Source organism: Capra hircus, chromosome 13 (assembly GCF_001704415.2).
Source record: "Capra hircus breed San Clemente chromosome 13, ASM170441v1, whole genome shotgun sequence".
Classification (NCBI taxonomy): Eukaryota; Metazoa; Chordata; class Mammalia; order Artiodactyla; family Bovidae; genus Capra; species Capra hircus.
In genome coordinates, this window is record NC_030820.1 from 74,732,500 (window position 1) to 74,854,395 (window position 121,896).

At 47.9% G+C, this 121,896-nt stretch overlaps 3 protein-coding genes across 3 annotated transcripts; all 3 read right to left on the reverse strand.

Annotated features, from left to right (window-relative positions):
- LOC102169608 (thyrotropin-releasing hormone receptor-like) lies at positions 6,371–10,798 on the reverse strand. The gene is given in 3 exon segments (XM_018056907.1): positions 6,371–6,829; positions 10,066–10,150; positions 10,152–10,798. Coding segments are annotated over 3 exon segments (1,131 nt in total). The 3' UTR covers positions 6,371–6,430.
- OCSTAMP (osteoclast stimulatory transmembrane protein) lies at positions 22,608–28,811 on the reverse strand. Its single transcript, XM_005709696.2, has 3 exons — positions 28,705–28,811; positions 24,801–25,806; positions 22,608–23,013 (listed from the first exon to the last, which is right to left on the reverse strand). Exons 1-3 carry the CDS (start codon positions 28,746–28,748, stop codon positions 22,648–22,650), a joined length of 1,416 nt encoding a protein of 471 aa, XP_005709753.2. The 5' UTR covers positions 28,749–28,811; the 3' UTR covers positions 22,608–22,647.
- On the reverse strand, positions 34,368–121,486 carry SLC13A3 (solute carrier family 13 member 3). Its single transcript, XM_018057964.1, has 13 exons — positions 121,328–121,486; positions 93,012–93,277; positions 89,949–90,112; positions 71,776–71,842; positions 65,620–65,805; positions 62,223–62,348; positions 57,664–57,759; positions 56,626–56,730; positions 54,865–54,962; positions 50,330–50,442; positions 38,764–38,925; positions 37,445–37,582; positions 34,368–36,054 (listed from the first exon to the last, which is right to left on the reverse strand). The coding sequence occupies exons 1-13, from the start codon at positions 121,436–121,438 to the stop codon at positions 35,878–35,880; spliced, it is 1,809 nt and encodes a 602-aa protein (XP_017913453.1). The 5' UTR covers positions 121,439–121,486; the 3' UTR covers positions 34,368–35,877.

Here is a 121,896-nt window from a genome sequence, read left to right on the forward strand (position 1 = left end):
TTATACTGAGAAAATGGAAGTAGTGGGCTTGCTTCCCTGGTGGCTTGGCAGTAAAGAATCTGCCTGCCAATGCAGGAGACTCAAGTTTGATCCCTGGGTCAGGAAGATCCCCTGGAGAAGGAAATGGCAACCCACTCCAGTATTCTTGCCTGGGAAATCCCATGGACAGAGGAGTCTGGCGGGCTACAGTCCATGGGTAGAAAAAGAGTCAGAGGTGACTTAGCAACCAAAGAAAAAAGGTAAGCGATGGTTTTCATATGGAATGAGTCCTCAAGAAGTGCCTTTTTCTCTTTAACACATCTGCACCCTTCCTTTGCCCTTCCATTGCAATGCACATACATTTTTTCTTCTGAAAGTTGAACGGAGGCTTTCGTGAATCACAATGATCAATCAATGGTCTTCGAATATGGTGTGATCACCCAGGTTTTGCTCACCCTGGAGAGGAAAATTCTGACCCCCAAACTCTTCTTTCAGGGATTCTTCTGTCTCTGCCTTAACATCCTAGGGAGAGGTTTCAGTTTAGAAATATGTTCTTCCAGGTGTGATTTCTGTCCTTGGGGCCTCCTGCTTTTTCCTTCACTGGCATGGTTTTCTTTCTACCTGGGCATAGCAGCCACATTTCCATCAGTTGGACTCTGCATTTGGACTCCCAGTGTTCAAGTGCCTGCTGAGCTGGACCTTTTCTAAAGTCCAATTAAGACTGCAGAGTGAGACAAAGCTGCAGGAGGCGGAACGAGCCTAGAAGCCTCGATTATACCTTGTGACCTAAGGAAAATAGGTCCAATGCTGTGATTATCAAAATACATAGTATAATTGCTTCCTAGGGCACACAGAAGGCAAGTCATCATGCCAGAAAAAACCCAATGAGGGTAGGCAGGGGGGAATATATATTACAAAGATCATGCATATGTGCTAGGTTGCTTCAGTCATGGCCAACTCTTTATGACCCCGTGGACTCCTGCCAGGCTCCTCTGTCCATGGGATTCTCTAGGCAAGAATACTGGAGTGGGTTGCCATGCCCTCCTGCAGGGGATCTTCCTGACCCAGGGATTGAGCCTGCATCTCCTGCATTGCCAGGTGGGTTCTTTGCCACCAGTGCCACCTGGGAAGCCCCACAAATAAAGCCCCACAATGAGACTGGGAGTAAAACAGACCTCACTAAAACAGATTTTTAAACAGTTTTAAAATTTATTCATTTACCAGGGAATAAATCACTTTAGCTCCCTGTAAACGAAGTTATAAAATGTGCTCCTAAAGGTGAGGTAATGCCAACTTCACAGCCTGATTGGGTGGACTGAGTGAGATATCTGAAAGTCTTTATAACATTGATCGCAAGGGATACAAGTCCGGAATGTATTGTATTCTGGCTTGCTCCCTGCAACACGTGGGCTCTTATGTTCCCTGACCAGAGATCCAACACAAGCCCCGGTGGCGGAAGTGCGGACTTAACTCCTGGACTGCCAGGGAAGTCCCATGGGCTTGCTTTTTACAAGTGCTATCTCATTTTACCTCAGAACAACCCAATGAGGCAAATATTATTCCTAGGCTCACTTTTCAGATGAGAAAACATGATGAGTGTAAATAAGATGCCCTGGGAAGCAGTGCTCTACTATGACAGGACCTGGTCTACACACAAACATCGTGCTCTTAAAACCTCATGCGGCACAGCAGACATCACCCCAGCCCCCCAGCCCCCTGAAATCTTTTCCGGTCAAATCTGCTTCCTGGCCATTCCCACCAACTGAAGCTCACATTTTTTTCTTCCAATGTATGCACAGTATAAAATAACTAATACAATGATTATAATACTTGTTTCTATAATAAATATTCCTTCCCAAAATAAATAAATAAATAAATAAATAAATATTCCTTCCCTTCCCTGCTGTTTTCCACTACTCTTCAATCCAGCCCAACAGGCTGCAGATCTAAGTTGCATCAGTGGAACTTTGGGGACAAGATTTTAGCTATTTGTTTACTGGCTCAGTTGTGTCCGACTCTCTGCGACCCCATGGACTGCAGCACATAGGGCTTCCCTGCACATCACCTGGAGTTTGCTCAAACTCATGTCCATTGAGTCAGTGATGCCATCCAACCATCTCATCCTCTGTCGCTGCCCCCTTCTCCTCTTGCCTCCTTTGCTGCTGCTAAGTCGCTTCAGTCGTGTCCGACTCTGTGCTACCGCATAGACGGCAGCCCACCAGGCTGCCTATCCTTGGGATTCTCTAGGCAAGAACAATGGAGTGGGTTGCCATTTCCTTCTCCAATGCATGAAAGTGAAAAGTCAAAGTGAAGTCGCTCAGTCGTGTCCGACTCTTCGCGACCCCATGGACTGCAGCCTACCAGGCTCCTCCATCCATGGGATTTTCCAGGCAAGAGTACTGGAGTGGGGTGCCATTGCCTTCTTGCCTTGCCTTCTTGCCTTGCCTTCTTTAGCCATGTACAAACCGTGCACCTTCTCAGAGCACCTTCTTTTTTCAAAAGGGGGGGCTGCAGGGAGCGCCCGTCAGGAGGCCTGCAAGTCAGGAGCTCTGCCCCCTGTCGCCTTTCTCCCGACCATCGACCATAGGGGAACCCACCTCGGGGCGTCCCTGGAAAGGGATGCGGGCAGAGAGCGAGTCCACTATCCGCGTACCAAGGCCAGCTCCGCCCAGCCCTTCGCCCCAGGCCCCGAGGGCTCAGAGCTCCCTGCCAACCCTTTAACTTGCGGGTGCACCCGCCTCGCCCAGGTGACCGCGGAAGGGCGGGTTCCGGACGCTGCAGGACTCTCCCCGGAACAGCCTACAGAACTGGAACACGGACTCGGCAGAAACCTGGATAGCACGGTAGGTAGCTCATTGGCAATGCCGCGTGCGCAGAAGAGGCCGCCGGGCCGTCCTCCCCAGGGTTCCCCAAGGGGCGGTCCACGCTTTTCCGGACTACATTCTCAATAAGGCGCCGCGGCCGCCGCCCACAGCGGGGGCTCCTTAGAGGAGCTTCTGGGGTCATCACCGGGCTTGGGGGATTGCCCGGAACCATTAATACAAAAAGAAAAGGTGCAATGAACTTCATCGAAGACTACAGATGAGAAGTGAAGATGACAGACTGTGAAATGTCCCCCCAAATGCAAGTGATTCCCCAGGCCTTATGCTTCTCTTAAACCTCTAGGAACATCAGAAGGCCTTCCCAGGTGGCGCTACAAGTAAAGAATCCGCCTGTCAACGCAGGAGACGTAAGAGATGCGGGTTCAATCCCTATATCCAGAAGATCCCCTGGAGAAGGGCATGGCAGCCCACTTCTGTGTTTTTACCTGGAGAATCCCATGGATTCTAGCCTGGTGGGCTAGCTCAATAGGGTCGCACAGAGTCAGACAGGCAAAAGCGACTTAGCAGCAGCAGAAACACTAGAGGCTGATAGTCCCTTATTCTTCCTGCTGTTGTTCCCACTCAACATCAGAAAATGCACTGGGGAGTATGCCCACTGAGCATTTCACATGTGAGAAAGCCTTCTGCCATAGCCTGGATCTCACAGGGGAGCAATCAGAAAAATGTGCCTTGCATGGCTGCCTGGTTTAGTGGCTTGGAAAGAGTAGGATTGAAGCATTGAGTGCAGACAAGAATATTAGAGGAAAAAGAGGGAATTTATCAGTTCAGTTCAGTTCAGTCGCTCAGTCGTGTCCGACTCTTTGCGACCCCATGAATTGCAGCACGCCAGGCCTCTCTGTCCATACCAACTCCCGGAGTTTACTCAAACTCATGTCTATCAGTTGGTGATGACATCCAGCCATCTCATCCTCTGTCGTCCCCTTCTCCTCCTGCCCCCAATACCCCCCTGCATCAGGGTCTTTTCCAATGAGTCAACTCTTCGCATGAGGTGGCCAAAGTATTGGAGTTTCAGCTTTAGCATCAGTCCTTCCAATGAACACCCAGGATTGATCTCCTTTAGAATGGACTGGTTGGATCTCCTTGCAGTCCAAGGGACTCTCAAGAGTCTTCTCCAACACCACAGTTCAAAAGCATCAATTCTTCAATGCTCAGCTTTCTTCACAGTCTAGCTCTCACATCCATACATGACCACTGGAAAAACCATAGCCTTGACTAGACGGACCTTTGTTGGCAAAGTAAGGTCTCTGCTTTTGAATATGCTATCTAGCTTGGTCATAACCTTCCTTCCAAGGAGTAAGCGTTTTTTAATTTCATGGCTGCAATCACCATCTGCAGTGATTTTGGAGCCCCAAAATATAAAGTCTGCCACTGTTTCCACTGTTTCCCCATCTATTTCCCATGAACTGATGGGAACAGATGCCATGATCTTCGTGTTCTGAATGTTGAGCTTTAAGCCAACTTTTTCACTCTCCTCTTTCACTTTCATCCAGAGGCTTTTTAGTTCCTCTTCACTTTCTGCCATAAGGGTGGTGTCATCTGCACATCTGAGGTGATTGACATTTCTCCCGCCAGTCTATGGCACTGGGCAAAAACTGTGAAGATCTTTGTGTTTGTATTAGTTTTCTATGACTGTGTAACAAAGTGTTAACGACCAGGGTTCTTGGTCTCCTTAATTAATAGGAATCAATAAGAAGCCAGACAAGAAATTCAGACAAGGCTTTATTGGGGCCCCTGCTGCAGCAGTGGGGAGTGAAGGCAGAGGACACAGGTTAGATTCCTAGTCGGGAAGCTAGAAGGCCCCGTTCCTGTCAGCCAAAAAGCCAGCCTATAACAACAAGAGAAATATGGTAACAAATTCAATAAAGACTTTTACCATTGTCCACACATAGTATTTTTTAAAGAAATAAAACATAAGACAAATCTATTAAGCATAATTATGTGTTTTTTTTACATATACACGTTTAGATAAAGTTATGTACATAAAATACATATGATTGTGTAAATTTAGATAAAATGTAGAAAGATATTGCAAGAATGAGGGGGAAACAGGGAAAGGGGCTGGGGTCTTGAGTTTTATAGCTTTCTAGGTCTCCAACTCCACGCCTCAGGCCTGTCATCACAGAGCTCAGGGACTGGTCCTCGGAGGCGATGATTAGTCAGGGAGTCTAGGGGGAGGGGAGGGGAGAAGTAGCGGAGGGGTGGGAGAGGAGGGTAGATGGCTGGAGGGTAGATGGCTGGAGGGCAGATCGGAAAGAGAAGAAACCAATAAAAAAGGCAGACGAGCAAGCAGATATTGGATAATGCAGTTTCCACTGTGGCCACAAGGTGGAGGTATTATCGCAGATCAGCGGCCATTGAGGGCAGGTGAACTTCGTTACCGGGGCAGAAGGCTCCCGCTCCTGTTAATCTGGGTCGACTCCTCTGTGATGGATATCTATTATTGTTAGTTGTTTCGCTCTTTCATGTGTTGGAGAAGGAAATGGCAACCCACTCCAGTATTCTTGCCTGGAGAATCCCAGGGACGGAGGAGCCTAGTGGGCTGCCGTCTATGGGGTCACACGGAGTCGGACACGACTGAAGCGACTTAGCAGATCGCTTTTGTTTCGTCCTCCTGACATCTATACCACTTTTTCCTGATAACAAGCACTTCCATTTTTCTTTGGGGAACAACCCTATTCCCATTAAGGTCTACCATATACACTCACATAGGCTGTGCACTGCACAACTTCATGGGATCTGTCCATTTTAGACTGCTGGGTGGTGCCCACAGGAACGGAGCAGCACTCAGCCCACATAACCGTCAGTGTCAGCCATGGAATGATGGTCCATTAAGCTACCCATCCTACTTCTGGTCTAGGTGGAGTTGATTCATTCTGATATGGATGCCATGAAGTCACTGCCCATTAACTCCTGCCATGTGGGTCCCTGGAGTTATCCTGGTTAAGATTCTTTCCAGCTCCAACCAATTCCTTTCTGATTTCATTAGCCAGAGATACTTTCTGTTGCCAACAAAGAACTTAACAAGTCACAATCTGCATCTCAAATCTTCCTCAAACTGGAAGCCAGATCTCAGCAACGGGTCTTGAGTATTAGGATTAAAATTTGTTTTTATTCATTATCTATTCATTTGTGGCTCAGCTGGTAAAGAATCCGCCTGCAATGGGGGAGACCTAGGTTCGATCCCAGGGTTGGGAGGATCCCCTGGAGAAAGGGAAAGGCTACCCACCCCAGTATTCTGGCCTGGAGAATCCCATGTACTATATAGTCCATGGGGTCATAAAGAGTCAGATACGACTGAGCAACTTTCATTTTCATTCATTCATTTATTCATATAATAAATATTTGGGAGCATCTCTTAGATTTGTATATTTATTGAATTTGTATATTTATTTAAATATTTGTATATTTATTGAAACTGTTTTACTAAATACACAAATCTAGGCTGTCTGTGATGTAAACAGAGATCCCTAGGGTTGCGCAGTGCACAGCTCATGCACCTCTCCCGAGCAGCCCTGGACACCACTCTCTCCTCCAACCCCATGTCTCCGATGCATGGAGACCCCTTCACCTCAATAGGGGTAAATGGGGGGGGGCTCTCGCCGTGAAGTGGCAGGATCCCCTTCCTGTATGGACATCACACTCCCTGGTTTCCTCCAAGAGCCCAGTCTGTCCTGGGAACAGTCTCCGATGACGCTGTCATAAACAGGGCTGGCCTCCTGGGGCAGGGGCTTGGGCCGGGCCAGGTGGCACTGAAACAGTCCATGGAAGGCCTCCCGGAAACGCTGGGACATGAGGGCATAGACGATGGGGTTGACGGCGCTGTTCATCTAGATGCAAAGGCGGCAGAAGAGAAGGAAGCCAAGGTTGAGGTAGGGCGGGCTCAGGAAGGAATTCACCACCACCAGGGCGCGGTAGGGCAGCCACAGCAGAGCAAGAAGGACCACCGCCATGGCCAGCCTCTTGGTGACCTGCTGGGTGAGACAGGAAAACAAGAAACGCGTGGGTGCCAAGGGAGAATCCTGGCTTCCAGGTCTCTCTGTAACACAAGAGTGTCCGGGCCTGGCCAATCTGTGATTGCACGCATGTCCTCACTTCAACTCCATCCTCACCAAGAAAACCGCTCTGCATCCTTCTCTGCTCTGCTCAGGTCTTCGGAAACCTCCCAGCTCCAATCCACCTCCAAAGCCTTTGAATGGGCGGCTCCCACATACTGGACGCAAATTCACTCATCCACTGAGCTTCAGGCCCTTTCTCTATAGGATGGAGACACGGTACTGCTGTCATCATAGGTGGACACGAGGACTGAAGGAGTTCATGCCAGTAAAGAATGTAGAATAGTGCCAGCCATAGGAGAGATGCTTTTGCAGGTTTATTGTGGGTTTACTGCTGCTGCTGCTGCTGCTAACATAACCTCTACTACCACTATTGCAACTGTGTGAGGTTCAGAGCGGGCACAGCTGGGTTAGAATCCTTGCTCCAATGCAAACCAGCTGTTTGGCCTCGGACTGTCCCTCTCTCCAGCTACATCACTTCTCCCCAACAGACCCAGCCACATGCTTCCTTCCGGCTCTTTCACTCACCCTGCCCCCTCCCTTCTGATTCTCCTTCCTGCCTTTGCTCTTGGCCACCTGTTTGCCCCTCCCTGCTCCCTCCTCTTCACTTCCTAACTCTTCAGATCTCCGCAGCACTTCCCTTAAAGCACAGACTAAATGAAGCCTCCAAGAGGAGTGCACGCTGGAAGGCGTTTCATAAGATGCAGTTTCTAAATTCTGGAATGAAATCGCCACAAGGGGGCGGCTGTCAAGGGAGCCGGGACATCACTAACACTGCGGAGGCTAGCAGCGCCCATGAGCCCCGGACCCTGGAGTCCTCAGTGACCCCTCCAGAGACCAAACATGGTGGCAAACGTTATGAGCTTCAACTGCTCAAATAGTCCTTGATGAGCTTAATGAGCTGCAACTGCTCAAATAATCCTGTCACCGGTTCTGTGACCAGCAAACCCTGGATACATTCAATCTGCTCTGGGGAACAAGGGAGAGATAACTTTCTCATCAAGGCAGAAGCTAGCCTGGTTTTCCAGAGTACAATTACTTCTTAGAGTCTGTGAGTTTAGTTCCTCTCCTAAGAGACTTGGCTCTGGCTGAGTCAATAAATTCATGTTATATAATATTCTCCAGGAACCATGAAAAATCACAGGAATTCCCTAGAAGGTCTTGACTTCTGACTGTACCAAATTCAGATCCTGTTCCATTCTATTTTACGTTCACTTGGGTGAGAAATACCAGCAGTGTGGTGGGTCCTGGAGCCAGGTTTCCTGGGTTCAAATCTTGGTTCTGTCACTTACCAACTCTGTGACCTTGGGCAGCCTTTCTGTGACCCAGTTTCCTCTGAGATGATGACACGATACATCACGGAGTTGGTGTAAAAACTCAATGTTATAAAAATAAAACATAAATGCCCCAACAAAACAATAGCAATAGGTACCATATATTGAACACTTACTATACGTCAGATTTATATTTACTACCATCCACTGGGGTAGATAGACACTATAATTATTTTTATTTTCCAGTGGAAGAAATCAAGTCTCAGCAAGGTGAAGTGACTTACCCAAAGCCACACAACAAGACATTAACAAAGCTAGGGGCTAGAACCTAGGTCTAGGATACTCTTTTTATGTCTAGAAGTTTCACCTACAGCATATTTCAGGCAGGATTTTGATCCCAGTCCTTCTGGGTTGAGCCTGAGAACAGAAACAGTAGTAAATAAGTGTGAGGACAGGAGTTGCATTTGTCTGGAACCAAAACTTTCTATTTTAGACTTGTTCAGCCCATGTCCTGCCACCTTCCCTCTAAAAACTACTTTGATCTAAGTTGTCTGCAAGCAGGATGGGCCAAAGGGGCTTTTGGGGGCAGTTGGAAGAGCCCCCCCAACAGTGCGCCCATTCCAAGAGGGAGGGAGATGGCACAGATGGTTCTTGCCTGGCTCAGGAGTGATTCAGCCAGGACGAGGTGCCTCCGCCTCCCACACGAGCTGTGGGTCGGGGTGGCAGGCTGAAGATAAAGACCAGCTGGACCCAGAGAGAGGTCCTCCTACCTCTATTCCTGGAAACCCCCGTGGTATGGTGAAACTGCTGGAACAGGGGTGAAGATACAGGGATGGGCAGTTGGGTTCCTGCTCCCAGGTCCCCTGCCGTGTCACCTCGGTCCCTCCCTTGTCCCCTCTGCCTGTTGCCTTTTCCGTAAATTCAGGTAGTAAACCTCCCGAACAGGAGTGATTTCAGGAACCATCAGATAATCAGGCACACAGCAAGCACTCAGTAAATGCTGGATTCCTCCCCAGGATCCTTTCTCCTCTTGTGCTTTCAGACTGTCCACTGAAGCAGCTTTAGCACCAGAGGGTGTGGAATTGTCTTGGAAAGTCACTTCACCTCTCTGAGCCTCACTTTCCTCATCAGTAGAAGAAGGGGAATACGGGCTATGGTGGAGGGACTCACTGAGGAAGTATAATAATAAATCAACATGAATTTAGCCTTTAGCGTCCGACTCTTCGCGACCCCATGGACTGTAGCCTGCCAGGCTCCCCTGTCCATGGGATTTTCCGGGCAAGAATACTGGACTGGGTTGCCATTTCCTTCTCCAGGTGATCGTCCCGACCCAGGGATTGAACTTGGGTCTCCTGCACTGCAGGCAGACTCTTCACCACGTGAGTCACGAGGAAAGCCCAAGTTTGTGACATTGACTCTAAATGAATTATTCCATTTCTGTGGGCACTCCAAAGTGCTGCACATTGCCCTTATCTCCTACAACAGGAGAGGAAACAAGCTCAGAAAGGCAGAAGTGATCTCTCCCAAAACAAGCCCAATAAGTGTCACGACCCGGATTTGAGCTTGACTCCAGAGGGCTTCCCTGGTGGCTCAGACCGTCAAGAATCTGCGTGCAATGTAGGAAACCTGGGTTCCATCCCTGGGTGGGGAAGACCCCCGCCCTGGAGAAGGGAATGGCCACCCACTCCAGCATTCCTGCGTAAAGAATTTGGACAGAGGCGCCTGGTGGGTTACAGTCCATGGGGTCGCAAAGTCGGACACGACTGAGCCACTAACCCTTTCACTACATTTTTGACTGCAGAAGGGCCCAAGGTGCCATCCACCCATCTGCTGCAGGCTCAGTACAGGGGTCTGAAAGAGAGGGGAGGAGGGCCCTACCTGCTTCCGGGAGTTGAGGGCACTCCTCCTGCCGCGGGAAGACAAGCGCCCTTGGCCAGCGGGGCCGCCCTCGTGCACAGAGCCCCGACCGTCCGGGGTCGCCAGGAGGCAGCGGCCCCGCGAAGAGGACGCGCGCTATGAGCGCGTAGCACACGGTGGCCAAGCCCAGCGGCAGCGCGTAGAAGGGCGCGAAGGCCAGGAAGCAGACAGGCAGGTAGAGGGAGCGCGACACGCGGTAGCCGCACTGCACCTGCACGCCGTCGGCGTACGCGCTCTCGCGCGTGTCCACCAGGAAGAGCCAGAGCACGCAGGAGGCGCCGGTGCCCAGCCACACCAGCGCCGCGATGCGCTTGGCCCGCGCCGCCGTGCACAGAGCCTGGGCGCTCAGAGGGCGGCAGATGGCGAGGTAGCGCTCCACCGTGAACGCGGTGATGGAGCCCGTGGACGCGTTGATGCCCACGTACTGCAGGTAGGTGATGCCCAGGCAGCCGGCGTGGCCGAAGATCCAAACCCGGGCGGAGGCCGCCTCGGTCACAGCGGGCACTCCAGCCGCCAGGAGCACCAGCAGGTCCGCAGTGGCCAGGCTCACCAGGTAACAGTTGGTGGACGTGACCATGTGGCGGCTCCGGGCCACCACCGGGACCACCATGGTGTTGCCCGCCACCCCCACGGCGCACACGAGGGGCACCAGGGTCAAGGTCACTGCCTGGAGAGTCAGTGGGGGGCGGGGCATGAAGCCCGGGCCCGACGAGTTTGCGCGCTCAGAGTGCTGGGGTGGGGGGGGGCGGCTTCTCCATGCGCCCCTGTCCGCGCTGCCCGGCGAAGGCTGCAGCGAGTTGGCGAATGACTCCAGGTGCAAAGGTGTCCTGGGAGAATCTCCCTGAAGGCAGCTGCGCGTCTCGGGGAGGAGGGGCGGGTCTCGCAGCGTCTCCAGCTTAACTGGTTTCTCCAACTCCAGGCAGGGCCTCACTGCCCCCACCCGGGACGCTGGGAACTCGGAGGCATCAGGAACTAGGCTCGTGCTGCTCAGCTGGCGCGATCGCTCCCGGGGTGGGGTTGACTGCGGCAGAGCATTCTGGTAGGGTCGCGCTCTAGCAGGGGACCGGGCACCCGAATGCCGCGTGCTTCAGGACCAACTGCTGGAGCGCTCTCAGCTCCTACCTTTCCTCTCCAGTTCTGGAGGCTCAGGACTCTAGACTCGGGGATCCAGGCGATGAAGCTCGGTGCGCGGACTGACCGATCCTTCGCCTCTCTAACCTCTTCGCTCGGCTCTGCACGACTCCCCCAGGCAGGCTCCCCTACTGTTGCCTTGTCCTCTCCACTGATGCCACTTGGCTCATTCCGGTTGCCCCAGCTCGGCACCAGTTCTTTCCACCAGCTCCTGGCACCGCACGAGGTCAGATCGGGGACGGTGCGGTGGGGAACGGAAGTTGAAAAAGGAACGGTGAGCCCTGCTCGCGCGCCCCTACCCTGGGCTTTGCGTCCTCCCTTCTTTCTCTACAGGAGCATCCCCTCTGGACCCGGAGGTGGGCGGCGGGATAGGGAGGAGTCGAAGACCCGCTGGCTTTCCAACACAGTTCCGGGATCCTATCCCATTCTCCCTGGCAGAAACCTCTGCCCTGCTCCTGACAAACTGGGAGCAGAGACCCAGAGCTTCGGGAAAGGAAAGCTACTTGCTTCTCTGTACTTGGGTTGCTCCTGTCTCCTCCTAAAGCAGTGAAGTTGCTCAGTCGTGTCCGACTCTGCGACCGCAAGGACTGTAGCCTACCAGGCTCTTCCATTCATGGAATTTTCCAGGCAAGAGTACCGGAGTAGGTTGCCATTTCATTCTCTTGCTTACTTTTCCCAATTTTCTTTCCTTCTTCCTGAAGCTGACCTGTAAATTCTTGGAGGGTGCCCCGCCCCACAAGAATCTCTCCAGTCCAGATGGTGCCATTCACAGGGCACAAACCTGTTAGGAATCTTAAGCTCTGTTCTTGCTGCCGAAAGGATGCTTAAGGGTAGTTGAATGAATGAAAGGACTTGTCTCTTCACTAGAGAAAGCTCCTTGAAGGTGGGACCACACTAAGCTTCATAAGAGGCATAGAGGCTGCTTCCAGGGAGCCTAGCTTCCTGCCTGCACCTAGCAGATGCTGACAGTTGTTTGCTGCTGACGATCCGTCGATTATGCTCTCTAAAAATTATTTCTTCATCTGTGAAATGGAATAATAATGATAAAACACATCTCGGAGTGTCCTTGGGAGGCTCACATGATTGATGTGGGGAAAATCCATGTGAAACACTTAGCTGTGCTTGGCTGTGGCAAGGGGCGAATATGGGTAGTTACACTTCTATCCCTGTCTCTCCATCTCTATCATCCATCTATCTATCGCTGTATCCCTCTCCTCCCCCTTCTTCTCTGAAGAGCTTGCTGTGTCTACAAATCTGATAAATGGACAAAGAAAGAATGAGAGGGAACTTGCCAGGGGAGTATTCTGGGGGCACCAGCCAAAATTCCATTGTCCCCGTTGTCAGTCGTTATCACAAATGATGACTCATGTGTATGAACCACCAGGTATTGCCTGGCGATGCTCTGTGTGCTCCCCAAATATGTAATTCTATACTCTCTGTGTCCTATGGGGCAAGTACTATGAGATCCCCACTCTGCCCTGTTCAAAGTTCTGGTTCAAAGTTCAAAGTTCAAAGTTCATGGGTGGTTGCCAGATAATGATAACGGAACACAAGTGAACCAAACTGTCCTCAATTATCAGAAAGCAAAGACTATCCAAGTGGGAAGGGGAACCCACTCAATAATTTAACACATGTGCACTGATGGTCTTCTGTTATGTTAGGGTCTGAGCTGGGTTGTTGTTATGAATAGCCAACTTAGAATTAGGCAAAGTGGGCATGATTGCTCCCCTTTTACAGATGTGGAAACAGGGTTTTAGAGAGATGAGGTGATCTACTTGGTGTTAATTGACAGTAGAGATAAAGTCAGTGTTGGAACCAGATCTATCTGGTTCTAAACCTTCCACCAGACCCTGCCCTTTTGAAGGCATTTCAGTTAGGGGGCCACTGTGAACACAAAAAAACTTGGTCCCTGGCTTCCTACCACTTATAGTGTAGTAAGGGAGGAAGGCAGGAAGCAAATAGATAATCACACGTGTCATAAGAGTTTTAAGATACTACAGCAGTGTGAGTTGGAGAGCCATAGTTTTTTTTTTCTTTTTCTTTTAGGTTTTGACCACATCGTGTAGCAAGTGGGATCTCAGTTCCGCAACCAGTGACTGAACCCGCACCCCCTGCGTTGGAAGCACAGAGTCCTAGTCACTAGACCACCAGGGAAGTCGTGGTAATGCAATCCCAAGAAAATGATGTTTAAGCAGAGTTCCTGGTCATTCTATTTGTCCATCATCAATTCTATCCCAAACAATTTAAGTTACTAGTTTTCTTTTCACCCAGGATCCACAGAAAATAAATTTTACATAGTATCTTAGTATACCTCTCACACTCACATGCAGGCAACCAGCTGAAACGATTTTTACAAAATTACACTTGGGCTTACTAGGAGCAACGTGTGCCGGTATTTTCTATTCTATTTTTTAGAAAGACTGGTTGCCATTTGTTAATTTGGTTCCTGATCCACATTTTGTGGCCCATCCTTTGAAAAACATTTCAGCCAGTCTTGCTAGTCCCATCTCCCCTCCCAGTGATCAGGGTGGAAAGAAGCAAGAGACTAATTCTAGTTAATGAATCATGAAGGATTATTGCTGCGGTGGGGGGGGGGCGCTGCTCTGGGGAGGCTATATTCTTATATAACCAGCTCTAGTGGAAGGGAGGGGTGGAGCAGAGAAAGAGGGAGAGAGGGAGAGAGGGGAGGGAAGACTCTAGGAGAGTCACAGGAGGGACACACCGGGCCGTCTGCAGTCCAATGGTTGTGATGGTGCTACAAGAGGGAGCCTTCTTCCTCTCACTCCTATAAATTGCTGCATGAAGAACCTCTGGTCTGAGACCTGAGCACAGGTGGGTGGTCTTGCTGTTTCACAGACTGCTTCCACCCTCTTTGATCAACAGGGAAGAGACAAGAGCCCCTGAGAGATGATGCTGCAGAGTTGCCCAGTCCTTGACCTGAGATTGGAACCCAGCACTTGAACTCACGTCTAGGATCACCTTGGCATTTCCAGGTGGGCAGTGAGGTGGGGCAGCAGAGTTGTTGGCCTTCTTACCTGGTACCTTTTCTTCCCGGCAGTCATCCCAAGGATGGTCCTGTGGCAGCCAGCAGAGGGCGTCAGCTGCTGCCAGCTTTCCAGGTCCCTGGACCATTCACCATCTCCGGCTGGAGACCCCAGGGCTCTCTCCCTCACCTCAGTCAAGGGAAATTAGCACCACCTCGCCCATCTGACTTGCTCTGAAGTCAGAGTAGGAGAAAGGTCAACATTCACATTTGTGACTCTGGGAAAAATCACATAATCCTCTCTGAACCTCAGGCTTCTTATCTGTAGACTTTGCTCATGCCAGAGGGCTCTTGGGATAGAAGACAGAAGGAGGTTCCAGCCCCGTGTTTTCCAGTCTCTAGGCCAAAGAGGAAGAGGCTCCCGAGGTAAAGTGTGGGACTGTCAGGAGAGCTGGAACTGGCCTTCACTCTGCTCCGTCCTTCTGGGCCGGGCACCCAGCAGGGAGCCCGGTGTGTGTCCTGAAAGGAGCTAAGCCTCAGACAAGCGATCTGACAACCTCCTCCTCATCATTTCTGTCCTTCATAAACATCAAACTTGTCTCCACTTTAGGGCCTTTGCACTTGCAGCTTTTCCTGTCTGGAATGTTCTTTCCTTTTCTTTTTGCAGGTCTGTCTCCTGCTTATCCTTCAGGCCTCGAATCAAAAGCTATCTCCTTAGAGAGGCTGTCCCTGGCCACCCCATCTAAGATTGCTGACCACCCTCTTTGTCTCCAGGTGAAATTATCTTGCTAACTTATTACCTTGTTTGTTGCCAGTCTTTCATCTAGGATGTAAGTTTCATAAGGAGCTTCATGTGTCCCTTTTACCACTGGATCACCAGACCTCAGCACAGGGCTTAATATACAGAGTTGTCCAATAAATATTCGTTGAGTAAACGTAGGAAATGTTGGACATCTCAGGTGGTGCTAGTGGTAAAGAACTTGCCTGCCAGTGCAGGAGATGTAAGTCATGTGATTGTGACTTAATCCCTGGGCTGGGCAGATCCCCTGGAGGAGGGCAGGGCAACCCAGTGTTCTTGCCTGGAGAATCCCATGAACAGAGGAGCCTGGTGGGCTGCAGTCCATAGGGTCACAAAGAGTCAGACACGACAGAAGCAACTTATCACAGCACAGCACACAGCACGTGAGATGTTGGTGAATTCTGTGCATTTGTAAAGCTTGGGCCAGACGCTTCTTTCCATGCGTATCTCACATGGATAGAGGAGAGCTCTGTTAGCTCCCACTGAAAGGAAGGGAAAACGACGTACAGAGAGACTTAGTGATTTGTTCAGTGTCACACAACTACTAACTAAGTGGTGGAGTCTGAACTCCGTTTGTTAGCTGTGCGGCTTTGGGGAAAGTAGTTAACCCCTCTGAATCTCAATTTCTTTGCCTCTAAACAAAGATGACAATACCATTGATCTCATACACTTCTGTGAGGTTTAAACCAGATGATGTACATGGGGGTTTTATAGAGTTTGGGGCGCATCTGATGGCGTGCTGGAGCCAGCTCATGAGAGTCAGTTGCAGGCATCCATTCCTAGGTCCTCTTCCCATGACAACATGTGGGTTGCTTGAAATCACATGGTAGGAGTATTTACACCATGGAAATCAGCAAACACTATATATGAGGGCTTTTATTTTTTTTCTTAAAGAGCCAGTTGTTAAGCATTTACTAGCAAACTCCGCACACCCAGCAAACGCTAGCTATTATTATCTGTAATGCTCTCATTTTTATAGGGGCAAAAGTTCATGTAATACTTGGGAAATTTTTAAAAAATGTGTGGGTGAGTCACTGCCCATGCAAATGACAAGGCAGCTTTGTGAGAGCGGACGTGATGGGGGCTGGGTGTTGGGGAGACTAGCGTGCTCCTCGGGGATGAGGACAAACACCTTTGGGGAGTGGGTGGAAGAGTGGCCGGAGTGCGGCCAGCTCAGTGCAATTGCTGACTCACAGCTGAAAAATACCCCAGAGCTGAGGGCGTAGGAGTGGAGGGGGCGGATGGCAGGATTTCTGTTCTCCATCCTTGTGAAAACCCAACCACTGGGATGTGCCTTTGGATGTCAGTTCCATTAAAGGACGGATCAGAGGCGCTGGCTTGAAGCTCCATCTGTGTGTCCTCCCTCTGTAATGACATGTGACTGCAGGGAACCTGACTCACTGGGCTCGCCTTGAGTCCTGGCATTCAGATAAACACTTTGGTAGCAACATAGAGTGAAAGGGAAAGTAATTTTATTTTTAGTGGAGTTTCTGGAGAAAACCCCAAGGGGAGTAATACACCACAAAAATGTTTTTAAAAATCCCCTTTTCTCATCTCTGTGTCTCAGTGTTTCATCCTCCAGGTAGCAACGTTATGAATATTTTCTCTTTCCCTCTTATTTCTAACCTGCCTGCCTCCCATCTGAAAAGTATCCATCTCTAGGGCAAATATGATACACAATCCATTCTTCTTCCTAATAGCCAATCAATCCTCCTTTTCAATGGGGTTTTCAATTGGGTAAAACCTTAACCCGTAGCATTCAGTAGAGTAGAGGAGACCAGAATGGAATAGATAGACTGCACTAGAATAGAACAGAACCAGATATGATTACATGGACTGCGACAGAATAGGACAGGAGAAAAAACATCAAAGTGCATTGCACAAGTTAAGACTAAACGTGGGGTCTTCCCTGGGGGTCCAGGTTTGATCCCTGGTCAGGAAACTAAGATCCTATTTGCTGTGGAGCAACCATGCCCACATGGGGCAAATATTGAGGCTGCGAGCTCTGGAGCCTGCGTGAGATGAATGAGTCCACGTGCCACAACCAAAGACCCTGTATGACACAAGGAAGATCCCACATGCCGCAACGAAGACCTGACACAGACAAACAAATGAATAAATAATTTAAAAAAACTGCTTTTCATTAAAATTTTATTTTAGTTTGTGTGTGCATGTGTGTGTATGTGTGTGTGTGTGTGTGTTTGTGCACGTGCATGCTCAGTTGCTTCAGTCATGTTCAACCGTTTGTGACCCCATGGACTGTAGCCCACCAGGCTCCTCTGTGCATGGGATTCTCCAGGCAAGAATACCGGAGTGGGTTGCCATTCCCTTCTCCAGGGGATCTTCCCCACCCAGGGATCGAACCCAGGTCTCCTGCATTGCAGGTGGTTTCTTTACCACGGAGCCCCTGGGAAAGCCCATGTGTGTGTGTATGTGTATGTGTGTAGTTGCAAAGAAACAGGTATTTTCTGTGTGGGCTGAGGTCAAAAAAGTTTCAAAGTCATTGTTTTGGCATGTCTTCTCAAAGTATAGTTTTTCAGTCTTTGGAAAACTGAAATCTGTTTCCCAGCCTTACAGATTGGATTCCAGTGTGATTGTGGCTCTCTCGCTAGTGGTAAAGAACCCGCCTGCCAATGCAGGAGATGTAAGAGACACGGGTTTGATCCCTGGGTCAGGAAGATCCTCTGGAGGAGGGCATGGCAACCCACTCCAGTACTCTTGCCTGGAGAATCCCATGGACAGAGGAGCCTGCTGGGTCAGAGTCCATGGGGTCGCACAGAATCAGACACCCCTGAGGCGATACAGCATACACGTGCAATTTGTGAAGTGAAAGTAGAGTTGCAGTTTCATTGCTTCTATTTCTATTGGTAAGCAGTGTCCTGAAAGCCCGATCACCGTGTACAGCCCTGCAAGGCAGGGATGCTGAGCCCTTCACCTGGGGATGCATCATTCATGTGGCCCGTGCTATGGACCGCTTCCCCTACAGGTGCGCCTGTGGTAGCCCTGCTGGAGGTGCAGGGATCTCAGTATTAGGGGACTAGTATTTTGGGAGTCGAAAGGCCAAGCCTGGGCATCCATGTTTTTGGGGGCCAAGTCTCCCACATGCAGCCTGGCTCTGGTTACAGAGGCACCTTTCTCATCTGTCGACACAGCTAAGAGAGTGCATCCTGAGAGCCAGCAGTTTGAACCCTGCTTCCTGATTTCTTACCTTCCTGATTTATCCCAGAGCCAAGTTCCTTGGTTAAGGCAGCTCTGGACCCTCATTCCTGGACGTCCTTTCCTCTAGTACTTCCAACCTTTCATAAGGACTCATTCCCTGTGTTAAATATCTCCTGGCTTAAAATATCTAAGGAATTTTCTTTAATCTGTAATCAAACCCTAACTGAGAGGGCACCCAGTTCAGGTCACATTAGTCCTTTTCAAATTAGATCAAATTAGTTTCATATTTCTTTTTTTTTTTTTTCAAACTTCAAACTTTTTATTTTGTATTAGGGTATCAGTTCAATTCAGTCACTCAGTTACATCTGACTCTTTGCGACCCCATGGACTGAAGCACACCAGGCCTCCCTGTCCATCACCAGCTCCCAGAGTACACTCAAATTCAGGTCCATCGAGTTGGTGATGCCATCCAACCATCTCTTCCTCTGTGGTCACCTTCTCCTCCTGCCTTCACTCTCTCCCAGCATCAGGGTCTTTTCCAATGAGTCAGTTCTTCACATCAGGTGGCCAAAGTATTGGAGTTTCAGCCTCAGCATCAGTCCTTCCAATGAATATTCAGGACTGATTTATTTTACGATTCACTGGTTTGGTCTCCTTGCAGTCCGAGAAACACTCAAGAGTCTTCTCCAACACCACAGTTCAAAACATCAGTTCTTCAAAGTACTTAGCTTTCTTTATGGTCCAACTCTCACATCCATACATGACTACTGGAAAAACCATAGCTTTGACTAGACAGACCTTTGTTGGCAAAGTAATGTCTCTCTCTGCTTTTTAATATGCTGTCTAGGTTGGTCATAGCTTTTCTTCGAAGGAACAAGCGTCTTTTAATTTCATGGCTGCAGTCATCATCTGCAGTGATTTTGGAGCCCAAGAAAATAAAGTCTCTCACTGTTTCCATTGTTTTCCCATCTATTTGCCATGAGGGGATACCATGATCTTAGTTTTTTGAATGTTGAGTTTTAAGCCAGCCTTGAAGTCAGGCGTATACATGTAACCACACCCCACTCCCATCCAGGCTGGCACATAACAGTGAATAGAGTTCCATGTGCTATACAGTAGGTTCTAGTTGGTTATCCATTTTGAATACAGGAGTGTGTACGTGACCTTATCTACCCATTACTCAGACTGCACACAAAGGAAGACCTAGAAACTGACTCAGAAGCAAGAAAACTTTTTTTAGATGTTTAGGAGTGATGATGAACAGTTTGCATCTCCTATTTTGTTTTTTAAATCTGTTGTTATAAACAACAGCAAAAGACAACTCATGGCTTTATTTTATGGTACTTAATCAGGATGTGGGCTGCCGTCTATGGGGTCACAAAGAGTCGGACATGACTGAAGCGACTTAGCAGCAGCAGCAGATCTGCTCTAGCCAGAATCTGGAGGGGAGCGGAGGGCATCAGGGGAGAGAGGAGTGCTTGGCTCTGGGGACCCCACAGCCCCACTTTCTCCTACTCTGCCAGCCTGGGACGACAGGCTGCCCACACTCCTTGGCTCACGGCCCCTCCCTCACAACAAAATCACCCAAACCTCTGCTCTGGCCATCATATCCCCTCTTCCCGACTCTGTCCTTCCTTCTCCCTCTTGTGATGACATTGCCCTCCCCCGCACACGATATTTCAGGATAATCTCCCCATTTCAAGACACTTGACAGTCACATCTGCAAAACCCCTTTGGCCATGTCAGGTAACATACTCACAGGTTTTGAGGATTAGGGTGTGGACCGCTTTAGGGGGCATTATTCTGTCCACCACATGCTTGGTCCTGAGGGAGCTGGCCTTGGCACACAAAGTTGATGGCTGGAGTCTGATGCGATTCTCCCAAACATACTGGCTGTTCAAGTGGAAACACTTGGCTTGGGATGTGCTCTTACTGCTTAGCATCTTCCCGTTTGGCCACAAACTCAGCCTACTTCCAATGCTTGACCATCCCCTCCTGCAAGCCCCAGATCTTCAGGAAGGAGCTGAGACCAGAGAGAATGCAATTCTACCTCCTGGGACTTCCCTGGTGGTCCAGTGGCTAAGACTCCGAGCTCCCAAGGTGGGTGGCCAGGCTTCGATCCCTGCAGGGAACTAGCTCCCACATACCTCAACTAAAGATCCCATGTGCAACTAAGACCCAGTGCAGCCAAACAAGTGAATAAGCAAGTATTTTAAAACATTCTACCGCCAGGTATCTGGCTGTGTACATAATCATTACTGAGCCCTTGCTCGGCTTCTGCTTGAGATGCTAGGAAAACTGTGGAAGACCAGACAGATAGCACGGAGTTTGCATGCTCGTGGGCATGTCATGAAACACACCTTCAAGTAAACAAACAAACAAAAGGAGAGAGCTAAATATACAAATGCATACATAAGACAATAAAGGGTATTGGTAGAATTATGTATAAAGATGATAGAACAATTTAATATGAAAGAGCAGGGGTCAGCAACCATTTTATTTAAAGAGCCAGATGATAAATATTTTAGATTTCCTACACCATGTCTGAACTACTCATATTTCCCATCACAGCAAAGGAAGTCAGAGACTACTTAAATAAGTGTATCAAAAGTCCAATAAAACCTATTCATGGAAACAAACCTGATCTGGCCCACAGATTGGAGCTTGCTGACTCCTGCGATAGAGGAGGACTAGGTGGGATGGGACAATTTTAGGTAGAGTAGTCAGGGAAGTCTTCTCTGAGGAGGTGATACTTAAGCTAATGTCCCAGTGATGCAAAGAAGCTGGCCTTGATTGAAGCAAGAGTGTTCTAGGATGTGGGAATAGCAAGAATATCACCTTGAGGTGCAAATCAGCCTCTGGGGAGCTTAAGTCCATGCAAGCGAGGGAAAGGCTGACTCGGTCAAGAAATTGTAACACAGGCAGGAAAGAGATCTCAAAGGGATAACTTAGGAGAGTTTAATGAAGACACAGAGGTGGGGACTTGGTGAAGGGAAGGATGGGGACACCGCCAAAGACCTGTACCTGGTAGATTGGTACCTCTGGAAATGCAGCAGGGATTGCAGCCACGGGGCAGGGGTCACGCAGAGCGGGAACACGGGCCTCTGCCAGGAGGTCTCCCAGGCTAACATCCTGACCTCTCTCCCCGCTCCCACGTTAGACCTCCTGCCAGGGCATACTGTTGGCTGAGCCCAACCAGAGGTCAAAGGTCAGGGAGTGACAGAATCACTAAAGGTCAGATGCCTGGGAAAGAGAGCAGTGAGAGAAGGGCAGAAAATGACCTAGAGGGAAAGACAGGGAGTACCAAGCCCACAGGGTAAGGAGTTGTAGCAGCATTATAATTTCGATAGGGATGAAGTGGCCATAAACTACAATTACCCATCAATTTGAATTTCAGATAAACAACAAATATGGGTCTCATGTAAGTATCTTCAGGATGTACTTATACAAAACCTGTATTGGTGTTTATCTGAAATTCAAATTGAACCAGGTATCATGTACATTTATTATTATTTTTTTAATTTTTATTTTTACTTTACATTACTGTATTGGTTTTGCCATACATTTACATGAATCCACCACGGGTGTACATGCGATCCCAAACATGAACATTTATTTGCAAAACTTGGCAACCCTAGTTTGGACACCCCTGAAGGAACTGGAAGGAAAGGAATAACAATCTAATTTAGAATTTAATAAATAAAATAGATTTATAAAACCGAGAAAATTTTAATGACTATAAATAAGTCCAGAGGATTCAGGAACATATAGATAAGTTCCAGGGGGAATTTCAGACACAATGAGGGTGCAAAGTCTCCAGCTACGGGGGACAGCAGCCAACGTAGTGGGCAGCCTGGACGGAAGCCCCCCGGCTTGCCCAGAGGAAGCTTGCCTGCACTGTGTATCACCCTTTTGTGTTTATCCAGGCCTTTGTTGCCCACCGTCTCATCCCATCCTTATTACGTTTCCATGAGCAAAGCAGGTCGCATTAATTGTTGTTGCTGCTGCTGCTAAGTCACTTCAGACGTGTCCGACTCTGTGTGACCCCATAGACATCAGCCCACCAGGCTCCCCCGTCCCTGGGACTCTCCAGGCAAGAACACTGGAGTCGGTTGCCATTTCCTTCTCCAATGCAGGAAAGTGAAAAGTGAAAGGGAAGTCACTGAGTCATGTCCAACTCTCAGCGACCTCATGGACTGCAGCCTACCAGGCTCCTCCGTCCATGGGATTTTCCAGGCGAGTACTGGAGTGGGGTGCCATTATGCAGTCCTTATTCAGATACAGAAACCAAAGCTCAGAGACGGGAAGCAATCTACCCAAGGTTACACAGGGAGGCAGCAGAGGGACCAAGGTTACAACTCAGGTCTGGGCGACGCCAAAGCTCTTTCCCCTCAGTCTCACTGCTCCGTGTCCTTCTAGGCATCCCGCAGGTCTGTCTACCTGTGCTGGGCGCTTGCTGCCGGCCTGGGGGTCAGGAGCAGGAGGAAGCGTCTTGCGGCTGTGCTGGCTGGGCTCGGTGCCTGTCATATCTTCGCTGGAGGCGGGCATGAAGGTGGCGGACCCTCCTGGCCTCCTGGGTCCTGAAGAAGGAGGCAGCGATGCTGTGCCGCAAGCGGCGGGCATAGGTCTCCAGGAGGACCGTGGAGCAAGCCACGAGCTGCAGGGCACCTGCAGCCAGGAGCGCGGCCGTGTGCGGGCGCTGGGCGGGCAGCAGCGGGCAGCCGGGGGCAGTGAAGCGCAGCTCCCACTGGAAGGAGTTGTGGGCAGAGAGGTAAGGGTTCTCTGGAGGCGGCTGGTTGAAGAGGAAGGGGATGAAGCCCAGGACGGTGTACTTAGCCTTCAGAAAGGAGGGAAAGATCAAGTCAGCAGACACCCCGGCCATTCCCTCCCCGACAAACAGATGCTTCTGGGGCTGGACGGGTCCAACTTTCCCTGCCTGCGTGTCTGCAAACTGGGCGCAGAAGTAACCCCTACTTCCTGGGCTTGAGGAGGGCCGAATGAGATCAGGAATCAGAAACAGGCTTTTTGCCGAATGAAAAGCACCAGACAAATGCTATTTTATTAGTATTATTATTCTCTTTGCAGAGAATGCTTTAGAGAAAGCCAATTCATGCCTATGGGCATTTTTCTCTCCTCTGAGCCTTTAGTGCATACTTCAGACATTCTAATCCATCAAATAAACACAGTTGTATGAGGGTGATTCTATCAAGAGCCTCATTTAAAAGATGGGAACCTAAGGTCACACTGAGAGTTACATGCAACCCACCGAGGGATCAGTTCCAGCCAGAGTGGGTCCCAATGTCCTGCTTCTATTACTACGTATGTGTATGCTCAGTCATGTCTGATTCTTGTGTGACCCCATGGACTGTAGACCACCAGGGTCCTCTGTCCATGGAATTTTCCAGGCAAGAATACTGGAGTGGGTTGCCATGCCCTCCTCCAGGGGATCTTCCCGACCCAGGGATCAAACTCACATCTCTTATGTTTCCTGCATTGGCAGGTGGGTTCTTTACCACTAGCGCCACCTGGGAAGCCCATACAGAATAAGTATTCAACAAATATTAACTACTAATATTATTAGCTCAGAGTCTGATACTTTGGCATGTTTTACACAGTGGATTTCTGTGTGAGATCTCACCATTAAAAAGATTTGTGGCCAAAGAAGATTAAAAATCACAAAACTAGATGAGATAGTAAATTTTTCCAATAGTAAATAGATGGTATTTTATATATCACTATTAAAATAGTAAATATTTCAGGCTTGGAAGGTCATATAATCCCTCTTGCAAATATTCAGCTTCATAGAACAGGCATAGACAATACATGGACATGGCTAATTTGAGTCCAATAAAACTCAATTTACAAACACAGCAAGCTGGCAGAATTGGCCTGTGGCTCTTGTTGGTAGACACCTGATCTTGACCATTGGTAAGGTCACCTCTAGTCTATTATCTATAGATGTGAGCTATTAATAACAGCCACTATTTATTAAACATCTCCTATGTGGCATGGAGCCTACTAGATACTTCTAGAGACTACCACTTTTTAAGGCTCATGGTCATCTTGTAGGGTAAGGAGGATTGATCCAGTTTGTACACATGAGAAAAATGAGGCTGGGACATGCTGTCACACGTGAAGAGTGACTTTGGGGGGCAGGTTATTGTAAATGTCTCTGGGTATCAGTATCCAGAGTGATTAGGGGTGAAAACAGAACCCACTGCCTTAGTCTGTCCTGAGAATTAAATGCGTTCATCTGCCAAAGCCTCTGGATCTCATGCTTATCCAAGGACAAAGACTTGCAGGCAAGTAAAACTCCATTATGAGTCAAGGGTTTAACAAACCCTATCCTTTCCCTTAGGCTTCCCTGATGGCTTAGACTGTAAAGAGTCTGTCTGCAATGCAGGAGATGCAGGTTCGATCCCTTGGTCAGGAAGATCCCCTGGAGAAGGAAATGGCAACCCACTCCAGTATTCTTGCCTGGAGAATCCCATGGACAGAGGAGCCTGGTGGGCTACAGTCCAGAGGGTTGCAAACAGTCTGACACGACTGAGTGACTAAACAACAGCAGCAATCGTTTGCCTCAAGGAAATGACTCTGTTTACACCTTCTGGTCACAGCACTTACATCGTACTTGACAGTGAGCGTGACGGGCACAGTGGGCAGCTCCCGAGCCCAGCCCACGGCTGCCTGCGCCAGGAGGAAGGCCACGTGGTCCAGGGCCACCGTCACTGCCATGGCCAGCAGGAGCAGGGTGAACAGCCCCAGCCTCACCAGACAGCTCAGCAGTTCCGCCTGGGACAGCCTCGGCCGGGCTGCCCAGAGCAGCCAGGCTGGAGGGGAGGCTGTCAGGTGGGTGGCCCCGACCTCTGCCAGCCGCTGAGTCAGCTGCCGGGTGGCATAGATGTTATCAAATCGCAGGTCGGTCAGGTAGCGGTGGAGGTACCAGGCTGAGTCCAGCAGGAGGCCCAGCATAAAGAGCCCAGTGACTACCCTCTGGGTCCCCAGTGCTACCACCCGGGCCGAGGACTCCAGGCCAGAGAAGTCCTCCAGGACCTGCCGGGTGACCCTGAGCACGTGGAGCCGGAAGGCGGCGGCGCTGTCGCCCTGGGCCTGGAGCGTCAGGCCTTGGCTGCCCGCCTGGCCGTCAGGGCTCAGGGCCTGGGATCCTGTCTGCAGCCAGTGAGTGGTGTTGAGCAGACTCTCCAAGGAGCCCTCCGTGACGCACCTCAGCACCTGCCCAGCGGCACGCAGGTTGGCCAGGACATTGGGCACCACAGCGACGGTCAGGGTGGCGGTGCTCCAGGACAGGAGAAGCCGGCGCCCTTGCTCTGTGCCCAGCGTAGGCACACTGAGCGCAAACAGGCAGCGGGCGGGGGGGACCAGGACCAGCCCCAGGAAGGCCAGGAGGCCGCAGACAGTGGCCACCACGGCCGAGGGCCCGAGAGGATAAAGCAGCGAGGACGCCAGCCAGCAGTAGGTCAGACTCGCGGCAGCAAGGGCCAGGGCACCACACAGGAGGACCTGGGTCAGCAGCTGGCTACAGCTGGCTGGGATGGGCTTTGAGTAGGCAATCCAGGTGGCCTTCTGCAGGGCAAGGGCCTTGCGGAGCCCCAGGTACCAGTATCTCCACCTGCACAAAAGTAAATCGGGGGAACCTCTATCAGGAGGGTTAGAGGGTTGCCTGTTTCCCCAGGGGTCCTGTCCTAAAAACTCTTCAACTGTTAACAGGCTCCCCGCCTTAGCTACAGAGGTGGGCACACCTCCCAATTGGTGGGTCAATCAGAGTAACCCATCACAAATCCACATGACCCAAGCTGAGCCAATCAGAGCCTTCCCAGGACTATTCTCACTGAGTTATGAGGAAAAGAACCCGGATTACTGAGGATGTGTATCTGGGCTGTTTATGTCTTGTGAGGGCAACTGGTACAGGGGACTGAAAGAGTCATGGAGAGAGAAGCACAGACGAAAGAGAAAATGCACAAGAGAGAAATAGGGAGAGGTGCTGGGTGTGTTAGTCACTCAGTTGTGTCCAGTTCTTTGCAACCTCATGGAGTATATAGCCCCACCAGGCTCCTCTGTCTACGGAATTCTCCAGGCAAGAATACTGAAGTGGGGAGCCATTCCCTTCTCCAGGGGATCTTCCTGACTCAGGGATCGAACCCAGGTCTCCCACATTGCAGGCAGATTCTTTACCATCTGAGCCATCAAGGGAGTCCCAGGGAGAGGTGCTATTTCACTTGACTTCATAGTTTTGGTCAGCTCATTATGTGACCCTGGACATCCCTTCTTTATAGACCTCAGTGTCTCCTCTATAATTTAGAGGATGGAGAGAGTGGACCAGCTGATCTGAGGAAAATTTCTCCTCTATTATACTCTTATTTATTCATTTGACAAACATTTGTTAAGCAGTTGTGCTAGTCATTGGAGAAGCAGGAGTGAATAAAACAGAGGAGAATTTGTGACCTCATAGAGCTTCCTTTGAAGCGTGACAGCAGAGGAATAGTAAGGAGAGCTGAGTTCTGGATATGTTTTGTTGGAAAAACCAACACGACTGGCAGACTGATTGGCTGTGGGTGGGAGAGAGAGAACGGAGGAGTCAGCATGACAGGGAGGTTTTGTGCCTGACCAGCTGAAAGCCCTGAGGTGATGTTTCCTGAGATGGGAAACCTGTGGTTGAAACAGGCTTGAGTGGAGGGGGCAGAGGGGAAACTGAGACGCAGGTTCAGCCATTTGGCAGAACTGCAGTGTGTGATTAAAAACACAGTCTGGAATTCAGAGAGATCAGGCAGGAGATAGAAAGTTGGGAGTCATGGACTGATAGATGGTCTTTAAAGATGGGGAAGATGAAATTCTTTAAGACCGCGTGTAGCCAGGAAGGAGAGAGCTCTGAGGACAGACCGTCGTGGCACTCCAGAGTTCATGGGCTGGGAGGTGAGGAGGGGATTGAGAGTGAAGGAGACTGAGAACCAGGCCAAGTGGGGCTTGGGAAGCCAGGTCAGTGAAGTGTTTCAAGAAGAAGGGAGTGATCCAATGTGCCAAGTGCTGCTGGTGGGTCAAGAAAGATGAGGGCTGAGCAATGACCATTGGATTTAGCCACCTGGAGGTCACTGGTGACGTGGACAAGGGCAGCTTGGAGGCATGTTGGGCCAAAACCTAGCTAGAGTGGACTCATGGGAGACTGGACAGAGAAGAACGTGAGACATAAGTGCAGACAGCAGTTCCAGGTCATTTGTGCAGTAATGGTGCTGAGAAATTGTATAGTAGCTGATGTGGGAAATGGGACCAAGTTCATTTAAGTTAGAGAAAGTCTAGCATGTTGGTAGATGGAGGATCCAATCAAGAGTGGAGACAGTGATGAAGGGGAGGATCCCTGGAGTAATATCCTTCAGTGGGTGGCAGGGCATGGAAGCTAGGGCTGGTCTTAGAAAGGAGCAGGGGACTTTCATCCTCAGTAGTAGGTAGGATGGCAGAGGAAATGGGTACAGGTGATGATGAATGGACAGGCAAGGTGTAGTGCATATGTATCAGCATCATCCGATCCACACAGAACAGAGCAATAGTTAAGTGTGTGACCTCCAGACTGGTTGGGTTCAAATCCCCACTTCACCACTCACCATCTGTGTGACCTTGGGCAAGTTTCTTTCTACCAGCCTCAGTTTTCTCATCTGTAAAATGGTACAACAGAAGTGGTACCTCACAGGGTCGTTTTGTGTCTGGCACACAGCAAGTACCACGTCAGCCATGATCTATCATGAGAGCATCAATTTCACCAGTATAGGGACTTGGTCTCTCTTGATCACTGATATACGCCAAGTACCCAGAATAGTGTCTGATGTATAGTGGGTACTCCGTAAATATTTGTAGACTGTTACATGTTTGTTTCTGTTTGTTCAGGGTAGCAGGAAGCCAGATCAGCATTGATGGTGAGAATGCTGGAAGAGATGATGGAAATTTGAAGATGGACAAGAAGGTGTAAAATATTTGTCCAGGAGAGTCAGTGAGTAAATGAACTAGGGAAGTTATATACATGCTGGGCAGCATTGAGGACCCACTTGAGGACAGGGATGATGAATTACGGTCTTCCCAGCCCCTGATGGCATTTTAATTTGGAACTAAGCTTTCTATTGTATAATTCATATTCAGAACATGATAGCTGTTAAAATGATAGCTAATAATTTAAATGATATTGGAATGGAAAACCAGTTCTAAGTCATATTGTGTACCATGGTGTGCATTGAATGTTGTAAAGGATAAAGAGTCAGTTGCCATTCACTGGGTGTTTACTCTGAGCCAAGCACGATGGCAAGCAGTAAGCGCGCATTTTCTCATTTAGTTCTCACAACGGTCTCACAGACATTATTATTACTCCCATTTCACAGCTTAGGAAAGTGAGACTTGAAGAGGTGAAGATTTCCCCGAGGTCACACTACCGGGGAACAGCAGAGCTTGAGACCTAGGCTCATACCCATCAGGCTTGTTGACTGTGTTCTTGCCTGTGGCCCCCAGTGTCCAAAGTCCCCAGACCTACCTGGTCCTGATGAGGTGTTCAAGTGTCCCCCTGGGGGGCCTCATGCTTCCTGAACGGCAGCAGATGTGGGCAGGCAGGCTCAGGCAGCGATGGCAGGTGGAGGGGAAGTTGGGGGAATTGCGTCCTCCAGGACTTGGGAAATCCTGTCACTTCTGCTTTTCTGCCCTTAATCAAGTGCTCCTGATGGCCTTGTCCCGCCCTGCTTGGGTCCACCTCCCAGGGGGTTGGGCAAGCTGCCTCATCCTCTTCTGGCCGGCAGGAGCTGCTGGAAGGTATGGGAGGAGGGAAATGGTCTTTTACAAGCAACACTACTAAACCTGATAGCAGGAAGGTAGAATTAGTCCCATTTCACAGACGAGGAAACTGAGGCTCAGGGGAGCAATGCAGCTCATTGGTGGTGGTGTTGGGGATAGACCTCAGCTCAGCTTCTCCTTTCCCTCCCACTGAACAGTTATGTGCCCCCAGAGGAGCTTGGTCCCTAGCTCTTAGCGGGTGGAAACCCACAGGAGACCACTGGACCTCTGCTGTGATTCTTTCTGATCGTCAGTGGCTCTGGACCCTCTCTCGCTCCCTTCCTGTCTTTATTCCAACGTGGACCTGGCTTTGAATCACAGCTCTGTCCCGCCGCCACCCCCCACCCCCACCCCCACCCAACCAGCTGTGTGACTTTGGGCAAGTGACCTCACCTCTCTGTCTCAGTTTCCTCCTCTTAACAGAGAGTGCTTATAAGAACAGTTAGCATTTATTGAGCACTTGCTAAGGATGAGGCAAACTCCTAAGTAGCTTCTATTCATGCCCACAGAATTGCTTCTCCCAGCAATGCTGTTATTTCCATTCTTCAGTTCAGAAAATTGATCCAGAGACTTAAGTCCCTCAATCCAGCCACTTAGCTAGTAATAGCTAGAGCCACAGTTTATAGTCAGTAGTCTTGCTCCAGGATTTCCTGGTCAGCCCCTGGGCCCTACTGGTGAGGAGGGAAGAATTCACAAGATTCACACTGACCTTGGGATGCATCCGGCCCTGGCAAGAGCAGGCACTCAACATGAGTTCCCTGTGTGGGGGCTCTACTGCAGTCACTGCCCTGCAGGTACACTTCCAGGCTTTCCTGAAAGCCAATCTCTCCTTGGAAAGCAGACACCCCTCCCCTGCCCCTCACCCGACCTGGGGTCTCTGTGCCCATCACTGCCAGCAGGATCATCTGCCCCAGGAGGCCTCTCCTGAGCCCCCAGTGTCCCACCCTGCAGGACAGACTGGTGCAGGGGGCACACCTAGGCGACATTGCAGACTCCATGTCATTTCCCTTCTAAGGACATCGGCTGGGTCCCTTGCTCAGGCCTGAGGGAGGGCGTCCCACGGCTCAGATAAGGGAAGTGACATTCTCATAGTCATGCAATTGGGATGAGACACCTGCAGCCCTCAGAGGGCTGAACACCCTGCCCGGATCACAGCCTGGGAAGCCAGGCCACCATCAAGTCTGCCAAGGACTGGGGACCCAGAGTAGATCAAGAGCAGGAAATGCAGGCACCTGCAAGGCAAGCAGCAGGGTGAACCCAATGGGAAGCGGTGAGCTGCCACGTGGAGACCCTTCGAGAAGCGTAGTTTCTACTCTGCTCCCTGAACAGTGTTGAAGCCCCTTGAAAACGAGGCCTAACATTACCAGAGTGGCTGGTTTTTCCAAAGAAGCCACTCATTCCCATTTTCATGGAAAGTCCCCCAATTTAAAAGCTAGCTTTTTAAAAAAAATGCAAGACCGTGTGCAGGCCAATCTTGGTAGGTCTGTGGGCCCGTGTGCGGGTCGCTGGACCACAAGCTCTGCAGGAAACCTCAGCAGACCGGTGCAGGGGGCTGTCTTGCTGTTTCTCTGCTGCAGGGGCTCTGGGCTGGAGGCCGTAAACCTGCACTGAGATGCCAGCTGTGCCTTTTAGTGTGCTGTGTGACCTTGGGAAAGACACTGTCCCTCTCTGAACTTTAATATATTCTGCTATGAAGAGAACACTAGTACCAACTTCTTAGGGTTGAGAATTCAATCTGATAATGTATGTACAGGGTCCGGTAACAATATATAAACTTTCCAGGCCTGTTCCTTTCAACCTGGGCTAACAGCTTGGCCTGAGTGAGCCCCAGGCTTCTCAGATCAGATTGTACAGGCCTCTGCAATGCCCACTGGACCAGAGCCCTGGCTTGGGCCTCATCACAAAGGAAACTTCAGATCCTTGTGGTGGTTGGAAGGGAGAGTCTTGGGAAGACACCGTCATTTGTTTAGTTCTCACACTGGCATCAAGGAGCTGATTGATTAAGAAGCATGTTGGTCATCTTTCCAGGGCCTCTAGTGGATGCATAAAATCTGGGAGGATGGGAGCAAAGGGAGGGAAGGAGCAGAATATATTTTTGGCTTTTTTCAGCAAATGTAGGCAGTAAATTCTGCCTATGTAAGTGCTGGTCTGAGTTCAGGCCCACAACATCCAGAAGGAGTGTCTGAATCATCAAAAATAGAATGAACTTTGTTGAGGGGAATTTCTGGGTAGAGGATTCAGAGCCATAAGACAGAACAGAAAGAGGAAGTGGTAAGTCTTCAGATCTAGAATCATAATCAGAAGTCCATAGACTATCAGAGTCATTGAGTTTTATAGCTTGTGGGTATAGAATGTTGCCACCATCCATCCCGTTGGCTTGAGAAGGTAGAGAGGTGGCTAGATTCTTATCAAGTCAGCCGTGCTAGCCAAGAGAAACGATGTGAGTCACATACATAATTAAAAGATTTTTAATAGTCATACAAAACTGAAATTAAGAAAATATTTTATCCAACCTACTACCTCCCAAGTATTATCCTTTCAACATGTAATCAATATAAAAAAGTTTTGAGGACCTGGATGAGGTCCACCAAAGGATCCCTGTGCATCCTGGCTTCTGTTGGTATGATGGTAAATTTTATGTGTCAACTTGGTTGGGCCACAGTATCCAGATATTTGGTCAAATATTATTCCAGGTCTTTCTGTGAAAGTGTTTCCAGATGAGATTTTACATTTAAATCAATGGAGTTTGAATAAAGCAGATTGCTCTATCTCATGTGGTGGGCCTCATCTAATCAGTTGAAGGCCTGCAAGGAACAAAAGACTGACACCCCCTGACTCCCTTTAGACTTGAACTGAAACTCTTTCCATATATACGCATCTTGTTGGTTCCAGAGAACCACGAACAATACAGCTGGGTTGGGGAGCCCCAGGAGAGCTGAGAGAGAAAGGGGAGGAGGGAGATCCAGGGTGGCTACCTCCCTATGGGGTCACCAAGGACTGGATACGCCCCTGGACTAAAGTTTCCAGCTCCAGGTCAGCATCTGTCCTTGAGCCCCAGGGCTGGAAGGTGCTTCTCCGTGGCTGGTCCTATCGCCCGTCACCACCAGGGTCCATGTTTTCTCTTGTGGTTTCCATAAGCGACCATCTGCTCACACCTTGCAACTAAACCTTCTACTAAAATCTCCTCCCATGAGCTAGTTTATGTGTTTATCATCTCTTTTGGAGACCCTGACTATGATGCCCATCTCTCAGAGAGGGAAACCAAAGTCCAAACAGACAAGGATCTGCTTAAGGTCATACAGATGATGTGGGTGGAGCCAGGTGTCCAATGCGGTTCACTGAACTTCTACCCAGTGATTTTTATTCCCCTCCCCTCCATTTCCCATCAGGGTTTCCATTCCTCTGCCCACATGACTCTGCTCTTCCATTTGATGCTGAAATCTGTCCATTTCCTCCTCTCTCACTCTGCATCTCATCACTTCCACCTGTGGCCATGTTTCCCCAGTGTGAAATAACCCCCCATTCTCCAGTGATGGCCTCCATCCCCGTGGTACCTCAAACAACACTGGCATGAATATCCTCCCATATTATCTCTTCAGGGATCCAGGCGGTAATTCTGCTGCGATATAAGCCCAAGAATTGGATGGGCCACAGGGAATGCCAATAGTGGCTCTCCCTGATTACTCCCAAGGTGCTTGCCAGGACGACAATGATAGTTTGCTGTCTTGCCAACAGAACATGAGGGTTTCTGTGTCTTCCCATTTCACCATCACTCACCGTCTACTTCTCTAGTTTTTGCTAGTCTGATGGGTGCATTATTGAGTCTTGGTTTAACTCGCACACATCTGATCACAAGCGATTTGAGCATCTCTTTAGAAACCTGCTGTCCACTTTCACATCCCTTTTCAGAATGGCATATTTGTATCTTTCACTCAATTTTCTCATGAGTGCCATGACGGAAGGCCTCCAAAGTTGGTGGCCAGCCATCTTTTCCCCTGTTTGTGGGTGACACGCCTTCCATCAAGGAGTGAAGTTATTTCCCTCCCATTGAACCAAGCTAACCCTGTGACCTGATTTGACCAATAGAATGCATTAAAATTGACATTTTGGACTCCCAAGCCCAGGCCTTAAGGGGCCTTGTGGCTTCTGCTTTCACCTTCTGAGAAGTCCGCTGTCATGTACAGCAGTCCAGGCTGAGCTCCTGAGAAGCCACATGACCCTTGAGGTGTCCAAAGCTATCATGGACATTCCAGCTCCAGCAAAACCCCCAGAGGAGTGGCCCCACCCACACCATGTACAGCAGAGAGAAAACCATACTGCTGAACTCTGACTAAATGCAGAGATGTGTTGCATTTTTAGGCCCTGAACTTTGGGCTGATTTGTTATGTAACCACTGGTAAGCCCTGCTAAGTTTTTGTCTCTTTTGAGTTCTGGGTATTTCTTGTGAGTTACAGATGAGTTACTGGTATATTTCTAATGACTCTGTACCACCTCTGCCATCCCCCTTCCTCCCACGGTAAGGTGAGCACATGGCTGACTCCTCCTGGCCTTGGTCCAGTGCTGCTTCCTCCGAGAAGTCCTCCCTGACCACCCCAGCTAACATAGCCTCAGAGTAGGTTTGTCACACTGGCCAGTTCATTTTCTTCTTAGCCTATGTTATGACCCAGAGTCACCTTATTTGTTTACCTGTCTACTGCCTGCCTCCAGGGATACGTTCTATGTGGCTAGGGACAGTGAACTAGCATAAAATAGGTTCTAAATAAATACTGTTGGATGAATAAAAGGAAGAATAAATGAATAAAGAAATAAGCCAAAAAAAAAAAAAACCCTGGGTCAAAGAGTAAGATTGTTTTGTCATAATTTCTAGCATAGATTTATTTATCAAATATTTACTGAGCACCTACCATGTGCCAGAAACTGTTCTAAGTATTGGACGTACAGCACCGAACAAAAGAAAAGTTTGCATTCTCATAGGTTTATATTCTAGAGGGTGAGAAAATTAATAAAAAAGAAAATAATACAGCATCCTGACTAAATACTAAGAAAACTATAGCAAGGCAAGGGGTTAAAAAGTAATGGGGTAATATTTAGACCCGATGGTGAAGGAAGCCTCTCTGGGGAAGTGACATTTGAGCAGAGACCTGAATAAAGTGAGGAAACAGGCATATATTTGGGAGCAAAGTGTTCTAGGCAACGGGAAGAGCATGTGCAAAGGCCCTGAGGCAGGAGAGCTGGAGTGTGTGGCTGGAGTGGAGTGGAGAAGGGAGAGCAGTAAGGACATGAGGTCAATTCTGTGACACCCCAAGTTCCAGAATGTGGGGCTCTGCAGCCATAAAATGGCTACCAAGGCAGATGATTTCCAGGCCCAGGGTTGATTAACATTCTTTATTTTACAGCATTTTAAATCAGAAGTATTTGAAATCACTGTTCATCTGGTGATAAGCCCCTTGGGTTTCTCTGTGAATGAACTTCTCCCCTACCCCTTCCTATGGGAGGGCACCCCCCAGTCCCAGTGGGCTGTAACTGTGACTAAATCCTGAAGGAACCCCGTACAGGAAGGACGGGAGCCTCTTCTTCCTCCTCCATGCCACTTCCAGGGAAAGGTCCATGACTCACATGTACTGTTCCAAGAACAAGTATAGTCCCCAGGGTACGGCTCCCCAGCAGAGCTGCTCTGGGAACCGCATCCCCTGGAGGAGGCGTAGGAAGGCAGGCCGTGAGTTTTCTGGGCCCTCAGCTGAGCTGACGTCTGGCTGCTGATTGCAGAGAGATTTCCTGAGTGCCTGTTGCGTCCAAATTGCACTGTTCCCGGGGGTGGGGGGGGTGCCGAGATGTTCCCGCTTGAAACATGGAAGGAGCACATCCTTCAGGACGGGCCCCACCAACCCCCAGCTCAAGGGACGTTATCCTTGTCTGTAGAAGAGGATTACGGGGTTTCCCTGCCTACAACACTGGACTTTTACAAGGCCTTGATTTCTCTTTGACTTTTCTCTCTCCCCTGGAAAACGTGGCCCTTGCTAATCACACACGCTTACCACCTGGGATGGGGGGGGAGGCAAAAAGCGGCTCTGGGAATAAGAAGGCGGCCCGTGTGGGAGGTGCCTGGCTGGAGGAGCCATGGGCCACCTGTTATGGGGGAACGGCCCACACTTGGCCTGACCCTGGAACTGCGGCCACACTGATTCAGACTAATCAGGAAAATCTGAAAAAGCTTGGGTAGAAAGGTCTAGAATTCCCCCTTGTGTGCTCGGGAGCCCAGAGAAACAGCAAAGAGGCTCTGCTCAGTCTCCATGTCCTCAGGATGTCATCGGTCTCTCCCCTGTCTCCAGGGACTGAAAATAAACCTGGCTTCTAGGTATCAGCAAGGCCGATATTCAAACAAAAAGGGCCCCCACCAAGCAGAGCACACACCAGCTGGGAACAGCTGGAACAGCTGGACGGGGACACGGCAGCCCCGGCCTCTGGAAGGAAGGTGACCCCTAAAGGCAGGATGCTCTCTCCAGATGAACCTTGCGTCGTCAGTGAGGGATGCTAGTGGTATCTCCTGCCCCTGCTGTTCAAGACAAATGCCATTCCGGATTGGCTTACTATTGCTGAAACTGGGCTTTCTTGCATCCTAACCACAGATCAACTCAGAGATAAAGGAGCTTGTTTCTCAGGCAGCAGAACTGGGAGGAAGTGGCTCCCTGAACTGTGTGGGAGACGAGTAGGTATCCTAGATAACAAGACTGTGGACCCAAGTAGACCACTGGAAGTCACCCTTGCTTGCTGTGCACTGGATCACAGAGAAGAATTGCTTGATCAGCCTGTGGGGTCCCAGCAGCAGAGGATGGCAAAACCCCTGGGAGGGCCCAGCCCGAAGACAGTTCCTGAGGGGGGCTCAGAGGGTCCGATATGTGCCGTTAGCCAAGCTGGATGGCAGTGCTGTGACGTTGGCTAAGTGGAGGTCGGCCCAGTCTGGGAAGGTGCCCAGCTGGAAGATGGTCTGTGCCCAAGTATTCATGGCCAAGCTGAGCAGCAGGACGCCCATCAGGTTCATCAGGAGTCCCGTCCGCACCTGCAAGGGAGCCCAGAGTGAGGCAGGGTTCTACTCGAGGCCCATTATACAGATGGGGAAACTGAGAATCAGAAAGTCTTTCACCCAATATGGAACACCTGGGAGAGATGGAGGGGGAGCACAAACCCAGGACGGTTGATACCCAAGACCCTTCCATCTTTACACGCCCTAGGCTGACCCTCAAGGAGCTGAAAATGTCCCCTTTCGTTCAGTGGTTTCTAGGTGGCAGGCATTGTGACATGCAATTGTCACAGAGCAATGTCATTTACCCCAAAAGCAACCCTTTTAGGGTTGTTCTTATTATTATTCCCATTTTATAGAAGAGGAAAATGAGGCCCAGAGCAGTTGGCTCACCCAGCATCACACAACTTGAAAACAACCTGCTTTGATCATTAAACATCCCCCTTGCTTTGCATTTCCTGTCTCCTTGGAGGAAGGCCTGTGTCTCCCCTACCCGGTACACGGAGCCTGGAACACGGAATGTGCTCAGCAAACACTTGTAAGGTGAATGAACCAAGGAAGGAATGAATGTCTATCTCCCCAGGTCCCTGCTGCCTCTCTGCTGTCAGCTCTTCCTGCCGCTCACTCTTGTTTTCTCTCCCTTTGTCCTGCTGGGGTCTCCGTGCCTGGAGACCCTACATCGGCTAAGAACATTGAGCAGATCCCTCTCTCTGCAGCCCCTGAACTGCGCGGTGCAATCATCCGAGGCAGCCAGTGGAGGGAGAAGGGCAGTAGGAAGCAGGCCGAGGAAGAGGCTCAGCTTGGAGGCGAGCCTTGCTAAAAGCTGGCATTCCGCCCACCACTGTCCTTGGCTTCTGTCTCCTCTCCAGGTGACCGGGCACTGACGTGCACCCCTATGTCCCTGGTGTGGTCAGCTGCTCCGTCTCCCCTAGAGATGCTGCCCGGCCCGGAGCGCTTGGCCAAACAAGTCAGAAGATGGTAGGGGTCGGGCGGGGGGGGGGTGGCCCAGAGAGAGGGGAAGGCCCTCATCTTCAAGGCAAACTTTGGAAAGCAGCGGCCGAGTCAGCACTTCCTGAAATCACCTAAGCAATCATCCCAGAGTGTTTGCTAGAAGTATCAATTCTGGTCCCACTCAGAATGACCTGTTCTGGAATTGGGGAGCGGGGGAGAGCGGGAATTCTGCCTCGGTTCCTTGCCTGCTCCTGGTCCACCCACTCCTCGGGGCCTCTGCTGGAATATGCCTATGGGGGAGAGCGGGAGTCCTGCCCTGGTCCCTTGCCCGCCCCTGGTCCACCCAAGGGACCGCCCCTGGTCCACCCACTGCTCGGGGCCTCTGCTGGAATACGCCTGCAGGAGAGAGCGGGAGTCCTGCCCTGGTCCCTGGCCCGCCCACTGCTCAGGGCCTCTGCTGGAATACGCCTGCACTCACCATGTCTTTGACCAGCAAGTGTCCGGAGGCGAAGGCGATTGAGTTGGGGGGCGTCGAGACTGGGAGCATGAAGGCGTAGGAGCAGCCGACGGTGCCCGGGATCATCAGGTACAGGGGGTGCACCCGCAGACGGATGGCCTGGGCCCGGCGGTCAGGGACGAGGCCAAAACAGAGACAGAGAAACACACGCGGGGTGGACGAGGCCGAAACAGAGAAACCACACGCGAGGTGGACGAGACCGAAACAGAGACAGAGAAATACACGCGAGGTGGAGACGGGAGGAAAGCGAGGGGCTCGGCGAGAGATGGGGAGACGGGAAGAGAGCCAGAGACGTCCGGAGAGGGATGCGCAGAGGGACAGAGAACAAGCGAAACAAATGAGAAGGTGAATTTAAAGGCACATGGAGAGAAGTGCAGCCAGAAATAGACACGCAGGCCGAAGGAAAGACACACAGACAAGAAGAGGACCATACAGAGGGAGACAGGAGAATGTTCCTAGGTCAGAAACGTTCCAAGGTCCCGCGCAGGTTTATCAGGGAGGACGGGCAGGGGAAATTATTCTAGAACACTCCCTCTCCACCTTGAGTGCGTATCAGAGTCACCTGGAGGGCTGGTGGCCCCATCTCTCAAAGAGTTGCTGAGTCAGCATGTGTGGGGTTTGTTTCGGCTGGGGGCGGGTGGGAGGCTGGCGGTGGCAAGAATTTGCATTTCTGACAAGATCCCAGATGATGCTGACGCTGCTGGTCCACATTTTGAGAATTTTGAAAATGTGCTGGGACCACATATTGAGAATCACAATTCTAAAACCTCATGCCCTCTGCCTGGTCCTTCTCAAATGGCCCAAACAAGTAGGTAGAGAGCAGGGATGCTGCTGAACATCCTACAATGCAGAGCTTCACATAACAGAATTCTCCGCCCCCAACTGTCCACAGTGCTGAGAAACTCTGCTTTAAAGGGAAGCTAGAGCTTTGCCTACCGTTAGAATTTCTGGTATCGTTATCTGTCTACTCAGATTTTCTACTTCTTCTTAGTCCATATTTGGTCATTTCTGTTTTCCTAGAAAACTCTTTATGTCACCACGGGTTGCTTTTCCCAAAGGAGGCCCTCTGGTGTGCTTTGAAAATATTCACTGTTTATGCATTTCTTAGAGAAAAAAAAAAAGTATTAAAAAAATCATAGTTCTGACACTTTTATGCATTTTGGACAAGAATGATGACAATTGTGGCCCCCGTGGAGCTCCCAGGATCAAGGAAGAGACTGGTGAACCTGTGTTGGGGGGGATGCTGCCCTCCCATCCCAGGACCCTGTAAGGACCCTCACCAGCTCCGCCAGGACGGGCAGAAAGATGATGATCGTGGCTGTGTTGCTGGCGAACTCGGTGAAGAAGGCGACCACCACGGTGATAAGCAGTACAGCCAGCACCGGGGGCACGTTCTCCAGGGGGTGCAGCTGCCCGCCGATCCACGCCGACAGCCCCGACTCCTGCGGAGGGAGGAAGCAAGAGCACCTCTTTACACCCAGCCTACCGCCGCCTGCCACCCCCGAGCCTGGGCCACGTGGGAGGGGGTCAGGACTGGCTAAGAGTGACAACTACACTCTTTCACATACAGGTTGACTGAGGTTCAGAGAGGGTAGGTCAGCTGCCCAAGGTCACATATTCAATCAGCCTCTCTGCTTCCCGAGCTGCCCTCTACTCCATACTCCACAGGCCCAGGGCCCAAACCCCTGGATCCTTCAAATAATCCATGTGGTTCTCCCAATAGTTCATTTGGTTTGGGTAGCCCTCATTTGAGTGGGAGAGGGGCACTGGAACCTCCATGTTAAATCTTCTCATTCCTCCAATGATAGCTATCACTTCCAAAAATATTAACATATTTATACAGAATATTCATTATTAAATTTTATAATGATTATGTATCAGTACATATTAAATATATAATATATATGATATATATATCATATATAATAGAAAACATGCATCAGCTAGAGGTCAAATACAACACAATTAATGTGTGAGTGCTCAGTTTCTAAGTCAGTTTCTGACTCTTTGCAACCCCAGACTATAGCCCACCAGGCTCCTCTGTCCATGGGACTCTCCAGGCAAGAAAACTGGAGCAGGTTGCCATTTTCTTCTCCAGGGCACCTCCCCAACTCAGGGATCGAACCCATGTCTCCTGCAGTGCTGGCACATTCTTTACCACCAAGCCACCAGGAAAGACCAGCACAATGAATAGGATTACCAACAATAAAGATATTTATGATAATTATTACAATGATGGTACACAAACACTACCATTATTATTTGTATCATTATTCATTAGCATAAGAATCATTAACCGTTCAGCAAAGTAAATATTCCTTCCTGTGTTACAGAGAAGGAATCCTAACTTGGCGAAGTTTTTGTGACTTGCTCAGTGTCCCCAAAATACTAAGATGTGTTTTGCACTCAGGGCCACGGAGTCAGTATACTAACATTCTCCTGCAAAGCGCCCTGTCACCACGTACTCTCCAGTGGACATACCAGACTGTCACTGCACCTCTTAATGAAGGGCAGTGCCCAGAGCTGACCACAGCTCTCCAGGGCAGTAAAGACAAGGTCGATTGTCGCCTCTCTGACTCCGAACTCCACCTGCCATCAATGCTACGGAATTATCTCCAAGCTCTCTCTCTGCTGACTTCTCCAGGAATTACTCTACTTGCGGGTATTTCATAATGATACTCTCCCCCTTCCGCCCTCCAGGCTTCAAATGTATCCTTAATAACCCAGAATCGAATGCACCTTCGTTAAGTTCCCAAAGCAAGAAAACGGATGTAAAATTTTGCTCGATGCCGCCCCCTGGTGGTGTCACGCGGCAATATAGCAATAAGGCTACAGCGGCGCCACCTGTAGGTCGTTTTGTTGACAAAGATAAAGCAGCTGGTGGCTCAGATGCTAAAGCGTCTGCCTGCAATGCGGGAGACCTGGGTTCGATCCCTGGGTTGGGAAGATCTCCTGGAGAAGGAAACGGCAACCCACTCCAGTACTCTTGCCTGGAAAATTCCACGGACTGAGAAGCCTGGTAGGCTACAGTCCATGGGATCGCAAAGAGTCGGACACGACTGAGTGACTTCACTTTCAGACTTAGGAGCGGATCAAGGCCAGGGTTGGGTTAGACCCCTAACACTTAGCCAAGTGTACGTCTCAGTTCAGCTCAGTCAGTTCAGTCGCTCAGTCGTGTCCGACTCTTTGCAACCCCATGAATCTCAGCACGCCAAGGCCTCCCTGTTCATCACCAACTCCTGGAGTTCACTCAGACTCACGTCCATCGAGTCAGTGATGCCATCCAGCCATCTCATCCTCTGTCATCCCCTTCTCCTCCTGCCCTCAATCCCTCCCAGCATCAGAGTCTTTTCCAATGAGTCAACTCTTCACATGAGGTGGCCAAAGTACTGGAGTTTCAGCTTTAGCATCATTCCTTCCAAAGAAATCCCAGGGTTGATCTCCTTCAGAATGGACTGCTTGGATCTCCTTGCATTCCAAGGGACTCTCAAGAGTCTTCTCCAATACCACAGTTCAAAAGCATCAATTCTTCGGCGCTCAGCCTTCTTCACAATCCAACTCTCACATCCATACATGACCACAGGAAAAACCATAGCCTTGACTACACGGACCTTAGTCGGCAAAGTAATGTCTGCTTTTGAATATACTATCTAGGTTGGTCATAACTTTTCTTTCAAGGAGTAAGCGTCTTTCAATTTCATGGCTGCAATCACCATCTGCAGTGATTCTGGAGCCCCAAAAAATAAAGTCTGACACTGTTTCCACTGTTTCCCCATCTATTTCCCATGAAGTGATGGGACCAAATGCCATGATCTTCGTTTTCTGAATGTTGAGCTTTAAGCCAACTTTTTCACTCTCCTCTTTCACTTTCATCAAGAGGCTTTTTAGCTCCTCTTCACTTTCTGCCATAAGGGTGGTATAATCTGCATATCTGAGGTTATTGATATTTCTCCCGGCAATCTTGATTCCAGCTTGTGCTTCTTCCAGTCCAGGGTTTCTCATGATGTATTCTGCATATAAGTTAAACAAGCAGGGTGACAATATACAGCCTTGATGTACTCCTTTTCCTATTTGAAACCAGTCTGTTGTTCCATGTCCAGTTCTAACTGTTGCTTCCTGACCTGCATACAGATTTCTCAAGAGGCAGGTCAGGTGGTCTGGTATTCCCATCTCTTTCAGAATTTTCCACAGTTCATTGTGATCCACACACTCAAAGGCTTTGGCATAGTCAACAAAGCAGAAATAGATGTTTTTCTGGAACTCTCTTGCTTTTTCCATGATCCAGCGGATGTTGGCAATTTGATCTCTGGTTCCTCTGCCTTTTCTCAAACCAGCTTGAACATTAGGAATTTCACAGTTCACATATTGTTGAAGCCTGGCTTGGAGAATTTTGAGCATTACTTTACTAGCGTGTGAGATGAGTGCAATTGTGCGGTAGTTTGAGCATTCTTTGGCATTGCCTCTCTTTGGGATTAGAATGAAAACTGACCTTTTCCAGTCCTGTGGCCACTGCTGAGTTTTCCAAATTTGCTGGCATACTGAGTGCAGCACTTTCACAGCATCATCTTTCAGGATTTGAAATAGCTCCACTGGAATTCCATCACCTCCACTAGCTTTGCTCGTAGTGATGCTTTCTAAGGCCCACTTGACTTCACATTCCAGGATGTCTGGCTCTAGATGAGTGATCACACCATCGTGATTATCTGGGTCGTGAAGATCTTTTTTGTACAGTTCTTCTGTGTATTCTTGCCACTCCACCTGCCATCAATGCTGCAGAATTATCTCCAAGCTCTCTCTCTGCTGACTTCTCCAGGAAATTACTCTACTTGCAGGTATTTCATAATGATACTCTCCCGCTTCTGCCCTCCAGGCTTCAAATGTATCCTTAATAACCCAAAATCCAATGCACCTTTGTTAAGTCCCCAAAGCAGGAAAACGGATGTAAAATTGTGCTTGATGCTGCCCCCTGGTGGTGCCACGCAGCAATATCCAATAAGGTTACAGCGGCGCCACTTGTAGGTCGTTTTGTTGACAAAGATAAAGCAGTTCCAGGCTTAGGAGCGGATCAAGGCCAGGGTTGGGTTAGACCCCTAACACTTAGCCAAGTGTACGTCTACCACAGCCCTTTTATCAGTGCAATATCTTTTCGAAGTAACACACTTCGCTTTATCAGAGAACAGGTATGCATTTCTTTTCTGTTGAATAGAAAATTTGCTGTTTATCCAAAACTAAGCTTTCACCGTGGATTCTAGAATATAGTATACTATTTTGATACAAATAAAATAAATTATTTTATTTGTCCCTACACCATGACTTAAAAGTTATCTTCAAGGAATGAATAATAAATGCTTAAAGATAATTCCCTAGAAGAGACCTTATAAAAAGTAAGGTTCTTCTTTCACACCAGCACTGTTTGATAACCTAGAAATTATAGTGTATGGCAGAGTCCAGACCCTGGCTGCTCCTCTGGTGCAGGGAACCCTGCAGGGAAAAATGGGGCCACTAGTTTTTCTCAGAGGCCATGGCTCTGGCAAAGAGACCGACGGCAGTGTGTGTAATTAAATGGAGAAGGGCTGGGGAGAGGGAATATTAATGACTTGGATGAATGAGGAGCCAAGAGCTTCCCTGTAGCTGGGCCTCTGGGTGCCAGGCTTCCAGCCAACCTCCCCACAGCCACTCAGGGGCCTTGGCTCAGTTTCCGTAGCCGGAGGGAGGTCTGGCAGCTTCGCGAGAGAGGAGACTCCCCCCAGCCAGGGGCTCTCGAGGGGACTCAAGGGGCTTCACCTGCCCTTTCCTGTTCCCTTAGGAATCCATGGAAACACACAACCACAAGGTTTTCCCAGGGACTCCAGGACCAGCAACTTGCAAGGGCAGAGGTGGCATGCCCAGGAGGTGAGGAGAAAGGGCTCTGGAATCCGATTAGACTTGTTCCCCCACCTTCATCCATTCTGCTGCGTCTTCCTCGGCAAGTAACTAGACCTTTCTGTGCCTCAGGTCCTTATCTGTAAACTGAGATGCGGTAGTGCTTGTCCTCGGGGTTACAGACTCTCCCGGCTAGTTCAGCTGGTAGAGCGTGGAAGTCCTGATCCCAGCGTTGTGGGTTCGAGCCCCACATTGGGCAGCTGTTCTTCAACATTTGGGCTTCCCTTGTGGCTCAGTTGGCAAAGAATCCGCCTGCAATGTGGGAGACCTGGGTTTGATTCCTGGGTTGGGAAAGATCCCCTGGAGAAGGGAAAGGCTACCCACTTCAGTATTCTGGCCTGGAAAATTCCATGAACTGTACAGTCCATGGGGTCACAAAGAGTCGGACACGACTGAACAACTTTCACTTTAGGGGGTTATGGTTGGGGGAAAAGGAACTAATCTCTAAAGTTCTTATAAAAATGCTTGGGTACCAGGTAAGTGCCCCAAACATGCCATTGGCCATTAGTGGCATCCAGTCACGAGATACCAGCAGTGGTGGGACACTCAAGAAACTGCCTTGAGTAGTGGTTGTCAAACTGTTCCTTACAGCCCCCAGGGTGCCAAGAGGTGCCTCAGGCCACTGATGCAGCATGAGAGGGGAAGGCGGAGCTGGCAGGACGGTGACCCTTCTTTCTCCTCCTTTCTCACTTCTATGAGGTCCTTTCTTCCTGATTTCGCTGATATACAGAAGGAGCAGATCTTAAAGGAGGATATTATGGTAGAAATGAAATGTTTCAGGTTGAAATCTCCATAGAAAACCCTAGAAAAATCTCTTTAAAGGCTTCATAAAGACAGTAGGCTCAACCGTGTGTGCACAACTCGACGTAAGAATTCTCAGGTAGGGACTTCCCTGCTGGTCCTGCGGTTAAGATGCAACTAAAGACCCTGCATGCCACAACCAAAACCCACTGCGGCCAAATGAAATAAATCAATAAAGTAATAAATATTTTACAGAAGACTGATACTAAAAAAATAGAATTCTTAAGTGGAGAGAGCCAGTGAACTTGATTAAAGGAAAAGAAGAAAAGACTCCACGCACATGCCTGAGCCTTCAAACCACTGTACTGCTACCGGCTGCGTGGCATTGGGCAACCTAATGAATGTCTCTGCTCCTTGCTTTCTTCAAAGTACAGGTAAAAACAATTCCTATATATAAAAGTACCAAACAGGGCTTCTATTACTTATTTAATTTAATAAACACTTAATACAGTGCTTATTCTATGCTTAGAACTCTCCTCAGTACTTTGCTAACATTAACTTATTAATCCTCAGAACAGCTCCACGAAGGAGTGGTGATGTGGGGGTCTGTGTGCCCAGTTGTTCCAGCTGTTTGTGACCCCAGGGACTGTAGCCCGCCAGCCTCTTCTGTCCATGCGATTCTCCAGGCAAGAATACTGGAGTGGCTGCCGTGCCCCTCTCCAGGGAGCAAACCTGTGTCTTCTGTATCTCCTGCGTTGGCAGGCAGATTCTTTACCACTGTGCCACCTGGCAGGGATGAAGTAGTAGTACAGTCATCCATATCTTATGAAGAAACTGAGGCACAAAGAGGTTGTGATATGCTCAAATAAGTGAAATGAGTTTGGAATTTTGCACTCAGAATCTGGCTCTTACTTCATAATGCTACCAATAAAACGATAAGAACAGTAAGAACAGCAATAATAACAACTCTCCCGCAGAAAATGAGGGATTCAGGAGAATACACATGTTTCTACTTGCCTGTAGGGTCTAACTCAGCAGTGGCCACAGGACTGGAAAAGGTCAGTTTTCATTCCAATCCCAAAGAAAGGCAATGCCAAAGAATGCTCAAACTACCACACAATTGCACTCATCTCACAGGCTAGTAAAGTAATGCTCAAAATTCTCCAAGCCAGGCTTCAGCAATACAATGAACCATGAAATTCCAGATGTTCAAGCTGGTTTTAGAAAAGGCAGAGGAACCAGAGATCAAATTGCCAACATCTGCTGGATCATGAAAAAAGCAAGAGAGTTCCAGAAAAACATCTATTTCTGCTTTATTGACTATGCCAAAGCCTTTGATGGTGTGGATCACAATAAACTGTGGAAAATTCTGAAAGAGATGGGAATACCAGACCACCTTACCTGCCTCTTGAGAAATCTGTATGCAGGTCAGGAAGCAACAGTTAGAACTGGACATGGAACAACAGACTGCTTCCAAATAGGAAAAGGAGTACATCAAGGCTGTATAGTGTCACCCTGCTTATTTAACTTCTATGCAGAATACATCATGAGAAGCGCTGGACTGGAAGAAACACAAGCTGGAATCAAGATTGCTGGGAGAAATATCAATAACCTCAGATATGCACATGACACCACCCTTATGGCAGAAAGTGAAGAAAAACTAAAGAGCCTCTGGATGAAAGTGAAAGAGGAGAGTGAAAAAGTTGGCTTAAAGCTCAACATTCAGAACACGAAGATCATGGCATCTGGTCCCATCACTTCATGGCAAATAGATGGGGAAACAATGGAAAAAGTGTCAGACTTCATTTTTGGGGGCTCCAAAATCACTGCAGATGGTGATTTCAGCCATGAAATTGAAAGACGCTTACTCCTTGGAAGGAAAGTTATGACCAACCTAGACAGCATATTCAAAAGCAGAGACATTACTTTGTCAACAAAGGTCCGTCTAGTCCAAGCTATGGTTTTTCCAGTGGTCATGTATGGATGTGAGAGTTGGACTGTGAAGAAAGCTGAGCACCGAAGAATCGATGCTTTTGAACTGTGGTGTTGGAGAAGAATCTTGAGAGTCCCCTGGACTTCAGGGAGATCCAACCAGTCCATCCTAAAGGAGATCAGTCCTGGGTGTTCATTGGAAGGACTGATGCTGAAGCTGAAACTCCAATACTTTGGCCACCTGATGCAAAGAGCTGACTCATTTGAAAAGACCCTGATGCTGGGAAAGATTGAGGGCAGGAGGAGAAGGGGACGACAGAGGATGAGATGGTTGGATGGCATCACCAACACAATGGACATGGGTTTGGGTGGACTCCGGGAGTTGGTGGTAGACAGGGAGGCCTGGTGTGTTGCGGTTCATGGGGTTGCAAAGAGTTGGACATGACTGAGTGAGTGAACTGAACTGATGATAGGGTCTGTTCCACCCTGATTTAATACCAACTTGTATCACCTGAATATATTTGTAGATTGTTGTAGATAGAGATTAAACGAGATATGCATGAAGGTGCCAGAATTAGACCAATTTTTAATTCATGAGACAGTAAAACTATAACAACAATAAAAGTGGTGAGCCCTCTGCATTAACCGCCTGCCAGGTACTTGCCATCCTTCATGTCATCCGTCCTCAGAACATCCCATTTTACAGGTCATGGCCAACAAATGGTTACTGAGAGAGCATGTTAAGTACCAGGACTTTTCTAGATGCCTAGAAGAGCAATGGAGAAGACAGATATGGTCCTTGCCCTCATGGAGCTTACATTCTAGTAAGAGAGACACCAATAAACAAATGAACAGGATTGCCTGCGGCGGGTAGGGGGGGCGAGTTGTTGTTTGCTGTGTTTAGTTGCTCTTTTGTGACCCCCGTGAACTGTAGTTGGCCAGGCTCCCCTGTCAGTGGGATTTCCCAGGCGAGAATCCTGGAGTGGGTTGCCATTTCCTTCTCCAGGGTGGGGGCTGGTCTTCCCAACCCAGAGAGTGAACCTGCACCTCCTGCACTGGCAGCCAGCTCGTTTACCACTGAGCCACCAGGGAAGCCCACAGCCTGAGGGGTAGCTATGGCTACAGGAAGTACTCAGGGTGATGAGAGAGGGAGGTGCTGGGTGTCGGGCGGAGGCTACCTTAGATATGGTGCCAGAGAGGGTTTCTCTGAGAATGTGACCTTGAAGCCGAGACCTGAGGGTAAGGACTCAGAGATCTCAGGGGAGAGCATTCGGCAGAGAGGAAGCAGGTGCAAAGGTCCTGGGGGGTGCAAACGAGTTTAGTGTGGCCGAGGAGCAGGCCAGTGGGGCTGGAGAGGAGCCCTGAGGGGACAGAGATAAGAGCTGATGTTGGGGTGATGGGCGGGGGCTGTTCTCTGGAGGTCCAGGCTAACTTTCAGACTAGAGTCTAACTAGGTGGGGGAGCCATGGACAGGGGCTGGGGGCAGGGGCTATTCTCTGGAGGTCCAGGCAAACTTTCAGACTAGAGTCTAACTAGGTGGGGGAGGCATGGACAGGGGGCTGGGAGCGGGGCTGTTGTCTGGAGGTCCAGGCAAACCTTCAGACTAGAGTCTAACTACGTGGGGGAGGCATGGACAGCTTTGCAGCAGGAGGAGACTGGCGAGAGCATCAGGCAGGTTTAAGCAAGTTACTCAAGCTCAGCGCAAGCACTGGGGTCTGCTTCCAGCCCCTCAGAACCAGCAGGTGGGCATCTACACATCCAGGCTCCCTGTGGGCCTGGTCCGAGCGCCTCCAAGCCCCGGGAGGCCTGGCAGTGACCTGGCGAGGGCACTGGGCCGGGGCTGGGAAATAGGACGTGCCATGAGCACTCTGGTCCCTCCTGGGACAGGCCGCCTGGGGAGGGGATGGTGTGAGCAGGGGTTGGGGGAGGGGGCCGCTGTCACACAAAGTCTTTATTGCACAGAAACTCCGGCTGGCTGCCCAAGGCTGGGCCGGGAGCCAGACTGGCCTCCCCAGCATGCTCAGCGGTCCTGCAGCCCAGCCTCCACTGCGAGCTGGGCTTTGTCCACCACTCCGAGCACAGAGAAGTCTCTGGGGTGCGGGTCAGGCTCAGGGTGAGGCAAGGGCCATGTCCTCTCATTAAATGGCACCGTTTCCACCGAGTTGCTCAGGGCAAGAACCTCCACTTTTCCAATCCACTTAGTAACTGTCACAACTCTATGCGATGGGCACCATTACTGTGCCCATTTTACAGATTAGGAAATGGAGGCACACAGCTCAGAGGTGGAGGACTGACTCCAGCCCAGGTGGTCTGAGTCCACTGCCCATGCTTTCCACTTTTGCCCTGCACGGCCTCCTAAGACCTGGCTAACATGCCACTTCCTCCTGGAAGCCTTCCCTGCTATGTCCCAAGCAAGAGGCAGTAGTGAGAGGAGTCTGACAAGCTCAAATCCCAGCTCTGCCCGCTGTGAGCTGTGTTCCCTCATGCTCTGGAGCCCGTGTGCCACATTTGGAGAATTGGTGTGCTGCCACGGAAGATCCTGTGTGACACAGCTAAGGCCGGTGGCTCAGACGGTAAAGCGTCTGCCTGCAGTGCAGGAGACCTAAGTTCGATCCCTGGGTTGGGAATATCCCCTGGAGAAGGAAATAGCAACCCACTCCAGTACCCTTGCCTGGAAAATCCAATGGACAGAGGAGCCTGGTAGGCTACAGTCCATGTGGTTGCAAAGAGTTGGACATGACTTGAATGACTTAAAAAAGACCCAACACAGCCAAATAAAAATAAATAAATAATATTTTTAAAATCCTGAATTTTAAAAAGTAAGCAATCTGAGAAGTAATTTCAGCTTTCTTTTACCTTAATTTCCGATTGACCCTTAACCAGCTGTGGTTTTGAAATCTGGGGGTAGGGTGGGGCCCAACTTCATGAGCTGTGGGTTCAAATACAACTCTGCCGGCTTTTGGTTGCACAAACATGGGCAACTTATTCAGCCTTGAGTTGCCTCTGTTTCATCTTTGAAAGGAGAATGACCACAACATCTACTTCAGCGGTGCCTTTGAAGATTAGCGAGTCAATATTTGCATAGCGCTTCCCGCGGTGCCTGGCACTTGGGAAGTTCTCAAGAGTGAGTGTTAGGAGGCTGGACTCTGAAATCAGATGGACTAGAGTTCGAACCTCAGCGCCCAAGCAGAGGGCAACTGCATGACATTAAGAGAGCTGCTTAATTTTCCCAGCCTCAGTTTTCCTACCTGTAAAATGGGGATAAAAATATTCCCTAGCCCTGAGGGTCAGTGTGGAGATTTCATGAGCTAATAGGTTACTACATGTTGGACACTGAGGCTGCACTTCCGCTGAGCAGGTCTGGCTGTGCTGAAAACGTGTGCCTCCCAAAATTCTTCTCTGTCAGTGCCTCGCTCACCTCAGTCTAGTCCTGGCTCTGCCTCCGTGCTCATAGAGCCCTTTCAGTTCAGTTCAGTTCAGTCACTCAGTCATGTCTGACTCTTTGTGACCCCATGAATCGCAGCACACCAGGCCTCCCTGTCCATCACCAGCTCCCAGAGTTTACCTAATCTCATGTCCATCGAGTTGGTGATGCCATCCGGCCATCTCATCCTCTGTCATCCCCTTCTCCTCCTGCCCCTGATCCCTCCCAGCATCAGGGTCTTTCCCAATGAGTCAACTCTTCGCATGAGGTGCCCAAAGTATTGGAGTTTCACACGGCCCTTTAGAACCGCATTAATAGTAACACCAAGTAGTTAATATTCATAATATCTGGGCTCTAGAGCCAAACTACCTGGCCTCTAATCCTGAGGACATAGCTGTGTGGCCTTAGGCAGGTTACTTTACCTGTCTGTGCCTCAGTTTCCTAATCTACAGAATGGGGATAATGGTGGCATCCACCTCATAGGCTTGCTGGGAGGTTTAAATACACTAATATGTGTAGAGCATGATGAACAGTGCCTGTGGCAGGGTCAGCCTGCTAGGGTTGTCCTCTGTTCTCACAGGACCCTCGGGTCATGATATTAGTATTAGCAGTACTGGCACAATGCTCACTGCCAGCTCCTTGAGGTCCCACACTGTACCATCTTCCTCTCTCTCTGGGCAGCACCAGGCACGGCAGGGAGCTGTGATCACCCCCACGTGGGAGATGGGGCGTCTGTGCGGCCAGTGGGGCTCACTCTGTCCCACACCTGCAGCTGCCCCAGGACGGGCGCTCACCTCCCCAAGCTGCCTGCCACATGCCCCTCTTACCTCGCAGCCTTTGGCCATGGCAAAGCCCCCTCCCAGGAGAAGGATGATGTTCCAGGGCACCGTGTCCTGGGCCCTCTTCCACGTCAGCAAGGGCACTGTCTCTGTGTTGGGAGCTGGGCAGAGAGAAGACACTCAGCTTGGGAGGGGATATCCAGCTCCTATTACCATCCCACTACCCCGGGCAGGGGAGGGACCTGACACACTCTCAGGACCCTCAACCGGAGAAGGGAACATCAGCCCCTGGAGCCCCGTCTCCATGGGGACATGCAGGGGTCTCCAGGAAAACACAATCTGGCTTCAGCATCCCATTTAGGAGTTTCAGGGAAAAAAGACAGAAGCATCATGACGGGGCATTTGATCTACTCAGAATCTTCTGGAATTGCACAGTTCACATGCAGAACATCCTTTCAGTTCCTAACAGCCCTTCTGGGTAAGTGTTACTTTCATCTTTGTTTACAAGACAGAAGGTCCTCTTTGTAACTGAACGCGTACAGAGAGGAGAAAAAAAGAGGAAGGAAATTCAGGACAGTAGAAACCGAGGGAATGTCTGGTCCATGGAATCATGAGGCAAATTGTATTTCTTCAAAAGCAGGGATGTCTGCAGTGGATAGAACAAGGGGCTGGTGAACGTCTGTTGTAAAGGGGTGGCTGCTGCTGCTGCTAAGTTGCTTCAGTCGCGTCTGACTCTGTGCGACCCCATAGATGGCAGCCCACCAGGCTCCGCCGTCCCTGGGATTCTCCAGGCAAGAACACTGGAGTGGGTTGCCATTTCCTTCTCCAATGCATGAAAGTGAAAACTGAAAGTGAAGTCACTGAGTTGTGTCCAACTCCCAGGGACCCCATGGACTGCAGCCCACTAGGCTCCTTCGTCCATGGGATTTTCCAGGCAAGAGGACTGGAGTGGGGTGCCATCGCCTTCTCCAGTAAAGGGCTGGAGAGGCACTAATTCAGGCTCTGCAGGTCTCTGTTGCGGTCCGGCTGCCACGGAAGCATGGAAGCAGCCACAGAGACAGCAGACACACGTGGACGGGGCAGCATTTCCACGAAATCCTATTCTCAAAGCGGGTGGCAGCCGGATTTGGCCCCCGGGTGGTAGTTTGTCATCCCTGCACTGAGAGCACCCTCCTGGACCTTGGTTCGCTGCGGGTCCCTGGAACATGACCTTGCCTCTCAGAGCCCCCATATCCTCAGCTGACCCCTGACACAATAATGGAAGCTGGTAGGTCCTTGTGGGCACTGATGAGGCAGTGATGGAGCTGTGGGCAGAGGGACATTTCGGTTCAGTTCACAGCTGCCTGGCACCTGGAAGTCACTCCATAAACACTTGTCAGATGATATATACAACACACGGAGCCCAGTGCCTGGCACCAAGTACGCTCCCTGGAGCCGGGCCTTCTCACTGCGGGCTGCCAGCAGCCTCCCTGGAGGAGGATGGGTCTGACCCATTCAAGGTTCCCCCGCTGCCAGGACTGTCCCTGGTTAAACACTTTTTGATATTTTTGTTTCCCCTTTTTGCTGTTTTTCAAAATTTTATAGCATGGTTATCTAAAACAAAAGTTTCTAACTGGATAATTAAGACAATCCAAAGCTACTTAATAAAGCCCCTCTACTAAACAGTCCATGGGGTCACAAGAGTCGGACATGACTGAAGCGACTTAGCACATATGAGATGCACGCAGCCCATGGGTGAATACATGTGGTCCTGATGTCACACACCGCCAGCGGATTCACGGGCCAAACCCAAGTACAAGTAAGCCCAGAGCTGGAAGAGGCAGGTGGAGATATCAGGTGGCCCAGCTCTTGGCCTTTAGGTGATAAAATAGTATTCCACTAAAGAGGCACCCAAGGTCTGAAAAAGTGACCCACTTAGAAGGTAAGGGTTGTACAAGCAGAGGGAGGAGGCCCTGAGGATGAGTTTAAGGGCGTTAAGATAATGAGGTTAAGTGAGTTAAGTGGTGAGAGTTTATAAAACTGCTCACCATATGGTGAAGTCAATTAATGTCAGCTGTTATGGCCTTTGTTATCTTCCCACCCAACCATGCCCTTGGCACTATTTCTTATAAATGCAGCCTCTGACTGAATTTCTCACTTCTGGCTCTACGTTATACTCTCTGCCTTCTAGAGCAGGAGCTGAAGGCACAGACTTTGAGATTGAACTAGAATTCACTCCTGGCTCTGCCATTCAGCTGTGTGACTTGAGCCCAGTGCCTCTACCTCTCTGAGCTTCAGAGTTCTCATCTGCCAAAGGGAGCAGTAGTACTTCCCTGGAGACCAATTCGGATGATGACCTGGGAAGTGTGTGCAACAGGCTCAGCATGGGGTGTGGGCCGGAGTGAGTCCTTGGTCATTTCATTAGCAAGTGTATACTGGGGACCTACCCTAGCCCCTGAGGATATGGAAGTGGCCAAAACAGGGGAAAAAAAAACAAAACCCTCCTGTTGGAAAACTTACATGTTGGGAAATTTCATGTGCTATGGAAAAAAAAAAAGAAAATATAGGAAAGAGACAGAGTGCAGAGGAAGAGCGCTTTTCTAGATGGTGTAGTCAGAGAAGGCTTCTTCTCTGGAGAGGTGACCTTAGGACAGAGTCTGGAGAGAGTGATGGAGTGAGCCATTCGGATGTCTGGAGGAAGAGCCTGTTGGGCAGAGAGGGAGCGGAAGCGATCATCATCACCCACATCACGGTAATCCTCTTTCTCCACTTCAACAACACCATCCACAGCAGCCTCCTCCTCGCCTTCCTCCCCCTCTTCATCATCACCCACATCACCATCACCAGCCACAAGCACAGTGCACAGCACCCAGTAGGCGGAGCCTCAGTGCTTGGGGAACAGTCATAAAGGGAGCCACAAGTACCACTGAGACCCGCAGAGGAATGGGAGCCAGTGGGCAAGATGAAGAAAGTCAAGCTTGGCTTGGATGTCTGGGGTCCACCTCCCTTCTCTTTTTAACTGGCGGTGTGACCTTAATCAAGTCACTTTCTCTACATGAGCACTGACGGACCACTCTCTAAGGCGGTGTGGAAGGTATGGGTGTCGAGTACTGGAGTCAACCCTTTAGGACAGTAGCAGAAAGTGTGTGGGACTCGATGCTTCGAGGGACAGAAACCGGGGGCAGGAAGTAGGAGGAGCAGCAGGAGTAGGTACTGTGTGGGAGTGGGTGTTCTCAGGGGGACCACTCTACCGGGGAACAGAAGCTAGAATTAGGCAGGAACACTAATGAGGTAGAAGTTACACAGATGCCAAAGCTCAGAAACAGGAGAAACTCTGAAAACAAAAAAGTTAAAAAAAGTGAAAGTGTTAGACAATCAGTCGTGTCCAACTCTTTGGGACCCCATGGACTGTAGCCTACCAGGCTCCTCTGTCCATGGAATTCTCCAGGCAAGAATACTGGAGTGGGTTGCCATCCCCTTTTTTCCAGGGGATCGTCCCAATTCAGGGATCGAACCTGGGTCTCCTGAACTGTAGGCAGATTCTCTACCATCTGAGCAGAAACTCTGAACAGATCAAGAAATGATACAGGGAGTGGATGGTGAGGAAAGCCAGCTGGAAGCAAGACAGAGAAGCAGGAATGAAGAAAACAACTGAATCCCGTTCAGTGGCAGAGACTCAAAGCCCACAGTTTAAGCCACCTGACCCCAGGCTTGGGGTCCACCTCTGCCAGAGTAAACTCCACACATGCAGACCTCCACTCCTCCTGGAAACAGGAGCTGCCACTGGAATACGCGTTTCTTCCACCAACAATAGGGGTTAGATCACAACCCCTAATTCCTGACCTCTGGCCTGGAGCTCATCCCACAGCCTCGGAGGGTGACGGGCCAGCAGCGGCCTCTGTCACTGGGAGCAGATGTTAGCACCTTCTTCTGCAGACACCAGCTGAAACCCCAGTGGGGTCATAATCTGGAGGTCTGAAGGCCAGCCTACAGACGCTTTAGTTTGGGTGCTCAGTGATTTCCTGAGGCTGGAATTGAACGCCTGGGTCTAGGTTTGCCGCAGTCCCCTGCTTCCTCTCTGTCTAGAACCCAGCAGGAGATTTCCATCTCTGGCTCCTTAGGCTCTTGCTTTGGGCCCAGAGTTTTTCTGGGCAGAGCCGAGGCTATTATAGAGGCACTTACATGACTAAAGAAAATAAATGTCCACGAATTTCTTCTTCAAGAAATAAAGATTTTATTTGTGGACACTGAAGTTTGAATTTCATGTCATGTTCACGAGTCAGAAATATATATATATATATATATATATATATTTATTCTTTTCAACCATTTAAAAAATGTGAAAGCCATTATTCTGAGTTCAGGGACTGTACAGAAACAGCCACCAGCTGGGTTTGACCCAGAGACTCTAATTGCTAACCCTTGCCCTGGACTATCACCTCTGGCACCTCTGTACCCAGACCTGGTAAAAGCTCAGACAGGGAGAGGGAAGCAGTGGGATCGTGTGTTTGTAAAATGGGGCTGTCAGTCTCAGGAGGGCCCCGCCTTCAGGCCACTGATCACCACGCTCCAGGCCACTGATGCCCTGGCCTTGCCCACCTTACCTTTAAAGTCAAACCACCACTTGAGGGACGGCTTTTGTGATGGGAAGAAGAACAAGATGGTGACAACGGACACGCCGGTGACAGCGTCAGAAATAAACCTGCAAAGACAAGGCATCTCAGAAGGCCAAGGCTTGGCAGCTTTGCAGCTGAGGATCTGTGGCAGGGGCTTAGGCCCACTGGGAGGGGACGCTGTTGGAGGCCAACGATTGTTCTGCACTGCGCTCGGCAAGCGAGCCACCTGTGGATGCGAAAGCTCTTTATCCACAGCTCCCTGGGACGTTTAGACTCTGCTGGAGCCAAACCAATATTTATCTTCCCACTTCAAGGACCCTAGGAAGAGAGATTTGATCAAGGAGGGGAGAATCTGAGAGCCGCCAAAGGCTGGAGTCTGTGGAACCCCTATGCATCACTATAACTGGGGCTCCTGTGAAGCCCTGAGTGTATTTGTTCAGTTCCTATTTGTTTCCTCCTGGGGTGGGCAGCTTAGCGCACAAAGATGCAACCCAGAGATGAAGCTCACACCAGCAGAGCCCACCTCACAGCCCCTTGAAACCTCCCTGCCACCTTCCAAGAATCCACAATGTGTCCGGGGGGGATATCAACCCCACCGAAGTCTCAGAGACAGTCCTCAGGGGCAGGTATCTTCCCTTTCAAATAAGGAATCTGAGTCTCAGAGAACAGCAGCAACTTGCTCAGGGCCAGACCATGGTCTGAAGAAGAAATGACTTTGAACGCAGATATTTCTGGCTCTGAGTTCAATAAAGCACAGAGCCAAATGCCAACAAAGGCGCTTTCAGCCCACACATTTGGGAAGAAGAGTATTCAAATGGCCAAGAAACTGGGAAAGATGGTCAGTATCAATGTAATAGAGAAACACAGATGAAAACACGTGTTAACAGACAAGTAAAACGTGAAAAGGCTGACAATATCTAATGGGGATGTTGAGAAACACAGGCTATTGGTGGGAAAATAAGCTTTCTGAAGGGGGAGTCGGGGAGCTGGCAGTACGTTTCAAAACTTTACATGTGAATACCCCTTGATCCAGTTCTTGTATGTCTAGGAATTTATCTTCAGGGAATAACTGGGCTCTTGTACACTGATTATGTACCAGGATGTTCATTACTGATAAGAACAAAAAAAAGGGGGGGGATTTTTAGTAGGGACATGTTTAAATAAATTGTGTATTATCATATATGTATAATGAAGTACCCCTTGCTTGTTTTAAAAAAAGATAAAAAATAACATCAACTGTTATGTTTGACACGGAAATACAACTGAGATACCTTGTAAACTAAAAAAAAAAAAAAAAAAAAGGCAAGTTTTTGGCACTTTCCTGGTGGTCCAGTGGTTAAGAATCCACCTGCACGGGACATGTGTTCCATTGCAGTCCAGGAATATCCCACATGCGGCGGGGCAACTGAGCACCTAATAGGTGCTCAATAAAAGTTGATTGATTGAATAATGGGATGAATGAATGAACCACGTGCTCAGGGTTGCACAGTGTGTAGTGGCGGAACCGGCATTGGAACCCAGTTTTGTCTGATTCCAAAGGCAGAGCTCTTATCACACGAGAACCCAGATATTTTATCATCCAAACCTAAGCTCTTTTGAGAGCAAAAGAAGGAACTGGTAATAACCACACGGGATGAGAGGCGGAAGCCTAGCCCTGCTCTCCCCAGCGGCTCTGCCTCCTTAGCTCCGGGGGGCCCAGCCCCGAGGCTCCCCTGTTGGACTCCATCCCATGGGTCCCCAGAGTCTCACCCAGGGGTGAAGAGGCTGGCCCAGCCAGGGATGAACTTCGGGTCCCGGGAGAAGAGGAGGATGGCGAACACGCAGAAAAGGATGAACACGGCCTGTTCGGCAAACCTGCGACGCAGAGATGTGAACACCGCGGTGACCGTGGGCTTTGGCCTGACAGCAGCAAGGGAAAGCCTGCGGCGGGGGCCCACCGGGTGTGGGTGTGGCTACGCCCAGGCCCTGCCTCTGAGAGCCGGAAGCAGTGGTTCACTGCCTCCGGGGGCGGTCCCGAGAGTGAGGGGCGTGGAGTGCCCCGTGTAACCGGTTCCTTTCCTGGGGCTTCCATGTGCCCCCAGCGTCCTTCCTAAGCATCAGGCCCGCCTCCCTGCAAACACGTCATATCATTCCCAGGGTCCTAGGGACAATCCGGAGAGAGAAAGAAAGCGAGACACGGACAGAGTCAGAAAACCTGAGAGAAAGGCAACTGACGGGAACAGAGAGGTAGGCGAAAGAGGGGAACAGTTAGATATCCAGAGTGGGGCAGATTCGGAGAGCGACAAACACAGAGAGAGGGGCAGACAGAGGCAAAAGAGAGACCCCCCCATATGTTGGAGTAAATATCTACCCAGTGTGCCCATCTCACAAATCAGGAAGCAGCGCCCAGAGAGGGTTAGTGCTTTGCCCAAGGCCACACAGGAAGTTAGTAGCAGAGTCAGACCTGTGTGTGGGCCTGCTGACTCTTGGTTATTTTCACGTTAACATGCACTGAACGAGGTGCTGGGAGCCATCTGAGGCAGGGATCAGGAGGGAAAGCGGGCACTAGGCAGGAAGGTGACATGTCCCCACTCCAAGCCTGAGAGGTTTGCTGGTCCTCGGCGTATCGACCCCAGTGCCAGGGCAAGAGGCTGACTGTGTTAAGTCATCTCCCTACCCTCCGACTCCAGGCTCCCAGGCTTTTGGTCTTGAAATTCCCTCTGGACTCAGTCCCCAAGATGTAGCTCTCCTGAAAGTCTAGCGCCCAGTTCTCTTCCCACCCCAAGCGAGGATCTCTGCGCCACGTACCTGATGGGCCCCAGGCTCTGGAATTCCTCCCGAATCGTGTCTCGAGCCCTATTTTCTGCATCAGTTCTGAGCTCAGATTTCTTCTTCCTCCAGCCCCTGAAACAGAAGCGGGGAAGTTAGGAGTGGCCAGTGCAATCTAAAACACCTCAGCGACCTACCTCCATCTAGCCAGGCCTCTTTGCCTCTGTTTTGGAGACTGTGACAGCCTGCTGGGTGGTCACCCTGCCTTCTTGTTCCCTTTCTAAAATCTGTTCTGCCCACCTATAGCCTGGATGGTCTTTTAAAAATGTGAATCTGATCATTTGGCTCCCAGGCTTAAAATCTTTTTTGGGGTCAAACAGACTCAGGAATAAACCATACACACCAGGGAAATAAAATACAAAGTCCAGAAATAGACCCCACCATAAATGGGGATTTAGTCTATGATAAAGTTGGTGCCCCAGCTTGTTGTAGGAAAGATGACCTATTCAGTCAATGATGTGAGACATACAGATCAATGGAATCTAATAGAGCGTCCAGAAATAAACCCACACTTCTACGGTCAATTGATTTCTGATAAAGGTACCAACACCATTCAACGGGGAAAGAACAGTCTTTCATCAAATGGTCTTAAGACGACTGGACGCGTGTGTGAGAGCTCAGTTGCTCGGTCCTGTCTGACTCTTTAGAGACCCCATGGACTACAGCCCACCAGGCTCCTCTGTCCAAGGGATTCTTCAGGCAAGAATACTGGAGTGGGTTGCCATTTCCTTCTCCAGGGAATCTTCCTGACCCAGGGATCGAACCCTCATCTCCTGCCTTGGCAGGCAGATTCTTTACCACTGAGCCACCTGGGAAGGCCCAAGACAACTGGATAGCCACATGCAAAAGGATGAATGTGGAGCCCCCTACCTCTTGGTACACACAAAATTTAACTGAAAATGGTTCAAAGACCTAAACATAAGAAGAGCGAGACCTATAAAATTTTTAGAAGAAAACATAGAGATAAATTCTCATGGCCTCAGATTAGGCACATATTTCTTAGATATGACATGAAAAGCACAAGCAAACAAAAATAAATTGACTTCATTAAAATTAAAAATGTTTGTGTGTCAGGAAAAGGTATTGAGACAACTCAATGGTTATCTGGAACAACAAAAAATGCTGACTCCAAACCTGTACCCCAAAGTTGCATCCTTACACTGCACCCTAAAGGACAAGCTCCAAATAGATGAAAAGATGTAAACGTACAAAATACAGAAATACTAGAAGAAAACATGGGACTGCTCTTTCATAACTCTATAATGGGAAGGAAGACCTTTCTAACTGCAATTGAAAATTTAGAAGCCACATGAGAAAAAATTGACAATTTCACCTCATAAAATGTTTCTAAAAATTTATGCACAGAAGAAAGCATGATAAGCAAAGTGAAAAATCAGGGAAAAAAAAGTTGTAACTCATACTCAAAATAAGCACTAATCTTTCAATACAGAGAAAATACTAGAAATCAATAAAACCAAGACCAGCAATCAAGTATTTAAATGTACAAAGTGTATAAACACACAGTTAAACAATTCACAGGAGAGGAAATACCAGGGTCTCATATGAATATATGAGGGTTTCATATGAATATATGAAAAGTTTTCATCTTACCCCTTAGTATGAAAAGTTCTTCAAAATTACTCCTAAAGTAAATGCAAATTATTTTTCTCTTATCAGATTGGCAAAAATCCACCTTGCTGCATGGAAACAGATGCTCTCAAATATTGTATTTATTTTTTATTTTTTTGGCCGCACCTTAGAGGATGCAGGAACTATGCAGGATCATAGTTCCCTGATCTGGGATTGAACTCAGGCCACCTGTATTGGGAGCACAGAGTCTTAACCACTGAATCACCAGAGAAGTCCCTTATATATTGTAAGTAGGGGAATGTGTGTGCTTAGTTGCTCAGTTGTGTCTGACTCTTTGCAACCCCATGGACTGCAGCCCACCAGGCTCCTCTGTCCATGGGGATTGCCCAGACGAGAATAATGGAGTGGGTTGCCTCCTGTTGGTTGGTTCCTCCTCCAGGTAATCTTCCCAACCCAGGGATCAAACCCCTGTCTCCTACTTGGCAGGCAGATTCTTTTCCACTGAAAGTGAAAGTTGCTCAATTGTGTCCGACTCTTGCGACCCTATGGACTATACAGTCTATGGAATTCTCCAGGTCAGAATACTGGAGTGGGTAGCCTTTCCCTTCTCCAGGGTATCTTCCCAACCCTGGGATCAAACCCATGTCTCCCACATTGCAGGCAGATTCTTTACCAGCTGAGCCACAAGGAAAGCCCAAGAATACTGGAGTGGGTAGCCTACCCTTCTCTAGCAGATCTTCCCGACACTGGAATCAAACTGGGGTTTCCTGCATTGCAAGTGGATTCTTTACCAACTGAGTTATCAGGGAAGCTGTATTCCACTGAACCACCCAGGAAACCCAGACTTCATTTTTATCCCCTATCTACAAGTGAAAATTGTAGAAATTAAAGAGGTAAAGCCTCAGGGAGGGGACAGAGTCGCTCAAAGTCACGCAGAACCATGATGTGAAATCTGGTTTATCTGAGTCCAATGTCTGGGCTTGCTTCTCTGGACTAAGCCGGGCTTTGAACCCCAAGTTTCTGCTCTGACAGGTCAAGAAACACCACAGTCAGAGCTTTTCAATTCTCAAGGGGTTTTCATATCTCTTTGATCTTGAATAGCTCTTACTAGTCCCATTTTACAGATGAGAAAAATTAAGGCCCAGAGAGGTGAGGAAACTGAGTCAGAGAATGACTTTATGACATGCCTGCTACTCCAGCCCTGAGCTGAAGCTCCTATGTGAGTATTTTCCCAGACCCACACATTCATAAAGGAAATCAGTCCTGGAAGGATTCATTGGAAGGATTGATGCTGAAGTTGAAACTCCAATACTTTGGCCACCTGATGTGAAGAACTGACTCCTTGGAAAAGACCCTGATGCTGGGGAAGATTGAAGGCAGGAGGAGAAGGGCACAACAGAGGATGAGATGGTTGGATGGCATCACTGACTCAATGGACATGAGTTTGAGTAAACTCCGGAAGTTGGTGACGGACAGGGAGGCCTGGTGTGCTGGAGTCCATGGGGTCGCAAAGAGTCGGACACGACTGAGCAACTGAACTGAAGTGAACTGACACATTCGTAACTCCCTTCACAAATGTTCCTATGTTCACGTGCCATGGGCTCCAACTAGATTTAGCATTTTAATTAAAGGCAGATATTTAAATAGAAAGCTTTCTATCACTGCCATAAATAGCAAACAAGAATCACCTGTCAACCCATAAAAAGAAAGAAAGTACCCATAAAAATAAAGACATGAAAGCAAAGCAACATTATTACATCTGGCTGGATACCACTGCTGGCTTAAGTCTCTGGGCCTGAGACTTGCTCTTCCTGTTTTAAAAGGATGATTTGGAAATGTTCAGTTCAGTTCAGTTCAATTGCTCAGTCGTGTCCGACTCTTTGCGACCCCATGAATAGCAGCACACCAGGCCTCCCTGTCCATCACCAACTCCCGGAGTTCACTCAGACTCACGTCCATCGAGTCAGTGATGCCATCCAGCCATCTCATCCTCTGTCATCCCCTTCTCCTCCTGCCCCCAATTCCTCCCAGCATTAGAGTCTTTTCCAATGAGTCAACTCTTCACATGAGGTGGCCAAAGTATTGGAGTTTCAGCTTTAGCATCATTCCTTCCAAAGAAATCCCAGGGCTGATCTCCTTCAGAATGGACTGGTTGGATCTCCTTGCAGTCCAAGGGACTCACAAGAGTCTTCTCCAACACCACAGTTCAAAAGCATCAATTCTTTGGCACTCAGCTTTCTTCACAGTCCAACTCTCGCATCCATACATGGCCACTGGAAAAACCATAGCCTTGACTAGACGGACCTTTGTTGGCTAAGTAACATCTCTGCTTTTGAATATACTATCTAGGTTGGTCATAACTTTTCTTCCAAGAGTAAGTGTCTTTTAATTTCATGGCTGCAGTCACCATCTGCAGTGATTTTGGAGCCCCCCAAAATAAAATCTGACACTGTTTCCACTGTTTCCCCATCTATTTCCCATGAACTGATGGGACCAGATGCCTAGAGAGATGTTAAAGTTTTTCCCCACCTTACTGAGACTTTCTCCCCAGCATAAGCAGCGTTGATAAAGGAATATTTTTCTCACTATCAGAGTCAGTGTTATTTGATACCTTGTCCTCAGGCTGCCCCAAATTACCTCCTGTACTGAGGCCCCGTGAAATGAGAAACACTGAACAGCGTTTCCTGTGGTGTGAGTGTGGACCTGACTTAAGGAATAATACAATTAGTGATTATTGATGGTGGGTGGCATTCACCCAGGGCCTGAGCTCAGCAGGAAAGATCCCACACCACCTGTAATCCCCACCCCCTGGGAGGCCAGGATGACTACGGGCACTACATCCGACTGGAAACTGGAAGGACTTAGGAGGGTCACTCGCAAGGGAGCGGGAAGCTGGGACCCCAGCCCGGTTCCATCTGCTGCAAAGCTCAAGTTAAGTGCCCGGGTACCTCAGGGTTATCCCTCCATAGAGGAAGGAGATCCAGAGCCAGCCCACCAACAGGAACAGCAGCATGAGAGGAAAGGCGAAGATGAACCAGGAGCCGAAGTTCACCACGTCGCACTGTGGGAAGAAACTGGAGAAAAGAGAGAGGTGAGAGCCCGCCAGAGTCAGCCAGACGGATGGATGGACACATCCCTACAGAGGAAAACTGAAGGAAGTATGCTCAGTATTCACAGGGGCGCTGAAGCGCTTCAGATTTTTCCTCCCTGTATTTTCTGAGTAATATATTGTGTTGCCCAAAAAGTTCATTCCATTTTTTCATGGTCTGGAAAAAACAACCCCAAACGAACTTTTTGGCCAACCCAATATAAAGTTCCTATATCAGGTGTGATCAGAATAAACCAATACAATGTACTTGGGGAGTGAAGACCAAGGTGAACACTCAGGGCAGCCATTTCCCGGTCTCACCACATGCCCTGCTTGAAAATCAGAACCTCATATAAACCCCATATTCCTTTCAAATACCTCCCTTCCCGATGAGAAGGCCCAGGCTTATGCAATTAAATGTTGTATACGTTTCGCATGTAATTTGCATGCCCTTTACTTAAAACCCTTCATGTTGGATATTTTTACTTAAAGTTCCAGCATTTTCTCCCTAATCTCTTTTCAAGGCTTGCTCACATCAGAGTGAATAGGCAGCCTGAAAACCCTCTGACATCAAATGCCCTCCCATGTCCCCCATCTCTCAACTCTGGACCAGCCCCTGAGGGCCTCAGTACTCCCATCTTTCCTGTCCATCCCTGTGGACAGCCTCCAGCAAGAACTAACACTGAACACCCTGCTTTGTCCTCCTAGCTGACTGCCCCTTTGCTGGCACTTCCTGCTAACCGAGGAGACAAATGGGTCATCCTGGATGGTCCCCATATCTGAAGCAGAACCATCTTGGCTTCTGGTTTTCAGTCTCACAGCCAGGCTTTGCTCAAAGAATGGAGATGAAAAGACACCAAAGGTTTGCAATGGGGGCTGAAATCAACTGGGAAAAGACCAATGCCTGGCCCCCATGCCCAACCTCCGAAATCAGCATCTCTGCAGCTGAGATCCAAGCATATGTTTTTTCACCTTTCCTGGAGACTCTAAACACACCCATGGCTGAGAATAACTGTTTTTTACAGACCTGCCTCTTGAGAAACCTATATGCAGGTCAGGAAGAAACAGAACTGGACATGGAAAAACAGATTGGTTCCAAATAGGAAAAGGAGTATGTCAAGGCTGTATGTTGTCACCCTGCTTATTTAACTTATATGCAGAGTACATCATGAGAAACGCTGGGCTGGAAGAAGCACAAGCTGGTATCAAGATTGCCAGGAGAAATAGCAATAACCTCAGATATGCAGATGACACCACCCTTATGGCAGAAAGTGAAGAGGAACTAAAAAGCCTCTTGATGAAAATGAAAGAGGAGAGTGAAAATGTTGGCTTAAAGCTCAACATTCAGAAAACTAAGATCATGGCATCTGGTCCCATCACTTCATAGGAAATAGATGGGGAAACGGTGGAAATTGTGTCAGACTTTATATTTTTGGTCTCCAAAATCACTGCAGATGGTGATTGCAGCCATGAAATTATAAGACGCTTACTCCTTGGAAGGAAAGTTATGACCAACCTAGATAGCATATTCAAAAGCAGAGATATTACTTTGCCAACAAAGGTCCGTCTAGTCAAAGCTATGGTTTTTCCAGTAGTCATGTATGGATGCGAGAGTTGGACTGTGAAGAAAGCTGAGCGCTGAAGAATTTGATGCTTTTGAACTGTGGTGTTGGAGAAGACTCTTGTGAGTCCCTTGGACTGCAAGGAGATCCAATCAGTCCATCCTAAAGGAGACCAGCCCTGGGTGTTCTTTGGAAGGACTGATGCTGAGGCTGAAACTCCAATACTTTGGCTACCTGTTGTGAAGAGTTGACTCATTGGAAAAGACCCTGATGCTGGGAGGGATTGGGGGCAGGAGGAGAAGGGGATGACAGAGGATGAGATGGCTGGATGGCATCACCGACTCAATGAACATGAGTTTGGGTGAACTCTGGGAGTTGGTGATGGACAGGGAGGCCTGGTGTGCTGTGATTCATGGGGTTGCAAAGAGTCAAATACGACTGAGTGACTGAACAGAACTGAAAATCAAAAGATTTGAGAACCTGAGAATATGGTAGAGAGTTAAGGTTTTAAAATCAGCTTGTGAGGTAAGACATGGGTGTACTTAAGTTTTCTCATGAAAATAACTTTGACTACCCACAAGTATAGAACTGACTTGCGTGCATCAAACCCACTCTCAGGAAGACCAATGCAGTTAGCTTTTCCTCCATCATCCCTATAAATCCTTGATTCTTTGGCTGAATACCAGATAAAGACGTCAGCCAGCACATGGAGCCATGTTGAATATCATGTTGTTGCTGTTGGTTTCTTAAATGCTTACATTTGGATTCACGTGGATTAATTTAATATATGAAACATTTCCACGGTAACAAAACCTTAGAAACCCCACCTCTCAGAATCTTGGAATCTGAAAGTATTTAGAATCTTGAAATACAAGGATTTTTAACATCTTCAGACTAAGAGGTTTGAAAAAAATGAAATTGATGTCAAACCATCAGAGAATCCATCTCTTTGATTCTCATGCCCTGACAAATGGCCACTCAACCTCTGTCTGAACAGGTTCGGTGATGGGGAGATTTTACTTGGCAGAGTCCACTCCACTGCTGGCCCATGTGCCTGGCTGCAAGGCTTCTCGGAGGACATCACAGCCACACACCAGTACCTCCCACTGGGGTTGGTTTTAGAAGGAGATGTCAAGTCATGTCACCCCTCTGCTCTCAGCTCTCCTCTGACTTTCCTGACAGTGCCTGCCCTGGTCTTCTTACCTTAGCCCCTTCTGCACCCCAGCCTGGCCAGTCTTTGGGCTGCTTCCCACCTTTGTACAGGCTATTCCTTCTGTCTGAGGTGCTCTTCCCTCCTGCGTCCACAAAGTTCACCCCATCACTTCTGGGTCTCTACTCAAATGTCACCATATTAGAGGGATGGCACAATACCGACCAACCTAGATAAAACAGCGCCCACTCCTCTGACCTCTGCCCCCTTCTTCTGCTCGATTTTATTTCATAACGGATCACGCCAACATAGTATATATTCCCTTGCCTTTTCCTTTATTGTTTGTATCTCCCACCAGAATGGAAGTTCCCCAGAGCAGGGATTTTGCTGGGCATTGGGCTTTGGGCTTTGGGCATCGCTGGGTCTCCAGAGCCTGGACAATGGTAGACACCCAAGACACATCCCTGGATGTTGGGTGAAGGAGGAGGAGAGGAGTAGAAGAGGCAGAAGCCCCAGTGCCAGGGACGGGGAGCACTCGCTCTTACCTCTTGAGCTGGCCAAGCAGGATGAGGTTGGGGGCTGTGCCCGTGAGGGTGGCGGTGCCCCCGATGCTGGCCGAGTAGGGGATGGAGATGAGGAAGCCCTTCCAGATGTTCCTGCGATATTCCTCCTCCTTCTTGGAGGTAGGGTGGAGATCCGTTGGAGCCTCTGCCTCCTCAGGGCAGTCTTTGCTTTAAACAAACCCAAAGAGAAGCCATTCAGAATTCCTGGCCTTGTGGAGAAACACACTGCCTGGGATGGGAGAGCTAAGTGAACTTTCTAGAAGGCAATTGGCATGGGAATCAAACACTTCTAAAAATGTGCAACCCTTTAGCTTAAGCGTTCTACTCTAAGAAGTTGTCCTAAACTAATACTTGATATTAAATATAACTTAAATGGAAAACTTCATTTAAATATCCATCAAAAAAGGATTGGCTAGATTAAGACGATCCTGTTTCTCGATGGAATACCAGAGCAGTTATTAAAAATGGTGATTTAGATAGGTATTTATTCAGATGAAAGATGCCCATTATATAAAGTGAAAAGGTAGGTAACAGCACTACTTACTTCTTTTATTTTAAAAATATACACATATTTCAAGAACATATGAGTATTAAGAAAAGTCTAGAATGATATACACAAAGTTGCTTTGGGGACTTTCGTGGGGATGGAATTACGGATTTTTTCCCCTCTTTTACTTTTTATTTGTATTTTCTGGGTTATTTTCCTGGTACCTTTGTGGAGTTTGGGAAATAATATAGTCAAAAATTGTTAATTATATAATTAAAAGATAATGATGCTGACACAAATTTATTGAGGTGAAAAGACATCCACTACACTCAATTAGCTGAGATAATAGGTTATAAAATGCATGTATAGCATGGTCAGTGATTTTGTTAAAAATACACACACACACACACGCACACACATGCACACACACATAGACAAATGGTCTAGAATAGTATTCACTTAACTCTTCTAGTCTATCTTTGGGAGTGAGGTGCTGAGCACATTTTTGTTTTTGTTTAAGAGTTCTTTTTCTTTTATCTGTACAATTATAAAATGTTTATTAGTGGATGAAATTAAGAATTATCTTTGTGTAAAAATCATTTTTTTTTAAAGAATGTAAGACACTTCAACTATCTTGGGGCTTTAATTACTAACATGAAGGGCCATTTCTCCAGTGGGTGGTGAGGATGTGATCTGGGGTTTAAAAGGAAGACAAGGGCTGGAAGCAGCTGGAGACAGATGCCATGCTTGGTTATCCAGGGTGAGAGGCCCAGTCAGGGACCTGTGGGCTCCCTCGGACCTGGGGCTCCAACCAGACTGAGCCTCACAGGAGACTAAGAGCAGAAAGTGTTCTTCTCGTGCACCCCCTTCCTAGTTTGGATGGAAAACTGAGGCCCAGAGTGGGGCTTGAGGAACGTAGGGAAAACCATTAGACCATTCAGGTATGACCTAAGTCAAATCCCTTCCGATTATACAGTGGAAGTGACAGATAGATTCAAGGGATTAGATCTGACAGATAGAGTGCCCAATGAACTATGGATGGAGATTCGTGACATTGTACAGGCGGCAGTGATCAAGACCATCCCCAAGAAAAAGAAATTCGAAAGGCAAAATCATTGCCTGAGGAGGCCTTACAAATAGCTGTGAAAAGAAGACAGTTCAGTTCAGTTCAGTTCATTTCAGTTGCTCAGTCGTGTCTGACGCTTTGCGACCCCATGAATTGCAGCATGCAGGCCTCCCTGTCCATCACCAACTCGCGGAGTTCACTCAAACTCATGTCCATTGAGTCGGTGATGCCATCCAGCCATCTCATCCTCTGTCGTCCCCTTCTCCTCCTGCCCCCAATCCCTCCCAGCATCAGAGTCTTTTCCAATTAGTCAACTCTTCACATGAGGTGGCCAAAGTATTGGAGTTTCAGCTTTAGCGTCATTCCTTCCAAAGAACACCCAGGACTGATCTCCTTTAGAATGGACTGGGTGGATCTCCTTGCAGTCCAAGGGACTCTTAAGAGTCTTCTCCAACACCACAGTTCAGTTTGATTCCTGGTAGGGGCGGTGGCTGAGAGGAGCAACCCTATGTCCAAGGAGCGGTGACTCTGCGGGTGCAGGAGGGCCAAGAGGAGCTACTCCACGTTCAAGGTCAGGAGGGGCGGCCATGAGGACATACCCCTTGTCCAAGGTAAAGAGCAGCGGCTGCGCTTTGCTGGAGCAGCTGTGAAGAGATACTCCATGTCCAAGGTAAGAGAAACCCAAGTAAGATGGTAGATATTGCGAAAGGGCATCAGAGGGCAGACACACTGAAACCATAATCACAGAAAAGAAGACAAGCTAAAGGCAAATGAAAAAAGGAAAGATATAAGCATCTGAATGCAGAGTTCCAAAGAATAGCAAGGAGAGATAAGAAAGCCTTCCTCAGTGATCAATACAAAGAAACAGAGGAAAATAATAGGATGGGAAAGACTAGATCTCTTCAGGAAAATTAAAGATGCCAAGGGAACATTTCATGCAGAGATGGACACAATAAAGGACAGAAATATTATGGACCTAACCTTGCAAGAAAAGTTATGACCAACCTAGATAGCATATTCAAAAGCAGAGACATTACTTTGCTGACTAAGGTCCATCTAGTCAAGGCTATAGTTTTTCCTGTGGTCATGTATGGATGTGAGAGTTGGACTGTGAAGAAGGCTGAGAGCTGAAGAATTGATGCTTTTGAACTGTGGTGTTGGAGAAGACTCTTGTGAGTCCCTTGGACTGCAAGGAGATCCAACCAGTCCATTCTGAAGGAGATCAGCCCTGGGATTTCTTTGGAAGGAATGATGCTAAAGCTGAAACTCCAGTACTTTGGCCACCTCATGTGAAGAGTTGACTAATTGGAAAAGACTCTGATGCTGGGAGGGGATTGGGGGCAGGAGGAGAAGGGGACGACAGAGGATGAGATGGCTGGATGGCATCACGGACTCGATGGATGTTGAGTCTGAGTGAACTCTGGGAGTTGGTGATGGACAGGGAGGCCTGGCGTACTGTGATTCATGGGGTTGCAAAGAGTCGGACACAACTGAGCGACTGAACTGAATTGAACTGAACTGAACAGAAGCAGAAGATATTAAGAAGAGCTGGCAAGAATACACATAAGAACTCTACAGAAAATATCTTCATGACCCAGATAACCATGATGGTGTGATCACTCACCTGGAGTCAGACATCCTAGAGTCTGAAGTCAAGTGGACCTTAGGAAGTATCACTACAAACCAAGCTAGTGGAGGTGACGGAACTCCAGCTGAGCTATTTCAGATTCTAAAAGGTAATGCTGTGAAAGTGCTGCACTCAATATGCCTGCAAATTTGGAAAACTCAGCAGTGGCCATAGGACTGGAAAAGGTCAGTTTTCATTCCAATCCCTAAGAAAGGCAATGCCAAAGAATGCTCAAACTACTGCACAATTGCATTCATCTCACATGCTAGTAAAGTAATGCTCAAAATTCTCCAAGACCGGCTTCAACAATACATGAACCAAGAACTCCCAGATGTTCAAGCTGGATTTAGAAAAGGCAGGGGCACCAGAGATCAAATTGCCAACATCCATTGGATCATAGAAAAAGCAAGAGAGTTCCAGAAAAATATCTATTTCTGCTTCATTGACTATGCCAAAGCCTTTGACTGTGTGGATCACAACAAACTGTGGAAAATTCTTCAACAGATGGGAATACCAGACCATCTTACGTGCCTCCTGAGAAATCTGTATGTGGGTCAAGAAGCAACGGTTAAACTGCAACAACGGACTGGTTCCAAATTGGGAAAGGAACACATCAAGGCTGTATATTGTCACCCTGCTTATTTAATATCTATGCAGAGTATATCATGCGAAATGCAGGGCTGGGTGAAGCATGAGCTGGAATCAAGATTGCTGGGAGAAATAGCAATAACCTCAGATATGCAGATGATACCACCTTTATAGCAGAAAGTGAAGAAGAACTAAAGAGCCTCTTGATGAAAGTGAAAGAGGAGAGTGAAAAAGTTGGCTTAAAGCTCAACATTCCAAAAACTAAGATCATGGCACCTGGTCCCATCACTTCATGGCAAATAGATGGGGAAGCAATGGAAACAGTGTCAGACTTTATTTTGGGGGCTCCAAAATCACTGCAGGTGCTGACTGCAGCCATGAAATTAAAAGACGCCTACTCCTTGGAAGGAAAGCTTTGACCAACCTAGACAGCATATTAAAAAGCAGAGACATTACTTTGCAAACAAAGGTCCATCTGGTCAAGGCTATGGTTTTTCCAGTGGTCATGTATGAATGTGAGTTGGACCATAAAGAAAGCTGAGTCCTGAAGGATTAATGCTTTTGTACTGTGGTATTGGAGAAGACTCTTGAGAGTCCCTTGGACTGCAGGGAGATCCAATCAGTCCATCCTAAAGGAAATCAGTCCTGGATATCCTTTGGAAGGACTGATGCTGAAGCTGAAACTCCAATACTTTGGCCAATTGATGCAAAGAACTAACTCATTTGAAAAGACCCTAATGCTGGGAAATATTGAAGGCAGGAGGAGAAGGGGACGACAGAGGATGAGATGGTTGGATGGCATCACCAACTCGATGGACATGAGTTTGAGCAAGCTCTGAGAGTTGGTGATAGACAGGGAAGCCTGGTAATCTGCAGTCCATGGGGTCTCAAAGAGTCAGACAGGATTGAGCAACTGAACAGAACTGAACTGAGAGTGGGGCTGGGGTCTGCAACCAATGGACACAGAGTTCCAGAGGGTAGGGATCAGTGCTTTTCCAACAGACTCAGCACAAGCTCTGCCTGGGTAGATGGTTAAAACAGATACCCAGGTTGCAAGGTGGTGAGTGGTGGGGCCAACTACAGAACCGTATCTCAAAGGTGGACTCAAAGCCCCCAAACATGGTGCCAGGGAGGAGCACAGGCCTCAGGATAAGACAAACTAACATAAAATCATGTCCCTATCTGCTAGACCCTTCATCCGTTCCCATCTCATTCAAAGTAAAAACTACATCAATGGCCTGTGGGGTCCCACATGCTCTGTCCCCAGCCAGTGCCCTCCTGCCACACAAGCAATCTCTGTGACCCCACCTCCAGCCACACTAGCATCCCGGCTGCCTTGAACTCTCAGGGCTTTGTACCTGCTGGCCCCTCTGCTAAGAATACTCTTCCCACAGATTCCCCAGGACCCTTCACCTTCCCCCGTGTTTGCCCAAGAATGACCTTCTTAGTGAGGTCTTCCCTGACGCACATTTAAATACTGCTCTTTCCCTCCCCCAACCCCCTCCCTTGCGTGCTTTCCAATGCTTTGTTCTCCTGTTCATTGCCATGTGCCTGACAGTACCTGGCTCATGGTAAGTTCTCTATAAATTTGCTGAATGAAGGAAACAGACCTGACTGATGCCCAGCAATGATGCCTTGAGCAAGTCACTTTACTCCCTGCTGTTTGCTTCATTATCATGAAATTGAGATAACAATACCATTAATAACAAGCATTACCATCTGTGCATGGAAGGCCTAACAACCGGCTTTATCTACATGATCTCATTTAATCTCAAAAACAACCCTCAAAAAGAACCCAGGTGGGTTCTGACATCATGTCTAGTTGGTAGGTGAAACTGAGTTTCAGAGAGGGGGAGTGACGTGTGCAAACCAACAGAGCTGGTAAGTGGCAAAGCCAGGGTTCAAAGTCAAGTCTGCTTGACCCCAAGCACCCAGGTCGTATATCCTCGCTGCTGTATACAAAAAACACCAAGACTAACTGTGCCATCAGTGTTCAGATGCTTCCTGAGTCACACAGGTGTGAAGGGCTGCTACTGTCTCAGGATCTTTTGTCTGCAGACAAAGCTTTAGCTTGGCCCGCTACACCCTCTCCTCCTTGACGATCGTGTGGTTTGCGCCTCCTGCTCTTCTGGTCCTTCCTTCCAGACCCTTCACCTCAGCAGACCTTTAGGGGCTTACTGTACTCCCCTGCCCATTCAATGTTTTCTTTTTTCAAGGAGGCTGGAGCTCAGGGAGAAGTGGTGGAAACTTGGGCATTGGGTCATTGGGAGAAGAATGGGGGGTGGGGATTGCCTGCAGCATGGAATTCTTGTTCATCCTCTCCTTGGATCAAGCATGGGCTCCTCTATGAATTTCACCAGGAGAACTCACTCTTCTGTGCCAGCAATGAATTGCATCTCCGTGGGCACGGTGTGCAAGCCATTTTTCCGCACAGCAGCTAGGAGAAAAGAGCATGAGGTCTTTAGTGGGATGTAGCAGGTGGGACAGAAGCGTCCCCTTCTTGTGCAGTCAATCAGGAGTACTTCCTCAGGTCCCAGCCTATACTAGCCATTGGACTAAAAAAAAAGACACTCAAAATTCCATCCTTCTACCCAACTTATTCCTATTAGGAGAGGGCTTCAGGCCTGGAGACAGGAAGTTAGCTGCAAGGCAGCTGGACAATCCATAACTCAAGCCTAGGCTAACCTCAACTGTTATTGTCAAGGGGATGTTTGGGAAAGACTGGCTACGTGTGGTAATGGATCAGCAATGGGATGGGTGACCCCAATCTGCCACTCATTCAAAACACATTTATTGAGCACCTACTGTGTACTATTGACCATCAGCTTGGGGTACACAGTGAATAATATAGGACAATGTCCTTGCTCCCACGAAAGCACCATTCTAGAGAGGATGACTGACAATAATCAAGAAACAAAACTTCAGGTGTCAGGGAACGTTTAATTTTAAGGAATCCTACATGTTGTTTTCTGTTTCTCAGGGGCCTTCTGTTCCTTATCAGTTCCTGGAAAACAGGAATGAGCAGAGCTGCACGCAGTTCTCAGGACTGAGGTCATGACCTTTCAGTAACCTTTTACTTTTCTATAAAACTACTTAGTCATGTTCCTATTTCCAATACACGGGTTGTCTTCTGGCGCTGTGATGATTGTTATTCCCCTGGTTACTGTTGTTATGGCCCCATGACGATTGGCATTCCCTTGGTTACTGTTGATATGCATTTGCTTTCCGTGGTTTTGCTCAACTTTATATTTTTCTGCCTAAAGCTTCCGTGTATAACAATATATACGCACACGCCACCATGATTAAAGCACCCTTGTTCCACTAGAGACTTGGGTCCCCCACGTCCTTCTTTTCTTCATCTTCTTTTCATCAACTCCTGTCCCCAGGTTCTGGTCCATCAAGACCAAAATAAGTGGCGCCCGAACAGGGACCTGCAGTACTCCCTTGGCAAGCTGGTGGAGTGACTGTGGACCCACTGAGGTCGGTAAGTGTGGGGTAACGGGACAAACGGCTGGACAGCCCCACCGCTTTTCTACTTTGCTTCATCATTTATTTAAAGTTCAAGGACTCTCGGTTTCGTGTCAGTGAATAGAGGCTTGTCTCCAAATGGTAATTGAACATAATCCCTGGTTCCCTGATGAAGGTAGTTTTGATTTAGAGATTTGGAACCAGGTTAAACAGAATGTTGAATGAGCTACAAGATGGGGAAAAAATATTCCAATAAATTTCTGGCTGTTATGGGTCCTCATTAAAGCTGTAATTTTGCCATTTCAAGGAAATTCTAGCCCCCCAATATTTGACAACAGGCAGAACACTTGTTACATAAATATGAATTAGATGATGAAACTTTACAAAAGGCCCAATTAGAACAACATAAAATATTTCAGAATTTCCCACCAGCACTGCTCTGGTTGCCCCAAGTGCTCCTCCTCCTCTTGCAATGGGCGCCAAACCGAAAGTCCTCTCAACTCAAGGACAAGATGACTCTGATAATGACTCTTCCGAGGCTGACAATACTTTCCTTGATGACAATGATAAGCCTTTAACTTGTACTCGTATTTATGAGAAAACACTATCTACTCATTCTCCTTCACGACGAAGGCTTTCTGGATTGCTGGCTTTATAATCTTGAATCTCTGAGGCTGATGACTTTTCTGCGTTTCCTGTTTTAAAAAATCCTTATGCTCAAGGCCAAATTATACCTCAACATCAAGACACTGATTTTTTCTCACATGCAACAAATGAAAAAAGTTGTAACTATGTACAGCCCTCATTCTTCCTTTACTAAGGAACTTTTAAATACTATGGCATCTTCTGTCGGAAATTTTGTTCCTTATGATTGGCAACTTTTGATAAAGGCTCTTCTTAAGCCAGGAGCATATCTTCAATGGACAATGTGGTTTCAAGATGTAGCCCGTGATCATGCCAATTCTAATGCTCGAGCTGGCGCTCCCCCAAACCAAATTACTTTTGAAATGTTAACCAGTACAAGGCAGTTTGATGCGGTGAAAGCCCAAATACAATGCCTTCCCTTATTACATGGACAATTGAAAGAAGTTGCCCTTGAAGCTTGGGATCAAATTACTCCTCAGGGAGAACCTAAAGGCAGCTACACAAAAATATTTCAAGGACCTAATGAAGCCTATGCTGTTTTTTTTAACTAGATTGGAAGTTGCTATTTCCCATAGTGTTATTGGAGAAGAAGCCAAAAGGCAACTAGGAAAACTGCTTGCTTATGAGAATGCAAATCAGAAATGTCACAGAGCTATTTCTCCAATCCATGAGACTGGGGCTATTATCGGCTATTTGAAGGCTTGTCGCAATTTAGGACCAGAAACTCAAAAAATGCAAATGCTAGCTGAAACGATGGCTTCTGCCTTTAAGAAGGAGAATGAAAGATGTTTTGCATGTGGAGATAAAACACATTTAAAAAAGGATTGTCCTAAAAAGCACACACAAAAAATTAAAACTGTTGAAAAACCCCCAGAAATTTGCCTTCGTTGCCATAAGGGGATACATTGGGCCAGGGAATGTCGGTCTAAATATGATGTTGAAGGAAAGCCTATTTCGGGAAACTCCAAGCTGGGGACTCCTCAGGTCCCCATCAACAAAAACCAGGGGCAAACTTCATCTTTCCCCTCAAACCCTCAACATCTGGCAGTGCTGCCATTGATATACCAGGCCTAAATGATTTTCTCCTTTTTCCTCAAGCAGTCCCTTTTAGAATACCTACCAGACTTTTTGGACCCCTATCCCCACAAACCTTCAGTCTTTTACTTGGCCAATCTAGTCTGACTTCTAAAGGAATTACTCTTCACCCTGGAGTAATTGATTCAGATTATAAGGGAGAAATTAAAATCATGATGTCATCTCAGATATTATGGCAATTTAAAAAGGGAGATAAAATTGCTCAGTTACTTCTTTTACCTTACATTTCTATTAACTCCTCTGATGGTATGTGGACAGATAGATTTGGCAGTACAGATCAAAAATTATCCTTATGGACATCAATTATATCTGAATATACCTGACCAAATATAAATATCAAAATTAATGGCAAAAATTTTTCTGGTCTTCTTGATACTGGATCTGATATTACTATTATCTCCAAACATTTATGGTCCAAATCTCGGCCTATCCAGAGAATTTCTTGCCAGATTGCAGGAGTTTCTCAAACCAAAGTACAAGAGGTTTATCAAAGTGTCCAAATACATCCATGTGAGGGACCAGAAGGCCAGCCCACAACATGATGACCTTATGTGAAAGATGCACCCCTTAATTTAATAGGAAGATATTTACTTATGCAATGACAAGCTCAAACATGTATTCCACATTTTTCCTAGGGGCCACTGCTCACTTAACAAACAATGCAATTATTAAAATTACTTGGAAAGTGACAAGCCTATTTGGGCAGAGCAGTGGCCCCTTATAAAAGAGAAACTAGAGGCTGCTGAGGAACTTATCTATACACAATTGAAATAGAAACATATTGAGGAATCTTGTTCTCCTTGGAATTCTCCCATTTTTGTAATAAAAAAGAAATCTAGCAAATGGCATCTCTTAACAGACCTTAGAAAAGTTAATGCATCTATGAAACCTATGGGTGCATTACAACCAGGAATTCCATCACCTACCATTTTATTATAGATTTACAGGATTGCTTTTTTACTATACCTTTACACACTCTAGACTGAGAAAGATTTGCCTTCTCTTTTCCTTTTCCTAATCACATTGGGCCTCATAAATGATATCAATGGACTGTATTGCCTCAAGAAATGATTAATTCTCCCACCATGCGTCAATATTATGTAGCCAAAGCCCTTGAACCTGTGGGAAAACAATTTCCTGACTTTCCTATTATTCATTATATGGATGATATATTGTTTTTGGCTCCATCTGTTTTAGAGACTCAACATATGTTTGATATAGCTCAACGATGCTTGAAAGACTCTGGATTAATTATTGCCCCTGAAAAAATTCAAACCTCTACACCTTACCATTACTCAGGATCTATTGTTAATAGATAACATATTACTCCCCAACTAACACAAATTCGTATTGATAAATTATCAACCTTGAATGATTTTCAAAAACTTTTAGGTGATATAAACTGGATTAGACCCTCTTTGGGCATTGCAAATTATCAACTGACTAATTTATTTAATACTTTGAAAGGAGATCCTGATTTAAATAGCCCTCGTTCACTTTCACAAGAGACACGAGAGGAATTCTGTTTAGCACAAAATAAATTACAAAAACAATTTCTTACACGTATTAGGCTTGAATTGCCTTTAAAGTTGTTTAAACTCCCCTCTCTCCATTCTCCCACCAGACTTCTTGCCCAACAAGAACACCCAGTATAATGGATCTATATGGCAAAACCAATACAATATTGTAAAGTTAAAAAAAATAAAATAAATAAAATCTGAAACAAAATAACCACTCTATACCCATTTTAGAGGGACAAAGTCATGCCCTATCTTTATTTAATCACTCTAATAATTATCAATGGGAGAAATAGAACTAAGACTTTGATTGGCTCCAATCCCCATAAAATTGTATTACCTATTAATGAAACTCAATTTGAAAATGCATTACAAACTTCTACCAATTTCCAAATAGCCTTCTTAGACTATTTCATTTCATTATCCTTCTAATAAATTTGAAATTTCTTCAAAAACACTGAATTTATTATCTCTCACATTGTTACATCACAACCTATACCTTAAGCTGATGTTTTCTATAGAGATGGGACTAAAAACTCTAAAGCCTCATTTGGGTGTCTCAAAAAATATAAAGTCTTTTATACTAAATTTCATTCTGCTCAACAAAATGAATTATATGCTCTTATTCAGGTTATTCACCTACATCCTTACCCTATTAATAGTTTCTGATTCTTCATATTTAGTTTTTGTATTAAAAATTATAGAAACTTCTACCATAAATTCTAATCAATCTATTATTCAACAACTTTTTCTTGAATCACAATCCATTATTATATATTACTCATATCCGAGCACATTCTGGCCTTCTCAGTCCAATGACTCATGGTAATGAACAAACTGATAAACTTGTTTCTTTTCTACTCCCAAAGAACAACATGCTCTATTACATAATAATGCTGGCTCCTTATACCAGATTTGGAAAATTCCATACTGCCATGCTAAAGAAATCATTAATAATTGCTCTACTTGTAGACCCCAACACCTTCGACCCATTTCACAAGGTATCAATCCTAGAGAATTACAACCCAATGAATTATGGCAAATGGATGTGACTCAATGCCCTGAGCTTTCGCCATCTTCTTTTTTCCACGTCTGTGTTGATACAAATTCTTCTATATGGGCCACACCTTTTTGAGGCGAAGCTACACAACTTGTTATAACCCACCTGTTAGCTTGCTTTGCAGTAATGGGAACACCTAGTTCCCTAAAAACAGACAATGGTCCTGCTTATATCTCTAACCAATTCAAAAAAATTTTACAATCTTTTTTTTAATCAAACATATTATAGGTGTTCCTTATAATCCACAATCATAAGACATAGTTGAACGAGCACATCACACACTGAAACTACAGATAAAAAAATTTAAAAAGGGGGAATACACAGGAACAATTCTATCTTCCTTATCCAGAACAGACTTTACTAGATTCCAACGAAAAGACTCTGATGCTGGGAGAGATTGGGGGCAGGAGGAGAAGAGGATGACAGAGGACGAGATGGCTGGATGGCATCACCGACTCGATGGACGTGAGTTTGAGTGAACTCTGGTAGTTGGTGATAGACAGGGAGGCCTGGCATGCTGCAATTCATGGGGTCACAAAGAATCGGACACGACTGAGCAACTGAACTGAACTGAACGCAAGATATTCTTTAATCCTATAACTATTGTTAATAGAGCTTTATTTGTTTTCAACTTTTTAAACTTACCACAAGGAGATATCTTGACAAGAGCGGAAAAACATTTTGAGGAATTGAAGGACACTTCTCTTCCTCTGCCCATTTGGTATGAAGATGGGCTAACTAAACAATGGAAATCTGGGAAATTAATCTTACAGGAAAAGGGGTATGCTTGTATTTCTCCAGATGGATCCAACGAACTCACCTGGCTCCCTCTTCAGAAGATCTGCCCCAAGGGAGGCTCTGGCATTCAAAATGAAGATGAAACCAAAAAACCCGCAGAGGGAAGAAATTCCAATACAGGCCATGGCGGCTCTGAAAATCTCCAAGAAGACCAAAACATTCGGGTTGCGATGAAAGCGGTGGAGAAAGTAAAACTGGGCGAAGCAATGGAAGTGACTGCAGAGTGGGGAGGAGGAGCAGGTAGACTCGTGATCAGGTCAACAGACGAGACATATGAGCTGATGGCATGTGAGCTGAGACCTCAAGGATTAAAAGGAGTCAATCATACGAAGAGTTGTGGGAAGAGGGACTGGGGCAACAGGAACAGCAAGTGCAAAGACCCTGAGGTGAGCGTGTGTCTGGTATGTTGGGAAGCAGAAGGAAGACCAGAGAGGCTGGAGGGGGCCTGATGGAGAGGGAGATTAGGAGGAGGTAGGAGATGGGGCAGAGGCTGCGGTAGCAGAAAGTGGTCTGGATCACACAGAGGTCTTGGGGCTCACCGTAAGAATTTTAGCTTCTCCTCTGAGCCAGTTGGGAGTGGAGGCAGGGGAGAGTTTGAGCAGAGGAGAGTCAGAAAAGGATATGACTTCATTTCTAAAGAATCCCTTGCTTGACAGGTCAGCCTCCCCACAGGAGAAAACTGAAGAGATTAAAATTTCCTGCAGCTGAAACCATCACCAAGAGCAAAAGATCCATCCCTGGGCATTGGAAGTGTGATTAATAACTGAACACATGGGTTCAGGGGTCAAGTCTCCATCAGTTGCTTTGTGACCTTAGGTCAGTGTGGTTCTCAGCTAGGGCTGATTCTGCTTCCAAGGGATACTGGACAATGTCTGGAGAAATTTTTGATTGTAGCAACGGGGATGAAGGTGGTGGGGGTGCTACTGGTACCTAATGGTCAGAGGTCGGGGATGCTGCTAAACATCTTGTAGTACATAAGTCAGCCCCCACAAGAAAGAATTTTCCCATTTAAGATGTCAAATAGTGCCAAAGTTAAGAAACTGGCTTAGATAAATCCCTTAATCTCCTTGAACTTCTTTAATCCATAAAAGTAATAATTCCCCTGGTGTTATCAAGAGAATTAAAGAATTGATTTATTTGCTATAGACAGAATATTTTCATTCCTTCCCACCCCCACTCCAAATTCAAATGTTGAAACCGAATCCCCAGTCTGATGGTGGTGTTAAGAGGTAGTGCTTTGGGAGGTGACTAGGTCATGAGGGTGGAGCCCTCATCAATGGGATTAGTGCCCTTATAAAAGACCTCACAGAACTCCCTTGCCACTTCTACCATGTGACTGCACAGCCAGATGACAGCCAGGCGGTCTGTGAACAAGGCAACAGGCCCCCAACAGATGCTAGATCTGCTGGTGCTTTGATCTTGGACTTTGCAGCCTCCAGAATAGGGAGATATAAGTACTCAGCCTGTGGTATTTTTGTTGTAGCAGCATGAACAACTGAAACACCATTTAAAGCAAGGACCAGCAAACTTCTTCTGCAGAAGGCCAGGCAGTAAATATTTTCGGCTTTGGGGGCCATATGATGTCTGTTGTAACTACTCAAATCTGCCATGGTATCATGAAAGCAGCCCTAGATAATATGGAAATGAATAAGTGTGACTAAACCTTTATTTTTCGACACTGAAGATTTCACATAGTCTTCACATGTCATAAAATCTTCTGCTCGATTTATACAACTATTTAAAAACATAAGAGCTATGCTTAGCTCACAGGCTAGATGAAAAACAGGTGGCAGGCTAGATTTGGTGCACCCAAGTTTGCCAGCCCCTGAGTTTAAAAATTTAACAGGAATCTGAGCACTAGTGAGGACTCAGGAAATGCGGGTTACTATTACGAAAGTACAAGAAAATGGCCCCTGGAGTCTGGAACTGGTCTGACCCAGCTACGACACAGCATCCTCTTGTTGGACCTAGATAATCTCACACATCACTGACTACAGTTACTCTGAGACTGATAAAATAAGCCAGAGTGAGAACACTGTGATCTTGTTTAAGCACAAAGCCACTTACCACCCACAAAATACCAAGCATCCCCTTCTCTTGCTAAAGAAATGGCTACTTCTTACCTAATCACAGAATTGTCCACAGGTTTGTTTTTTTTTTTTATCTATTCGCTTTGTTTTCGGCTGAGCTGGGTCATCCTTGCAGTGCGTGGGCTTAGTTGCCCTGCGACATGGGGGATCTTAGTTTCCGACCAGGGATCGAACCCATTTATCCAGTATTGCAAGGTGGATTCTTAGCCACTGGACCACCAGTTTCTGACAGCACCCAACCTAAAGCAAACCTTGCTTCCTTAGGTCCCCATCCCCACCCCAAATGCCCCAACCAAAGTCTGAATAGTGAGAGGTTCTTTCTAATATCTCTGAGTTCCTTGTCATTGCCCACGGTGTGTGTGTTTCCTCACTGCAGCAATGATAACAAACTCAGCCTGTTTAACTACAAATGCGCTTTGGCCACTTTGGACAAAGGAGGAAGGGTCTAGACTGCAGCTCTGGCCCTTTCTCTGTCTGACCTCAGGGGCTTGGGGAAGTCTCTTCCCTTCTCCACTCTGGGCTGTTCTTTTCCTGCTGATACGAGGGAGCAGGGTTCCACCGTGGCCGACTGTCGTTTTTACTGTGCCTAAGGCTGGGGTCTGAAGGCTAAATTCAGATCGTCTCACCCTGGGCCATGGGGAAAGGGCCTCAGGGCTCCCATGGTGGGAGCTCACATTCAAATGCAACGCCTGAGGCTGGAGGCCAGGGCACTAAAGCAGGAAGTGAACGGTTGTTCATAGGACACTGATGCTGGGGTGGTGGTGGGATGCAGAGTCACTCCCTGGAGGGTGACCAGACAGGGAGAACTCTGACCCAGTGACTCCCAGCTGCCACCCATCCCTCACTCACTCTGTACTCTTCTTAACTTGGCCGGGAACAGATGTCCTGCAGCATCAGATACTTGCAAAGCTCACCAGCATCTCAGGTATAACCACAGCCCGCCCTCCTCAGCCCTGGATGAACATTAGAATGTCCTGAGAAAGCCCAGGTCCCACTCTGAAGGTTCTGGTTTAGAGGCTTTGGGACCTCAGTATTTTTCGAAAGCTCTACAGCTGGTTCTGTTGTGCAGCCAGGATTGAGAAAGCGTCCTTGAATTTAGAGATGTGGAACTGATGTCTCCAGTGGCTGTCCATGACCCTATGGGGTAGGGGGTTGTGTGTGCTCACCAGTTTGCCACAGTCCCCACCTGGCCCCTTTCTCATCCCTGGAACCTGGTCGCTGCCAGCATGAGATCTGGAGAGCCGGATATAAAACCCTAGGGCCGCAGACAAGGCATGCATGCTAAGTCGCTTCAGTCGTGCAAAGTTGACTCTTTGCAACCCCATGGACTGTAGCCCGCCAGGCTCCTCTGTCCATGGGATTCTCCAGGCAAGAACATTGGAGCAGGTTGCCATTCCCTCCTCCAGGGGATTTTCCTGACCCAGGGATTGAAACTGGGTCTCCTGCATTGTGGGCAGATTCTTTACCGTCTGTGCCACCAGGGAAGCCCGCAGACAAAGCAGAGGAGGATATTCACACAGACACACAGATACACACACACACACACACACACACACACACACGACTGTAAACAGTAGTTATTGGTAGCAATTAAGATTAGGAAGGAGAGACTTTACTTTTTCTTTATGCAAATTAGTCCCATTCCATTAGTAATGTGAAACAGTTTGATACCAAGTATTATTTCCCTCTAATAACGATGCCTTTAACACAGCTGTTGACTGTGTGGATCACAATCAACTGTGGAAAATTCTGAAAGAGATGGGAATACCAGACCAGCTGACCTGCCTGTATGCAGGTCAGGAAGCAACAGTTAGAACTGGACATGGAACAACAGACTGCTTCCAAATAGGAAAAGGAGTACGTCAAGGCTGTATATTGTCACCCTGCTTATTTAACTTATATTCAGAGTACATTATGAGAAACGCTGGACTGGAAGAAGCACAAGCTGGAATCAAGATTGCCAGGAGAAATATCAATAACCTCAGATATGCAGATGACACCACCGTTATGGCAGAAAGTGAAGAGGAACTAAAGAGCCTCTTGATGAAAGTGAAATTGGAGAGTGAAAAAGTTGGCTTAAAGCTCAACATTCAGAAAATGAAGATCATGGCATCTGGTCCCATCTCTTCATGGCAAATAGACAGGGAAACAGTGGAAACAGTGGCCAACTTTATTTTGGGGGGCTCCAAAATCACTGCAGATGGTGATTGCAGCCTTGAAAGTAGAAGATGCTTGCTCCTTGGAAGGAAAGTTATGAGCAACCTAGATAGCATATTAAAAAGCAGAGACATTACTTTGTCAACAAAGGTCCATCTAGTCAAGGCTATGGTTTTTCCTGTGGTCATGTATGGATGTGAGAGTTGGACTGTGAAGAAAGCTGAGCACCGAAGAATTGATGCTTTTGAACTGTGGTTTTGGAGAAGACTTGAGAGTCCCCTGGACTGCAAGGAGATCCAACCAGTCCATCCTAAAGGAGATCAGTCCTGGGTGTTAATTGGTAGGACTGATGTTGAAGCTGAAACTCCAATACTTTGGCTACATGATGCAAAGAGCTGACTGATTTGAAAAGACCCTGATGCTGGGAAAGATTGAAGGAGGAGGAGAAGGGGACGACAGAGGATGAGATGGCTGGATGACATCACCGACTCAATGGACATGGGTTTGGGTGGACTCTGGGAGTTGGTGATGGACAGGGAGGCCTGGCATGCTGCAGTTCATGGGGTCGCAAAGAGTCGGACATGACTGAGCGACTGAACTGAATAACGATGATGATAAGGTCAATGAAGATGAAGTAGAAAAAAAAAATTGGAAAACCAAGGTGCTACTCAGCCCTTCATCCCTTTGCTTCCTGTGACCACGGTGACTCACATGACCACATGAAAACAGGCCAAAGTCTCCAAAGATTGTAACTTCCCTGGGTCCAGAAATCACTGGCTGGTTAGGAGCTTGGTGCTTATGTAAGATCTTATTCAAATAATAACAATCCCGGAGCTGGTATCAGGCAGGGAGAGCTGAACATTCACATTTGTAATCTTACAGCAGTCTGGGAACAACCTGGGAGAGCTGGGCAGGGTTATTACCTTCCTCTTTACACCTAGGGAAACAGGCCTGGACAGATAGGGTAAGGTTGGGATTGAGATGACCCATTGGGTCATCGTAATGACCCAGTTGAATTTTAGGGGCAGAGTTTTTAATGGCAGAGTCGGGCTTGTTCCCAGGACTGTTGATTTGCCACCCTTGAGTCTCACCCCATCTCCAAAGGCATCTACCTGGCTCAAACCTAGAACATCTAACTATAATGTAACCTCCCCAGCATGACTGAAATATTCTTGAAGCGGAAGGCTCTTAGGAAAGAGTTCTTGTGTCAAATTTGGAAAAGAGCACCCCAGGGAGAACAAAGACCCCCAGGGTAGGTAGGTTTACACACATTCATTTATTTAACACTCACAACCACTTGGGCAGTAAGGATTTATATCTCCATTTTATATATTAGGAAACTGAGGCTTAGAGCAATTCAGTAACTGGTTTGTTTATTAATTGATAGATTCCACACATTTATTGATCACCTACTACATGCCAAACAGTGTTCTAGGTGAACAATACTATAGTTCACAGCAAGGAAAAGGAGGGATAGAAGCTCCTTGGAACTTGGAGTTCATGGAGATGGGTAATCAACAAATAAATCCTTCTCAATTAGGAGTCATGGGAAACTTCAATCTGAATCAAGGTGTAAGGCCTTATTACCCACTCTTTCTGATTCTTGGAACCCTTATACTGGTTTTTATATAATGGCAACTATGTAACTGCCACGTATTACCCACGTCTGTGTGCCAGGATCTCATTTCTCATGTACGCTTCACAATGATATACACAAAATGGGAGGTTTTGTCCTCATTTTATAGATGAGGAAAGAGCCTTGGGAAGAGGCCCCTCTCCCAGCCTCACGAATGAAGAGGGAAGGAGAGGGCAGTGCTTAGCTCAGCTGACAAGACTGCTTTTGAAATGATGGCATCTTCGGCATTCCTAAAGGAAAGACATAGGTGGCAAGCCAGCTTTTTTTCTTTCTTTTTAGTTAATTTATTTGGCTGTGCTGGGTCTTAGTTGCGGCTCGAGGGATCTTTAATTGCAACATGTGGGATCTAGTTCCCTGACCAAGGATTGAACCCACGATCGAACTGCATTGGGAGCATGGTCTTAGCTACTGAACTACCAGGGAGGTCGCGAGCCAGCCTTCTTTGGGCAGAAAAAAGGAGGGGAAAGCATTGTAGATTTTAGGTTCAAAAGCCTGGTGGTCCCCTTATTGGCTGAGGGGCTTTGGGCAAATACTTCACCATTCTGTGCATCAGTTTCACCCTCTGTGAAATGGGCCACCCCTTCAGGGATGAAGTGCAGGATCTAATCGGAGCATGCGTTGTAGAAGGATGCTGGAGAAACCACCACCCATGCGGCCCTGGTCCCCCAGGCAGTGCAAGGAGCCAAGTGTGTAACAGAACTTCAGAGAAGCAGCGGGGCTGCCCTCCAAGACTGAGGACCCCCAGGGTCTTGTCCAGAGAGCCCTGCCCTGCCCCAGGCTCTATCTCATCCCGGCACGTGCCTGTAAGCACAGATTCCAGATTCAGACAAAACTCGGCAACTAACGCACCATGTTGCTTTGGGCAAATCATTTTGCCTCTCTGACCCTCAGTCTCTTCATCTTTAAAATGGGGATGATCTTCGTCATAGTACGGTTATGAAGATTAAATGAGGGAATGGGTCTGAAAAATTTAGCACAGGCACAGGGCGTCTTTAGAAAATGGCAGCTCACATCACCCTCACTGTTGCTGCTCTGGGTTCCCCTCAGGGACCTCGAGCCTCCAGGAGCCCCCACCCTGGCTTGGCCCCTGACCAGAGTCTCCACTCCGTCTACCCCTGCCCTCTCCTCCTGCCACCAGGACAGAACACAGAAAGTGGATGAAAGGGAATGAATGTCTCTTTGCCCTGGAATTACCTGGTTCAGGTCTGAGGGCTGATCATTAACCAGTCCCTGCTCTCTGATCCCACCGCCTATGAAAGCAGGTGTCTGCTCCCACCCCCCGCTGGGTCTTCTGCCTCCAGACATTCTGCAGAGTAAGGGCAGAGACTCTGGATCTGACGCTGTGTGTGACCTTAGGCAAGCCCCTTCCCCTTCCTGAGTCTCAGGTTTTGCTTCTTCTTTCACATAACTGACTTTCACACTTTTTTCCCCCTTTGCCACTAAACTCTTGGGGAAAAAAGACTTCCGTGGGAAGTAGATCAACAGAAGAGCACAGGCTGTAAAGTCAAGCAGACTGGATTCAAAATACCGGAGCTGCTGTTTTGAAACCACGTGACCTTGGGGACTACAATCAACCACTTTTTCAGGTTTCTCCCTCCTTTTCCACTCTTCTAAATGAGGTCAATGCTAGTTCCATGTCATTCAGGGGTAAGGCCCTAAGATGAGACCTATTTAGCACGAAGTAAGTGCTCAACAAACATCAGAGACAGTTACTTGGAAGCTCAGGGTATAACGTATTATAAAGAGGGAGCAGCTAGGTTGAAATGAGAGAAGGAGCAGAGTCAACTACTTGCTGCCACCCCACAGTGACTATGAGGCAGTCTCTTGGAACCCCAGGACTCAGGGGAAACAGTTTGAAAACTGACAAAGCCAATACTGAAAAGTGAAAGTGTTAGTTGCTCAGTTGTGGCTGACTCTTTGTGACCCCACAGACTGTAACCTGTCAAGCTCCTCTGTCCATGGGATTCTCCGGGCAATAATACTGGAGAGGGTAGCCATGCACTTCTCCAGGGGATCTTCCCAACCCAGGGATCGAACCTGGTCTCCTGCATTGCAGGCAGATTCTTTACTGTCTGAGCCATTACTAGGCATCTGCTAGGGAATACTCAAGATCTGCACACTGTGGTCCACAGGCTGAATCCTGCCTGTTGCCTGCCAGCTATGGTTTTAAGTGGATGGAAAAAAAATCGGTAGAAGAATAGTATTTTGTGATGTAAAAATTATACAAGGTTTTAATTTCAGCACCCACAAGCAAAATTTCATTGGACCACAGCCACACCCACTCATTTACATATCATCTATGGATGGTTTCTCCCTGCAAGGGCAGAGTTTGAGTGGTTGTGACAGAGTGGCCAGCAAAGGGTTAAATATGTTACCGTCTTGTCATTTACAGAAAGAGTTTGCTGACCCCTGCCATAGAACATCTCTTCCTGCCCACATGGAAGACTTTGACCTTGTATAGATCACAGCTTTGCCACTTCATTAACAATGTGATTGATTCTGGACATACCATGTCACCTCTCTGAACCTCACCTGTAAAGGACATAACTATTTCTAGCTTTCAGGGCTGTCGCGAAACGAAAATAAGCAAGACCCTTGACTGCATGACGGAGAAATACCCGTATCACAGTAAGTGAGATTAACTCAGATGGTGTGTGCCTTTGTACTCAGTCACTCAGTCGTGTCCAACTCTGCAACCGCAGAGACTCTAGCCCCCAGTCTCCTGGAATTTTCCAGGCAAGAATACTGGTGTGGGTTGCCATGCCCTCCAGGGATCGAATCTATGTCTCCTGCGGCTTCTGCATTGGCAGGCAGATTCTTTACCACTGAGCCTCCCGGGAAGCCAACTTAGATGGTACCTGAATCAGAGTTTAGATTTTTAACAGATAGGTAATTATTTTCATGCATATTTGAAAAAATAGCACACACAAGGCTCATGGTTTCATAGATACGTCTTGTTGTGTTTGTTGGGGTAAATGATCGAAAGGTACTGCGGCAGACCTACCATCTCAGCTCTCAACACACACCTTCCATCTTTGGGTCCCAGGTAGCATCTGTCATCTGCAGCATCCTATTCTTATCTCAGCCAGACGGAGTAGGAAGCAGGCAGGGAGGGACCAGAAGCTGCACACACCATTCCTACTCATACCCCATTGGCTAATCGTGATCACATGACCATATCTAACTGCGAGGGAAGCTGAGACATTCAGCCTTTTCTCTGCACAGTCATGTGCCAAGGTGGGGGTTCTATTATTAAAACTGCAAAGGAAGAATTGAGATTGCAATCTCTGCCCTCTTATATATCAATTTAAAAACCTCCTTTTGAAACACATCTGCATAAACATCTGAGTTAAATCTGAGTTAAATTCACCCATTCCAGTCCATCTTAGTTCGCTGATTCCTAGAGTGTTGATGTTCACTCTTGTCATCTCCTGATAAACGGGGAAACAGTGAAAACGGTGGCTGACTTTATTTTTCTGGGCTCCAAAATCACTGCAGATGCTGACTGCAGCCATGAAATAAAAAGACACTTACTCCTTGGAAGGAAAGTTATGACCAACCTAGACAGTATATTAAAAAGCAGAGGCATTACTTTGCCAACAAAGGTCCATCTAATAAAGGCTATGGTTTTTCGAGTGGTCATGTATGGATGTGAGAGTTGGACTATAAAGAAAGCTGAGTGCCAAAAAATTGATGCTTTTGAACTGTGGTGTTGGAGAAGACTCTTGAAAGTACCCTGGACTGCAAGGAGATCCAACCAGTTCATCCTAAAGGAGATCAGTCCTGGATGTTCATTGGACTGATGCTAAAGCTGAAACTCCAATACTTTGGCCACCTGATGTGAAGAGCTGACTCATTTGAAAAGACTCTGATGCTGGGAAGGATTGAGGGCAGGAGGAGAAGGGGACGACAGAGGATGAGATAGTTGGATGGCATCACTGACTCAACGGACATGGGTTTGTGTGGACTCCGGGACTTGGTGATGGACAGGGAGGCCTGGCGTGCTGCAGTTCATGGGGTCACAAAAAGTCGGACATGACTGAGCGACTAAACTGAACTGTGTAAACAAAAAGAAAGACGTTTTAAAGCAGACAGGATATGGCAGCCATTTTGAAATTAGGAAGGGAAGACCAAGGGAATCACAGAGAAGCCAGTGAACAGTCTTGACATCCCTGTGTCTGTGAAATGACCTGGCACTGCCCTTCTCTGACAAGGAAGATAACCCTTTGTTCTTTAAGTCACTTGCAGACAGGCATCCTCTTATCTGCAGCCAAAAGAATTCTCACTGATGCTGCTGATTCCATGGGGAAGGGAGTGGGCTCCGTAGCCAGGCTGCCTGGGTGCAAAGCTGTGCTCTGCCATTTGCATGCTGTGTGACTCAGAGAAGTCAGTTCTCCTCTCTGAGCCCTCATTTAGTTATTTAAAGATAGGGCAGCCACTTGTGTTTTGTCGCCTTTAGAACACAATTTCTGAGATTTAACTGAGTCTAATTCCTCAGCTCACAGTAGGTTCTCATTCTGTGTTGCACGAGGCCACTCTTATTTATTTATTAATTTGGTCCCTTTTATCCCCATTTCCCAATTCCATCCTTTTCAAAGCAACCCCTCTAATGCATTGAATGTGTAGCTTTTCCTTTGTTTATGTTCTTGCAAAATGTTCTGTCTTTTCTAAGTATTTTTAATTTACATAATGGTGTTGTGTTCTCTTGGGTCAGCCCAAACATTTGTTTGCGTTTTTCCATGAGGTGTTACAGGTTTCCCTGATAGTTCAGTTGGTAAAGAATCTGCCTGCAATGCAGGAGACCCCGATTCAGTTGCTGTGTCGGGAAGATACCCTAGAGAAGGGATAGGCTACCCACTCCAGTATCCTTGAGTTTTGATGTGGCTCAGCTGGTGAAGAATCCGCCTGCAATGTGGGAGACATGGGTTCGATCCCTGGGTTGGAAAGATCCCCTGGAGAAGGGAAAGGCTACCAATTCCAGTATGCTGGCCTGGAGAATTCCATGGACTGTATAGTCATGGGGTCGCAAAGAGTCGGACACGACCGAGCGACTTTCACTTTCACTTTCATAAGGTGTTACAGAAAGCCCAGTGAACTTTTGGGCCAAACCAATATAACTCATTCTGGCTTTCCCAATCACAGCTAGGTTTTATGAGATTTATATAAATATGCGTGAATGCTAAGTTGCTTCGGTCGTGTCCGACTCTTTGTGACCCTTTGGACTGTAGCCCGCCAGGCTCCTCTGTCCATGGGATTCTCTAGGCAAGAGTATTGGAGTGGGTTGCCATGCACTCTTCCAGGGGATCTTCTCAACCCAGAGATCAAACCCACATTCCCTGTGGCTCCTGCATTTCAAGCGTATTCTTGACTGTTGAGCCAGTGGAGAAGCCTTATATAACTTTATGTTCCTCTGAATCTTTCCTCCAGAAAGCAGTTTGGTGCTCAGTGAGGGTGCTCTCCACAACCTACCTCCTCCATTACTGGCGGTGGTGGCTGTATCTGAACCCTGGCCTTGACCATAGGGACTGCTGCGCTAAAGATGGTCACATGACATGAGTCTCCTTCTGGACTTTTGGTACTTGCATTCAGGGTTAAATTTCTGCATTCCAGGGTATATGAACCCTTAATTTTATTAAATATTTGCAGAATGCCCTTAGGAAAGGCTGATTGTTCACACTCTGTAGCAGCAAAGACAGTTCCAGCGGCTCCCATTCCTGCCAACATTGGGCACTCTCCAGCCTTCTTATTTTTGCCAATCTCACTGAAGTACAGTTCCTTGTTGTTTCAATTTACATAGTACCTACTTCATAAGGGTGTTTTGAGAGGCCAAGGAGGTAATGTACGTAAAGTGTTTAATTCATTGCTTAGTACATAGTAAATGCTCAATAAATGCACTTTTTACAAAAGGTACCGTGGTTTGATTTAGCTAATCCTCAGTTATTCTCATTATTACACTTGGCACATAGTAGGTGCTCAATAAGTGCATCCCCTCTGCCTTCCCCGACATGGCTTGATCATCCCCACTCCCACTCTCCCACCCTGGTGGAGTTGCTCCCAGTCCCTTCCCACAGGCTCACCCGCAGTCTCCTCACTCTCCCAGCTGAGGTCCTTATGAGAATCCCTGTGGCCGAAGAGACTCTTCAAGATGGCATTGGCGATGGGCAGCATCATGGCGGTAGAGGCAGTGTTGCTCAACCACATGGACAGAAACGAGGTGGTCGCCATCATCCCCAGGATGAGCCTGGGAACAGAGGGAGTTAGGGGCAGATCTAGAACCGGGGCCCCTGGTCCCAGTTTGCATCCCACTTGTCTACAGATGGAAAGTCAAGGCCCAGCGAGGATGAGCCAGTGACCAGTGGAAACCAAATCTGCTCAGCATGCTTATTCTAGCTCTTAAGAAAATTGGCTAGCTGTAGGTAAGTGAACTGACCTCAGGTACCCAAGGTAAAATAGTTCCAGAGGGGAACCAACCCTAAATTTTCTCTCCTTTGCCCCCAAATCCTCAATAGCACCCATCGCAGAAAAAAAGATGCCTTGACACCAAGATTTTTCACTATTTTACCCTAAACAGTTTTTCCAGCCTCCTCTCCCTCGTCCCTTCTTCCCAGGCACCCTCTCAGGCTCTGCTGAATTTCTCATCAGCCCCCAAACATGCCTACTGATGCCCGGACTGCCTGCCATCACTTGGTCCTTCCCACCAATAGGAATCCAAATTTAGTGGGTTTTTTTCCTTTACATTGAACTCTTAATCCACCTGGAATTTATTTAGATGTATAGACAGCATATTAAAAAGCAGAGACAGTACTTTGTCAACAAAGGTCCATCTAGTCAAGGCTATGGTTTTTCCAATGGTCATGTATGGATGTGAGAGTTGGACTATAAAGAAAGCTGAGTGCCAAAGAATCGATGCTTTTGAACTGTGGTGTTGGAGAAGACTCTCGAAAGTCCCTTGGACTGCAAGGAGATCAAACCAGTCCATCCTAAAGGAGATCAGTCCTGGGTGTTCATTGGAAGGACTGATGTTGAAGCTGAAACTCCAATACTTTGGCCACCTGGCCAGCTGACTCATTTGAAAAGACCCCATTGCTGGGAAAGATTGAGGGCAGGAGGAGAAGGAGATGACAGAGGATGAGATGGTTGGATGACATCACCGACTCAATGGACGTGAGTTTGGGTAAACTCTGGGAGTTGGTGATGGACAGGGAGGCCTGGTGTGCTGGTTCATGGGGTCGCAAAGAGTCGGACACGACTGAGCGACTAAACTAAACTGATAAAGCAAAGTCAGATCTAAGAAGATTTTTTTAAATGAATCAATTATATCAACATCTACCGTTTATTGAATCCTTCCCTTCCCCACAGATCTAGATTTCTTCCAGATTATTTATTGTGTGTTTTAAAAATCTGCTTCTGAACTAGTGCCATACTGTTTTCATTGTTATAACTTTAAAACCCTGAATATTCATTGGAAGGACTGTTACTGAAGCTCCAATACTTTGGCCACCTGATACGAGGAGCCGACTCATCGGAAAAGACCCTGATGCTGGGAGAGATTGAGGGCAGGAGGAGAAAGGGATGACAGAGCTTGAGATAGTTGGATGGCATCACCAATTCAATGAACATGAGTTTGGGCAAACTTGGGAGATAGTAAAGAACAAGAGAGCCTGGCGTGCAGCAGTCCATGGGGTCTCAAAGAGCTGGGCAAAACTTAGTGACTGAACAACAACAAACTCTAAAATGCGTTTGATAGTAGCCTCAGCCTCTCTTCAGTGTCAGATATAACCTCGTCCAGGAGGAAGTCACCTGGGAGGCATCCAGCTTCTCAGCCTCATTTGCTCCCCATGTGGCAGCCAAGAGGAATTTTTTTAAAATGCCAATCTAGTCATGTGAATCCCCAGCTTAGAATTCTTTAAAGCAGAGATTCATAGACAGAGGGGCCATGGATATAATTCAGGACGGAAATGATGGGAGTAAATGAAGCTCTACTTTACTAACATCTAATATTCCCTCATAGGTTAGTTAGTAAAGAGTCCACCTGCAATGCAGGAGACCTGGGTTCAATTCCTGGGTTGGGAAGATCCCCTGGAGAAGGGAAAGGCTACCCATTCCAGTATTCTGGCCTGGAGAATTCCATGGGCTATATAGTCCATGGGGTCCCAAAAAGTCAGACACGACTGAGCGACTTTCACTTTCACTTTCACTTCACTTTCACTTCAATAGAAATTGAATATTTCCTTCAGTGATTAATGAAAACAATAAAGTTCAGTATTATTAGAAGGGACTTGGTTACAGCCTCAAAAACTACAATTACTAGGCTGTCACTAGATCTCATCGTTTATTGTGTTAATAAAGAAGTTCATATGGTATTCTCTCAGAAATTTTTTTCTATCACAAATTTGTGTGGTTTTAAAACATTATTTGGATAAGTTCATTTTGCTGTGATTGTTGCTGTTTTTACTCCTACATGTGCTTTATGCATTTAAATAACATTACTGGGAAGGACGCCCTAAGATGCAGCAAACAGCAAAAAAAAAAAAAAAAAAAAGAACAACAACTTCATTTTAAAGGCCAATCAATTCTCTTAAAATGAAAGTCTGAATCCTATCCAAGAGTCCCGAGGCCCCGTACGAATGGACCCTATCTCCTTGTCTCTCCAAGGCCATCTTTCCATCCACTCCCCACCCACTGGGCACCTTGGCTGATAAATAGAAAATCAGGATGACAGAGCCAGTACTTACTGTGCAGACTCTCATACCATTATTTTATAGGCAGAGAGAGGGTAGGTCACTCCCAGAGCAGGAAAGGTAGGATTCAGCCCCAAGTCACCTGAGTCAAACTGCTAACACGGCCCCTCTCTAAACCTACTGGACATGAATCCCTGGGGTGAGGTCTGGGAACCAATGTTTCAACTGACTCCCAAGTGATTCTTATGTAATTTTGAGAACTGCCCAAGAGCCTAGCACTGTGTCTGGCACACAGAGCGGGGCTCACTAAATATTTGGGGAATGAATGAACAAGTGGATGGTGGGACATGAGGAGTTTGTCACTCCGGATGACCAGAGCAGGAAGGGTGGGGTTGGGCTCCGAGAATGGGGTCCCTCTGCCTCCCCACCTCTAGGCTGGACCCCATTACCTGGCCTTACCTGGCTGGCTGGACCCCAGTGAGCATCAGGACCTTGAGGGCAATTCTCCGGTGCAGGTTCCACTCCTCGATGGCGCTGGCCATGATCAGACCGCTGAGGAAGAGGAAGTTGGTGTCCAGGAAGTACTGGGCGCAGACCTTGTTGGAGGGCAGGATGCCCAAGAAGGGGAAGAGGACGATGGGCAGCAGGGCCGTCACCGAGAGGGGCAGGGCCTCAGTGCACCAGTACACCGCCATGAGCAGGATGACGAACAGGCAGCGACCTTCCTGCAGCGGGGAGATGCAAGCTTAGGAGGGTCAGCAGAGCTTGGGGTGGCGGGGACAGAGGAGGTCCTGGCGCAAGGCCCATCCCCGAGGCACGTTCCTTGGGGAGGCAGTGGAGAGGGTACGCGCCCAAGGCTCAGACCTTGACCAGGTGGTGTCACCGATCTGAGCCTCATTTTACTCAACTATAAAGTGGGGGAGCCATACCTGTCATTTTATAGGACTGTGCGAAGGTCACGTGAAATACCCTCATTGTCTTTGAAGCAGTCCCTGAGATGAGCACGAGAGTGCAAGTGGTTTGAGGGACTTCCCTGGCAGTCCAGTGGTTAAGACTCAGTGCTTCCACCACAGAGGGCACAGGTTTGATCCCTGGTGGGGGAGCTAAGGTCTTTCATGCCACATGGCACAGCCAAAAAGAGAGAGAGGGTGTGAAAGTGAAAGTAGTTTGCTTGACGGGCAATCCTAGAGAGCTCTGAAAGGGCACTGAGGAAGTGAAATAGAGAAGGAAGCCAAGATAAGGTCTTAATGAGACGGTTACCACTGTGGGCAGGTGGGGTGCGATCTTGATCAGGACCCCTGAAGAAAGGGTAGATCAGGCCTCAGTCCCCCCGGGAGGCAAGGAAGCTGCCAACTCTTGGTCATCATTGGTTGAGGGTTGCTTGTGGGAGCGTTAACTCCCCAGCACTTGGGCCTGCCCTGTGCAGCAGCCGGAGAACATGCTCCTGCCGAGCATCCTGGGTTCAGTAAGAAGCTGCTGGCCTGTGCAGAATGGTGAGTGCCAAAGGGGAAGCAGAGAGAGCAGCAGAAGCTACTGCTGCACCCATACACGGCATTTAGCACCATGTCCAATACCTGGTACACACTCTATGAAGGGTGACAATAGTTACTGATATTTATTGGGTTATTGGTCTTCCCAGGTGGCTCAGTGGTAAAGAATCCACCTGCCAGTGTAGGAGATGCAGGTTCGATTCCTGGGTGGAGAAGATCCACTGGAGGAGGAAACAGCAACCCACTCCAGTATTCTTGCTTGGAGAATCCCATGGACAGAGGAGCCTGGTGGACTATAGTCCACGGTATTGCAAAGCAGTCAGACATGATTTAGTGACTAAACAATAGCAACAACCTTGGGTGATTAAGTACCAGGTGTTGTTTATTCCTCACAAAATCCCAGTGAAGTAGGTGCAATTAATATGACCATTTGATGGATTGGCAATTTAAGATGCAAGGAGGTCACTAGCGAGGCAATGACTGTGAACCAAAGCAGTCTGCCTCCAGAGCCAACTCTCTTAACCAAATTGTCAGCTGATTACTAGAATCTAGGACAGCCTGACAATGCAATTTCAAAGATCCAAAGCAAAACAGATTGAGGCTGATTCAAACACAATCTATTCCAGAGACATCCTCACAGACACTCGGAAATAATGTTTCACCAACGAGTTAGGCATCTCTTAGCACGGTCAAGTTGACTGATGAAATTAACCTGAAAGCAGATGTTTATACCTTACTGGTTTTCTCCTCCACTAGAATGTAAACTCTAGGAGGGCTGGGATTGTGTCCCTGAAGCCAAGAGCAGTGTCTGGAACTTTTAGTAGGAACCCAAAGTATTTCTTGACGTGACTAATACTTGTAACTCAGAGACAATGCTTACAACACGTACAACTCACTGTCTTCCATTCCGCAAACATTACTCCTGACCAGACTGGGAGTTGAGACTAGGAAAATGACTGAGATATTGTCATGCACTTTTACCAGCAAATCTGTGCCAATCATAGGACCATTTTCAATAGTTCTTCTCAAGCTCAAGTGACCTTATCAGACTCTACCCACCTAGTATTCCTCAAGTGGTGTGCTGGGAAATGTTTAACAACTGACTCTCTGAAAAACTGCAGCTATGTGTGTGTAAAAGTTCTTAATTACTATTCAATTCAGCTAAGAATTCACTCAAGTCATCGATCAATGAGTTTAGTTCCACTATGAATGTGTGTGTACTAAGTTGTGTCTAGCTGTTTGCAACTCCATGGATTATAGCCCACCAGGCTCCTCTGTCTAGGAATTTTCCAGGCAAGAAGACTGGAGAGGGTTGCCATTTCCTACCAGGGCATCTTCCAGACCCAGGGATTGAACCTGTATCTCCTGCATTGGCAGGCAAATTCTTTACCACTAGTGCCACCTGGAATGTCAGTTATATTTTCCTTTATATTAATTATTAAGACAAAATGGACTCAATGACTAGTCCATTTATCAGTGGTGTGTCTTCTTTATTGAATCAAATGATGGTTTTCAAATACTGGAGGAGGGGACTTCCCTGATGGTTCAGTGGTTACAACTTTGCCTTCCAATGCAGGGGGGTGTGGGTTTGTTCCCTGGTTGGAGAGCCAAGATCCCACTTGCTTCATGATCAAAAAACCAAATCATAAGGCAGAAGCAATATTGTAATAAACTCAATAAAGACTTTAAAAAAATGATCCACATGAAAAAATGTTGGATCAAAAGTTCCTCATTTTTTGTGCTATTCATAATGTCACAGCTATAGACAATACATTTTAAGTGTGATCTGCATTATTAAATTTTCCCATCACCTGAAGACTAGACAAGCACCCAAACAATAAGCCAAGCCCTGATTTGTAGTGTTTACTGATTTCTGTGAGACGAGTGCAATTGTGCAGTAGTTTGAGCATTCTTTTGCATTGCCTTTCTTTGGAATTGGAATGAAAACTGACCTTTTCCAGTCCTGTGGCCACTGCTGAGTTGGAAGGAATGATGCTAAAGCTGAAGCTCCAGTACTTTGGCCACCTCATGCAAAGAGTTGACTCATTGGAAAAGACTCTGATGCTGGGAGGGATTGGGGGCAGGAGGAGAAGGGGATGACCAAGGATGAGATGGCTGGATGGCATCATGGACTCGATGGACGTGAGTCTGAGTGAACTCCGGGAGTTGGTGATGGACAGGGAGGCCTGGCGTGCTGTGATTCATGGGGTCGCAAAGAGTTGGACATGACTGAGCGACTGAACTGAACTGAACTGAACTGATTTCTGTGGTGTGAATACCTCCACATGGCTGATTTCAAGCCACCAAGTTACATCACTGGGCACAGAACGCTCAGAGATGGACAGTATAACAACACTATACAGTATTTCCACTGTACATTTAGAGGTGAATAATAGTAGAAGTAGATAACCGTAGGTGTAAATAACATCAAGACCTTACAAAATAGTAACACAACTAGGAAGTAATGAGCTTTGACTATCTATTACCTTTGTTTTGATACATTTTATTTAACACCAGTTCATAAAATTTCACCTTAAATAGGTCAACAACTATGTTCAACAACCAGCTAGCAAAATTCATGAAAATCTAGCCATCGGGTCTCGTGAGCCAGAAGTACACAGGCTCCAGTCACTGTTGTGGGCCTCCAAGCAGAAGAACAAACATGGAAAGCCCCCAAGGAGTCAAGGTCATTCTGGTGCAAACGACATTCTTCAACCCATGTGTGGTATCATGCTCCATCATGCATCCATCGTTTAAAAATAATACAACTGTTTGCTGTCAAAGCTTGCTGCTGGCTTTGGAAGATACGCCGCATCTATCCTGTTTTATATACCACCTGACAGGCCAATAGGTATTTCAGTTTGAAAAAGATATGTGTGTCTAATCAAGCAAATACCATAGGCTGGGTGGCTTAAATAGTAGACAATTATTTTTCACAGTTCTGGAGACCAGAAGCTCTGAGGTCCAGGTGTCAGCAGATTTGGGGAGAACACCATTTGTGACTTATAGATGGCTGTCTTCTCCTTACATCCTTATTTGGTCCTTCTTTGGTGCCAGGCATAGAGAAACATGCTTTCTTCTAATAAGAGCTATAATTTCATTCCCAGGCTTCCCAGGTGGCGCTAGTAGATAAAGAACCCACCTGCCAAGGCAGGAGACATAAGAGTTTTGGGTTCGATCCCTGGGTCAGGAAGATCCCCTGGAGGAGGAAATGGCAACCCACTCCAGTATTCTTGCCTGGGAAATCCCATGGACAGAGGAGCCTGGCAGGCTATGGCCCATAGGGTCGCAAAGAGTCGGACACGACTGAAGCGACTTAGCACATAGCACAATTCCATCCCCACCCTCATGAACTGATCTAATCTTACAGCTTCAAAAGGATACTAAATAGATAGCATGAACCACTTGATACCAATAAATTTGATAACCTGGAGGAAATAGAAAACTTCTTGGAAAACATAACTTATTCAATTATTAGAGAAAGAAATAGAAAGACTATTTCATTGACTTTGAAAGAAATGGAGTCAATCATTAAAAATCCCCCTGCAAAAAAAAAAAAAAATACTTTTAAGCCCTGCTGGCTTCAATGGTAATTCTACCAAATGTTTAAGGACTAAATAATGTCTATCTTACCCAAATCCTTCCAGAGAAGAGAGGGGAAAAAGGAGCACCTCTCAATCCATTTTGTGAGGCCAGAGTAACCCTGTTACCTGGGTTATCCTGACAAAGGTATGAAGCAAAAGGAAAAGAATATTATAATAGTTGAGGTCACCTGGAAAATTTGAGCTCTGAGAAGCTCTGTTTAGAACTGCCTTCTCAATCCTGCCTCCCATCAGTATGCAGCAGAATAATTATAGTAATAATGACAACCACCAACATGTTTTGAGTATTTATTAAATTCCAGGCATTTGACATGTATTAATTCATTTAACGAGAGGCCCTATTATTTTTCAGAGGGGATTACAGAAGACATTGGTTTAGTCATGCGTGTGAAGCTATGACCCAGATAATTCGGTCCCATGGTGGTGTTGCAATTCGTGAACGGCACATCTAAACAGAAATTCTAATTTTTAAACTCTTTTCCCTTAAACATTTAAAGGACTCCGAGTATAACGAGAGCTAACAAGTGCTTACAACTGGCCAGGTACTTTTCCTAGTAATTTACATGCATTAGCTCTTTCCATTCCATAGCTCCTCTTGGAGGCAGGTATTATTAATATCCATTTTACTGATGGGACAACTGAGGCAAAGGGGGTAAGCCAGGTATCTTGCCCTAAGTTACTGAGGCAGACCCAGGATTTGAACTCAAGGTGGCCTGACTCCAGAGTTTGCGCTCTGTACCACTCCACATCTCTGCATGATCCGCGGCTGCCCTTGCCAGATTCCTGCTCTAGATCTCTAGCATCCGTGGAATCTCTCAAATTCCTAGATCAAAAGAACCCCTCTGAAGCGCACTGGCCTGGCCTTGCCATCTGTGTCCCTCCATCACATCTCATCCGTGCTCCCACTGTCCCCCGAGAAGACGCTCTTAATGACTATCATGTCCCCTCCCAATTTCCCCATTCCAGAAGCCTCTCCCTTCCATTTTGTCTTCTCTAGAGCATGATCTAACTGGAAGCTATCATCCTTGCTCTCATTCATATGAGAGCAACCACCACCAGCACCATAGTAAGGCTACTAAGAACCAACATTTACTGAGAACGTACTACGGGCCAGACACCATTCCGACTACTGTCCCTGCATGATCTCAGTTTAGTTGTGACTGTCACAACCGCCTTATGAAGTAGGCCCCAGGCTTATTTCCATTTTACAGATAAGGAAACTGAAGCACAGAGTGGTTGAGTAACCTGACCAGCATTACAAAGGCTCCCAGGTGGCACTAGCGGTAAAGAACCTGCCTGCCAATGTAGCAGGCATAAGAGACGCAGGTTCTATCCCTGGGTTGGAAAGATCTCCTGGAGAAGGGCATGGTGAAAACTGACCATTCTACCTTCTATGCAGAAATCATGCGTGTGCATTCAAGTAGCTGGAGGATTTTAATTATTAATACTTCTCAAGAGTGATGGAGAAAGTCGTGGTCTTCAGGACCATGTGGGTTATAGCGGAAGAACGTCCCCTATACATTTTTAGAGCAACAGCTGGCGAGAAAAACAAACATGACTTTTAAAATATTAGCTTTATGAGCTATAATTAACACACAATAAAATGTATCTATAGTAAGTGTACAGTCTGTGTTTCAACAAATATATGAACCTACGCAATCACCATCCCAATCAAGACGCAGAACATTTCCAGTAAAGAAATGTGGTAAGTATGTACAATGGAATATGACTCAGCAGCAATACGTATGGACCTAGACATGAGCATACTAAGTGAAATAAGTCAGAAAGGCAAATATCATATGATATAACTTATATGCAGAATCTAAAAATATGATACAAATGAACTTACGAAACAGAAACAGACTCACAGACATGGACCACAAACTACCATATATGAAAACAGAGGGCCTGCTATACAGCACAGGGAACTATAGTCAGTATTTTATAATAAATTATAATGGGAATGAACCTGAAAAAGAATATATATATATATATATAATTGAATCCCTTTGACGTACACCAGAAACTTGCAAAACATTGTAAATCAACTATAGCTCAAAAAAAAGAGACACAAAACATTTCCAGCCCCCCAGAGAGTACCCCTCAGCCCCTTTCAGGTCAGTCCTCAGGACCCCTTCAAAACATGGCTATGATTTCCATCACTATAGCTTTTTTCCTCCTCTTCTGGGAATTTACTTAAATGCTCAGTGTGGTGCCTGTGGTTCACCCATGAGGCTGCGTGTGTCTGCAGTTTGCTCTCTTTCATAGCTGCATAGTATTCAATTCTGTAAATATACAGAATTTCTCTGAGATCTTCTTGCTTATGGAAACTGGAGTGTTTCTAATTTGGGATTATTGTAAACAAACCTGCTGTAAATATTTGAGCACTTCTGCTTCAGGAGTGACATCTTGCCAGTCCTTTAGTGCAATAAATTCTGCACATTATATGATGGGAGGGGGTGTTGGTAAATTCTGGGATGCCTGGGTGGCCTTTCAAAGGCTTTTGAGTCCCAGGCCTGGATTCTCTCTCTCCCTTTCCCCTCTTTTCTCCCTCCCTCTGTTTCTCTAGCTCTGTCCCACTTTCTCTTCCCTCTCTGGGTGCTCTTGCCAGGAGGTCAACATCCATCTTGTGTGGAGAAATGACTCCAGATCCAGCACGTGTCAGCCAGGGGGGGTAACCCAAGGGAAATGGCAGGAACCGAGAAGTCGATCGTTGGCCCTCACGGGGCTTGGGCAGTAAGTGGGTCAACAGTGTTTTGTTGCCTCGCTGGTTAGGAATTGGAGCAGGGCCGAGGTGACCCCAAGTAGCTCCCCTGCCTGGGCTGAGCTTCCTGTGGGCAAACTGGATTCAGAATTGCCAGCTGAGTGCCAGGCATCTGGTGAGGAATTAATAAGTACTGCTGCCCCTCACCCCCACCCCTCCACCCCTGCAGTCCTCTAGGCCAGAGCTGAGTTCCAGAGAGCAAAAGTCTGCCAGGAGGCCTGGAGATAGGATCAGAGAGCTGGTCTGCAGACGCTAAGCTGTGGGCTCTCAGCAATTCAGCCAGCCAAGCCGGTTCCCACCTCCAGGGCTTTGCACCTGCTGCCTCCTCTGCCCGGCCTTCAGCCTTGATCTCTGCCTGCCTCACTCCTCCTTGTTCAGCCTCATCTCAAAGGTCACCTCTTCATGGACCACACTACTGTCCACGATCTGATCCCCACGACCCAGCCTCATTCTTGTCAAGCACTTTCCAATGACTGGAGAATTTATTCATTCACTTATCATTAGCTCTCTTCCCACCAGACCTCAAACTCCACGCAAACAGCGTTCTTGTCTGTGTTTGCTCACCTCTCTCTTCAGGGCCTCAGTGGACATTTGTTAAATGAATGATTGTGTGTGTGTGTGTGTGTGTGTGTGTGTGTGTGTGTGTTTAGTCAATCAGTTGCGTCCGACTCTTTGGACTGTAGCCTGCCAGGCTGCTCTGTCCATGGGATTTCCCAGGCAAAGATACTGGAGTGATTGCCATTTCCTCCTTCAGGGGATCTTCCCGACCCAGAGATTGAACCCATGTCTCCTGGTCTCCTGCGCTGCAGGCAGATTTTTTACCCACTGAGCCACTGGGGAAGCCCAAATGAATGACTAAATGCTCTAAATCAGGCATCACAAACTCAAGTTCAAGGAACGATTTGATGAGTGAAGTGGGCTAGCCTAAGAAAAATCACTTCATTTTCTGGAGTCTGATTTGCACTTCTGACAGTGCTGTGGGTACAGGCAACCGATCTTTCAACACAGGAGAAAAATGACCAAGTTTGCTGATAAATTACAGCTGGCACTGGGCTTTCGTGTCATGGGTACAACAGGGAGAAGTGCGGACTCTGGTAAAGTGGGGCGTATAGGCCCCTTGAAAACAGCAACTGCCGCTCAGCTCCTGACTGTTGCCATGGGGCCCAGGATGCCAGCTCTGGTTTTTCAAGAGAGGCTTTAAATTGTGCTTTTATGTGACATTTCATAGTTTTAAATTATTTGCTCATTAAAATGAAAGTACGGGCCAAAATAACCCCCCAAATAACCCATGTCTGTAAAAGGCATCAGACCCATGGTCACCAATGTATGACCTCTTGTCTAAATAGTCTTAATGGGTGGAAAGTCCCAGAAAAGAGCTCACACATACACAATCCTGATCTAATGTCAAGTTGTTCACGGATTACTAGGAATCACAGGATGCTCTGTGAGAAGTCCCTGTTCTGTTTAAAAAGCCTCATTTTACAGGGACAGAAACTGAGGTCACAGGAGAAGCCACACGGAGCACAAGAGCAGATCTCACGGTTCCTGGTCCAAATAGTGGATCAGGGAGCGGGGTCCAGTGGGGTTGGTTTTACTCCGGCACACAGCACGTCTGACCCACCTCTACCTCTGGGCCCCCTGTTCAGTGAACTCAGACCAGCCACCTGGCCACAGGGAGAGTCAGTCTGCATGTCTGCCAAATGGAATCTTCCTTCGATTCCCTCAAGGGCAGGTTTGGGTAACGGCTAGTGTCACATGAGCCCAAGGCCCTGTTCCTTTGAATTTTAACCTCTGGAGTCCAGAGGTCGGGGGAGGTGTCTGCTCTTGCAAGCTCACTTTCTGGGTCATCTCAAGAGTCATCAGTATGCCCCTTGGGCACCCTGTTCAGTCTGGATGTTCTGCTTCAGGAAGGGGAATTTGCTGAGATGGCACGGGGTAGACGGAGGTGTAGCTCAAGGTGAAACATTGCTCACAGCCCCAGCCTGTGCCCTCTGCCAGCAGAAGCTGCCGTGACTCAGCTAAAACTCTCAGAGGGGATTACCCGAAGGAGACTGCAGTCCGAGAAGACTGGGGTGAGAAGCCAGAAGGCTGGTCCTAACTATGAAAGCTGATTGACCCCAGAGGCCAGCATCTGGAAGGACTTGATGCGGATGTGGTTGGGGGATGGATGAAATGGAAAGTGGTCAGATTTCTTTTTCAGAAGGGAAAAGAATGCCAAGGAAATCTCTAGAACTGTCCAAATATACCTGCTCTGGGCCACTGGTGGCTGTGTAAGTTTGAATTCATTAAAATTAAGTGAAATTTAGAATTCCAGGTTCTCGGTCACACGAGCCACATGCCAAGTGCTCCACAGTTACATAAGACGAGTGTCTACCATTCCAGACAGAGCAGATGTAGAACATTCCCATCACTGCAGAAGTTCTCCTGGACAGAGTCATTCTAGAGGTTCAGGTCCGAGGGCCAGGAAACCTGGGTGTGGTGCTTTTGCCCCTGGATTCTTGTGTCAGGTCACTGAGTTCATCCATCTGCAAACTGGGAATAATAATAATGGTGCGATACCTACATCCTAGAGGATCCCATGAGAAAGAATGCACGTAAACGCATTCTGAAATACGTACTTAACAGGTAGAGCAGGAGTGAGATTACAAATGAATTTCTTCATTTTTCCAAATTTCAACTATATATGTACATTTTTTTAAAAAATAGACATTCCCTGAATACATATGTAATGTATCTACAAAAGGCTGACGTTGCATCCTCTTTTCTGAGAATTAGGAAATACTTCATTGTGCAGAAATTTGAGGCCAGCCTGATTTCTTCCCCCTTACAGCTCATCAAATTTTTTGCCTGAATATCCATAACATTATTTGGTTTAATCCTCAATTCATTCATGTTGCCATGGCATAGCTCAGAGTTGATGAGTCTCTATACATTTTTTTTTAACTTGGAGACAGAAATTTTGCATATGTTTTAAATTAATTTGACTTCAGAGTCATTTAATTAATTAATCCTCTAGAATTAGAGGTAAATTAATTTCTACTATTAAAGGTTCCAATATTGTTTTCTGCTTTATTTGTTTGATTTCTTTTTCTTTCTTCTTCAGCAACACCAATTACGCAGAAGTTGGATCTCCTTTGTCTTCCGTATTGACCACTTTTCTTTCGTCCTTTCTTACTCTTTCTTACTTAATTTTGTTCCATCTTCTTTAGCCTGTGTAACAAGCTCTTGATTATGTTTTTAATAGTTCACATTTTGCTGTTTCCAGTAAAGCTTTTATAACAGTGTGGCTTCACTCTTCTCTGTCACCCACTTTCATTTCTCTTCCGACACTGCTTTTCTCAACTCCATCTACTTTTTATTCTCTTCTTTGAACCTTTTATTTCTTATCTTGAGATTTATTTTAGGAAGGTCATCATTTCTTCATTTTTTGTGTGTGTATTTTACAGAGAAATGTCAGTTCAGTAGTTTCTCTGACTTCATAACACAACTCTTCCAGTATTTTTCTTTATTTTTCATTTGATGTTCTCTTTCCTCTTATTTCTCACACAACCTTTTTGTAGGTCCCATGCTGGCTGCTTATCACAGATATTTGTTAAAGAAAGTGTGTGGACAGGAGCTGGAAGGAAGCTGGGGCGGGCAGGTAACCCTGTGGATTATCTTAGACCCTTTGTCACCAGCACTTCCCTGAAATATATGAATATCTCTACTCTAAGCAATAGACTTGGAGTGGAGATTAAGTATAAAGACCTAAGAATATCACAGTTCTTCAGTGTCTCCTTGAGTAAGTCTCTGACTCACTGAGAGAGAAAATGAGAACCCTTAGAACCAAACGGCTGATTGCTATCTATCCTTTCTCTCACCTGCCGCTTTAACACCCTACTTCTTGCCAAGGGGCTTCAAGTCTCTTCATTCGGTTCATCTGAGCTCTGAACTGTCACATACATCTCAGTGACTCTCCCTTCCCCTGTGCATGCTTCAGGCTTTGCCAGGATTAGGAAGGGTTTGTAGAGTTGAAAAATCCTCCTGAGGACTTCTACCTCCTGTTCAGGAGCTGCAGAAGCACATGCCACTCTTGGTTCCCTTCTGCACTTTGGACCAAATCCCACAATCCTTGTCACCTTCACAAATAGGATGGGATTGTGGTCTGCCCTTCTTTTATCAGATATGGCAATTTCTTCTCCTTTGTTGCTTTTTGTTACTTTTTCCAGACTGCTTCAGAAAGGTGAATGGAATAGAAAAGTCTGGACTCCACCATCGTAGTAATTTTGTTATCAGAAAGTACTATATCTCCTTTTGCTGATCTGTCTTTTCTAATCTTCCTATAATAAACATGCATAGTAGAAACAGTACTGGGCTTCTCAGGTAATGCTAGTGGTAAAGAACCTGCCTGCCAATGCAGGAGACGTAGGAGACACGGGTTCCATCCCTGGGTTGGGAAGATCCCCTGGAGGAGGGCATGGCAACCCACTCTGGGATTCTTGCTTGGAGAATCCCATAGGCAGGGGAGCCTGGGGTCACAAAGAGTCGGACATGACTGAAGTGACTTAGCATGCACACACAGAAATAGTATTGGCTTTGGAATCAGACAAGCCGGAACACTAAATGCAATCCTTCCACACTCTAGCTGTGTGATCTAGTTATTTAACTGCCCTCACCATCAGTTTCCTTTTGTGCTATAGGCACGTAATAATGGTCTCTACCTTGGAGAGTGATTTATTTCATATGAAATGACCACTGACATGGGAATGCTCAGTAAATTTCAGCTATTGTTACACTGCAATAACAATACAAGTGTAGGGGTTTTCCTGGTGGCTCAGGTAAAGAATCCATCTACCAATACAGGAGACACAGGTTCGATCCCTGATCTGGAAGATCCCACATGCCGTGGAGCAAAGAAGCCTGTGCACCACAACTATTGAGCCTGTGCTCTAGAGCCTGGGAGCCGCAGCTACGGAGCCCACGTGCTGCAACTACATAAGCCTGGGTGTCCTGGAGCCCCCGTTCCATAACAAGAGAAGCCACCACAATGAGAAGCCCATGCACTGCAGCTAGAGAGTGGCCCCCACTTGCTGCAACTAGATAAAAGCCCACGCAACAAGGAACACCCAGCAGAGCCAAAAATAAATAAAGTTATTTAAAAAATAATAATACAAGTTTAATTTCTTAAAGTGAAAGTGAAAAATTGCTCAACTGTGTCTGACTCTTTGCAACCCCATGGACTATACAGTCCATGGAATTCTCCAGGCCAGAATACTGGAGTGGTTAGCCATTCCCTTCTCCAGGGGATCTTCCCAACGCAGGGATCAAACCCAGGTCTCCCACATTGCAGGCAGATTCTTTTACCAGCTGAGCCACAAGGGAAGCCCAAATTTCTTAAAGCTGAGTTTCAAATAAATTATTTTTAAATCTTTAAATAAATCCTAAAATATCCAAGCTAGAATTAACCTGAGATTACTTAATCTAGCGGTTCTCAATAGGAGATGACTCTGACCTCCAGGGGACAAAGGGAACATTTTTGGGTGATTGGAGGGGATGATGCCAGTGGCATCTAGTGGGCAGAGGCTGTTAAACATCCTGCAGTGCCAAGGACAGCCCCCCACAGCAGAAAATGACTTGTTTCCAATAGGAGCAAAGTCACCATTGCTGAGGCTGAGAAACTCTGGTCTAATTTAACCCTTAGTACAATGACTGCCCAGAGAAGGACAGTGTCTTGCCTGAGGTCACACAGCGAGGCAGATGTAAGGACTTGTTTTACCCCATTTGGTGGAAAGATCATTGCACTCTGAGGTCAATCAGGCAGCAGAAGTTGGGAGCTGGGCTGGGATGACGGTGAGGCGGGTACATGACCCTGACAGTGAGTCCCTCCTGAAACTTTGTTCCCGGGTGCTTCACCTGGCTGTCCCTAGTCCTGGCCCCGGCTGGGAGCAACAGTTGGGTCAGGGTCCTCATAGTCCCTCACCAGCCCGATTCCTGCCAGCCTGACCCAGACATTTCCGACAGAAAGGCTTGTAATCCGCCCACTGAAGAAATCCCAGCTTCTCAGGCTCAGCCGGTCCGTAAGTACGGGGATTAAAGTCTGCAGGCGAAACACGCAGAGGTGACAACGAGAAGGAAGAAAGTGCCAGGTCAGGCAGTTAATTTTTGAGCTGGGGGAATGATTTCCAGACAGACACAAGGCAACTTGTCCCCCATTGCCCCCAAGCCTGCCCCCCTCACCCAGGAAAAGAAAGAAAGAGCACTGGGGTGTTCTCTGAGTCTGGGGCGGGAGCTGTTCAGAAACCGCGTCCACCCCCCGCCCCCCCGCCCCACATCCAGCTTCCTGCTGGGTTGTGTTTTGGTCAAGGCACTGGGCTGTGAGCGAGGCACCATGCCAGGCCCTTCAGGAAGCAGGATCAGGACCAGGTGCTCACAGTGGTGCCCTCCTGCTGCCTACTAGAGGCCCATTCCACAGGAATGTCCAGGGCCAGGGCTGTGCGAAGCCCGGAACTCTAGAATGGCCAGAGCCAGGCCTTCAATCTCTCAGTATCCCCTCCAGCCCAAGGCTGGGCCTCCACAGTGGTCAAAACCTTTGAGGCCACTTGGGGCTGGAAATATCGGCTCAGGCACCCACGGCTGGTGTGAGGGACCTTGGGCAGGTTCGGACCTCAGCTTGCTCGTAGATAACATAGGAACTATAGCATCACAGTGCACCTAGAAAATGACTAGTCCCTGAGAAGCAGGAGCCATCGGGATCAACAGAAAGAACAGTGGACAGGGAATTAGTTAGGAGATGGGGGGGCTGAAATCAGAGCCCAACATCAAGAAGCAGAGGCACTTGAGTTGCGAGCTTAGCATCTAGCGGTAGAGGGCCTGGGTTTGAATCCTGCCTCTACTGCTTCCTAGAACAAGTGACTTCTTGTGCCTCGGTTTCCTCATCTGTAAAATGGGGATGATGATAATGATGATAAGAATTTCAACCTCACAGAGTTACTGTTACAAGGATTAAATGCAGGGAATGTAGGTTGAGTGCTGGGAGCAGTGCGTGGCAGATTAAGTTATAAAACGTTACCTCCTACTGACAGAATCTGTTACTTCTGCCCATTTCTTGCTTTCTATACTAGTGGTTTCATCCCAATGATCCGCAAGGCACTTCCAGTCTGCACTTCATGTGCGGATGAAGGCAATGGATGCTGGGTAGATATTAACCCCAAAAGGAAGGGAGTTTGGAGCACACACAGCAGACCCAGGCAAAGGACCCAGGAAGACGAGAGACAATACAAGAGAAACTCTCTCTGCTGAGGCCAAGAGGCATGAGCCTCCACCTGAAAAGAGGGAGTTACGTAAGGAAGCTGGGGCTCAGGGTGACAAGGCCCAAAGGGGTCCCTGACTCCCAGGTGCAAATACCGGTTCACCACCTCCAAGCTTTGACCTTTGGGCTGATCAGTGGCCTTTCTGAGCCTCCGCATCCCCATCCATAAATCAGGGTGCTTGTTCGCCATCCTGACAGAGCTGGGCAGGAAGTCAAAGGGAATGCGGGTGGACGTGGCATGTTTGGAAGCCCTGCCAGGCTGGCTGCATCTCTCCCTGCGGTCTCCTGAGCAGCTGCCCCTGTGACTTCAGAGCACCAGCACTTTTATTTGAGATGGCTGCCCGCACTGGGCACTTAAGACGTGCCAGGCATGGTGCCCGTGGACTCCCTCATTCAACCTATCCACAGCCCCAGGAGGCAGTAATGACCGCTGTCCCCGGGTTACATGTGGCTCAGTGAGCTTGAGCAACTGGCCCAAGTTCACACTGCCTCCATTGTGAGTGGCAGGTGATAGTAATGAAGCTACCGCTCACTGAGGGCTCACTGAGGGCTCACTGTGACCTGGGCTGAGCCTTGCCCTGGACACGCTGAGCTCCCCTGCTTGGCTCACGGCCCTGCTTAGAAAGCAGAAGTTGGAGGCTCAGGGAGGTTCGGCCACTTCACCCACGTGTATGTCTCTAGCAAGGGGCGGAGATTTCAGCGTGGTGGTCTGAGCCCAGGGCCCTGAGCTCAGGGAAGAGAATTACTGTAATGATGGTAACAGTCAGCGTTTACTGACTCACTGTGTGAAGGTGCTGGGTTAAGCCCTTGAAACTTAACGTGAGTGTTGCTCCTCCCACATTTGGGTAGGTTTTATGAAGGAAAACGGAAGGACAGATATTCAACAGAAAAGCACTTCAGAGGTCCTTTCACATCCTTTCTGGGTTTGTTCAGTCCTGAGGATAAGCCTGGCTGATCTCAGAGTTATCTACCTTCTGGAGGAGGAGACTGAGGCCTGGGGGGTGAAGCCTGAAGCTGGCTCAGGGTGACTCAGCAGGAAATACGTAAGACAGCCCAGATTTCCAGCTAAGGCTCCCTCCTAACTTCTCCTCAGCCCCCAGACAATCCGAGACAGCAGTTAGAAGCTCCCTGTGTCCATTTGGGCCTAAGACTCAACGGGGGAAACAGGAGAAATGGGAGGGAGAGACTTGCCCCAGAAGACCTCCAAGGCTAGCCACCCCATCCTTCCACTCCTTCCACTTGAACGGACTGTTAGCCCCTGGACTTATTAGCAGACGTCACGAGTTCAGGTTCTTCGAACCATTCATGAGAAGTGTTCAAGGGGCAGCTCACACCCCACTGCCCCCTCCAAGCCTCACTAATCATTCATGAGCCAGGCAGGTGGGTGGGGGCGGGGTAGCAGCTGCCCAGTGACCCTCTGCTGCCCGTGGTCCCTCACTTCTTAGGGCTCAGGGGCTATGGGCTTCGGTGTTAGAAGGAGAATGGCAAGGGAACTTTCATCGGGATTTTTCTTTGAATAAGCACTATCTCATTTAAAATCCCAGCAACTCCTAGGAGATCAGTTTTTCCCCATTTTCTAGGGAGGAGCCCTCCAAAAAACTCCCCCAGCGGCCTGACTCAGCCAGACGACTGAGAACTCTTGGAACAAGTTCTTCCCAAAAAGAGGCCAAGTGACTGTGTGACCTCAGGCAGCGCCTTCCTCTCTGTGGGCCTCAGTCTCTCCGTGTGTCCCAAGGGCCCTTCAGTCCCCAACACAGGTGGTGGGTGTGTCAAAGGCCCCCTCAGGGCTTCTCCACCTCCCCCTGCTCCTGGCAGCTGTCCCACACCTTCGGAGGCCTGTACTAACAGGAGGCCTCTCTTGGGCTGAAATGAAACCCAGCCTGAAGGCATTATGGTGGGATCTGCCTTTAAATGCCACCTATGCCCTTCACCCGAGTTTCTCTGTGATCAAGGGGTCAGTGGTCAGATTCCTGGAAGGGCTGCCATGAGGACCCAGGAAGACCATTTGCTATTTCTGAACATCCCCCATGCCCCCACCTCAGGCTCTTTGCACTTACTGTCTCCTCACCTGGAATGCTCTTCCTTTATGCGCACTCAGGGCGTGTTCCCTCAACTCCTTCAACTCTTTGCTCCAGTGTCTTCTCCTTCAGGTACTTGTTCAAATGTTCCCTTTTCTGAATCTTTCTGACTCTAAAATTGCACTTACCCCATTCCTGGCTCCCTGCCTTCTGTGATTTTATTCTCCATAGTACTGATCATCATTTGACATACTATAGATCTTACCTTGGAGAAGGGAATGGCAACCCATTCCAGGATTCTTGCTTGGAGAATCCCATGGACAGAGGAGCCTGGCGGGCTCTTTGAACTCCATGGGGTTGCAAAGGGTCAGATAAGACCGAGTGACTAACACACACACACAAACACACACAGATCTTATCTATTTATGTGTTTGCTTTTTTAAAAAAATGTCTTCCCCTCTAGAATGTCAGCTCCACAAGTAAATGAATTTGTGACTATTTGGTTCATTGCTGTGTTCTCCTAGACTAGTAGCTGGTATACAGTAGGTGCTCAATTAATACTTTTAAATGTAAGGATCACTCGTGGACAGCGCCTGGCACACAAGAAACACTAAAGAAATATTTGCACTGATTCCATATTCATTCTACACATATTTATTAAGCACCTTGTTTGCCAAGCGCTGGGGATATACTGGTTAACCAGATGGGAAGGACCCTTATTTGTACCTTACCATTTGCAGGTACTTATTTCACTCTTTACAAAGTGCTTAGTGTCCCTGGTCCTCAGCATGGCCCCATGAGGCGAGTGGATGCACAAGACAGATGGGGAGACCAAGGATGGCAGGGGAAGTGCCTTGTTCCGCCCACCCCCCACCCCACGAGCAAGTTCTTGGCAGGGATCCATCCTGGATCAGCTATGGGCCCACCACTTAGCCTAACTTCTCTCGGGCACTGAGGTCTTCCTGCCCCTGACATTTTAAGTCTCTACCATTTACCATTGTCCCACCTCCTCTCTGGTCCAGCTCGCTCTGCCCCAGGCCTCCTGGGGGTCAATGCAGGGGATGATGGGAAAGCTGACCCCTGCTGCTGAGGCCTGAGCTATGACGTTCACAAGCCCCTCTTGACAATGACTCTCCGCTGCCCATAATCCTTCACTTCTTAGGCCTCTGGGGCCCTAGGCTTCAGAGTTAGAGTAAGAATGGCAAGGGAACTTTCACTGGGATTTTTTTTCTGAATAAGCACTATCTCATTTAAAATTCCAGAAGCTCCTAGGAGATCAGCTTTCCCCCATTTTATAGTGGAGGAATTGGAGGCTCAGAGAACCCAACAACCTACACAGAGAGTAAAGGGAAGAAGCCAAGAGGATGCAGAAGCAAGTCTCATCCCCTATAAAGTATTTCCAGACCCCTAGATCCACAGGCTCATTTGTAATATAAATAACAATACTACTACTATTACTGTTATACCTGATGCAAATAGCCAACTCATTGGAACTCCTGATGCTGGGAAAGATTGAAGGCAGGAGGAGAAGGGGACGACAGAGGATGAGATGGTTGGATGGCATCACCCATGCAATGGGCATCAACTTGGGCAAACTCTGGGAGGTGGTGAGGGGGGAAACCTGGCGTGCTGCAGTCCACGGGGTCAGAAAAGAACTGGACACAACTTGGCGACTGAATAACAATGACAACAACAGTTCTTTAACTAGTGCCTCTTATGAGCAGGAGCAGCCCAGAGTATTTCAGGTATCAAAACCAATCTTCACAACCCCCCTCTGAGGTAGATCCTATTGGTGTCCTCACACAGAGGAGGAAACTGAGGCACAGAGAGGCTAAGTAACTTACCCAAGGTCACACAGAAGTGGGGGAGCCAGCGTGGAGTCCGGGAGATCTGGTGCTAGAGTTCATACTCTTATGACGTTGCCCCCTCCCCTTCAGAGAGTGATTCTGGACAAATCAGCCCAGTGACTCTGGGCAGACCCTTTGTTCAGGGGAGGAAAGTCAAGGTCTGAAGGAGGTCCAGATCCCATAGAAAAAACAGATCAGGAGCAGGAAACTAAGCCAGGTATCCCGGATTGATGGGTAGTTTAGTGGGGGTAGGAAGGGCCTCTCAGGACTGCCTCAGTTTCCCCAAGAAGAAGTGAGAGCTGGGCTGCAGGCAGGGCCATGCATTAGGCCTCTGCTGGCTCCCCCAGGCCTGGACATCCCACGTTCTGGTCTCAGATGTCAACACAGCAGAGCCCATTTCCAAGACTCGTGTCTCAGGAAACTGCTCACACTTCTGTTTCTCAGACTCCATGCTGTCAAACGCTAGGCTCAGGCACCAGGAGAAGTTTTGTTGAGTCCCAGCCCTTTTGAGAGGAATCCAAGGGGGCTCCAGATGGGGCAGAAAATGGCTTAAAGGAGCAGGGAGCTGTTTCCTCCCTTCTCCCGCACTCCAGGCTGCCGGGGGCCAGCTAGCAAAGCGGCTCGTCATGCGAGAAAGGTGGACTGTCATGTGGAGCTGAGGGGACAATCGGGGCTGTGGGTGGCAGCGAACAAGGGCCGCTCTTGTTATTTCTCCCGATCACGGGAAAGGAGGCTGGTCCCGCCCGCTGAGAGCCAGGAGGGCAAAGGGGACCATCAGCTGCACGCAGCAGAGCCTGGAGCAGGGCTCACAGGCCCTGGAAGGGCCTTCTTGCCTGGAAGGCCCCTCATTTCCAAATCCCCTCCACCCCGGGAGGCCTTCTGCAGTCAGGCTGTGAGTCCACAGGCAAGCCCTTCCCCTCTTTGGCCCTCAGTGTTCCTGACAGAAAATGGGACCTGGTCACACCTGCCTTGTGGGCCTGCTGGGAGAGGGTGCCAAGCAGATGCACTGGGCAGGGGCTTCCAGCCTTGGCACCATTGACGTTCGGGGCCTGAGAGCTCTTCGTTGTGGGGGCAATCCTGTGCACTGTAGGGCGTTTAGCAGCATCCCTAGATGCCGGTAGCATCTCCATAGAGCTGTGACAATCAAAAATGTTTCCAGGCCTTGCCGAATGTCTCCTGGAGAGCAAAATGCTTCAGAACCCTGCTTTAAAGGACTCCCCAGAGCCCAGGACACAGGAGGCGGTTTAGCCATGAAGCCAGCCAGCATTTGTTGAGCCCTTTACAACCATCATCACCTGTTATCGTACCCATTTATGGATGAGGAACTTGAGCACAGAGAAGTTATGCAACTGGCCTGAGGTCACAAAGCATATTAAAAAACTAGAATTTGCACCCAAGCACCCAAACCCAAGCTCCTACATATCATATTTGACAATTCATGTTAGTTCCTATCTTCAGAGCTCCCAAGACCCCAAAACCTCCAAACTCCCACTCCAGTGTCAGGATGACAGGTCTCTCCACTGGGAAGCCTTTTTACTGTATTCCTTGCCCCTTTCCCCTTGCCTCCACTGAACCAAGAAGGAATGTGGTCTTTCAATAAGGCAGACGTAGGCTTGAATGGCAGCCTGACTACTCATTCAGTGAGTGTGAGGTGCTAGGCAAGTGTCTTCATCTCTCTGAGCCTCAGGCTTCTCGTCTGTAAAATGGGTCCATCTCCCTTGTGTCACACAGCAGCTAAAAGCACAGACTCTGGAGTTAGAATGCCAGGTCAGAATCCCAGCTGTGCCACTTCCAAACCATGGGAGCTAGGGCAAGTGACTGAACAATTCTGTGACTCAGTTTCCCATCTGTGAATGTGGACAATAATAGCACCTGTGCCACAGAGCCGGGATGAGCATACACGAGCTAGCCTATCTCAAGTGTGTTGAACCATGCCTGACACTTCATAAATGCTAGAGAGGTGTTGGCTATGGCTCTCAAGGGGCCTCCTGGGGGACAGAGGAGAGGGCATGAATAAGGCATGTGCCCTGGGACATCAGCAACCTTAAATTCACATCCTGAGCCTCCCAGGGACCGGCACATTCCTGCTGGAGAGCTTAACATGGCTGAAATCAAATCCCTCTCTCTTGTCCAGACCAAGAGAGGGCTTGGCAGGAGAGGAAAGGAAAAGGAACAGGGCAGAGTAGCCACTGGGCTACCAGAAGGGGCACGCTGGCCTCGCCAGCCTTTTTCCAATGTCTTTATTGAGCTGGGCATCACTGTTCTGTCCTGTGTATCAGCCCTCCTGACTCCCCTTGCCCCCAGCACAGGCTCCTTCCCATTGGCTGCCCCTCCCCTTGTGAATTTCATGAACAAATAGATAGAGTCAAGCGCCTAGTACCCCTATTTTGCAGATAATAGCAATAGCCACAATTCTTTACCAAGTACCTATGTTGCATCAGGCACTGCCAAGCCTTCCGAGCAGGCGGGTGTCTTTATGCCCACTTATCAGATGAGGAAATTGAGGCTTGCCAGAGATGGCTCGGCCCTGTGCATCTCTCTCATCCCTGGTGCATCTCAGCTGGAGGGAGCCGTTGGGACACACCTGTGTCATTTGTTTCAGGTCTGGTCTAGCTAGGGTGCTCACTCTGCATCCTCAAGGTCTGGGGGGGTGGTGTCTCACAATCCTGCTCATCAGTCCAGAGGGCACTGCCCAGCTGAGTCAGGTCAGGAAACACAATCTTGCTCCCCATCCCCTCATCAGGAATTGTGTCGGTCTGTTTACACACCTGGCAGGATCTCCAGGAAAGTGGAAAGTTGGCTAGGCCTCAGAGGAACCGTTCCAAGGCCAAGGGGTCTGTGTGGGCAACGGGTCAAACCTGGCAGGAGAGCATGGAGGGGGCACAGATGAGGGTACTGGGACCACCTGGCTGGGAGGGGTGGGAAGGTCCTTCCATGTGCCCTCTGGGCCTCCGTTTTCCCCGCTGAAAAAGGAAAGGGCTGGAAACACTGATTTAAGCTTAGCTCTTCTACAAATTAGTAGCAGTCTAGGAGTTTAGCAAGTGCAAGTGTTCAGAAATCAGAGCTACCTGGCTCAAATGCAAATTCATTCATTGGCTAGTTTACTGAGTACCTACTATGTGTCAGACTCTGTTCTAGCTGCTGGGGATGCTGAGGGAACAAGAAAGACACAGGCCTTGCCCTTATATCACTCATAGTCTCGTGGAGGAGGCAGGTGGTGAACAAATAATGGACATTTCAGGTTGGAATGAATGCCACGAAGGAAATAAAACAGGACACTGTTTTAGAGAGTGTTTTGTACAGTGAGGAGGGCAAGTGTTATTGAGAAGAGGTAATCAAGGAGGTCTTCTTGGAGGAGGTGCCTTTGGAGCTAAGACCTGAATGACCAGACAGATCCACCTGTGGAAGATCAGGGGCAAGGGCGTCCCAGGCAGCGAGAACAACAAGTGCAAATGTCCTGAGGCAGGAACAAGTTTAGCAGGTTTAAAGAACCAAAGGAAGGCCTATAAGGCTGGACCACAAGTGAGAGAAGAGAAGAGTATGGGAGATTGTAACAACCATGTTTTCCAGTTTCTGAATGTGATGCTCTGGCATCTTGGGACCTTGCTAACACTGGAGGGTCTGCCCCTCCCAGGGCTAGCTCATTCCTAGAGATAGTAAACAACTCACCTGTGTGTCAGCTTTTCAAATGTAAACCAGACAATCCCAGGCCCACACCCCCAACCATCTCCTTTCTTGGACTCTCTCACTCCAGGCCACTATCTGCCTGTCCTCATCACCCAGGGCCAGGGACCAGACAACCAGGCACAGCCTCTCTGTCCCAGAGCCCACTGAAATCATTTGAACCAGCCAACTCTAAGCCTGCTTACTCTGACTTGCCCGTTCCTTAAATACATAACACATTGCCAGATAGTGACGAAGACCACGAAGCAAAATAAGGCAGGGAAGAGAGTGTAAAGGGATCTTTATTTTCTATGTTAGACAGGGTGGCCAGGGAAGGCCTTTGAGGAGGTTCATCTTTGAACTAAGAGGAATGAAGTGTGGGAGCAAGGCTTGCAGACACATCTGGGGGAAAAGCAGTTCATAGCGGAAGGAACAGTAAGTGCAAAGGCCCCGCAGGCAGGTGTGCACGTGTTTAGTCGCTCAGTCGTGTCCGACTCTTAGGGACCCTCTGGACTGTAGCCTGCCAGGCTCCTCTGTCTATGGGATTTTCCAGGCAAGAATACTGGAGTGGGTTGCCATGACCTCCTCCAGGGGATCTTCCTGACCAAGGGATCAAACCTGAGTCTCTTGGGTCTCCTGCCTTGGCAGGTGGGTTCTTTACCACTGTGCCACCTGGGAAGCTGGTAAAGGCCCTGGGGTGAGAGCAATCTTGGGATATTTAAGGAACACCAAGAAGGCCAGGGTGGCTGGCACAGAGGGAGAGAGGGGGCCAGCTTCTAGTAAGTAATCAATAAGTATGAGGTGTTCTTATCCTTTCTTGAGGGCTTATTATAATCTGAATAGAAATATGGGATCTTGACGTCTACTTCCCTTCACCCCTTATCTAGAAGGTAGGCTTCAGAGATTAAATGAAATGTAATGAACTAAAATGTGAAAGGCATATAAACCAGCATGGGGCAGATGAGGAAAACACTTGGCAATTATTACTGTTATCAGCTCCCACCCTGTTTTGACACAGCCTGGGACAATTTCTGTATCCTAACTGAATTAAATCTCACAGTAGCCGTTCAGGGACCCGTGAGTCTTCCCCACTTCGCAAGTGAGGAAAACGAGGCTCAGAAATGGGACGTCTCCTGCCCAAGCCCCTTATCTCACAGTCTGAGAGCTAACACCCAAACCCAAGTCTTCCCAACTCCAAAGCCCATGCTCTTTCATCCTCTTACTTCTGAGTCTCAGCTTCCTCATCTGCAAAATGGCAGAGTTAAAACATACCTTGAGGGCTGAATGAAAAAGTAAGAAGTTATGATGCCAGTACAACATATGATTTCACCAGGCCCAAAGAATAACCAGGGCAGGAAGGTGATATAATGGGCGTGTTATCACTAAAGAGACTGAGGCCCAGAGAAGTCAAACGACTTGCCTAAGGTCACAGACCAGGGATGTGGAATGAGAATCCAGTTCTGAATTCAAAGCTTCAAAACTGGGAAGGAAAGGCCCATTTTCTTGGTCATCCACCTGAACACCCCCTACTCATGGATTAGGTGGATGCAAAACAGTGGGTCTCTGACTTCATAGGTGTGACTACCAACCCTGAACAAGACTGCTGCAAGCCAGACAACGCCTTCATGCAAGCTGGGGAGAGGGGCTCTTCCTCAGGGGGGTCTGGGCCTGCACCGGGATGCCAGGTTCGCAGGTGGAGTGTGGGTGGATTCGGTCTCATTTCGCCTCCTCCCTTCTCTCTGTGCGCTGCACAGCCTGCACAACACTCTGGAGCGTCCTGCCCAGACACTTTTATTCCCATTGTACGTTACATTAAGAAACATGTTAGTCACTAACACCCAAGAATATGGCAATAATATATCATGATAAGTATATGCATGTAACAGGAGCTTTGAGTGTGCTGATATAGAGACTTGAGGGAGGCTAAAATCAGTGAAGTCAGATTATTTTGCCAACAAAGGTCTGTCTAGTCAACACTATGTTCTTTCCAGTAGTCACGTATGGATGTGAGAGTTGGACTGGAAAGAAGGTTGAGCGCCGAAAAATTGATGCTTTTGAACTGCGGTTTTGGAGAAGACTCTTGAGAGTCCCTTGGATTGCAAGGAGATCCAACCAGTCCATCCTAATGGAGATCAGTCCTGGGTGTTCATTGGAAGCACTGATGTTGAAGCTGAGACTCCAGTACTTTGGCCGCCTGATGCAAAGAACTGACTCATTTGAAAAGTCCCTGATGCCGGGAAAGATTGAAGGCAGGAGGAGAAGGGGACGACAGAGGATGAGATGGTTGGATGGCATCAGCGACTCAATGGACATGAGTTTGAGCAAACTCTGGGAGTTGGTGATGGACAGGGAGGCCTGGCGTGCTGCAGGCCATGGGGCTGCAGAGTCGACACGACTGAGCAACTGAACAACAACAAAAGATCTCCTGAGAAGCCAGACCTGCCCAGAGTACCCCCACTCCTACATGCCGCCGCCTCCTCCTCAAAGCATCCTTAGAAAGAGCCACCTGTGAGTACCCACTGGAAGCACTCTTGATGGCCAGATGGTCAGTCCAGCAAGATTTGCTTTTAGTAAGTTGGGAAAGGAGGTGAGATTCTCTGCAAATACATGGGGCTGGTGCTTATTTACAGGCTTGATTTAATACTCTCCTCTGTCTCCCCTAGCCGCCCAAGGCCAGTCCTCTAACACCCAGCTCCCAGGATGGCCATTCTTAGAAAACTGTGAGGCAGTCCCTCTGGCAGCATCCTGACTTCCTCAGTCTCTGGCACTCTTTGGGGTAAGAGCCATGATCCCCGTGGCCCTGGAAATTGCAGCCACTGCATTCCAGAAGGGCATCCCACTCCTTTTCACCCCTGCTGACAGTGTTCCAAGCCAGGAGGACATAATGTAAGAATTGTTCCCATCCCCCGCCCCCAGCCCCTGGCTCTACCCCTCAGATTAACCCCAGCCTCCCTGCAGCCTCCCTCACCAGTCGCCAGGGGACAGGTGTGTGATAAGCAACCCTTACAATCATACAGACTTCTGGAACATCAGAGCAGCGATGCTGGACACCTTATCAAGCTGGAAAAGCAGGGCCCAGTGAGGGGCAAATAGCCAATGCCAAAGATCTCAAACTTCTTCCCTGATATCAACAACTTTGCAAAAGTTTTTGGGATATGAATCCTATAACGGGCACTGGCGGTTCCAGAATTTCTAGGCAAGGGAGGCCTAGAAGCAGCAGCCTGATGTTAGGGGTGAGGGTGGACACCGAGCACGCTTGCCTTGAAGCTTCATTTGCACAGAAAGCACACTGTTGTATACTGCCAGCCTTTGTCTGGAGAGGTTATCACAGGGTTAAACTGGTGAAGATTACAGGAATTGCTTTGAAACCATGTGTGCATAGCACACCCACTCTGTTTGCTTTATGTGTATGTCATAGACCAACAAACGCCACAAATTTCTCTGCTCACTATTCTCTAAGGATGCTTTTATTCACCTTCTACACTAGATTAAGAAACATGTCAGTTATTAACATCCAAGAATATGATAATAATACAATGTGATAAACGTATACATATAACATGGAGGAAGAGAGGGCTTTGAGTGTGCTGATAGAGACTTCAGGGAGGCTAAGATCTCCCAAGAAGCCAGAGCTGCCTCCTGGGAGGAGGCCCTGATTTATTAGCCAGTTAAAAAGACAGTGAGATCTAGAGCCACACAGAGTCCCCACTGGGGATCTGGAGGGAATCAGGAGAGGTTCTCACTCAATTAGAACTAAAGAAAGAGTATAAAGTGAAGTGGTCAGACACAGACAATGCATGCTGGCTTTGTACAGGTTGTGTGACCTTGGACAAGTCACCTAACCTTGCTGAGCTTCCATTTCTTCACCTGTTCCATGCTAACAGCAGCTGGCTCCCTGGTGATGTGGATATTACATAGGACAACACCTGGCAAACTCAGCACAGAAGAGTGAAGCACCCAGTGAAACACCTCATCACTCAGACATGCGCTGTTATCTATCCACACTGGGGATCATATGGAAGTGGGTTCACTGCGAAGCTAATGAAGTTTTTAAAGGTTCAAAGCCACTCCCAAGCCATGTACTAAATTCTGTACTTGTAAATCTGTATGCTTTTTCTTAAAGAAAGCCCCTCAGTTAGTACAAGTTTCCAGCCCCATAAACACTTGGACCTGCCCCTGGGTTCACTGCAGAGCGGAGCTTTCAGAATCCTCTGCAGAGGAGAGAAATCCTGTGTGTTTCATCACTTCTTCCTCAGAACTCCGCCTGGGACCCCCCAGACCCATCCTGCCTTCCACCAGCGATGCTTCACAAAGTGAGGCAACGTCTTCGCTCAGACCCTCACAGCAAGTGTTGGAAGCTAGCAGGGCAATCCTCCACCTTCTAGACAAGCAAAAAGAGACCCAAAGAGGAAAGGAGATTGGTGCAAGGTCCTGAAGTTAGCAAGTGGCCAGGGATGGGACAGCTTTTAAATAAGCAACCTAATCCTTACACCAGCATTTACTGTTTCTCTCTCGCATGTCAAGAAAGTCTAATTGCTAGGATAATTCCACACAAAAGAATTTGTCCTGGATCTTTCGACACCATCTTCTTAGTATCACTTCCTCACCCCTTCCTCCAGGCAGCCCTCTCTGAACACTTCTCCCCGCTCCCCTGGTCTTACAAAATTATACCCTCTCTTTACTTTTATTTTTATGAACATTTAATGTTTCACTGATGGCAATTAAATATGTTATTGTTGGACGGTATCACCAACTCAATGCATGTGTTTGAGCAAACTCAGCGAGATAGTGAAGGACAAGGGGAGCCTGGCGTGCTTCAGTCCACAGGGTTGCAAAGAGACAGACACGACTGAGCAACTGAACAGTATCTCGTTGAGGGACAGTGAAACAACTTCCTGGAGGTCGAAGCCTTGTCTAACGGGCCTCATAGCTAACCTTGATGCCCTGAATGTGCTGGGCACAGGTGAGGGACCCACCGGGGAACCTGCGATACCACCTCCTTCTCCCACTGGTGATGAATTTTGTCATGACACTTCTGACCTCAATCTGCAGCCTTTGATCTTCTACGGATTACTTTCTTTGAGAGTCTAGAAACAACCTAGGTTCTGGATTCTGATAAGCCAGGGATTGATCCCACTCAGCTGCCTGTTGTGTGACTGTGAGCAAGACACTTCTCTCCCAGCCTCACTTTTCTCCTCTGGAAAATAAGGCAAAGAACCCTCCCCACTCAGAGGGGCATTTTCAGCCTGGATTAAGTCAGATGCTGCACATAGGCAAAGTTTAGCGCTGCACCTTGCCCCTGGTGCTTAGACGGTAAAGAATCTGCCCTGCAGGAAATGTGGGTTTGGTCCCTGGGTCGGGAAGATCCCCTGGAGGAGGGCATGGCAACCCACTCCAGTATTCTTGCCTGGAGAATTTCATGGACAGAGGAGGCTGGTGGGCTGCAGTCCATGGGGTTGCAGAGTAGGACACGACTGTGTGCTTTCACTTCACACTTGCTCCCAGTAAGCATTTCTTAAATCTTGGCTGTCTCCGATGGAGACAGTGCAGTGCAGTCTTCAGCACTTACTGGGTACCAGGCTCAGTTTAAAGAGATTAACATATATTGCCTCTTTTTAATATTCACCACTGTCCAATGGATCCGTATGATCATTTCCCCTGTGTTTACAAATGAACAAGCTGAAGTTCAGAGAGGTTAAGCCCCAGATGACACAGCTTGCCACTCATTAAGCTTGAAGCTTGCCAAGCATCAAGTTTCTTGTGATTATCAAGTGAAATGCGCAACACATCACCAAGCACACAGTCAGAGCCCGATAAAGAGGATCATTCCTGCAGAAATGACCGGATCCAGAAGGCTACTGGGACCCGGGCTCCCAGGAGCAACAGCAGCTGGGAAAGGGGAATTGTGTCCACAGCAGCGCAAGGCAAGGAAATCGAGGGAACGCAAGGGGTGGGGGGGGGGGGGGGTCTGGTGAAATCTAGACTGGGACCTCTGCGGTATTCCGTCTCTGAGGCTCGGGAGGCTCGGGAGGACAGGGTCCTGACTGGCGCGGCCGCCCAGGCCGGGCGGAATGGGGGGGCCGCCCAGGAGAGGCGGCGTTACCTTGGGCGGGAGGGCGAAGACCACCGGCAGCAGCACGAGCGGTGTGAACAGCAGCACCAGCAACCGCCGCGCGCTCCACACCTTCTTGGCCACTGTCGCCAGCGCCGCCATCTGTGCGATCGCCCCACGGAGCGGGCCAGCCCGGGACTGCCGGCGCCGGCCCCGGCTCCGGGTTTATAGCCTGGGGGGAGGGTCTGGGGAGGGGACTGCGCTCGGGGACCCGCCCCCCCCCCCACCCCTACGCGCTCCTTCCGGGGAAAAGGGTGGTGCCTGCGCCCCTGGGACTGGGCGAAAGAGGCCCGGAAAAGTTAGGAAAAGTTGGACCCAAGAACCAGGGAAGCGCACTCTAGCCCAGAAGACCGAGTAGCCGCCTGACTTCCCAGCTATGTGGCCCGAGGCTTCACGATTCCGTACTTGCCTGTGAAAAGGGCCACAGCAGACAATCTGAGGACTGAATCACTTACTAGCCTTAACTGGATTCGTACACCGCCTCTGCCGCGTACTAGTTGCGTGGGCTTGACGTTGGCCTCTGGGGGTGATGATAATATCAGTCGGAACTACACAAGAGG

Excerpts from the sequence above, each read along its gene's own strand:
- SLC13A3 (XM_018057964.1), bottom strand. The coding sequence starts at position 121,438 with ATGGCGGCGCTGGCGACAGTGGCCAAGAAGGTGTGGAGCGCGCGGCGG. Across the intron at positions 93,278-121,327 it reads TCTTCGCCCTCCCGCCCAAG|GAAGGTCGCTGCCTGTTCGT; the intron begins GTAACGCCGCCT and ends TCCCCGCTGCAG. Across the intron at positions 37,583-38,763 it reads TGCCCGTCCTGGCGGAGCTG|GCCATCCGTCTGCGGGTGCA; the intron begins GTGAGGGTCCTT and ends CGCCGGGCCCAG.
- OCSTAMP (XM_005709696.2), bottom strand. The coding sequence starts at position 28,748 with ATGAGGCCCCCCAGGGGGACACTTGAACACCTCATCAGGACCAG. Across the intron at positions 25,807-28,704 it reads GAACACCTCATCAGGACCAG|GTGGAGATACTGGTACCTGG; the intron begins GTAGGTCTGGGG and ends ACTTTTGTGCAG. Across the intron at positions 23,014-24,800 it reads CGCTCACTGTCAAGTACGAT|GCTAAGTACACCGTCCTGGG; the intron begins GTAAGTGCTGTG and ends TCCTTTCTGAAG.